Below are 144,179 nucleotides of genomic sequence, written 5' to 3'. Positions count from 1 at the left end.
TATTAAATAGATACACCACAAAAGCAACAATGTAAATTGTGTCACATATTAGTAGCGTTGTGATATAATCGTGTAGCTGTCGAAGAAACCACAGAATGTACTTCAAATAAAGAATATCTTTTCAAGAAAACCAAAATGTTGCATTAAAATCTCATTAGCAGTATATATTCTAAGTATGTAAGCCTTATACTCGTAACGTAATCATGCAACTAACAAGTAAGAATGTACAAATAACAACACTGTGTCGTCTGTTCACTATAACAATGCATTCGTAATTACTATCTAAATAAGTTGCCTAGGTTCTTGACTGGATAGTTAACCTTAAGACATAGTTGCATGTTAACAGTTTCTGAGTGTGACAAAGAGTACTAGTAACGTGAAGTGCAAAATTTTATAGCAAACACTAAGTTAAAAAACAGATTATCTCTCAATAAACGGTTTTATATGTGAAATGTGGTGCAATCCTTTACTCTTCCTAGTACGCAGAGTTTCAACTTCAACGCAATTATCATGAGGTACACGTCAGATTCCGTAAAGTCCATTGTAAATCAGAAAGAATTTGTGACTCAAGTGTTTCTTCTTATGTGACAATGAATGAGCTTTAATGAGAACTTTCTGACCAATATATAATTTCTTTGCATTTGCTTTATCGTGTAATTTTCTCCTTTTGTCTGCTGCAGATTTTATATTTTTAATAGCCAATTCAATTATGTCTTTGCGTCGGAGTTTACGTGTATTCGGGAAAGGTACAAGCTCTCTGATTCTGTTTGGTGGTTCTTCATTCTTCAGTACAAGAATAGGTGGTAAAGCAGTGGAGTCATGAGGCATTTCATTCAGCACGTTTTGAAATAAGTGTAAGTATCTGTCCCATTGCTGATGCTTTCTGTGACAATAAAGTCTGCAAAGCTTATTGATTTCTTTCATAATCCGTTCGGACGGGTTACAATGTGGTGAGTACAATGAAATAAAAACAGGTTTGATTTTATGATTCCGAAGCATGCGTGACCAAACAGCAGATCTGAATTGAGGTCCGTTACATGAAATGACTTTGCTAACGTGTCCAACTTCACGTAAGAAATTTTTAACAAAGGCGTTGGATACAGACCGTCGAGTGGCTTTACGTAACGGTGTGAAAGAAACAAATTTTGAAGTAAGTTCAACAGCGACTAGAACGTACGAAAATCCATTAGATGTTCTGACAAGGGGTCCCAAGAGATCAACAGCAGCAAATTCTTTTAATTTAGAAGGAATGATAGGAAACAACGGAGCACGATGTGAGACAGTAGATGGTTTAGCCTTCTGACAAAGTTTACAAACAGACAAGACTCTTCGAATTCTCTTTTCCATATTGTTAAAATAACACGTCGTCCGAAGAATATGATAACATTTTCGTGGACCAAAATGTGCATAGCTGAAATGAATGTACCAAATTAGTTTATTAACAAAATCGTCAGGAATGTAAAGTACCCATAGCTTGTCATCAACAGTGCAGCGTTTGAAGAGTATGTTATTTCTAACCAGACAATAATGCCGAATTTGTGAGTGTGTCTTTTCATGCCATTTACTTTTGATGTCTTTCCAAATCGGATATTTATCTTGTTCACGAGCAATGTCTTTTAAAGATGTGGTGATGAAGTTTTCAAAGGCGGCTTCCTGAACGGAAAGATGTGGTGATGAAGTTTTCAAAGGCGGCTTCCTAAATGTAAAGAATACTGAAATTTTTCTCGAGGTTGCCTTCTGTGTTACTTTTCTCAAGCCCAACCGGTGCGCGTGATAGTGCGTTCGCAACAATGTTCTTCTTGCCGGGAATGTAGACTATTGTGAAGTGGAATTCTTGCAGAAACAATGCCCAACGTTTTAACCTGTCATGATTTAACTTTGAAGACATAAGAAATTGTAATGCACGATGATCACTGTATACTTTTACGTGCTTACCAGAAAGAAAGAAACGGAATTTGTTAAATGCCCAAACGATTGCTAAAGCTTCTAATTCAGTAACGGAATAATTTTTTTCAGATTTTGTTAGCACTGGGCTAGCAAAAGCAATGGTTTCCTGAACAGTAGTGTCATTTTATATGGCTTCTTGAAATAAGTGGGCACCAAGACCGACTTCAGAAGAATCCGTGCTAAGGCAGAAATCTTGTGACAGATCTGGATGAGCTAATATTGGCGCGTTAACTAGCGATTCTTTCAAAGAATTGAATTCCAACTCTGCCTGTTCGTTTCAGTTCCAAATAGTATTTTTTCCCGTGAGAGAACAAAGTTTTGGTGTAACTAGAATTTTCATATTCAGAAAACAACGGGAAAAATTTACGAGACCTAGAAAACTGCAGACTTGTTTTTTTTGTGGATGGAACAGGAATGGCTCTGATTGCTTCTAACTTTTCAGGATCCGGCTGAATGCCTTCAGAAGAAATAATATGTCCCAAAAACGTCACCTTTGTCCTACCCAATTCAGACATTTCCAAGTTAACTGTAATTTCAGATTCTGCAAAAATATGTAACAAACTGTTTAGGATGCGATTATGTTGTTCTGCTATTAGAATATCATCCACATATAAGGTGATGTGACGTTTTAAGAACTCAGTTAATACGGAATTTAGTCCGCGAATGAACGCTGCCGAAGAAATGTTCAAACCAAAAGGAAGTCTCCGAAATTGATAACAAACGCCGAATCTGTAGTTAGATCTGATAAAAGCTGGATCTGAGATCAATAGAAGACAACACTTTTACACCATTAAAATTTTGAAGAAGTTTTTCCATCGTTTGCGGCCTGCCTGTTTCAGGAATGATGATAGTATTGATTTGTCTCGAATCTAAGACAAGCCTGATCGATCCATTTTTCTTGTTAACAACATGTAATGGATTGTTGTATGAGCTTACTGCGGGCTCAATAATGCTCTCGTCAACGATAGATTGTATTTCTGTTCTAACAGGTCCCTATAACGTGCCGGAATTACGTATGGTCTAACACAAAATTTAGCATGCTCACGAACACGAAATTGGTAATGAAATCCTTTGACTGTTCCTGTTTTGTGAGTAAAAACTGTGGAATGTATTTTGTAAAATCTCAAAAAGGTTCTGCCTATCAGTGTCATTACATTTCTCAATTGTTTGAATTTTATTCTGAATTAACTCATTAGTATCAAATACGCCGTCGATATCATCCCTCTCAATACTTGCAGAGTGATTGTTAGTGTCAAGTTCCGTCGAAAACTACGAACAACAGGAAGTAAAGCCGATTAATTTCCACGTCATGGTTTGAGAGCCAATTTTCAGATTTCAAAGCTATTGACTTACCTTCTTTCTCTAAACTTATTTCAGCACCGTGAAAGTATAAGATTGCTTTGTATTCATTCAAAAAGTCTACTCCCAATATAATTTTCGTCGACAATAATGGAACAATAAGAAAGTTCATAGAGAAGCTGTGGCTTTAACAAAGGAATTCTAAGTTGGTTTGTTGGCGTACATCTACACTTTTTCCAAAAATTATACCTTGTAATTTAATCTCACATAAAGGAAGTTTGGGACAATCGTTCAATTTGTTGCATTGGCTAAAAGCTGTTTCATTAATTACTGAAATGGGACTGCCAGAGCCAAGTACTGCCGTAAATTTTCCGTCATTTACTGTAATGTGAATTACAGGATGTGCAATGTTATTCTGTTTTACGTCGTGTTCCTGGAGTAAGATGTCCCTAATGTCTTCCATTTTTGCATAATTACTAGCTACGGCAGCTGCATCTTCAGTTTCATACTTACGTATTGTGGCTACCAGCGGTGTGAGTCATTGCCTACTGTCTCTTTGTTGGCGTGCGTCGTTATTGGTATTTGGAGAGCTAACTTCTACAAATTCACCTTGTCGAGATGGCCCTGCCTTGTTTGAATCCCTCCAGTTCTGATGAAAACAGGTCTGTCGTTTTGTCGGTAGTTTACATAGTTTCTTTCTTGTCGGTCACGTGGTGGAGAATTTCTCCTTGAATCGTAACTGCGCGCTGAACTGTTGCGTCTGAAGTTATTCTGTCTCCCTTGATAATAATTGTTTTGGTTCCCATATTGTCTGTTTCTAAGGTTATGCCTGTCATATTCATTACTACGGAAATGCGATCTTTCCCTGCAATTATTACTACTCTGCCAACGGTTGTCATATGGGTGGTGTCTGTTTTGGTCACGATTTACGTTGTAAGAATAGCCTTGTCGTGTCCAGTTATTATTTCTATCATCGCGGAATTGTGACGGATGTGACCTGTATTTGTTGTGTTCCTGTTTTCGCGTTCCGCGATAGTCAGTGTCAATTTCCAATTCTTGTAAGAGTCCCTGAAAAGCTTCAATGTCGTCTTTGCAACGCCCTGCCAAAATAATATGTCGTAAATTTGATGAAGCAAATGCGGATGAGTTCTGAAGGGCTGTATGGGTTTGACAGGTACTGATTCGTGTGCAACATATCTTCAAAATATTTCATAAGACTGGAAAATTCAGATTATTCGAAATGTTTCATCATTATGACGCTATGTTTTACTCGGTCTTGTGTAGCTTGAGACCAATATGCTGAGAGGAAGGCATGATAAAATTCTCCTTCACTGTGACAATCGTGAATGACTGATCGCATTCTTACAGCTGGTTTATTCTCTAAGTAGCGACACATGAATTCTAATCTGTGCTCCAGTGACCAGTTGGGAGGAAAACAATGAGAGAATTGATGGAGCCATGCTTGTGGATGAATGTCATTGCCAGAATTCTTAAATGTTTTGAATTTACGTGTAGTAATGAACAGCTTATAGTCAAAATCATCATGTCGGCGAGTCGCATATCGGTCATTGTTACTTCGTTTCGGCGGTTCCATCTCAAAATTCAGTGCGCATTTTCAATTTGCTTCATAATTTCTGAAGTGCCCTGTGTTATTATTTTGTGGCTGTTCCCTATTTCTATGTCCCTCTTCCCGTATTGGAGGGCGAGTGTCCTCTGAAATATGTAATTCTTGTATTGCCTGTGTCAACTGATCTTGTACTTCCCGGAATTCTCTTTTGTACTGTGTATTGATTTGATTTAGATTTTGTTTGAATTTTCTAATTTGTTCATACTCTTCTGTGTCAGTGAAGGCAACGGGTTTTGTGTCATTCAGATCATCATCTACCTTTGTAGATAAGTTAGTGAACTGATCCGAAAGTTCGGCTACTTTCTCCGATAATGAACTGATTTCTTCAGTGTGTTTTTCTGAACCAAGTTTCAGAGTGTCCATTTGTGTTGAAATCGTATCTACTGTGTCCTTTAAGATTTCCTGAGTTTTTGCAAGTAGCGTAACCGAATCGGTAGATGCAACTGAGTCAATTTTAGCGTGCAAGGTGTCGCCATTTTCATGAACAATAGTTTGCAGTTCCTTTATGGCTGTAATGCATTTTCATGACGCGAAAAAATAGGTTGGAAATGCTCACCAATTTGTGTTTTTACGTCATTACAGACTTTTTGACATTTCGATTCGATTTTAAGTAACTCAGCAGTTAAAACTTAACGTGTTTGTTCAAGCGTGGTGTCTAACTTTTGAAGCTGTTACTGTGACTGTTTTTGATTTTGTTCCATTGCGTCTAACTTTTGAAGATTTTGTCCCATTTGTTTCTGATTTTGTTCAAGCGTTGTGTCTGACGTTTGTAGCCTTAGTCCTATTTGTTGCATTAACTGTAATAACAATGCAGTGGTGTCTGAAACATGTTCCTCAGTGCTATTCGGCAGTGCAATTGAACCGGCAATATTCGCATTTTGAAAAGTAGAAAATGTGTCTTGATTTATTTGAGAAAACGGTGAGGGCGCAAAACCTGAATCTACAGTATTTGCAAGATTGTTTCTTGTCATTTCGGATACCTGAGGCGAGCTGTTGGCGACCGATTGATCGATAATTCTTCCCTGTTCACTAATTGTTTCACTGTCTACACCATTATTTGGAGCCCGCTCCAATTCCCTATGCACAATTACCTAATTAATACTTTGAAGATTAGTTAATTCATTACTCGGTGGCACTAACACACTGCTTTCGTCTTCACCGTCATTTCTCAGTTTACTTTGGAGCCTAGTATTACGTTTTTCACACGCCATTATTGTCGCAATATTTCACACGATAACACAGAAAAGCACAATTTGAATTGCAAAATAATAAAAACACATTAATATAGCACTGAAAATAATATCTCGTTAATTGCTAGTGCAGCTTCGAAATACTTGGTGCAAATCTACATGCACTCCGCAACTGTTTTACTGTACAACAGTGTAAAACTACAACTACAAAGGAAATTCTCTCCATAATTACGCGCTAGCAATAAACAGTAGTTACACTAATTACACAAACCACAAGAAAAAATCAGAAGATTCCAGTGAGGTACCCTCGGCTAAGGGTCGACATATGGAACGTCCCCTTAGAAAAATTTATGAATAATTGTGCTGGTAAACCCCTTACGTTATCTGATTTTCAAACAGCTGAGCAGAACTGAACGTACTCAGACATTTCTCTCTTTACTTATTCTGATCATCACTAAACTGACACACAATATTTTTAGCGCAGCGCAATCTGACTTCCAAAAATCCCTACAAAAGAATGGCCCTGACTAACAATAACCTATACCCTTCATGAATCACTTTCCTCACAAAAATCTTCATTACTCGAACTACTGCAATACAGTGAGCGCCATTACTGCCAGCTAAATAAAAGATTCTAACTACTGAAGTCACTAACTATTGATAGGCATAGTTAGCAAACGAAAGATTTTGATAAAGAACAAACAATGTATTTACCTTAATAGTGTTCAAAAGTCATTATATATATATATATATATATATATATATATATATACAGCAGTTCATGACATCGAGTCTTACAAATTTACTGTCTCTGATGGACACACGTCCAGATCATCCGCTCTCAAAACTCCGCCATCTCTCTCCCCACATCCACCACTGCTGGCGGCTCACCTCTAACTGCGCAACGGTGCGCGTTGTTCACGTGTGACTGGCCAACACTACAATAGAGAATATTCCAACAATGCAAACCAGCCACAGACTGCACACAGCACAGCCAGCGATTTTCATATAGAGCGCCACGTGGCGTTACCAGCATAAAAATGTAAACAGCCTACTTACAAAGGGAGCAGTAGTTACAATGGTGCTGTGGCTCAATGATCAAATGGACTGCTGGGAAATTATTAGCTCGAATTCGATTCCTGCTGCTACCAACAAATTTACTTCATTTTTTCTATTCCTCACAGTGTTAAACTACGAATTATAAAATTTAAATATACTTAAACAGTTCAATTCACATACAACTCATCTTTGCGACAGAGTATATAGCCTTGCAGCACAGGTATATCAGACGTTTTAAAATGCATTTCTTGTAAACACAAGCACAGGGGGTATTCCTATGCTAGGAGCTTCAGTTCCTCCACATCGTCCTAAACCCATTAACGTTCGACGGTAATATGGGAGGCACCTATCACATGTGTAGCACTTTTATCCTCTCTTTCTGCCTGGGAGGGCAGCCAGTACTTGGCCGAGGCTCAGTTTTGCGGGCTAGATGATTGCCCCAGTCAATAGCTCTACATAAGAATCTTGAGGGACGTCAGGGAAATGACGTCAACATTAAAGACTCCGTCAATGGTGGACCTTTTATAACGCAACAGCCTCCCCCAAGATTATTATGAAGTGTCTGATACCACCATTTTTTATATGGGTCCGTGTATTTATCGTACGATTCAGTGCTTCGTATGGCCTTTTACGTGTATCTTTATAACTATCACTCAGTTCAATTTGCGAAAAAACCTATTATTCTTTGTAAAGACATATAGAATTTCTGGTTCAAATGGTTCAAATGGCTCTGAGCACTATGCGACTTAACTTCTGAGGTCATCAGTCGCCTAGAACTTAGAACTAATTAAACCTAACTAACCTAAGGACATCGCACACATCCATGCCCGAGGCAGGATTCGAACCTGCGACCGTAGCGGTCGCTCGGTTCCAGACTGTAGCGCCTAGAACCGCACGGCCGCTCCAGCCGGCGAATATTCTGGAATGACGTAAATCCTCGTGTGTGTCAACAGATTGTTGTCATTAACAAAATTATGTACTTATGGATATTAAATTTCAAATCGAGAAATAAAGTAATAATTGTTTAGCAATAAATAACTAGAGACTGCAGAAATGTTAGCATGAAAAATCAGTGCTTCTAATTAACAAAATGGTAATCTAAAAATCCAGTAACAGAAAACCTTACTATCTTGAGAAACAGCTTAAAAGTTATTACCAAGCGATGTATTTTCATTTGTTACTTATTTTTATGTCCACCTCTGTAATTAATATTCTTTGTAATTACATTTCTAATTAACTCTCCAATTGTTTACATCACACAACTTCCCGATATCCAGAATTTGAGGCCTTATTTGTGAATTTTACATATGTAATCGGATAAAGCACGAGTCCTGTACTGTCACTGAATGTTAGTAACCAAATCCAAACTGTAATTAATTACGTAACAAAAATAATACAAGAAACATTATAGTAATTAAAGTTCAGATTGATTTTCATATTTGAAACTTCAGATGATACTACAAAAATTATGTCATACCATATTGTATTTTATACCTTGTTCAGCTGTAACATCAATTTCTTTACGTTTTGTAAATTTTAATTGTAACATCGAAATTGTACAAAATTAATAATGGGTTATATTGAAATTCATGGTTAAAGTTCTATATAAAGGAACGCTATACTGCTGATGGGGCTCAGTCTTTTGTCTCAGTTTCGGTGTTTTTTCTCATTGTGTTTTGCCTTGATTTGCTACGGACAGTCGATCATAAATGACGATAAAATTGAAAATGCGCCTGAATCTTTTGTTTACATAGATTCCACATGAAAATTCAGATCCAGACAAATTTCAAAAGAAGAATTCGACAAGGTCCAATCAGCAACAAAACCAACAGGTTATGTATTATTTTAGTGTAACTTCCACTCATCCTTCATATTAGTCTGACTTTTGGATATTTATTTTTGAGGGTGGTAAAGTTACACATTGATTTTAGCCCAGGATAGGCTTCAGAGGCACAGCTGCAGCTATGGTAGTGGCAGCACTGGAGACCACACCAGACTGAATATTTGGAGGGGTAGGGAGATCTGCAACTACTGCAACCACAGTCTTTTCCAATTTTTTTAGGAGAGTTACAGGCATCGAAATAACTGCTGCAGCACAGTGCAGTGACAGATGCGCACACTCCGCTGCAGAGTGAAAATCTCATTCTAGAAACATCCCCCAGGCTGTGACTAAGCCATGTCTCCGCAATATCCTTTCTTCCAGGAGTGCTGGTTCTGCAAGGTTCGCAGGAGAGCGTTTGTGAAGTTTGGAAGCTAGGAGACGAAGTACTGGCGGAATTAAAGCTGTGAGGACGGGGCGTGAGTCGTACTAGGGTAGCTCAGTTGGTAGAGCATTTGCCAGCGAAAGGCAAAGGCACTGATTTCGAGTCTCGGTCCGGCACAAAGTTTTAATCTGCCAGGAAGTTTCATATCAGCGCACACTCCGCTGTAGAGTGCAAATTTCATTCCTGACTTGACATCCTTTGTGTAATTATAGGGTTGCAACTTCCTGGCTGAATTTGTACATCGCCATCTGCTGGCTTATACCGTTTGTGAACGTGTCCGGCAACCGTTAGAACTTCACTTTGAGCGCCGCGTATCGGTACTCGGTTATCATACGCGTAAAGAACAGTTCGGTTTGTATGCAGAATGCAAGAGGATTAATCCGTATGATTTTTACTGAGTCAGCGACAAAATTTTAGTAATCCACCTTCAACTCCTTCTCTAAGACGTTGAACCTGCTGTGAACGACAAGCATAGATACCGTCCATTATATTCATGAATGTAGAACACCGACACATATGCAAATTTTGGGTGTGTTTGTTGAAGGATTATGTGCTACCATCCGAATAATGCCTCCTACTTGATCCGCACTCTGTTCGTTTTCACGTTCAGGTGAGATATGATTGCACTGCCTCAGTCACACGCAATTTTTTGAAAATATGAGTAAACACATCTTGAATATGGTACTCTACAGTTACGAAATCGTCTACCGTATACTCTACGAGAAGCAGAAGCGTTCCATATGCAATATCTATATAAGGGCCGATCAAAATCGCGGAAGGCCATACAACCGAAAATCGGTATGCCAATCAGGTAAAATCACTGTGACCATTGAGACAATCATCCTACCGACGCACTGGGTTGAAGATACCCATTTGATAAAGCATCATGTTCAGCTGCGTGAAGAAGTCCGTAACTAACTGCTGCACATCCTCTTCCGACATGAATGGTCGATCTTTCAAGGTCTTTTTTAAGGGACCAAAGGCGTGATAATCGCATAGGTAGAGATTAGAACCATAGGACAGCTCTCGAGTGCCTCCCACTTGAGTCGGGGTAACTTCCGCGTTCTGACATTTTCGCCATGGAGGTGCAGGTTATCATGTAAATGTAATGTGACTAGGACCTCCCGTCTGGTAGACCGTTCGCCGGGTGCAAGTCTTTCGATCTGATGCCACTTCGGCGACTTGCGCGTCGATGGGGATGAAATGATGATGATTAGGACAACACAACACCCAGCCCTTGAGCGGAGACAATCCCCGACCCAGCCGGGAATCGAACCCGGGCCCTTAGGATTGACATTCTGTCGCGCTGACCACTCAGCTACCGTGGGTGGATCGCGTTATCATGAAGCAGCAGCACCCCTTGTTGCAGTTTTCCCGCACGTTTCGCCTTAATTGCAGGCCGTAATTTCTCTAGCGTGGCGCAGTACCGCTCGTCAGTGATAGAGACATAAGGTTCCTTGAAATCAATAAGCAATGGGTCTCGGTAATCAAATATGAGGGTGGGCATCACCTGTCCAGCGGTGGCTTGCTCTTGAATTGATGCGGCAGAGGGCGGAGTAAGCCGTGTACCGAGAACCGGGCGCACGCTAATTGACACTGGAAGTGGGGGATCTGCTACGGAGTCGTCCGAGTGACAGGTCAATGACCCGGAGGTTGCTGTTTAGCCGGTGGATGTCGGGAAGCGCATCACATCGGAATTAGTGCTTTGCACTTCTACTGATTTTGGTGATCATTGGCATTCTGTTTGGAATTTGAACTGGGTCATTCGCCTTCGTTGGGACTGATTCGTCCGTCTGTGATCGACTCCGGTCGGGTGCAGGTTCATTCTGTAAATAGAACTGTTTTCGGTTAGCAAGTATCGGGAGCCTTTTTTCCTATTTCCTCTGGGATACATCACATTGGATGTTGCCCCGGAGAGCAAGTTGGGCTTATCGTTGACTGTAGTGCTATGAAATTGTAGTCTGGCAGTGTTATGCAAATTTCCACTTATGTGTGGCTAATCGGATGCCTTTCTGATGCATACTTTCCGTAGCGCTTATATCATGTTGAGCTGCACAGGATATTCTAGAGAAGTGATATCAGCTTCAGGGCACTTCATGATTGTGGATACATGTTCTCAGGTTAGGTTCCACTGGCCGAATTTTGCATGCAAGGGAGTTTATTAAATTCCTATGATTACAAAGCTGTCAATCAATCTCAACCCCATCAAAATTGAACTCTATTCTTCTAAATTGCCGCATGTTCAAGAGGCAGGGTGGAAGTAAAGTTGGTTTGTCGTTTACAGAGTTTGTTCTTGGCCTGGAATTCTAGCAAAGTGAGCCTTTTTTTTTTTTTTTTTTTTTTTGATTTCGAGATCCTTTGCTAGCGCACATGCCCCTGTCTGCCCTGATGGCATCATTGGCCGCCCGCTTGTTGTCCGTAATGGAAGAGTCTGGCCTCCCAGATCTACCGGCGTCTTTTGTGGAGTGTCGACCAGCACGGAACTTGGTGCACCATTACACAACGGTGGTTTTCAATAGACATCCGATGGATGGCTATCGGTGTTTGTCCTTCGTCAGCCAAGTGAAGAATAACAGCATATTGGCCCACTTTGGACGCATTTTGTAACAACGTCGCCAAAGTTCACATTTCCACTCACGACGGAAAGTCACGTATGCCACACTAATCTCTTGGCTACATGTCGGTGCCTATATACCCGCAATGGAATCGCACTACGTTCTGTATACACTGCAGCAACGCTCTCAAATGGAAACTTTTTCATCGACCATTATAAATACGTACGGCATGCTTCAACGATACGAACATTACAATTGGCCAAGAAATCGCAATCAGAACCACAGTCAAAAAAATCAGTTGTTTAAACTCATGCACAACTTCGCAAGTTGAACTGAAAGCAAAAATGACAGACCTAAATAAACTCACTGGAACTGGAGTAAGAAGATGCGAAATGAGAACTGATCTCTGTAACCAACTGCATATTTGTACCCCCATAAAAACTGGACACACGTTGTATGGAATGTTTCATTCGAATTAGTCTGTACTCCCATCTTCCAAAATATTTTCTACTCCTGTTTTAAAAGCCTGTACTTTACTACTGACAGCAGTGATGCAGGATGGCTTTTGCTTGTTTGGCTTGTTTGGACGCCCCTCCAAGGACGTAGGATGTTGTAAATAATTTTATGGTAGCTGATGATGATCCAATGATCGAAATCGATGGTGTATAAAGAACTAGCTTAGCGTCCGCTGTTTCGCTCGCGTAGACCGCATGGCCCGCACTATTTTGTGTTTTTTGTTTTTGTTTAATCGAACTTTTATGTTGTCCACAATTTGCAACACTTTCAAAAGTTTTCATGCTAATTAAGCCCATAGGTCCATAATGTTTTCCGAATTTATGTGCTTATGACCAAAAAACGATTCTGGTAGCTAGAATCCAACGTTTCTGTTAAGCATACCTTTAGCGTTCTTGTGATATATCCATAGAAACTTACATTCTCTAACACATATTTCTTTGTATGTAACCAAGAAGTGGTATACCAGTTTTTATAGTTCTAACGATTCTGATATAACGAAATATGTTCATAAAAATTTTCATTCCCTGTTTCAGTGCCATGGGGATTCAATTTCCAAAAACAGTGAAACACATATTTTTTTAAAAAAAATTCATATCAGAGAAGCCAAACACAAATTTTCATACATTCAGCTTTGCATATGCTTTCCTAACGAATTAATTTTTTTAAAAAAAATTTATCCCTTATTTCTCCCCTTGCAAGTGGAATTTCGAGCAATCCGTTCGAAAACAAGGCCTACCGAATAAGATCAACACCGTCTCCAAATTTGAAGATTTTATCCTTAGCAGTAGGTGATGATGGACCTACTTCCAGCAACAGTAAAACATGTATATTTTCATTTCTAACCGAGAAGCCAAATACCAGTTTTTAAAGATTTAGCTTTAAAAATGAATTCACAATGAAATGTTGTCGTAAAACATTTAGCGCCCTATTTTTTCCCCCTTAGGGGTTGTACTTCCAAGAATAGTGAAATGTGTATTTTTTTATATCCAGCAGAGAAGCCAAATACAAATTTTCATAGAATTAGCTTCAAAAATGCTTACACAAAGAAATATTTCGATAAAAAATTTCGTCCCCTATTTCACCCCATTAGGGGCTAAACTTCCAAAAACGCTGAAACACGTATTTATTTACTTCTGACCTAGAAACGAAATACCAATTTTCGTCAGTTTAGCCTCAAAATTGCCATAATAGCGCCATATTTTCAAAAACTTTTCAACCACTATTTCACCCTATAGGGATGGAATTTAAAGAAATCCCTTCTTAAACGACGCCTGTAATATAAGATCAACACCCTCTGCAGATTTAAAGTTTATATCCTTAGTGGTTCGGGCTGGGCGAGGATGAGTCAGTCAGCGATTCAGTCAGTCGGGACATTCCATTTTGTATATAGAGATTATTTGTCAGAAGCTCTTGAAGCAGTATTTCAAGTAGTTTAGAGGCTATGGAGCCCCACTTGTACAAAATATTAAGTTCTTCCTTGTTTGTTGAATTATACCGCTAAATAATAAGCTGTCACCCTCAAAACGATTATAGTTCATGTATGATCCGTTAAAGCTTGTTCATTATTAGTGTACCCAGTAACAGGATCTTCCTTCGGGAATGGTAACATGAGCTATGATGGCATGGAATGTCATCTGCGTTAACTTCCATTTTCCATATTATCGCCATTCGACGTCAGATCTGAAAAATCAATGAATGAGAAGTAAACTACTATACTTGGGGAAAAAGGAGTTCTTTACTGCATGCCTTTTCAGAGTAAAAAAGTGTGTCCTTCTTTGGGCAGTTCTGACATCAGCATTCCCCCGCCCCCACCCCCAACTATGCACAGGTAAATAAACACGATAGAATCACTAGCTTTACTCTTTGCCGATCAATATGCCCATGCCCGCTGTGTACAGAGTTAACGTTGCATTGCAAGAAAAGTCTTCAGTGTCCTCAAACTGATTTTCGATCTTCCTGCTGATCTCGCTTCTTCTTCAGCTCAATCCGTGCGAATGTACTGTCTGTTGATGACCGCCATGCTCTAAACGCTGGTGGGTTTCCTTATTCAGTAAACTGTAATCTAGCTGCTGTTTCAAGGGTTTCCCTATTTTTGTGTTCACGTTTTGATATTTATGACGGAGGTCCTCGAGTACTGTTCAAAAATTAAAACGCATTAACTGCGTGCAAGAAGCACTGCCGTAACCCCCGAGTACTACGTAACTTCACAGCAGACGGCATATGACGAGTTTCGCAGACTGCATGCAATGCGTACAATTGTAGAAGCTGGTTTTATCTGTGTAACATTATGGAAATGGGCTTGACGCTTCATGATCACAGAGAACACACGAGCTGAATCCACATCTGCGCTCCGGAATACATCTCGTGAATTATCGCTGACAGCGTGCACTTAGGGATTACTAGGCGAGGATTAATTACACGTGGCCCCTCGTCATGGCAGATCGCAAAAATTGCTTTTCGGATAGGGGAGAGCATGAATACTGCGGCTGCTCATCGGGTTCATACGGGTGTAATCGTATTTCCCTCGCCTGTTAAAGTAGACCCTCCTAATTTTCAGCATACGCAAAACGTGAATCAGACCTTTACATGAATTAAAACGGAATAGTATTCAAGCGCTATCGAGAATGGATGAGACTAGCTGATAAGTTAAACATAGAAACTGGTCACTGAAAATGAATGTTGTTATAAATGAGTATAAAAATGTTATCAGTTGGTATATTACTTGCAATCTAACAGTGAGTAATATGTGGCGTTTTCCTGTTATCCTGGGGGATGTATTAAAACTGTAACGCTAGATGTGGTGAAAAAAACTCTACTCCCAGTGGCAAGGTGTTGTACAACTACATCTAATAAACAGCGATGACTATCGTCAACAATTAAATATCAGTCAAAGTTTTCGTTATTACGCGCATTATGAATGCCTATACGAATTGACCAGTCAACCGAATCATGTTTGTTGTTGTTGTTGTTGTTGTCTTCAGTCCTGAGACTGGTTTGAAGCAGCTCTCCATGCTACTCTATCCTGTGCAAGCTTCTTCATCTCCCAGTACCTACTGCAACCTACATCCTTCTGAATCTGCTTAGTGTATTCATCTCTTGGTCTCCTTCTACGATTTTTACCCACCACGCTGCTGCCTTCCAATGCTAAATTTGTGATCCCTTGATGCCTCAGAACATGTCCTACCAACCGGTCCTCTCTTCTTGTCAAATTGTGCCACAGACTCCTCTTCTCCCCAATTATATTCAATACCTCCTCATTATTTACATGATCTACCCATCTAATCTTCAGCATTCTTCTGTAGCACCACATTTCAAAAGCTTCTATTCTCTTCTTGTCCAAACTATTTATCATCCATGTTTCACTTCCATACATGGCTACACTCCATACAAATACTTTCAGAAACGACTTCCTGACACTTAAATCTATACTCGATGTTAACAAATTTCGCTTCTTCAGAAACGCTTTCCTTGCCATTGCCAGTCTACATTTTATATCCTCTCTACTTCGACCATCATCAGTTATTTTGCTCCCCAAATAGCAAAACTCCTTTACTACTTTAAGTGTCTCATTTCCTAATCTAATTCCCTCTGCATCACCCGACTTAATTCGACTACATTCCATTATCCTCGTTTTGCTTTTGTTAATGTTCATCTCCTATCCTCCTTTCAAGACACTGTCCATTCCGTTCAACTGCTCTTGCAAGTCCTTTGCTGTCTCTGACAGAATTACGATGTCATCAGCGAACCTCAACATTTTTATGTCTTCTCCATGGATTTTAATACCTATTCCGAATTTTTCTTTTGTTTCCTTTACTGCTTGTTCAATATACAGATTGAATAACATCGGGGACAGGTTACAACCCTGTCTCACTCCCTTCCCAACCGCTGCTTCCCTTTCATGCCCCTCGACTCCTATAACTGCCATCTGGTTTCTGTACAATCAGCGAATCATGTTACGGAAATTAAAATAACTTAGCCCTACACAATAAATACAGAGAACTACTCAAATATCAAATACAACACATGCGATGAACATGTTTGGTTGTGAGTCATTAGTACTGTGTAACAACTGTGAGCATAGTAAGAACTACCGAAAAAAATAAAAAAAAACACGCACACAATCACACAATGAAAATTAAATAAAATTATCTCAAAAAAAGATTAAAATATGAAACTGGCGTACAAGGGCGTTGCGTCTACAGAACTGTATATAATTTCCACTGGTTCACTCTTTACACAAGAGGACGATGATTCTTCGTTACGTCACGAACTTCATGCCGTGAAGAAAAAAACACGCAATTAACAAAACGTTCCAAGCATCAACAAAACGGTACTTCGAGTCTCTTGGAATACTCGTTACTCAGTAACGAATGCACAATATATGCACCAAATCTGGTTGTCACTCAGAAACCATCAATGACACATACCTCGTTAGTTTACGACGATCGTCCAATTGGTGGAGTAACGAAAGGTCCCAAGCGTGTATAAATATGCCGTTCGAGTTAAATTCCATGTCTAGATAGGATAGATGAGCAATCCTTTCAAAAGCCACCAGTTAATTGAGGTAGCCGTGACACTGCACTTGGAGGTACAGTTTCAAGACGGTGATGTTAACGGAAACATGTCCAGATTTTTAAAATATTTTGTGTAGCTGTTATTATTATGGCAAATCAACTCTTAACTATTTGTGCCTCGTGGATAACTATTTAGTTTAATTAATTATTTAACGTAGAAGATTCGTTGTTGAAATATTAAAAAAGTCAAAGCTTCAGTTACACTCGCGACATTACTATTTTCAGAGCTTCCTTTTTTTGCGTCATCAGTCTTTTCACAGGTTTGATGCGGCCCGCCACGAATTCCTCTCCTGTGGCAATCTCTTCATCTTAGAGTAGCACTTCCAACCTGCGTCCTCAGTTATTTGGTGGATACAGGGTGTTACAAAAAGGTACGGCCAAACTTTCAGGAAACATTCCTCACACACAAATAAAGAAAAGATGTTATGTGGACATGTGTCCGGAAACGCTTAATTTCCATGCTAGACCTCATTTTAGTCTCGTCAGTATGCACTGTACTTCCTCGATTCACCGCCAGTTGGCTCAATTGAAGGAAGGTAATGTTGACTTCGGTGCTTGTGATGACATGCGACTCATTGCTCTACAGCACTAGCATCAAGCACATCAGTACGTAGCATCAACAGGTTAGTGTTCGTCACGAACGTGTTTTGCAATCAGTGCAATGTTTACAAATGCGGAGTTGGCAGATGCTCATTTGATGTATGGATTAGCACGGGGCAATAGCCGTGGCGCGGTACGTTCGTATCGAGACCGATTTCCAGAACGAAGGTGTCCCGACAGGAAGACGTACGAAGCAATTGATCGGCGTCTTAGGGAGCACGGAACATTCCAGCCTATGACTCGCGACTGGGGAAGACCTAGAACGACGAGGAGACCTGCAATGCACGAGGCAATTCTTCGCGCAATTGACGATAACCCTAATGTCAGCCTCAGAGAAGTTGCTGCTGTACAAGGTAACGTTGACCACGTCACTGTATGGAGAGTGCTACGGGAGAACCAGTTGTTTCTGTACCATGTACAGCGTGTGCAGGCACTATCAACAGCTGATTGGCCTCCTCGGGTACACTTCTGCGAATGGTTCATCCAACAATGTGTCAATCCTCATTTCAGTGCAAATGTTCTCTTTACAGATGTGGCTTCATTCCAACGTGATCAAATTGTAGATTTTCACAATCAACATGTGTGGGCTGACGAGAATCCGCAGGCAATTGTGCAATCACGTCATCATCACAGATTTTCTGTGAACGTTTGGGCAGGCATTGTTGGTGATGTCTTGATTGGGCCCCATGTTCTTCCACCTACGCTCAATGGAGCACGTTATTATGATTTCATACGGGATACTCTACTTGTGCTGTTAGAACATGTGCCTTTACAAGTACGACATAACATGTGGTTCATGCACGATGGATCTCGTGCACATTTCAGTTGAAGTGTTCGTACGCTTCTCAACAACAGATTCGATGACCGATGGATTGGTAGAGGCGGACCAGTTCCATGGCCTCCACGCTCTCCTGACCTCAACCCTCTTGACTTTCATTTATGGGGGCATTTGAAAGCTCTTGTCTACGCAACCCCGGTACCAAATGTAGAGACTCTTCGTGCTCGTATTGTAGACGGCTGTGATAGAATACACCATTCTTCAGGGCTGCATCAGCGCATCAGGGATTCCATGCGACGGAGGGTGGATGCCTCGCTAACGGAGGACATTTTGAACATTTCGTGTAACAAAGTGTTTAAAGTCACTCTGGTACGTTCTGTTGCTGTGTGTTTCCATTTCATGATTAATGTGATTTGAAGAGAAGTAACAAAATGAGCTCTAACATGGAAAGTAAGCGTTTCCGGACACATGTCCACATAACATATTCTCTTTCTTTGTGTGGGAGGAATCTTTCCTGAAAGTTTGGCCGTACCTTTTTGTAACAACCTGTATACTCAAATCCCTGTCTTCTTCTGCAGTATCATGGAAATCATTCACTGACGTCTCAACAGATGTTTTATTATCCCGTCGCTTCTTCTTGTCAGTGTTTTCCATATACTCCTTTCGTCTCCGAGTCTGCGCAGACCCTCCTCATTCCTTAACTTATCACTCCACTTAAATTTCAACATTCGTCTGTAGCATCACATCTCAAAGTTTCGTTTCTCTTCTGTCCCGGTTTTTCCACAGACTATGTTCACTACCATACAATGCTGTACTCCAGACGTACATTATCAGAAATTTCTTCGTCAAATCAAGGCCTAGGTTTGATAGTAGTAGACTTCTCGTGGCCGGCCAGGAATGCCATTTTTGTCATTGCTAATATGCTTTCGATGTCCTCTTTGCTGGGTCCGTCGTTGGTTATTTTGGTGCTTAGGTAGCAGAATTCCATAACTTCATCTATTTTGTGACCATCAGTACTGATTTAAGTTTCTCGCTGTTCTCATTTCTGCTACTACTCATTACTTTGGCCTTTCTTCGATTTACTCTCAATCCATAATGTGCACTCATTAGGCTGTTCATTCCATTCAGCAGATCATGTAATTCTTCTTCGCTTTCATTCAGGGTAGCAATGTCATCAGCGATTCGTATCAGTGGTATCCTTTCACCTTCAGCTTTAATTCCACTCCTGAACGTTTCTTTTATTTCCGTCATTGCTTCTTCAATGTACAGATTGAACAGTAGGGTGAAATACTACATCCCTGTCTTACACATTTTTTAATCCGAGCACTTCGTTTTTTGGTCGTCCACTCTTATTATTACCTCTTGGCTCTTGTACATACTGTGTGTTTCCCGTCTCTCCTTACAGCTTACCCGTATTTTTCTCAGAATTTCGAACATCCTGCGGAATTTTAAATTGTTGAAGGCTTTTTTCAGGTCGACAAATCCTATGAACGTATCTTGATGTTTCTTTAGTCTTGCTTTCATTATAAACCGAAACGTCAGAATCGTTTCTCTGTTGCCGTAACTTTTCTAAAGCTAAACTGATCTCATCTAAGTCATCCCAGATTTTCTTTTCCATTCTTCTGTGTATTATTATTGTCATCAAATCGGATGCATGAGCCGTTGGCTGATTGTGCTATAATTCTCGCACTTGTAGAGTTGGGTGGATGATATTTTTCCGAAAGTCAGATAGCATATGGTCAGACTCATACATTCAACGTTTTGTTGCCATGTCCCCCAATGACTTTAAAAATTCCGATGGAATGTTATCTACCCCTTCGTCCGTATTTGATCTTGAATTCTCCCAAGTTCACTTAAATTCTGATTCTAATACTGGATCTCATACCTCTTCTAAATCGACTCTTGTTTCTTCACATCTGACGAATCTTCCCCCTCATAGAAGCCTCCAATGTACTCGTTCCACCTAGCCCCTCTCTCCACTTCATTTAACATTGGAATTCCCGTTACACTCTTAATGTTACTACACTTGCTTGTAATTTAACCAAAGGTTACTTTGACTTTTTAATATGCTGATTCAGTCCTTCCGACAACCATTTCTTTTTCGATTTCTTCACATTTTTCGTGCAGTCATTTCGTGTTAGCTTCCCTGCATCTCCTGTTAATTTTTTTCCTCCCCTTAGCATAATTTTATTCTATGCCTTTTTCGTTTGACGAACTAAATTGACAATAACAGTATAATCTGTTTACCTTCGTCAATATTTGTAATATAGTTTTCTAGCACTTCGTAGAATATTTCTCTCCGCCGGCCGGGGCGGCCGAGCGGTTCTAGGCGCTACATTCTGGAACCGCGCGACCGCTACGGTCGCAGGTTCGAATCCTGCCTCGGACATGCATGTGTGTGATGTCCTTTGGTTAGTTAGGTTTAAATAGTTCTAAGTTCGAGGGAACTGATGACCTTAGATGTGAAGTCCCATAGTGCTCAGAGCCATTTCTCTCCCTCTAACTTGTCAACTGATACCGGTATATCATTCTCTCTCAACAAGAAAGAAAGACAGAATACACTTTAAACCTATGTTGCACACGAAAGTTCACAGAAATAACGTTAAGTAACACAATAATGGGCACGCATTTGAAGCATGTGTAATATTCTGAACGACGAAAGTTAACTTTTCCTCAGTACCGTCAAAAAGCAGCTAAACTTTTTACAACACTTATTTCATTAGTTTATTTTGCTATTAGTAATTATTAAACTTTTGGAAATTATTAATAATCTGCACATATCGTCGTGACAGAGGTGATTTAATGTAGCTTATGGTAATGAGCGTATGGCATTGTTGGCCGGGAGGCCCCATGCGGGGGAGTTCGGCCGCCGCATTGCAAGTCCTTTGTAGTTGACGCCACTTCGACGACTTGCGGGTCAATGATTATGAAAACATAACACTAGCCCCTGCTTGGTAAGCAGAGACGCTACAGCTACGCTGCGGTGGCGCACTTCAATGGAGCTGTAGACGTGGTACTGGCTATCGTGGAAATGTCTGATTTTAGTGGCTTGGCTTAACTATCTGCGAAGGCGAAGATACCACTCCAGTGTAGTCGTGTCGTCCCGACGTCTGTATGAAATAGAATAATTACATTATCACTTATAGAACAAAAAGAAACATTTAATGAAGAGTTAATTTATATCACCACCTACCGTTTCTATCACAATATTCCTTGATCTTGGTTTCTCCTACTCGTTCCTTAGGTGTAGTCTGCCTGGCGCAAGTACTTGCGACAACAGAGGCCCGAACTTTAGATTGGTTAATTTGAACGACTAATAAATGTTACTGGGACAGCCGAATGCTTTGTAGATATATGAATAATGAGTTTCCGTAGTAAAACAACGAGAAAGTGTATCTCACCTCACTATTAACGCAGTTAGGAAAGTCGTACATAAAAACGTACGAGTTCCAAACATAAAAACCTTCCTCTCATTTATGACTATTCTGATACGAGAAAAATTCACTGCCGAAGTACATCTGTAGCATTATAACTCCCTAAGCAAAGGAAACAAAGCTACAGTTTTTTGTGCCGTCGACACTGGTGTCGTTGTGATTTGTACACTAGCTTAGCTCACATGGATCGTGTAATGAAACAGGAGCCTATAACACGACTTCTGTCAGAAATGACCGCGTTCATACTAAAACATTTAATAATAAAACTAATTGTTCTATCAAAATGAAGCAGAATTCGACCATAATTGTTAAGGAGGAAACCCGATACATTTCTAATAAAACGAACATAAAATCTCAAGCATGTGTAGTTCGAATAAGTATAAACATAAAAGTTTTACTGTTCCCATAATTATACATCTACATGACTACTCTGCAATTCACATGTAGGTGCTTGGCAGAGGGTTCATCGAACCACAATCATACTATCTCTCTACCATTTCACTCCCGAACAGCGCGCGGGAAAAACGAACACCTAAACCTTTCTGTTCGAGCTCTGACTTCTCTTATTTTATTTTGATGATCATTCCTACCTATGTAGGTTGGGCTCAACAAAATATTTTCGCATTCGGAAGAGAAAGTCGGTGACTGAAATTTCGTAAATAGATCTCGCCGCGACGAAAAACGTCTTTGCTGTAATGACTTCCATCCCAACTCGCGTATCATATCTGCCACACTCTCTCCCTTATTACGTGATAATACAAAACGAGCTGCCCTTTTTTGCACCCTTTCGATGTCCTCCGTCAATCCCACCTGGTAAGGATCCCACACCGCGCAGCAATATTCTAACAGAGGACGAACGAGTGTAGTGTAAGCTGTCTCTTTAGTGGACTTGTTGCATCTTCTAAGTGTCCTGCCAATGAAACGCATCCTTTGGCTCGCCTTCCCCACAATATTATCTATGTGGTCTTTCCAACTGAAGCTGTTCGTAATTTTAACACCCAGGTACTTAGTTGAATTGACAGCCTTGAGAATTGTACTATTTATCGAGTAATCGAATTCCAACGGATTTCTTTTGGAACTCATGTGGATCACCTCACACTTTTCGTTATTTAGCGTCAACTGCCACCTGCCACACCATACAGCAATCTTTTCTAAATCGCTTTGCAACTGATACTGATCTTCGGATGACCTTACTAGACGGAAATTACAGCATCGTCTGCGAACAACCTAAGAGATCTGCTCAGATTGTCACCCAGGTCATTTATATAGATCAGGAACAGGGGAACACCTGATATAACTTCAGTTTTACTCGATGATTTGCCGTCTATTACTACGAACTGCGACATTCCTGACAGGAAATCACGAATCCAGTCGCACAACTGAGACGATACCCCATAGGCCCGCAGCTTGATTAGAAGTCACTTGCGAGGAAAGGTGTCAAAAGCTTTCCGGAAATCTAGAAATACGGAATCAACTTGAGATCCCCTGTCGATAGCGGCCATTACTTCGTGCGAATAAAGAGCTAACTGCGTTGCACAAGAACGATGGTTTCTGAAACCGTGCTTATTACGTATCAATAGATCGTTCCCTTCGAGGTGATTCATAATGTTTGAATACAGTATATGCTCCAAAACCCTACTGCAAACCGACGTCAATGATATAGGTCTGTAGTTAGATGGATTACTCCTACTACCCTTCTTAAACACTGGTGCGACCTGCGCAATTTTCCAATCTGTAGGTACAGATCTATCGGTGAGCGAGCGGTTGTATATAATTGCTGAGTAGGGAGCTATTGTATCAGCGTAATCTGAAAGGAACCTAATCGGTATACAATCTGGACCTGAAGACTTGCCAGTATCAAGCGATTTGAGTTGCTTCGCAACCCCTAAAGTATCTACTTCTAAGAAACTCATGTTAGCAGCTGTTCGTGTTTCAAATTCTGGAATATTCCATTCGTCTTCCCTGGTGAAGGAATTTCGGAAAACTGCGTTCAATAACTCCGCTTTAATGGCACAGTCGCCGGTAACAGTACCATCGGCACTGCGCAGCGGAGGTATTGACTGCGTCTTGCCGCTTGTGTTCTTTACATACAACCAGAATTTCTTCGGATTTTCTACCAAATTTCGAGACAATGTTTCGTTGTGGAACCTATTAAAGGCATCTCGCATTGAAGTCCGTGCCAAATTTCGCGCGTCTGTAAATTTTAGCCAATCTTCGGGATTTCGCGTTCTTCTGAACTTCGCATGCTTCTTCCGTTGCCTCTGCAACAGCGTTCGGACCTGTTTTGTGTACCACGGGGGATCAGTTCCAACTCTTACCAATTTATGGGGTATGAATCTCTCAATGGCTGTTGCTACTTTATCTTTGAATATATCTCTCTATCAGCTCTGGATTGTTTGTGGCTAAGAGGTCAAGTGTGTTTTCGCAACCATTTACAACTCGCGTGGGTTCGTTGACTAACTGCTCGAAATAATTTTCGGAGAAAGTTTTTAGGACAATCTCGGAAGATGTTTTCTGCCTACCACCGGTTTTGAACAAGCATTTTTGCCAACATATCGAGGGAAGGTTGAAGTCCCCACCAACTATAACCGTATGAGTGGGGTATTTATTTGTTACGAGACTGAATATTGCACTCACTCGGACTCAAGCAATTATTAACATTCAGAAAACGGGTAAGCAAGGTCCCACAATGGCTCTGGATTAAAGTTTGATTCAGTGGAGACGCAGATGTGCACAGCCGGTGTGTTTATTTCAAGTAGAAAAGAATACAGCGTTCAGTCGGAAATAGTGTTTGCTGCATATCCAGATTTCGGTCATTGTGTGGTCATCTTCCGCGAGTAAATGTAAATTTAAACGTTAAAACTAGTTATACATATACATAGTCCCAAATGAACAATTCATGTCAAAAGTTGTGTTCACATTACACTGTGTGAAAGTTTTTAACACGACTAGTCCAGCTGGGGCTGTGTGTATATGTAAGTGGTTTTAATGTTTTAACTTGTATTTACTGCAATGAAGATGACCACTACTTGTTACTACTGTATGACGAGTTCTTAGACGTGAACATACTCTGGACAACACTTATCTGTCGGACTTAATATTCTCTCGTAGCCTTCGTGCTTCGCCGACAAAAATTCACCTACAGTTTGCTGACTGTTCGTAGTCGAACTGCTTAATGGCGATCACTAAACGACGTGAGTATTCCACTGGCACATAGCACAGAACAACACGTAATTCGACAAGCAGTTTCGATAAACAAGCGAAAGGACGGTGTAACACCCACAGTCACTGCAAATACACACGCTTATATGGTAAAAAGATGAAAAAAAAATGAAATGAAAGATTTTTCTACCACTACAAATGAATGTGAAATACTCGTCACTGCTACAAGAATGTAAACAATATCGTGACACATGCAGACTAACTACAGGATGCAAGAAACTCATACCACTTGGAAAGCTATATAAAGCAGCTGGTTTCTCGGATCATAAAGCCGGAAGAACTGTGTACGAGCATACAGAAAAATTTAAGCAGACATTCGATGAGCGCCATTCCTTACAAGGTGCTCCACACGGCAAGGGGTTCCTTAGTATTGAGCTTCATAAGGCACCGATGGACAAAAGTGCCTCACAAGAGTTACCAGTGGCAATACATCTAGTGGCAACATTTGATAAACACTTAATCGCATCAGAACGGGTATAGCGCCATCCAGAACAAATCTTATTAAATGCGGCCTATAAGACGAAGCAGATCACAAATACGACTGTGACACAAAAGATGGAGTATTTTCTACGATTTCCCAACTGCTTAAGGAGACGTAAATTGACGACCTATGGAATAACAAGAGTGAAGACTGGGCGTGGCCGGATATTGGGCTGAAAAACATTAAAAGAAATTTTCCGCATGCGAAAAAGAAGGTAAGCAATATCAGAAGAGAAAGTATTCCCCAAATATATAATACTTTGCAATGGGAAAACACCTAAAGAAAGAAACCTGTTCGGTTTTTAAAAAATTTTTTCGAAGTATGGTTTAAAGTGCAATGGAGATTATGTAACGTGAGATAAAAATTATATATTTGTTAGAGGAGTTATTTTGAAACAAATTTACGATAGGAGAGCTACTAACAGTCACAATGTAAAATGAAGAAACACAAAGCTGTGAGAAATAGCGTCAGGTGAAACTTATTGCTGTCGGAAACATACAGTTCCCACACGAGTCACGCACGCCATCGCTTATTCGCGCAGAACATTTGAACTCACAGGTCTAACGAGACGTACAGGGGTTTGGATAAAAATACGGAAACAGCAAAAACACAACATTTACTATGCCTAATATGGAGTAGGAAATTGGTTGGCGTTTAAAACAGCTTTCAGTCGTCTCAGAGCGGATAAAAATAATGGTCCCGTATAGTTTCCAAGGGAATCTTGTATCATTCTTCCCGTAAAATGGTGACAAGTTAAAGTAACTGTGATGGAAGTGGATAGCGATCGCGCATCCTTCCCTACAAAATAGTCCACAAAGGCTCAATAATACTGAGATCTGCTAACTGGTGTCCAGATGACATGAGACAATTCATCTTGGTGCTCACAAAACCAGTCCTTGACGATGCGAGCTGTGCGACTAGAGGCTCCATCGTCTTGAAAAACAGCATCACCACTGGGGAACAAACATTGCACCATGAGATGGAACTAAACAGCCAAAATGATCACGTAATCGTTCGCAGTAATATGACCTTACAGAGTAAATGCAGAGTCCATGGAATAATGCGATGTGGCTGCCCAAATCATCATCGAACCATTTTGCACTCTTGGGATGTAAACTCGGCCAGAAGTTGAAAACAGACATTTGAGTGGTTTTAGAACTCCAGTTCGCTCTACATTTCCCTCTTAAAAGCTCTCTTCGTGTAATGATGGTGTTGACAAGTTTCGTATTACATTCAGTTCTGATGTGACTTTTGCAGCTGTCGCCCTCTTATTTTTCGTCACAATCCTCTGCGCGGACCGTCTATTACGATCACTCAACAAACACTTTCCTCCGCGTTGTGACTTAGAGGATCACTTTTCCCGCTTTCCCTGTACCCGGTATGAATCCTCGGTACGGTGCCACTTGAAACACCGAACACTTTGGCTCCCTTCGTTACGGTGGCACCCATCGTACAAGCACACACTACCTGCCTACGTTAGAATTCACTTAGTTCCAGCAAAGTGCACTCACAACTGCAAAGAACACCGTTATGACTACGACTGACATTTCCTACGTACTGAGGACATTACACAGGTGCCGTTCGTGGTCAAATACAAAAGCACAAGCAACAGGCGTGACTAGCATCTGAATTTATATTCAAGAACGCATTTGTCGTGGTGTTTCCGTATTTTACTTCAATCCCCGTGTCTGGGCGTAAGAGACTAGGAGCGCGGGGCAGAAAACGTGGTGAATAACGATGTATTCAGTAACTGTGTCACTGTCTATTTGGCCCGCTGAGAAATGCAGCTGTAGGAATTCAGAAACTACGTACTCAGCATGTATCGGGCACAATTTGCGCGTGCAGAACAAAACATGCCTGTAACGAAGCGTTCAGTCAGTATCGAATACATACGATATCCAACAGCTCTAGCGAAGAGCCGAACACTCGTCGTAGCGAGTCGCCTAGCCTGTGGAATTGAGACACAGTTCTTGTATGGAGCTTGCAACAGTATAAACTATGTGTGCTCTTTGGAAGCCAGATGTGGAAGCTGGAGAGATCTGGAGAGACTGAATAAGAGTCTCTAACCGTTCTTTCCACCAACATGTCGTCTTCTAAAGTTGAGTCCCCAGCGCAGAAGACAGCTCGTCGGTCGTGGGATCTTCTCCGGCGGAGGGTGCTATGCTGGCAACTTGAACCTGTGATTGTGCCTTTTATGGGATGCCACTTGCCCAGATTAGTCCCCGTATCTAAAAACGGAAACATCTGTAGTACTGTATCCTGTTTTATTATATTTTAAATAATCAAACATTTTACAACACTCACATACCTTTCTTAATTGTATGGTAACTTTTCTATTCACTTCCGATATAGAGTACAACATGTCCGCCCAAAACAGATGTACATGTCTGACTCTGAAGAACGCCCGAAACAGTCTGACTAGGGCAGCCGAAGTACTTCGTCTTCCAGGAGCGCCAAAGCGACTCGAACATTTTAAAAGCACTTCGGTTGCAATATCGTTACTCTTAAGTTTCTCAAAACTAATGAAATTTAATAGACAAAAACAATAGACTCGTAGGATAACCATGAAAGACTGTGACACTGAAAACTGGGTTAAATACAATGAAAAGTATATAAGTAATTAGCCCGCCCGGCTAGCAGCGCGGCCTAACTCGTTACTTCCCGGCACGAATCCGCCCCGCGGATTTGTGCCTAGGTCCGGTGTGCCGGCCAGCCTGTGGATGGTTTTTAAGGCGGTTTTCCATCTGCCTCGGCGAATGCGGGCTGATTCCCATAATACAGCCTCAGTTACACTGTGTCGGCGATTGCTGCACAAACACTGTCTCCACGAACGCGTACACCATAATTACTCTACCACGCAAACATTTGGGGTTACGATCGTCTGGTATGAGAGGTTCCCGGGGAGGGGTGGTCCACTGAGGGCCGAACCGCACATTAAGCCTGGGTTCGGTGTGGGGCGTCGGTGGGGTGGGGGACTGCGTGGCCTGTTGTGGGTTTGTGGACCACTCAGGGCTACGCCGGGATGAAGCCTCTCTGTCGTTTCTGGGTCCCCGGTTAAATACAAAATACACAATATAAATAATTAATAAGTGAATTTAGGCGCTTTGGTGCCTAGCACCCGAATGTGCCGACCAAATATAAGCAAGATTAGTGCAATTGGCGGACTCTTCCACGGGACTGGTACATAGTGTACCATCTGTTGTTTGTACCTCATTCCACTTTTGTACCATATGCTACTTCAAGCGCATCAAGGCGAGCTTCTAGCAAAAAAAAAAAAAAAAAAAAAAAAAAAAAAAAAAAAAAAAGAAAATGGCGGCCACAGCCTGGAATATCACAATAGGAAAGCACGAACAAGCGCCTAGGTGTCACTCTCGACAGACGTCGAACCTGGCACCAACGTGTCGAAGAACTGAGGGGGTGATGGGGCGGTGTTGGTTTGGGAGGGGTGGGTGGGGAGGGGAGTGGGGAGATAGCAATGGGAAGACTGTGCACCATCGCTACTCGCTGCCAAGCCGGAAGCTCATAGTCCCCGTGGAACCTTGAATTGAAGACATGCGCGGAAAAACGGGCTGATACTCACATGTAAGAACTTAGAAACAAGTGTTGACATCTGTTGCTGGGTACGGGAACTGTCTAAATTGACTTTGGTCTAACCCCTAAATATCATTTAGTGATGGAATTGTCGTGTGACTAGGGCCTCCCGTCGGGTATATCGTTCGCCGGGTGCAAGTCTTTCGGTTTGACGCCACTTCGGCGACTTGCGCGTCGATGGCGATGAAATGATGATGATTAGGACAACACAACACCCAGTCCCTGAGCGGAGAAAATCTCCGACCCAGCCGGGAATCGAACCCGGGCCCTTAGCCTGAGTGGAGAAAATCTCCGACCCAGCCGGGAATCGAACCCGGGCCCTTAGAACTGACATTCTGTCGAGCTGTCCACTTTCTTCTTTTTTTTAATCTCATTTTGTTCGCTTTCGGTCGTTGCATCTATTCGGGGCGGACGTCGTACGACATCCGTTTAAGTTCGTTGTTGATCGATTAACTCAGTTTTTTATTACAGAGGGCTGCTAACGCTCTGACCGAACGTGCTGAGCTACCGTGCCGGCATCACTCAGCTACCGGGGGCGGACATCATTTGGAGAGGAGACAAATGTCAGTTTTGATAGTTCCCGTATCCAGCAACAGATGGCAACACTTACCTCTAAGCCTTTACATTTGAGGGTTAGTCCGTTTTTCCGCGTATGTCTTCAATTGTTCTGTAATAGACGTTGCAGCGCCCAGTTTTGGGATGCGTAGCTGTCGTCAGAGGAAAGCGGCCAATACGCATATTGATCGCCTGCAGAGAGCCAAAAACTGAGCTGTCAAACTTGCTTTGCACCTACCTCGGGAACTGCAGACAGCGGTACACCATTAGGCTGCCACAACACTATACTTCCGGGCACGCTTTAGGCGATCAACCGATGACTTTAACAAGAAATGTAGGATGCCACATAACCGATACATCCGCCGCCCGGAAAAAATCTACCGGCGGAATAACATGTTATTCTACCATATTAGTTTAAGCTTTCTTTTGTGTTTCTTATCAACACAAGAAAGGTCGTAGGAACCTCTGAAGATCGGACAAAGAGGAATTTCTGGCAAGATCGAGACTACGCAGCATTCTATTACCACATGGTAACAACCGATGGGTACTCGACCGAAAGGTTGTGGATGCAAAAGCACCTGGAGCTAAAAAAGTGTGGCTTGCGAGATATTCACCTCCACCGACAGCTTCCCCTACCACCGCTTCTCGCGCTGTGATGTCATAGTCTCGCTGCAGCCTACGTTTTGCTTGTTTATCAGCAATCGAGTGCAGCAGCCTGACTGATTCCCGAAAGCATAGGTTCTCACGTGTTTACTGGCTGCCCGACTTCGGAGAAGCATCGCTGTTCGGTTACTCTGCGTGCTGTCGATGTTTCGTTCGGATTTATTACCAATAGTATTGCGCTATTTTTCAGGTTGTCTTTTTGCTTATTTCTGCGTCTATTGTTCTTAGTTTCACTATGGTTATTGCTGTGGCTATGTTTCTATTAGAGAATGTCGAAACGAAAGAAAAGTCGCAGAGGAGCGGCAGAATAAGTACTTCTTTGTACACGATTGTTAAGAAACCTCCAGTGGCCGGCTGGTGTGGCCGAGCGGTTCTAGGCGCTTCAGTCTGGAACCGCGCGACCGCTACGGTCGCAGGTTCGAATCCTGCCTCGGGCATGGATGTGTGTGATGTCCTTAGGTTAATTAGGTTTAAGTACTTCTAAGTTCTAGGGAACTGATGACCTCAGATGTTAAGTCCCATAGTGCTCAGGGTCATTTGAATTTGAAAACCCCTAGTGTTTAACATGTAAAAAAATGCTTAAGTCAAAACAAAGGTACTAATCATGCTCGACATTTCTCTTCAGGCCAGTAAGGAATATGAGGACCTTACTCCGTGACGAATAACGCGCCTTAGTGAATAAGCGAAAATTGGATGTAAGAGCAATCTGGACGATATAAGTCTCAAGAGAAAGAGTTTAACTGAGTCCTAAGAGGTGTGTTTAAAACTAGCAAAACGTCAAAAATGTTTCAGCGGTAACATACTTGTGAAAGGATGTAGAATAGAAATAGCAAAAGCTTTTGGTTACGTTGATGCTACTGAGCACTTGAAACAGTTGCTTTGTCACGTAACACAGTGAAAAGTCGATTCTTCATGTGGGACATTGCATAAAACAGAAGCTGAACAATTTAGTTGCAAACTGTAGTATAAAAAAGAAACCAGACAATTTAGTTGCAGACTGTTGATATTATTCTTTGTGTGTGGACGAGAGTACTGATCGAACAGGTCTTAGTTAAATACTAACTTTTGTTCGTCTGATAATGCATATCTTCGCCGTATATGGCGAGTTACTCCCTTGAGTTCCATTACTCAGATCGAAGCATTTGGATGTTTTGAATGCAGTTAAAATTATGCTGACAAAATTTGTGGTTTTAAAAAGTGGTCTGCAGTTTACAACAATGGTGCATCACTTGTAGTCGGAAGCGAAAACGGCTTCGTTGGACAGTTAATAAAAAAAAGAAATAACTTGTTTAATTTTTCATTGCATTACTCATCCGGAAGCACTACTCGGGAAAAGTGTGAAAACGCTGTCGGCATTGAAAAATGTGATTACGAATGTAATATGAAGAGGAAATCGAGCACTGTCTCATCGAAAATTTTAATACTTTTCGGGAAAAGTTCATTCCGAAATTCGTTGGCTGAGTGCTTGAAGAAGCTTAGTTTTTCCTTTTTTGTCATTCAGAAAAGAACTTCTGAAGTTTCTGAATGAAGATGTAAATGCGGATACTACAGAATTTGCAAATATTCTGAATGATTCACTTTTTTATCAGAACTAGCATTTCTAACTGATTTTACTAATCATTTAAATAACATGAATTTGTGTTTTTGAGAGGAAAGGAAGGCACTATTTGTGATTTGGTTAAGGACATTAATGGATACCAGTGTAAACTTACGTTATTTCAATTATAACTAAGCAAGAAAATTTTGTACCATTTCCTGAGTTGCTGTGAACCAAAACAAGAATGCATGGAATTAAAATTTTTAGGAGTTACTTCCATTATTGATAAAGTCGTTTTCATGTTTTTAAATTGTCTTGTTTAACAACGAAAATTAGTCTCGAAAATATTGGAAGTGATCTTCAAGAAGAATTCTACAGTTTACAAATGGCTCTGAGCACTATAGGACTTAACTTCTGAGGTCATCAGTCCCCTAGAACGTAGAACTACTTAAACCTAACTAACCTAAGGACATCATACAGACCCATGCCCGAGTCAGGATTCGAACCTGCGACTGTCTCGCGGTTCCAGATTGTAGCGCCTGGAATCGCTCGGCCACTCTAACCGGCTACAGTTTACAAAATGATCCGTTTATGTTATCGAGAAAGAAAGATATCCAGATGTGTTAGAAGTCAAGTAACAGGTTTGGTATCCAAAACTCGCAGTTGGTCGTAGGTTGTGATCCAAAAATGAACAGCATGGAGACAGAAGTGATGACACTTTCTGCAAGACCTGACCATCATTTTGCAGGACAGTGCTCAAGCACGTACAGTGCAAGCTGTTACTAATTTCTTAGACTGATGGGGCTATTAAGTGCTACTGCACTCCCCTGAATTAAACCCTCGCGAGTTCATCTGGATTTCTAAACTGAAGAAAACACTTCACTTCATTCGCTTCACAACTGCTACAAATTCGTCGGGCAGTAGACCGCACCGCTCGAACTGTCAACACAACTGGCAATGCTAAGAGTATACTACGACTTCCACATAGCTGGCAACGGGTTATACACAATGCCGGTGACTACCTTGAAGGTCAGTAAAACTTTGAAACACGTATCTATTTTTTACGAGCTGTAAATAAATAGTTGCCACTATTAAAGTTCCAACCCTCGTGGTTTGTGCATGGCGACAGTAGTTATCCACATGCAGCTGTAACAACAACGACGTTGTACTATTGTACATATAAATAATATTTTTTTTCCATCTGATTTTTCGTTAAATTTGAGTAATTGATGTTCTGATTTCATTTGTTTTCTTGTTTCATGCCATTGTGTTAAGAAAACTGTAAACAATTTTCAATGTGAATATTAATGTTTATGTCAAATGTCAAACAATATTGTAATAGAATTGAAATGTAACAAATGTTGAGACTATTGTAAGATGTTTAAAATTGTAACTGTGCGTCTGGTCCATACGTAGACAATGTGTTAAGATATGTAGAATGCAAAACCTCGGGTGAATACCCTGTCTGTAAGGGAGCGGTAAAAGGTGGATGGCAGGCGAGCGCGGGAAAATGCGCACGGGCGCTGCACGGCACAACGGGCTCAGCAGTAGTAGTTGGAGTTTGCCACTGGTTTGAGCAACTCCTTCTGGAGCGAGGAGGCTCTCCTGGAAGACGTAGTTTCATTGAGCCTCGGGTATGCCGTTCCAACGCCCATACAGCATGGCAAAATTCCATAGGCACTAAATGGAAAAGTATTGCGACGCTAAGAAGAATTAAAGTGCCGATATGTCAAGAGCCATAGCTGTGGTTGTATGTATGCTCTGTGCCTCGCCATCTCGCCGCCCGCCAACCGCCGCATCGATACAAACAGGTTGAAACTTTTAGTACTGTATTCGTATGGACCAGTGTTACTTTTGTTCCATACTGTTCAATAACAACTTAATAACAACTTAAATTTTACCAGAACTTTCCTATCATTTAATTATCCTCACAACTAACCTAGATAGGGTCCTTTCCAAATGTTGTGCGACCCGAGTGTCCCGAAATGAAAAATTGAATTTTGTGCTAATAATAATTACTTGCAGACCTAACTATGTTAGAATGGTGTTTAAAGAATTGTTTTGTTAATGAACCAGTAAATGAATAACGAAGGTCTGACAAAGTTGGAAGATAACTTTAATATTGATTTAGTAATGAAGTTTAATTATTTCGAGACAGATATAAAGGTATTTAAATGAGTAGGAAATAAGATAAAGAGAGTAGTAACTCATTTATTGGAAATCTCGAGCGCATAATGGTGTCAGTAATTAATTTTTTTAATACAGTGATCATAACAGTTTCAAGGTCCCCCCCCCCTTTTTTTTTATCCATTTGAATTCTGAAGTGTTCTAAATTGATTTGACCAGCAAGAGTTAAAATCAATATAAAAGCCAAAATTTATCACTGTTTTACCTTTATCAAAATTGACATTGTGTGTGTGATTCGAAAGTGCTATTTCTAGGGTAACCTATGCCCGATTTTAATCAGATCAATAAACAGTACGAAGTTTTGTAGTATACATTATAGTGTAGTGTTATGTATTTATGGTTTTTCCATATTAGTACAGAACGTGAAACTATCAGTTCAGTAGATTTTCAGGTTCTAAAATTCTACTATATTATGCAGTGTTACTACTTGTTGCTTTGCACGAATATCTGCCAACTAGTACAGGGAAGAAACTTAGTTAATGCCTAATTAGGCTGGCGACCGTATTATTAACAATTGGTAGCATCTGCTGTGTTGCTTTTTGTCCGTCCTGACGTGTAGTTGTATTTCGGACTTATTTGACGTATCATTGTTATTACAGAGTGGGTGTAAGTCTGATTTGCCACCATTCAGGTACACGCGGTCAATATATATACAAAAATCCTGTCTCGTAAGGTGAACCCCACTCACTTACTATAGTACAGGCTTTAATGAGTATTGTGTGCCCCACGCGCACGTTACACAGCGTTTCGGTGGGAACAGGACTGACGAAATGATGAAGGTACATTATTTACGCCCAAAATATACGAGCTACAAATGTAAATATAAATCGTGTAAAATTAGGATGGCTGGTTAAAAACGGAATAATGACATGTACCGACCCTCCCTGCTGACAATACAGCACCACCGTCTTTTGTCGTCTGTACGGAATACTAAATTCTCGATCGCAGCACGGATGTCGGCATTTTTATCGTGTCGTGCGAGACCCTTAGGCAGGTCTGCCGGTGTGGAACTGATCGGCGAGTGCTGTGTTCACGCTCGTCCGTTTTGGAAAGCTGTTTCCGTGAGCTGACTAGAATGGAACGTGCGCTTTCTGAAAAGAGCAGGACACGGGTGCGCGGATGGGGGAGGGGAGGGAGGGGGGAGTGGGCGTCATTAAACGGAGGCCCGCGGCTTGTTTACGGGCCACACCCGCTGCGCCCCCGCTAACAATGGCGGCGCGCATTGTGGGGGCGTGTCCCGCTATTTACTTCTCATTACGCAGTTCCCTCCCCGGAGCGCAGCGTCACGGGCGGGGTTGCTGTGGAAACCGGCGCTCCTGAAAAACTGCAGCGGAGAAATGGAATACGGGCAAGTGCCTGTCCGCCTCTTGCACGAGACTCGTGCTGAAAATTTTAGAAAGAAGAGCAAAGCTTTGTGAAAACTAACCTTCCTATTGTCTGGATGTACTTTCATTCGTTGTGTTCTCCGGTGTAACATATGGCTATATACTCCTGCGTCTTCAATTGTGTCCGAACCGAGTAAAGATACAGAACTTCTCAAATCTTCAAAAAACTGTTCAAATGTGTGTGAAATCTTCTGGGACTTAACTGCTAAGGTCGTCAGTCCCTAAGCTTACGCACTACTTAACCTAAATTATCCTACTGACAAACACACACACCCATGCCCAAGGGAGGACTCAAACCTCCGTCGGGACCAGCCGCACAGTCCATGATTGCAGCGCCTTAGACCGCTCGGCTAATCCTGCGCGGCTTCTCAAATCTGATTTTTGTTGTTGTTGCAAAAATGGTTAAACGAACGAAGGCGAAACGTCGTACGGAGATGGCGTTGAGTTGTAGGATACTGAGCCGTAATTTTATTGACAAATTCAGTTAAAAAATGCGCATCAAAAAGATCCTAAAAATCTTAGCAACTACAACCTGAATTTAATTTACTAGTGACTTCTTGTTTTGGAAGCAAGGCAGCTGCTGGTAGAATTTACAGAACCTGTAAAATAACATTTAAAATAGTTTTAAGAAAACAATCATAAGAGAAATTTTCTGGAATCTTGGCATTAAATTCAAGCCTAAACGCAGATGTTTAATAACAGCAACAATATGGCAATTAACAATATTTTCCGAATTTAAACTTTACAAACCTATACAAATGATTAAAAGGCAATTAACATCCGACGTCCACTGGAAAGTAGCCTAAAAGAGGTCGCATGCAATTGGAAAAAACGAGCAATCCAAGTAAATAGGCGGATGACAAGCTTACATATACAATCAGTTGGTCGTGCAGACAAGGTGTCCCTGTAGGGCCAAGCAGATTTCTTTCATTTGTTTATGAACAACACTCAACCTGGTTGTCCAGCGCAGTTTTGAGGCACTCGCTTTAGTACGGTTAACGGAGGTAGAAACCACTTTAGGATTTAACCATTTCTTTTACTCAAGACCCTTTTCGCGGAACTCACGATATAAACCAAATGTCTACGCAAGCTACCCTGTAACATATAAATTACTAGTTAACGAGATTAGAAAAAATTACAACACCAAAAGACACCAGAGAAAAATTGGAAAAAGCGAGTCGTGAGGTGAAATAACGTTATGTAATGCATTAGGTAACGTCAGTTAGTGGGGCCAGATTTAGGCAAGAGGCTTCCGCACTGGCAGTTTAATAGCAAATAATACAAAGTACGAGTAAAATGACCTAAATAAGATCGCTTAAAAAGTTTACAAAAACGACTTTGCGGACGACGATGGATAACCAGGATGGCAAGTAAGAGAACAGTCTTTCCAAACGTAAACTATAACGATAATGACTTTAATTGAATCCTCACCATCATTCCAAGAAATTAGGAAGAAAAGTCAACAACAACCCGACGAATGACTGCAATCAGTTGAGAATCTCCACCAGTCGCCCGCGTGTTCAGTTTGTTGAGCTGATTTGGTGGAAGAGACCAAACTGCGAGGTCATCGGTCTCATCGGATTAGGGAAGGATGGGGACGGAAGTCGGCCATGCCCTTCCAAAGAAACAATCTCGGCATTGGCCTGAAACGACTTATGGTAATCACGAAAAACCGGACGCGGTATTGAAGCGTCACCCTCCCGAATGCGAGTCCAGTGTGCTAGCCATTGCGCCACCTCGCTCCATAAGTGTTCAGTCCTTTGGAACTGGGTGAGAGGAAACCTCTCAGCCAGGAGACCTGGGAGTAAGGAGTGGATACAGGTTTCTGCAAGATAATCCAAATCCAAGTACGTGACCAAGCAACATGCTGAAATAAATTCTGCAGCGGACAGTCTCCACTGATCGGGCCGACACAGGACATCACGCAACATTCCAAATGAAGCAGCGAACCAAGGATCTTATCCCCCACGACGTCACCGAACTTACTAGTCGCTCTCGGCACACAAACCGCTTGACACCCGATCACTGACAGAGAGTAGTTGTTCCCGTGATCGCGTTCAAATCAAAAATCGGTCTGCCGGCCACTGTGGCCGAGCGGTTCTAGGCGGTTGAGTCTGGAACCGTGCTGCTGCTACAGTCGCAGGCTCGAATCCTGCCTTGGGCATGGATGTGTGTGATGTCCTTAGGTTAGTTAGGTTTAAGTAGTTCTAAGTCTAGGCGATTGATGACCTCAGCTGTTAAATCCCATAGCACTTAGAGCCATTTGAACCATTTGAAAATTGGTCTGACTTTCCCACAAGCATCGACGCTGGCAACCAAGGGGATCAATCGATACTGAATCGCACCACGACGTAACCACAGGGCAAAGTATGCACGAAATTTCAGACAGATACAACTAACGTCTGTTTTATGCTGAAATTTGAAGTCCTCGGTAGACTATTCCGTCGATTCCGTCGGTTCTTGGTAGAGTATTTTATATATTGTGAATGAAAACACACGACAATGGTGTAATGTTTTACAATATTTGTTACTGATTCCACAAACCGGTTTCCGGCTGTTACGCAGTGATCAGGTACGAAGATAAAACGTGATGCAGCGAAATTTTGCACAATCAAAGATATTCATCTACAGCTATATGGCTATTCTGCAAATCACACTTTTAGAAATTAAACGAGAGTAATTATTTGAGTAAAAATACGATGTAAGAATATTTAACATATGTGACATATTAAGTAATGAACTATATAAAAAATTACAACAATCATTCTTATAAGAAAATAAACTGAAAAACAAACTTTGGTGACAATGTGGCTGAACAAAGTAATCTTTTCTTTAACAGGCCGTAAATTACAAATACATAAGATACACTAGTGAGATTAAGCAAATAAGTGAAGCAGCAGTGATTATACAAAATGAAATTTTTTAACAGGACAAGAGAAATTATAGTAATTGAAATAAAGGAAAAATGGGGCATGTGAGTAAAAGGAGTAATTTACAACATGGCTTGGATGGGATTATGAGTGATACCTCCAATTAGAAGTGGTGAATAAGGGAACTGTGCCTGGTCGTTCAGGAGTAAGCCTGGGCTGATAGATATATCACGTTTATTACTTTCTATTATTTCAAGATACTGTAGTTCATCTTCCTTCCTTCATTTATTTATTTATTTATTTATTGATTTATTTAACCTGGCAAGATTAGGGCCATCAGGCCCTCTCTTACATCTAACTAGGCATTCTACTTATTTTACATTCATATGTTTTAGTAGGCATGTTAAACTACATCTAGTACAAAAAGTGAAATAAACAATTTGAAAGGTACACCTGGAAAAATACATACATATAGAGTTTATATTCTTAGGTCACAAGTACTGTTATAATTAGACATTATTGAAGAGACAGATTTTAGATAGGAGTGCCGGCAGCACGGAGTATGAGGGAGACTCATGGTGAAGGGAGGAGAAGAATAGAGACATGATGAAAAATGATTAAGGAAATATAAAGGAAAAGAAGATTGCGTGGCTAATAGAGAAAGATGAAGAGGAAGGCATCTCAGGAGCAAGATAGGAGACGCTAGCTTTGCTATTTGACAGATGAGGGGATTGTCCTTGTACATTAATTTTGTGGAGAACTTTGTGAGGATGATAGTAGGAAATGCTTCAACTTCTTCTTAAAAGCAGCAGGAGATCGAATTTTGCGCAAGCTAAGGGGCAGTTTGTTCCATAGGCGGACAGCGGCAACTGAGAAGGAGTTTGCAAATGTTTTTGTTTTGTGAGTGGGCACAGTTAGGATACCAAATAAGAGTGACCTCGTGTTTCGATTATGATGACATGACAGGTTTTTAATCTCTGAAGCAAGGTACTGGGGTGCTTGCGCGATGAGGAGTCGGTGGAGTAGACATAGAGTGTGGTAGTCACGCAATTTGTCCGGCCGCAGCCACTCTAGCTCGGAGTATGAAGCACTAACATGATCATATCGGCGAATGTTGCAGGTGTAACGCACACAGGCATTCATGGTTAGCTCTAGCCGTCTTTTGTTTTCACTACTCATGCCTTGCTGAATCACATCACAATAGTGGAGGTTCGGTAGAACGAGTGCTTGCACGAGCTGGCGTTTCAAGTCCTGTGGAAATATGTTCCGAAACTTTTTGAGAGCATAGAGACAAGCAGACGTCTTTCGGCACACTGCGACTGTATTCTCCGCCCAGTTGAGATGCTCATCCAAAGTTACACCCAAGTTCTTCACTGTTTTCTGATATGGTATTGGAGTACCGTCGAGCAGAATAGGAGGTAGCCGTTCGCGGAAATCTGAACTTATTAATTTCTGATGGGCTATTAAGATTACTTGCGTCTTTTTTGCATTTAGTTTAAGCCCCAGGTTTTTCGCCCATCTCACTACTGAAGACAGATCATCATTCATCTGAGCGATTGCAGTGTTTACATCTTCAGGTCTGACGCTTAGGTAGAGCTGGAGGTCGTCGGCATAGAAATGATATTTACAGGAGGACAGAACCGACGAAATATCGTTGACATATAAAGAAAACAAAAGTGGTCCTAAGACTGATCCTTGTGGCACTCCCGAGGAAACATGTTTCCAGGAAGATTTTTCATTTACGCAGACAACACATTGCTGTCTGTCTTTTAAGTAGCTTTCAAACCATCTCATTGCACCATCAGAGAAATTAAGCTGTTGCATTTTTCTGAGCAATGTGTCAAAGTTAACAGTGTCAAAAGCTTTGCTGAAGTCCAGTAGCGTCAATATTGTTGCCTTTCGATTGTCGATGGCATATTTCAGGTCATCAGTTACTTTAATTAGAGCAGTGTTTGTGCTGTGAAATTTACGGAAACCGGATTGAAATTTGTCATATAGGCTGAATTCATGCAAGTGTTCAGTGATTTGGTCATGAGCAATATATTCAAGTGCTTTGGAAACAGCAGGCAGTATGCTAATTGGTCGGTAATCACTAGGCAGTTGCGGGTTTTCGATCTTAGGGATGGGTCGAATTAGGCTTCTTTTCCATGCAGTAGGATATATTCCGTTCACGAGGGAAAAATTATATATGTCAGTTAAGACAGGTACTAAGATATCGGCAACATTCTTAATCATGGTTATACCGATACTGTCGTTGCCTATTGCATCAGAAGAGATTCTCATTATTGCTTTTCTTGCCGTATTTGTTGTCACATGTTTTAGATGGAAGGTATCGTTGTTAGTTATCCTGTTTGGGGATTCTTGTGGACGGTAATTATCAGCTGTGCTGGTATTCAGAGGTGCAGAGAAGAATTCATTTAATTCGTTAGCAGACACATGAAAAGTAGTTTCCGATTTTGCTCATTCTTTAAGGAGGTGGACTGCAAATGTAGAGACTCCATTTCTGAGTTTCCAACTTCTTTGGTGTTCCTTCAAATAGGCACATATCGCCCTGCCAGAGGAACCTGTATAAAATTTGCCACAATTAAAAATGACTTAGTGTATTCCACTCTTTTCCAAAGCTGAAGTACTGTCTTTACCACTGGGTATAAAGGGTGGAGCAGTGTTGTGCACATAAAGCGATGTTTTAATTTTCTTCGATATAAGTTCTCTGGCTCCATTCACCGACGCTTTTCCTAAATATGGAATTGTCCACCATTTATTGTGCCCTTGACTTGGTGATTCGAGAATAGGGTAAAGAAGAGAACTTACTTGTTATTTCCTCTTTTTGTGAATTATGGTGTCCATTAAGGTAGGAGGGTGGCCATTGTTTGATGCTGTAAGTATTTGTTTGACTGCATTTAATTACATTTTGAAATTGTCTTGACTCTTGGGGATAGATATTAGGCGATGTATCATTGAATGAAAGGTAACATGTTTGGGGATGGATATTAGGCGATGTATCATTGAATGAAAGGTAACATGTTTATGGATCATTGGATGTTGAAAATCGGTACATATTACAATTGAAACGTCCCCCTTGGAAAATTATAAATTACTTTGCTGGTAAACGTCTTACGTTATTTGATTTTCAAACGGTTGAGTAAGACTGAACGTGCTCAGACATTTCTCTCTTTACTTATTCTGATCATCAATAAACTGACACACAATATTTTTAGCGCAACGCAGTCTGACTTTCAATAATCCCTACAAAAGAATGGCCCTGAGTTACAATAACCTACACCTTTCATGAATTATTTACCTCACAAAAATCTTCGATACTGTAACTACTGCAATACAGCGAGCGCCAATACTGCCTGCTAAATAAAAGATTCTAACTACGGAAGGCACTAACTACTGATAGGCATAGTCAGCAAATGAAAAATTTTGATAAAGAACAAACCATGTATTTACCTTAATAATGTTCAAAAGTCATTATATATATATATATATATATATATATATATATATATATGTATGTATATGCATGACATCCAGTCTTACAACTTTCCTTTTTTCTGGCGGACACACGTCCAGATCGTCCGGTCTCAAAATTCTGCCATCTCTCTCCCTACCTCTCCCTACATCCACCACTGCTGGCTGCTCACCTCCAACTGCGCAACGCTACGAGCTGTTCACGTTCAAGTTGACGAAATTATAGCCGCCCTCCTGTGGAGTTTAACTTGATTATTTTGGAATTGAAGTGCACCAGCGGAATCTTCTGCCTTGTGGCCGTTAACGTTCTGGTTACCAGACCTGGCCGTTGACGTAAATTCAGGCAGTGTATTTTCCTCATCATGTTGTGGCTGTCCAGCATGGCGTGTAGTTTGACAGCTGAATGTGTAATTCGTTGTGGGCGCCGATACCTTCTCCATTGTTCCATAGAACTCCCTGTTGTGTGCTGGTCGGGTCGAGCGGAAGTTATCCTGTCACTTGGTTCAAATGGTTCAAATGGCTCTGAGCACTATGGGACTCAACTGCTGTGGTCATAAGTCCCCTAGAACTTAGAACTACTTAAACCTAATTAACCTAAGGACATCACACACATCCATGCCCGAGGCAGGATTCGAACCTGCGACCGTAGCGGTCGTGCGTTTCCAGACTGTAACGCCTTTAACCGCTCGGCCACCTCGGCCGGCCTGTCACTTGGTCCGTTGACTGTCTGTCGGTTGTGTTGCCATTGGATTGAGAATTGTTGGGCCGACTGCCTGTCTCACCTAAGCGAGTATTAGTGTTAGAATTCCAGGCCGACCCTTGGAAACTTCTGAGTGCCATTTGATGTGCTGCCTTTTGTTTTTTGTCTTTGTTTTTGCTTATGTATGGCTTCTAGCCGATTTTAAATTAAAGTTGTTTTGTCCTTAAGGCGTGAGATTGTTTGCCCCTCAGCCTGATTAAAGAAATTTTAGGATAAGGCCTTCTGCCTTTTAAAATTCAAATTCCTGTTTTGAGCCTTACGTTATTGGCCTTCAGTAGATTTTAAATTAAAATTGTTTTGCCCTTGAGGCGTGAGATTGAACAGCGTATTTAGCCGGGAATTAAGTTCTAAAATTAATGTTTGGCTTGCTCTGTTTTTAATGTTTTCTTTACTCTTGTAATGTTCGTCAAATGAATAAAGTATTATGTTCGAGCGCAACTGACAGCCGCTCATTTTGGCCCCCTTTCACAAATTAAACTATCTATCCTGTCCTGCGGGTAAAGCAGGTGATTTCGCTGGAGGGTGGCTACAATTTCGGCAACTTGAAAACACACGTTGTTGCTCGCGGAAATGTCTCAACAGCCCACAACAAAATTCAAACGACACAATGTGTGCAGGTGGGACTGACTGGTAGATTAAGTAAGACTCAACTTTAGTATCCGGGATCGGTGAGCCACGGACCTCGTAGCAATGGGAACAGCCCCTCACACTCCGACGGCGCGTGGACGCCGCCAGCGGCCCCAGCCAGACACATGCCTCGGAGACTTTTTCGCTGCTCCACGCCAACCGGCCAACTGCCCGCACACGGCACAGCTAGAAACTATAAGCGCCAGGCCAAAGATAGTACAAGGGTGCGAGTATGGATACACAATGCTGCTGCCACTCGCGGATAGTAACAACCAAGATTTAATGCAAAGCATAAGACGAGCTAGCCACGGCTCAATATGTGTTGGCGACTTTGGTGTAGCACTACGATCTCTGGACGATACCACACTTGGAAAATATAAATATAAGTTTTCCATAACAATACTGACGAGGAAGTATTAAGGTTAAAATGGCTCTGAGCACTATGGGACTCAACATCTGAGGTCATCAGTCCCCTAGAACTTAGAACTACTTAAACCTAACAACCTAAAGACATCACACACATGCATGCCCGAGGCAGGATTCTAACCTGCGACCGTAGCGGTCGCGCGGTTCCAGACTGTAGCGCCTAGAATTGCTTGGCCACTCCGGCCGGCGAGGAAATATTAAAAAAGGTACTGTAGAGCCTAATAGAAGAAAACCGAGCGAGGTGGCGCAGTGGTTAGCACACTGGAATCGCATTCGGAAGGACGACGGTTCAATCCTGCTTCAGGTTTTCCGTGATTTCCCTAAATCGCTCCAGGCAAATGCCGGGATGGTTCCTTTGAAAGGGCACGGCCGACTTCCTTCCCCATCCTTCCCTAATCCTATGAGACCGATAACATCGCTGTTTGGTCTCTTCCCCCAAACAAACAACAACAACAACAACAACAACATAATAGAAGAAAATGATGAGACCATAGCAATGTCTTCATAATTTCTAAATCACATGTATGGCGACAATGTTTTGCTCCTAGTTACCTAGAAACTCTCAGACAGCCCTGCTAAGACTGGAACGTTATTGAATTACCCAGGTAATTTACGTATGATGCGACATTTAACGACAAGTCGTAGTATCTGCTTGGAATCAATTCTTCAGCTGCACGAAATGGAAGACTTGCGTGACGTAGTATATGGTAAGAGTTAGTCCCACGCATTGTAGTACTGGATAAAAAGAATGATGTAAGCTCTTAGGCATCCACGGCCGGTGCTATTTTGGATAAGAAAATTTAGGTACTGGGCCGAGTCATTGTAACTACTGAAACAGCTAAACTGCCGACGTTTCGACCGACCTGGTGAGGTCCGACTTTTGCTCCAGCCGGTGCACTCGTGTCGTGTGCCCACGGAGGGAACACTTCAGGCGCCTGATCCGTGGCGGCGCCGCGCTGCTGGGCTAGCTGCTCTTCTGCGGCACACGCCGCAAGGCGTGTCTCCAAATTACGCGCGCCGCGGCCCACGTGGCTACATAATTCACCGGTGTTCGGTCTGACGGCCCGCGACAGCCGGGGCAGCACTCCGCGCTTATGAATTGTGGATGAGTGGCGGCGCGCGCTCCCAGGAAGCGAGTATTTGGGAGTCGGTTTGTAACTCTTCTCGTAACTCGGCTGTTCAGTGAGCCGCCGGGAACGGAACGAAATGGTGCGTCCTGTAAAGAGCTGAAGAAGAATAGCGTGGGTGTTGTCTGTCGCTATCAGGCGTGTATGGAGATATTTGGGACAGGCAGTACTCTTTGTTGTTGGTGGTCTCCATTGTCATTTGCACTGAGTGAACAAAGGCATAGAAAGTCACCATGACACCTGTCGGCTTCTGATGCCTACGCAGTGCATTTGAGGAGCATGGTACCAAAGCTACCCCTTACCCAAAGAACAGACTCGATCTTATTTTAAAGTACTTTGCTTCCACAGACACTTACGAGGTGGAGAGTAGGAATAAAGGTACTTCTATTCTGTCCATCATGCATTCAAACTTACTTACACTGGTATGAGAAGGTTAGGAGTAATGCTGAAAACTTTTCTAAATGAGTGAAATAAACACATAAACACACTTCTCCTTCCTCGAGGTCTGTGCCGATCTGTGTGACCGAGCGGTTCTAGGCGCTTCAGTCCGGAACCGCGCGACTGCTACGGTCGCAGTTTCGAATCCTGCCTCGGATGTGGATGTGTGTGATGTCCTTAGGTTGATTAGGTTTAAGTAGTTCTAAGTTCTAGGCGACTGATGACCTCAGATGTTAAGTCCCATAGTGCTCAGAGCCATTTGAACCATTTTTTCGAGGTCTGCTACTGACATCACTGAGTAGCGAGGGACATAAATGGTGACACAGACATTTTAACTACCACGAAAGGAATCTAATGGAAGCCTTTCATATGCACGTTGACCAAGGGTATTCAGTGCGGTATGAATCGACGACGGAACGCCCAGGTATCGCGGCATGGTTCAAAATGGTTCAAATGGCTCTGAGCACTATGGGACTTAACATCTGAGGTCATCAGCCCCTAGAACGTATAACTACTTAAACCTAACTAACCTAAGGACATCACACACATCCATACCCGAGGCAGGATTCGAACCTGCGACCGTAGCGGTCGCTCGGATCCAGACTGAAGTGCCTAGAACCGCTTGGTCACACAGGCCGGCTCATCGCGGCGTGGACTCAAAGAATGTCACGTAATTTGTAATTTGGGGGGGGGGGGGAGGGGAGCGGCCGTCACATAAAGCATTGACTATGGCTGTTGATCCAAAATGAAAAAAAAGTACCGACCGACCACATCCAAAACACGCTGTGTTCAGTGGGCGACATGTAAGGCGAACGTGCAGACCAGTGAAACAACGATATCCATCTTTCTTCGAAGAGGACTTGTAAATTCCTTTCCACAAGTGGCCGGGCATTGTCCTGCTGAAATAGGGAATGTAGAGCTGTCTACAGGGGTGGCAGTGCTTCTGACTGTAAAACCTCCCTAATGTAGCGGTTGTTGTTCCGATTCTTCTAAGAATATGGGAAGCGAGATCGCACCTTATAGCCATTTGGCGTTTGTCGTCTATACCGTTTAACAATGCACTCTGCTCGGCTGTAGTCACCACGGCAGCGTCAAACACTTACCTGACCGCCACAGTAGAACAAGCTGAAGCAAGACTCGTCTGAAAACTCGTTCGCTTATCCATTGCCGTCTGACTGGTTGCTGGTTTCTGATCTGTGGTATCCGACGTAATGGCATGCGTGCCACCAGTCCATCTTTCAGCGACGGCGTCGAATTGCCCAACCAGAGACGATCACACCAACTGCAGTGCTTCAACGTCGAGCCAACACTGTGAGCGAAGGTGTTACGTCGGTTAAAGTCACGTGGACAAGATGGCGGTCATACTGTACTGTGACCACACTGTTTAGGCTCGTACCTGCTTGTCACTGTGTACGACCATCTTCTAGCCATTGGTTCCACACTGTCATACAAACGTGTCCTGTACTCGTAGGGACGTATCGGTACGACCAACCAGTTTCCCGGACACCAATCACTCTGCCCCGCACTAACTCAAGTGTTTGACACTTGTAACTGCGTCAAAGGAAATCCTGTCGGAATTTTTTAATTCCATATGGCGGACAGAACAATTTTCAAACACATGGAGGGAGGAAATTTTGGTACTTCTACTCGATCCAAGAAAGAACCGCATATTTTTTCTGTAGTTTGTGGAGTGCCACCTTAACGAGCTGTGCAACGAGATATGCGTCATTATTAACAATGGACCTAACGAACTCATCCAGCGCTGCCCTCAAGTGGCCAAAAGTAAGAGTACCCCTTGGCTGGCTCTGAGCACTATGGGACTTAACATCTGAGGTCATCAGTCCCCTAGAACTTATAGCTACATAAACCTAACTAACCTAAGGACATCACACACATCCATGCCCGAGGCAGGATTCGAACCTGCGACCGTAGTGGTCGCGCGGTTCCAGACTGAAGCGCCTAGAGCCGCTCGGCCACACCGGCCGGCGTACCCCTTGGAATCATTGTCATTTTCAGCCGTCGACTCAATCGAAAAACTGTCACCACGGCTACGAGCATCAGCTGTACGTAAAGCACGAGAGTTATATCTCTACATCAGATCATGCAAACATAATTTGGCATGTTTTCTTAAAAAAAAAGGAGTCTGTTCATAAGAGTTAAATGTTGTAGAAAAGTTGATTGCTATATCAACAGGGCCCTGCCTCCTCTTCCAAATTGAAATTCAGTGTATCATTAAGCACGAAACATCTTTCCTTTTGTACAACCAAGCTTTTAGTAACTTAATAAATCTTTGAAACACATTTGATTCAAAATTCCTCTTGCGTAAATATCTGACCTCTTTGCTCAAGATTACTAAAAAAAAAAAATAGCAGCTACTGGTTTGAAAGCTCACGCCACCGTAAAAGTTTTAGTTGATTTTCCTGTGTTTGCAGTGTTTACTATAATTATATAATGCTGGTCTGATGTGCAGTATTCCAATAGTGTTTGACGATCTGAGTGAAAAATTTTTTTTCAATTATCTTTGCAGCGATTTTAAGGATTTTGAGTTATTTCAGACAATATGTTCAGATACAAATGTCCCAGAAATGTTGCGACGAACGTTGAGGGATTGTAGAGGGTGTCTTGAGGAGCGAATCGAGCATAGGAACCTGTGTCCGGAAAAAGTAATCCAACAACGCTACAAACCGTCAAAGTTATGCGCTGAGGCATCTGCCACTAGGTCACTCCTTTGGCAGCAAACGTGACTTTGTACGTTGACGGACCACAGACGGAACCTGTCGCAGTGTTGTTTGGGCGATCCCCAGTGTAGAAGATGGTGGTAGCTGCTGCGCAGAAACGCTTTGTCTCCTATGAATGCGATGCTATGTAGCGTCAGTGGATGAAGGTTTCAAACACAAGTTTACAACCGCCGTTTATATTTCTCCTGGCACTCTCTAAAATCTCCAACGTTTTTAGGTACGAGGGCAGTTCAATAAGTAATGCAACACATTTTTTTTCTCGGCCAATTTTGGTTGAAAAAACCGGAAATTTCTTGTGGAATATTTTCAAACATTCCCGCTTCGTCTCGTATAGTTTCATTGACTTCCGACAGGTGGCAGCGCTGTACGGAGCTGTTAAAATGGCGTCTGTAATGGATGTGCGTTGCAAACAACGGGCAGTGATCGAGTTTCTTTTGGCGGAAAACCAGGGCATCTCAGATATTCATAGGCGCTTGCAGAATGTCTACGGTGATCTGGCAGTGGACAAAAGCACGGTGAGTCGTTGGGCAAAGCGTGTGTCATCATCGCCGCAAGGTCAAGCAAGACTGTCTGATCTCCCGCGTGCGGGCCGGCCGTGCACAGCTGTGACTCCTGCAATGGCGGAGCGTGCGAACACACTCGTTCGAGATGATCAACGGATCACCATCAAACAACTCAGTGCTCAACTTGTCATCTCTGTTGGTAGTGCTGTCACGATTGTTCACCAGTTGGGATATTCAAAGGTTTGTTCCCGCTGGGTCCCTCGTTGTCTAACCGAACACCATAAAGAGCAAAGGAGAACCATCTGTGCGGAATTGCTTGCTCGTCATGTGGCTGAGGGTGACAATTTCTTGTCAAAGATTGTTACAGGCGATGAAACATGGGTTCATCACTTCGAACCTGAAACAAAACGGCAATCAATGGAGTGGCGCCACACCCACTCCCCTACCAAGAAAAAGTTTAAAGCCATACCCTCAGCCGGTAAAGTCATGGTTACAGTCTTCTGGGACGCTGAAGGGGTTATTCTGTTCGATGTCCTTCCCAATGGTCAAACGATCAACTCTGAAGTGTATTGTGCTACTCTTCAGAAATTGAAGAAACGACTTCAGCGTGTTCGTAGGCACAAAAATCTGAACGAACTTCTCCTTCTTCATGGCAACGCAAGACCTCACACAAGTCTTCGCACCCGAGAGGAGCTCACAAAACTTCAGTGGACTGTTCTTCCTCATGCACCCTACAGCCCCGATCTCGCACCGTCGGATTTCCATATGTTTGGCCCAATGAAGGACGCAATCCGTGGGAGGCACTACGCGGATGATGAAGAAGTTATTGATGCAGTACGACGTTGGCTCCGACATCGACCAGTGGAATGGTACCGTGCAGGCATATAGGCCCTCATTTCAAGGTGGCGTAAGGCCGTAGCATTGAATGGAGATTACGTTGAAAAATAGTGTTGTGTAGCTAAAAGATTGGGGAATAACCTGGTGTATTTCAATGCTGAATAAAACAACCCCTGTTTCAGAAAAAAAAGTGTTGCATTACTTATTGAACTGCCCTCGTATATAGGAGAAAAATAAAGAACAGATGGAAACCTGTGTCTGAAACCATCATCCGATAAGGCAACAGAGTATCGCATTCACAGGAGACAAGACCTGTCTACGCACAAGCTAGCTCCATCTTCTCCATTGGCGATCGTGGTGTACAATAGCGATCACTGAATAACAAACACCATTGCGACACGTTGCGTCTATGGTCCGTCAACGCACAAAGCCACGTTTCCTGCCGAACGGCTGGCCTAATGGCAGGGGCCGGCGCCTATAACTTTGACACGTTGCAGCGTCATAGGATGAAGATTCTGCATACGAGTTCCTATCAAATGGTTCAAATGGCTCTGAGCACTATGGAACTTAACATCTGAGGTCATCAGTCACCTAGAACTTAGAACAACTTAAACCTAACTAACCTAAGAACATCACACACATCCATGCCCGAGGCAGGATTCGAACCTGCGACCATAGCAGCAGCGCAGTTCCGGACTGAAGCGCCTAGAACCGCTCGGCCACTCCGGCCAGCCGAGTTCCTATCCTCGACTTCTTCCCCGCGACACCATCTACAACCCATCAGAGTTTGTCGCAACATTTCTGGGACACCCTGTAGAGAGCGAATGGCAAGGTGAAATGTAGTCAGCGACCGACCGTAACAAGAGACGGATTTGATAAGTGATTCCAAAGTGGACGCCACTCCTATACAGTCTGCATCATAATTAAGTGGGTAAAGTGACACAGGTAGAAGTTCTTGTCCTTTGAAAAGGACTCTTCCTGCCATGCATCTTCATCGATTTCAGGAAACCACGAAAAGCCTAAATCTGAGTGACTAGACAGAGAATCAAATCGCCATCCTCCCGTATTCGATTAACTTAATAAAAGTAAGTCTTCTGGTCCAGACTGTATACCAATTAGGTTCCTTTCGATGTATGCTGATGCATTAGCTCCATACTTAACAGTCACATACGACCGTTCACTCCACGAAAGATCCGTACCCAAAGACTGGAATGTTGCACAGGTCACACCAATATTCAGGAAAGGTACTACGAGTAATCCACTAAATTACAGGCCCATACCTCCATCATCCTCATCGTTAAAGTCGATATGCAGCAGGATTTTGGAACATATATTGTGTTGAAACATTATGAATTACCTCGAAGAAAACTGTTGACACACAGGCAACATAGGTCTAGAAAACACAACTAGCTCTTTATTCACATGAAGTGCTGAGTACTATTGACAAAGGATTTCAGATCGATTCCGTATTTCTGGATTTCCGGAAGGCTTTAGACACTGTATCACACAAGCGGCTTCTAATGAAAATGCGTGCTTTCGGAATATCATCTCAGTTATGTTACTGGATTTGTGATTTCCTGTCAGAGAGGTCACAGTTCGTAGTAACTGACGGAAAGTCATCGAGTAAAACAGAAGTGACTTCTGGTGTTCCCAAAGGTTGTGTTATAGGTCTTTTGCTGTTCCGTATCTATACAGGGTAAGTCACCTAACGTTACCGCTGGATATATTTCGTAAACCACATCAAATACTGACGAATCGATTCCACAGATCGAACGTGAGGAGAGGGGCTAGTGTAACTGGTTAATACAAACCATAAAAAAATGCACGGAAGTATGTTTTTTAACACAAACCTACGTTTTTTTAAATGGAACCCCGTTAGTTTTGTTAGCACATCTGAACATATAAACAAATACGCAATCAGTGCCGTTTGTTCCATTGTAAGATGTTAATTACATCCGGAGATATTGTAACCTAAAGTTGACGCTTGAGTACCACTCCTCCGCTGTTCGATCGTGTGTGTCGGAGAGCACCGAAATACGTAGGGATCCAAAGGGAACCATGATGGACCTTAGGTACAGAAAAGACTGGAACAGCACATTACGTCCACATCCTTACACCTTTTTATTGGTATTTTTCACTGACGCACATGTACATTACCATGAGGGGTGAGGTACACGTACCCACGTGGTTTCCGTTTTCAATTACGGAGTGGAATAGAGTGTGTCCCGACATGTCAGGCCGATAGATGTTCAATGTGGTGGCCATCATTTGCTGCACACAATTGCAATCTCTGGCGTAATGAATGTCGTACACGCCGCAGTACATCTGGTGTAATGTCGCCGCAGGCTGCCACAATACGTTGTTTCATATCCTCTGGGCTTGTAGGCACATCAAGGTACACATTCTCCTTTAACGTACCCCACAGAAAGAAGTCCAGAGGTGTAAGATCAGGAGAAAGGGCTGGCCAATTTATGCGTCCTCCACGTCCTATGAAACGCCCGTCGAACGTGTACCTAACCCCTCATGGTAATGTACATGCGCGTCAGTGAAAAAGACCAATAAAAAGGTGCTAGCATGTGGACGTAATGTGCTGTTCCAGTCTCTTCTGTACCTAAGGTTCATCACCGTTCCCTTTGGATCCCTACGTAATACGGTGCTCTCCGATACACACGATCGAACAGCGGAGGAGTGGTACTCAAGCGTCAAATTTAGGTTACAATATCTCCGGATGTAATTAACATTTTACAATGCAACAAACGGCACTGAGTACGTATTTGTTTATATGTTCAGATGTGCTAACAAAACTAACGGGGTTCCATTTAAAAAAACGCAGGTTTGTATTAAAAAAACATACTTCCGTGCATTTTTTTTATGGTTTGCATTAACCAATTACACTAGCCCCTCTCCTCACGTTCGGTCTGTGGAATCGATTCGTCAGTATTTGATGTGGTTTACGAAATATATCCAGCGGTAATGTTAGGTGACTCACCCTGTATAAGCGATTTGGGCGACAATCTGATCAGCCGTCGTAGGTTGTTTGCAGATGACGCTGTCGTTTATCAACTAATAAAGCCATCAAAAGATCAAAACAAATCGCCAAACGATTTAGAAAAGATATCTGAATGGTGCGAAAATTGGCAGTTGACCCTAAATTACGAAAAGAGTGAGGTCATCCACATGAGTGCTAAAAGGAATTCGTTAAACTTCGTTTACACGATAAATCAGTCTAATCTAAAAGCCGAAAATTCAACTAAAAACATAGGTATTACAGTTACGAGTAACTTAAATTGGAAGGAACACATAGAAAATGTTGTGGGAAAGGCTAACCAAAGACTGCGTTTTATTGGTAGGACACTTAGAAAATGTAACAGATCTACTAAGGAGACTGCCTACACTACGCTTGTCCGTTCTCTTTTACAATACTGCTGCACGGTGTGGGATCATTACCAGATGGGACTGACGAAGTACATCGACAAAGTTCAACGAAGGGAAGCACGTTTTGTATTGTCGCGAAATATGGGAGAGTTAGTCATAGAAATGATACAGGATTTGGGCTGGACATCATTAAAAGAAAGGCGTTTTTCGTTGCGACGGAATCTTTTCACGAAATTCTAATCAACAACTTTCTCCTCCGAATGCGAAAATATTATGTTGACACCGACCTACATAGGGAGAAACGATCACCACGATAAAGTAAGGGAAATCAGAGCTCGTACGGAAAGATACAGGTGTTCGTTCTTTCCGCGCGCTATACGAGATTAGAATAATAGAGAATTGTGTAGGTGGTTCGATGAACCCTCTGTCAGGCACTTAAATGTGATTTGGAGAGTATCCATGTAGATGTAGATATAGAAGTGTGTTATCAACTCGTCACCTTGCCCCACCTCAGTTTTAGAACATGTATATATAAACAAGGCGACACATCTAATTCACAGCAACAGTTCACACACTCGTTGAATACCAACCACTTTCTTACACAGCTCCATTTCTGCTACTTTCCATCTAGTATATCGACGGCTTTTTGCTACTAGGATGCAATTTTATGCGAGTATACAAAGGATGCATTTTTATGCGAGTATATACTGTTGTGCAAAGCGTAAGGACGAGGTAGTTAAAGTAACATAACATATTAACTAGTAGGGGGAAATGAAAGAAAGTTCAGCATGCTGCCGGCCGCTGTGACCGAACGGTTCGAGGCGCTTCAGTCCGGAACCGCGCGGCTGCTGCGGCCGCAGTGAAACGTCCCCTTAGAAAAATTATAAATGACTGTGCATAACTTACACACAATATTTTTAGCGCAACGCAATTTGACTTTCAAAAATCCCTACAAAAGAATGGCCCTGACTAACAATAACCTATACCTTTCATGAATCACTTACCTCACAAAAATCTTCATTTCTCGAACTATTGCAATACAGCGTGCGCCAATACTGCCAGCTGAATAAAAGATTCTAACCACTGAAGGCACTAACAACTGATAGGCATAGTTAGCAAATGAAAGATTTTGATAGAGAACAAACATTATATTTACCTTAATAGTGTTCAAAAGCCATAATACATATATCAGCTCATGACATCCAGTCTTCCAAATTTAACAGCCAACTGCCCAACACTACAATTGCGAATGTTCCAACAATGCCAACCAGCCACAGACTGCACGCTGCATAGTCAGTGATTTTCATACAGAGCGCTACGTGACGTTGCCAACATAAAAACCTAAACAGCCTACTTACATAGCCCCCATGCTCCCCACAAAAAATTTTACAAATTGTTTTGGGCAGTGGCCAATACAGATTTGAAAAAAATTTTCATAATTACAATAACAAAGAAATGAAATGCACACACTTATAGATACAATGTTGCTCAAAAGCTAAAATTTTCTCACAGTCCATAAAGACAGTCCTGATCATTCATCACAAGAAAATGGATTTCCATGCAGTCTTGAAGAAGTAGTGTTGTCCTTCCAACGGAAAGACAGTGCTGTCTCTTGACATGCAGGCAGGTAATGGGCCACAACAGAGCAAACCCACAACTGAGTCATTCGAAGTTTTGAAGAATATAGGTAGGTAGGTCATCACAGAGCAGACCCACTGTAGTCCTGGTAGAGGGTATGGTATTGGTTGATCATCAAAGGTACAGACCCCCTGCAGTCCTTGTAGAGACGGCCAGCAACTATCTGCTGCGACTGTGTAGCTGCACAATCACCATCGAAGAGTTTTGCGGACAATATAGCAAGTCCATAAACCATCACTTGTGCACTCACAAAGTTTTTGGAATTGTCCTTAGACCCAGCAATGCTGTTAACCAGTCCCTTGTTGAATTATTAACACACGTTCAAACACTAACAGTACCAACTTCTCACATATTGTGCATATATTATCACCAACAGAAATGTGTGCAATGAAATGTATGCTTACAAGTTACTTAATTCAATGAACTGGTTTCCATTACAATTTTATGACATGAGAATACAATTACATAGATACAGAAAACATCATTAAAGAACATAATAGTACAGATTACATTTGTAGTAGTACAGGCTTTACAAAAGAATAGAAAATAACAGACATCAGTGATACTGGAATTATGACATAAGTAAATAAATAAAATAATGAGAATAGTTTTCGAGACATTAATTTCACACATGAGGATTGAAACAGAACAGAATTAAAACACCTTTACACAGTAAATAACATATTATTAGAAAAATTCTACAACATAAATCGTATTAGCTAAACACATGAAGACAGGAAGAACACAATACACATGGGTACACAAACACATAGCGGAATAACACAAAAGGACAGGGGTCGATATCAGCGTATCATTTGGTACTGCAGTCCAACCCAAAACTTCATACCATAGATCTTTCCTGCAAAAAAATCCTATCTAACCCTGTTGTCCCTAAGCCCTACTGTTTTGTTCATATCCTCTTTCAAAATAAATATTTCTCATTATACAATACTCATTTTTACCCAATTTTTTTCATGTAACTTCTGAATGCATTCTTTCCCTATTCTTTATAGTTAGTTTCTTATATAGTCTACCCCCTCTTAAGCTAACTTAAATCTACTGAGCTCAGATATATATACTAAAGGACGAGGCAATGCAGGAACGCACAACAAATTAACACAAACAGCAATGACAAAAAAATTCAAATTGGCAAAGCAAGCAGCAGTATATCTAAATTAGCAGAGTAAATACAACATTACAAGTAGTATGGTCCCATTAGAAAAATTTATGAATTACTGTGCTGATAAACCTCTACGTTATTTGATTTTCAAACAGCTGAGCAAAACTGAACGTACTGAGACATTACTCTCTTTACTTGTTCTGATCAACTCTAAACTGACACACAATATTTTTAGCGCAACGCAGTCTGACTTTGAAACATCCCTACAAGAGAATGGCCCTGACTAACATTAACCTATACCTTTCACGAATCACTTACCTAACAAAAATCTTCCTTTCTCGAACTACTGCAATACAGCGAGCGCCAATACTTCCAGCTAAATAAAAGATAAAAACAAAATAAAAATAAAAGAAAACGAAAAATAAAAAAAGGAAAAAAAGAAAAAAAGGAAAAAATATGAAATGTCCCCTTAGAAAAATTATAAATGACTGTGCTTAAACTAACACACAAAATTTTTAGCGGAACGAAATCTCACTTTCAAAAATCCCTACAAAAGAATTGCCCTGACTAACAAGAACCTATACCTTTCATGAATCACTTACCTCACAAAAATCTTCGTTACTTGAACTACTGCAATACAGCAAGCGCCACTACCACCAGTTAAAAAAAGATTCTAACTACTAAGGCACTAACTACTGATAGGAGTAGTTAGCAAATGAAAGATTTTGATACAGAACAAACATTTTATTCACCTTAATAGTGTTCGAAAGTCATAATATATATATCAGTTCATGATATCCAGTATTACAAATTCACTCTTTCTGGCAGACACACGTCCAGATCGTCCATCCAGTATTACAAATTTACTCTTTCTGACGGAGACACGTCCAGATCTTCCGCTCTTAAAATTCTGCCATCTCTGTCCCCACATCCACCACTGCTGGCAGCTCATCTCCAACTGCACAACGCTACGCACTGTTCACATCCAGCTGCCCAACACTACAATAGCGAATATTCTAACAACGCTAACCAGCCACAGACTGCACACAGCACAATCAGTGATTTTCATACAGAGCGCTACGTGGCGTTACCAAGATAAAAACCTAAACAGCCTACATACATAGCCCCTATGCTCCCCACAAATATTTTACAAATTGTTTTGGGCAATGGCCACTAATCATTTGATAAAATTTTTCATAATTACAACAGCAAAGATATCAAATACACACACTTATTGATCTAATGTTGGTCAAAAGCAAATATTGTTGTCATAAAGACAGTCCTGATCATACATCGCAATAATAATTACAGTTTTTTCTCAAAGTCTGAGCAGTAAAAGAAAATGCACACGGAAGTATTGGATTTCCATGCAGTCTTGAAGAAGTAGTTTTGAACACTATTAAGGTAGACACAATGTTTGTTCTCTATCAAAATCTTTTATTTGCTAACTATGCCTATCAGTAGTCAGTGCCTTCAGTAGCTAGAATCCTTTATTCAGCTGGCAGTCAAGACACATTTTATGCTTTTCAAAATGCGGATATTCCCGGTTGAAATGCACTGCCGAATAGCACTGAGGAACATGTTTCAGACACCAGTGCATTCTAATTACAATTAATGCAACAAATGGTACAAAAGCTTCAAAAGTTAGACACAATGGAACAAAATCTTCATAAGTTAGACACAATGGAACAAAATCAGAGACAAACACAGCAAAAGTTAGACACAATGGAACAAAATCTTCGTTACTCAAACTACTGCAATACAGCGTGCGCCAATACTGCCAGCTGAATAAAAGATTCTAACTACTGAAGGCACTAACTACTGATAGGCGTTAGCAAATGAAAGATTTTGATAGAGAACAAACATTGTATTTACCTTAATAGTGTTCAAAAGTCATAACATATATATCAGTTAATGACATCCAGTCTTACAAATTTACTCTCTCTAATGGACAGACGTTCAGATCATCCGCTCTCAAAACTCCGACATCTCTCTCCCCACATCCACCACTGCTGGCGCTCACCTCCAACTGCTCAACGCTACGCGCTGTTCACATCCAGCTGCCCAACACTACAATAGCGAATGTTCCAACAATGCCAACCAGCCACAGACTGCACGCTGCATAGTCAGTGATTTTCATACAGAGAGCTACGTGACCTTATCCACATAAAAACCTAAACAGCCTGCTTACATCAGGTTCGAATCGTGCCTCGGGCATGGATGTGTGTGATGTCAGTAAGTTAGTTAGGTTTAAGTAGTTCCAAGTTCTAGGGGACTGCCGACCGCAGATGTTAAGTCCCATAGTGCTTAGAGCCATTTGAACCATTTTCAGCATGCTGCCAGAGGTCTCGCTGTCGTACATAGCAAGTTAGACCTCACATCATGTGACGTCAGTGTGACTATAGCGTTAAATGGGGCTGCCCCGCAACCGTGGCGTTCTGCACCACAGGCACTGCTGCTTTAAGTAGAGGTCGTGGGCGGGCGACCACGGTCAACTACAGCACCAGATGACCGCTATACTGTGGAAAATGCAACAAAGGACCGACATCAAACAGTGGGTGCAATTACAACCATGTTTAATAGGTCTGCAAGAGATCCAGTCTCACACTACACAGTGGCACGGCGACCTTACGCACTTTATGATGACGCATCTCTCATTTACGTTCACAGATTATCTTCACATTGAATGAGGCTCTGTTCTTCAGAACAATTCAATATACGTTAGCCCCTTCTAGAACCATCTATTTTCTCTTTATTTACATAGAATTTAAGTACCGGTTTCACTCAGAGCTAAACAATTAATCTTTCACTGCTGGTCTCTTTAACCGACGACCAGTACGCTGTGTTCTGTTGATACCTGCACATCATCAGCACCTTTTATGTAGGTGCCAAGAGCATACGGACTGGTCCAACAAGGAATGCTATTCTCAGAAAAGAGCAGATTCAGCCTGAGAACTGATTCTGGACGTACCCACATATGGCGAGAGATGTTGTTGTTGTTGTGGTCTTCAGTCCTGAGACTGGTTTGATGCAGCTCTCCATGCTACTCTATCCTGTGCAAGCTTCTTCATCTCCCAGTACCTACTGCAACCTACATCCTTCTGAATCTGCTTAGTGTATTGATCTCTTGGTCTCCCTCTACGATTTTTACCCTCCACGCTGCCCTCCAATGCTAAATTTGTGATCCCTTGATGCCTCAAAACATGTCCTACCAACCGATCCCTTCTTCTAGTCAAGTTGTGTCACAAACTTCTCTTCTCCCCAATCCTATTCAATACCTCCTCATTAGTTACGTGATCTACCCACCTTATCTTCAGCATTCTTCTGTAGCACCACATTTCGAAAGCTTCTATTCTCTTCTTGTCCAAACTGGTTATCGTCCATGTTTCACTTCAATACATGGCTACACTCCATACAAATACACTCCTGGAAATTGAAATAAGAACCCCGTGAATTCATTGTCCCAGGAAGGGGAAACTTGATTGACACATTCCTGGGGTCAGATACATCACATGATCACACTGACAGAACCACAGGCACATAGACACAGGCAACAGAGCATGCACAATGTCGGCACTAGTACAGTGTATATCCACCTTTCGCAGCAATGCAGGCTGCTATTCTCCCATGGAGACGATCGTAGAGATGCTGGATGTAGTCCTGTGGAACGGCTTGCCATGCCATTTCCACCTGGCGCCTCAGTTGGACCAGCGTTCGTGCTGGACGTGCAGACCGCGTGAGACGACGCTTCATCCAGTCCCAAACATGCTCAATGGGGGACAGATCCGGAGATCTTGCTGGCCAGGGTAGTTGACTTACACCTTCTAGAGCACGTTGGGTGGCACGGGATACATGCGGACGTGCATTGTCCTGTTGGAACAGCAAGTTCCCTTGCCGGTCTAGGAATGGTAGAACGATGGGTGCGATGACGGTTTGGATGTACCGTGCACTATTCAGTGTCCCCTCGACGATCACCAGTGGTGTACGGCCAGTGTAGGAGATCGCTCCCCACACCATGATGCCGGGTGTTGGCCCTGTGTGCCTCGGTCGTATGCAGTCCTGATTGTGGCGCTCACCTGCACGGCGCCAAACACGCATACGACCATCATTGGCACCAAGGCAGAAGCGACTCTCATCGCTGAAGACGACACGTCTCCATTCGTCCCTCCATTCACGCCTGTCGCGACACCACTGGAGGCGGGCTGCACGATGTTGGGGCGTGAGCGGAAGACGGCCTAACGGTGTGCGGGACCGTAGCCCAGCTTCATGGAGACGGTTGCGAATGGTCCTCGCCGATACCCCAGGAGCAACAGTGTCCCTAATTTGCTGGGAAGTGGCGGTGCGATCCCCTACGGCACTGCGTAGGATCCTACGGTCTTGGCGTGCATCCGTGCGTCGCTGCGGTCCGGTCCCAGGTCGACGGGCACGTGCACCTTCCGCCGACCACTGGCGACAACATCGATGTACTGTGGAGACCTCACGCCCCACGTGTTGAGCAATTCGGCGGTACGTCCACCCGGCCTCCCGCATGCCCACTATACGCCCTCGCTCAAAGTCCGTCAACTGCACATACGGTTCACGTCCACGCTGTCGCGGCATGCTACCAGTGTTAAAGACTGCGATGGAGCTCCGTATGCCACGGTAAACTGGCTGACACTGATGGTGGCGGTGCACAAATGCTGCGCAGCTAGCGCCATTCGACGGCCAACACCGAGGTTCCTGGTGTGTCCGCTGTGCCGTGCGTTTGATCATTGCTTGTACAGCCCTCTCGCAGTGTCCGGAGCAAGTATGGTGGGTCTGACACACCGGTGTCAATGTGTTCTTTTTTCCATTTCCAGGAGTGTACTTTCAGAAACGACTTCCTGACACTTAAATCTATACTCGATGTTAACAAATTTCTCTTCTTCAGAAACGATTTCCTTGCCATTGCCAGTCTACATTTTATATCCTCTCTACTTCGACCATCATCAGTTATTTTACTCCCTAAATAGCAAAACTCCTTTACTACTTGAAGTGTCTCATTTCCTAATCTAATCCCCTCAGCATCACCCGATTTAATTTGACTACATTCCATTATCCTCGTTTTGCTTTTGTTAATGTTCATCTTATATCCTCCTTTCAAGACACTGTCCATTCCGTTCAACTGCTCTTCCAAGTCCTTTGCTGTCTCTGACAGAATTACAATGTCATCGGCGAACCTCAAAGTTTTTACTTCTTCTCCATGAATTTTAATATCTACTCCGAATTTTTCTTTTGTTTCCTTTACTGCTTGCTCAATATACAGATTGAATAACATCGGGGAGAGGCTACAACCCTGTCTCACTCCTTTCCCAACGACTGCTTCCCTTTCATGCCCCTCGACTCTTATAACTGCCATCTGGTTTCTGTACAAATTGTAAATAGCCTTTCGCTCCCTGTATTTACCCCTGCCACCTTCAGAATTTGAAAGAGAGTATTCCAGTTAACGTTGTCAAAAGCTTTCTCTAAGTCTACAAATGCTAGAAACGTAGATTTGCCTTTTCTTAATCTTTCTTCTAAGATAAGTCGTAAGGTTAGTATTGCCTCACGTGTTCCAACATTTCTACGGAATCCAAACTGATCTTCCCTGAGGTCCGCTTCTACCAGTTTTTCCATTCGTCTGTAAAGAATTCGCGTTAGTATTTTGCAGCTGTGACTTATTAAACTGATAGTTCGGTAATTTTCACATCTGTCAACACCTGCTTTCTTTGGGATTGGAATTATTATATTCTTCTTGAAGTCTGTGGGTATTTCGCCTGTCTCATACATCTTGCTCACCAGATGGTAGAGTTTTGTCATGACTGGCTCTCCCAAGGCCATCAGTAGTTCTAATGGAATGTTGTCTACTCGCGGGGCCTTGTTTCGACTCAGGTCTTTCAGTGCTCTGTCAAACTCTTCACGCATGGCGAGTGATGTAAACACTTAATGTACCCAGAAACATGGTCGAACATGATCGTTTTATTGGTCCCGGTGTTATGGCTTGGAGAGAATAATGTTGCATAGGTGTATTAACATCCAGATACTTGAAAACTGAACACTCATTGTTGAAGTTACCGTGACACTGTAATCCTGCCACATGTGCGTCTTTTTGGGGTTGCACCTGGCTGTGACTTCATTTTTTACATGATAATATGCGACCGTGTTGGAAAGTGTAGGAAGACGAGGTCGTGAAACAAAAGGTTTCTGGTAAAATAGACTGGTCTGCCAGTTCCCCCGACTTAAATATTATCAAACACGTGTGGGATGCGGTGGGAAGTTAGCAGGGTCGGTGGAGCACTTTATTTTCTGAGATTTATTCCACCTGACTACCATTATGACAAAACCGAATGCTGGAATGTGATATAATATGAGTTTCATACTGTTATTAATGTATCTGTGCCAGTGGTTAGTCACTTGAGAGCACTGGAGCCACACAGATTGTATTAAATCGGGCGCGCACCCGGCCAACACCCATTTATTGTTGTTGTTGTGGTCTTCAGTCCTGAGACTGGCTTGATGTAGCTTTCCATACTACCCTATCCTGTGCAAGCTTCTTCATCTCCCAGTACTTACTGCATCCTACATCATCCTGAATCTGCTTAGTGTATTCATCTCTTGGTCTCCCTCTACGATTTTTACCCTCCACGCTGCCCTCCAATGCTAAATTTGTGATCCTTTGATGCCTCAGAACATGTCCTACCAACCGGCCCCTTCTTCTTGTCAAGTTGTGCCACAAACTCCTCTTCTCCAAAATTCTATTCAATACCTCCTCATTAGTTACGTGATCTACCCATGTAACCTTCAGCATTCTTCTGTAGCACCACATTTCGAAAGCTTCTATTCTCTTCGTGTCCAAACTATTTATCGTCCATGTTTCACTTCCATACATGGCTACGCCCCATACAAATACTTTCAGAAACGACTTTGTGACACTTAAATCTATACTCGATGTTAACAAATTTCCCTTCTTCAGAAACACTTTCTTGCCATTGCCACTCTACATTGCCCATCTAATGTTTGTTAAGAGTCGTAAACATCACAGACCACGACCTTTATATATCTCGAAGATGTGTTGCTCTCAATGATAGCCCTGCTCCCCCCCCCCCCCCCCCTCCACTCTGTACTACTCACTGTTATCAATCTTGAGAAGCAGCAAATCAACCAAGTAATATTGTAATGAAAAAGGGTGTTGCAGCAAATAAGAACACGGACCTACCGTGATAAATAAAATGTAATTCAGAGGCGCAATGTCCTCCAATAAAACACATGTTACAACTGCAAGGGATGGGTATTACAGTAATGTTTGGCACCTGTAGTAAATCCGAGAACACACAAATGACAATCAGCATAACATCTTCCATTAGGCGCCTTATGATGACACATCTGTCATTTATGTTCATAAATTATCTTCACAATGAATTAGTCTCTACCCTTCAGAACAATGCCCCTTCTAGAACCATCTGTCTTCTCGTTATGTAAACAGAATTTAGGCATCGGTTTCACTCAAACAGTTAATTTTGCACTTGTAATGATGCAACTACAACAAACACTCCTCGCCGAACATTACCGCTTTACACAAAGAATTTAGATTCGTTTAACTGGACTAGAATCTACGGCCATCATTCGTACAGTAAAACCTTGAAAACTTTTCGGAAATTCACACCAGTACTGAGCCACGCGAGAAATCTCTTCCTTATGACGATGAGACTGCATCTCGATTGCGAATCGCGGTTCTACCGTTGTTGTAAAGTTCATCACAGTTCCAGTGAGACTTCGTGTCATAAAATCAAAATCACTGTTTCACGTAAGCTATTACTGGCGTATTAAGTTGTGAAATAACCTGTCGCTCAGCTGCTATTCCAGACACTGAGAGTAGTGCTTGGAAAGGCATTTGTACTGTAAAAGTACTTACTGACCGAACAAAGTTAGCATTTCATTGGAGCCGTCAGATACGGGTCTATCCATCATGAAGGACCCAGAGCGACTTTTCAGAGCGAAAGCGCCAACGCCAAAACCAGCGTTCCCCTCCATATTCATACCTCCGTGATGTTGAGTAATCACGTCGTTACTCATTTTATAAACTAGTGAAAGGAAAATAGTATGTAGGAGAGAAGATCGTTGTCTTAAGCGCTGTCCTCGATTATGTGCTTTAGATTACATTTAAAAAAATATTTTTATTAACTAGAAGGGTTAAGAACAAGTGGGACTATTTTCTCTCGACGCCGATATGTCGCAATATCGCCATTTCGCCATTCAGGTTCTGCAGGAAGGGTTCCCCTCAGCATGCACAATCCTGCGTTCTTTCTGATACTGTAATGGTATTACTATGCTGAAACTGTTCTAGAAGGTTCTAGAAACCTATCATCTTCCCGCGCAACTGTCACTCCCATCTACATCGGGCCACGTCAACCAGTGCGCCTTCCCGCTCGAGATGACTCACAGCCTTCTATACCGATCCTTCGACGTATGCCTGCCCACTGCCTTCTGCATACTCTCATTTACATTTACTTTGATTAATAACGAAAATAAACTAATTCACTTCTCCAGATGCATGGTTTGAATTACTTTAGTTTAATTTTGGGTGAAGGTCTTATGTTATTATTTACATTATAATTATTATTGAACCCTTTAAATAAAATTGCAAAATAGATTGGGTGTATTTATACAGTATTATGTAACGTAGTTGCTACGTTACATGCTGCATGTCCACGTGCTCCAGCGACCAACCAGCAACTGTCAACCGCACTGGTGGAGGAATGGAACGTTCTACCGCAAGAACACCTTACTAGCTTTGTGGCTAGCATGGGAGCACGTTGCAGAGCTGTCCTTGCTGATAGCTCACCCTATTAAGAACAGTGTCCCGCATTTTGAAATGTACACGAAACCATCATAAATCGCGGTCGTCACTAACAATCAGAAGCTTTGCGACCCATTGTGTACAAAATTTGTAATAATCAAGCTTGTCAGTTACAAATTAGTACAACACTGTCTGTGATATCTGAGAGAAACTGGCTGATAATTCTGTAATGGTAAACACCCGGTTTTTAGTGACTCCGTCGTTAATATTTGCAGTAACTTCATTTGTCTCAATAGATGGTCGTCCACTTCTTTCTTCATCACTGACTTTCGTCCAACCTTCCCGAAACAAACAGCTCCATCTTCTTACAGCACTATCACTCCCTCAGTATACACACATTAACTTCAGTACGTATATCTACAGCTTTCATGTTTTAGGCACACAGCATACGTTTTGCTGCATGAAATAGATTTCCTATGAAAGTGATCCGTTTCATTTACAGTTACGGCGCAAAAAAGTTCAGTATTACATTCGAAGGAAACAAAAAAGAAAAACTAAGCACCACGAAGAAGTTATGCAAATTGGTCTCAAAATGACATTAATATAGCTCTCGGCGGAAGATGCAAAAATTGTAAACTTTAGCGACCGATGGATGAATGTGTGATGCCACAGCGCAATTTCACCGCGCAACTGGCAAGGATAGTAAACAGGGGACGTTGATACGAAGCCATAAAGTTTTTGTGACCTTCACTCCGTGTACTCAGTTGCACAGTAACTATGCCTCGCGAACAGGCGAGTGAATAATTTTCTAAAACATCATTATTTGTGAGAGGACGTGTAATTGGGCTCAAAGAATCCGGTTGGAGTAATCCGCTGTGGCGCAACCGGTTTATAGTATTTCGTGACTTTAATTACTTATAAATGATATTTCAGGTAGATAAAAAAAATATGAATCCAGTTACCTGTTGTCAGCGTAACAATTCGTTTGATCTCAAAAATGATTATCCTGGCTAATATATTTCACTATGCTAAAGAAATTTCTCCTTGACGTTGTGTAGAAATGTTGTTTGTAAAGTCGTGTGAGTGGCACTAAATTGCGTATCATTTATCAGATTTACACAACGGTTACTTAAGATGAAAGCCCTTTTCTGTTGCAAAAGGAACATTTAGTCACAAAATACTACCCGCGCGCAACGCTGACGTATGTGTCCTATTAAAATATTTCATATAAATCGTCCGAAATAATTAGGCTTCATACATCAGCAAATAAGAAATTGATATTACGTAACGTGCTGTGAGCACTATTTTTAAAGATTCAATCTGAGTTGAATTCTGTCTTTTAAAGTAGATTAGGGACCACCAGTGGGCATGTACTTCCATTCATTTATATCTAACAACATTTATGTTCGTTAAAATTCTCGATTCAAAACTGCGGCGGAGATACTTTTGCTAAGATGGCGGCAACCAGATGATAGTCAATTTGTCTATTGTTATTCTCGACTCCTTTTATATCAAGTTAATATATTCAGATAAAAGTCTTTAAGCCTTTTGCTCTCTATATTTTAGCATTTAAAACTATTCTCAATGAAAATACTTCATATTTTTTATACTAACTACTAGTAAACTCCGCTGTAAGTTACTAGAGATAATGGCTGCGCTCCTAATTGCGGAGCTCACAATTAACACTAAACAACATTAATTAGATTGGATTACAATTGAAATAAATACAAATTTGCGTCTAGACAATAGCGACTCTACTTTTCAAATAATAATTAACAGTATATACAGTCACGGGTTTTCCTCTTTGCAAACCTCCACACGTCTCACGTCCGGACAGTTCATCGGTTACCACAGGAAGAACAACTGAACCACAATTATTACTGATAACAAAAAAAGACTATAATTGTCGTTGTCTATGAATGTAGTTCTCTGATAATAGTTTTAATTCACACAGAAATTAAATTATTACAAAAATAATGAAATAATTATCGTCATTTTTACACGATACAGTCTTTTTTATACGTAGTATCGATAATATTTGTGTGAAGTTCGTACACTTAGTTCATTTTAACATCTTGTGGCTAGAACATAGTGTCGTGGATATTACACCGCGAATCACTCGACATCTGTATAGGAACGATAAAACTATTCGACGATGTTGGCGGGAAAGGGTCAACCATAAGCGAATACAGCTTCAAGAAGGAAGTGGTCGACCTACAGAGGACCGAGCAATCGCCAGAGAGGCACTCACGGACCCAGATTAATCATTATCATCGATGCAGGTGGTGCCCGGTAACCACAAGGACCATTAATATGCGGCTCGCAGTAACGGGGCAGAGCTCACGAACACTTTGCGACGAATATCATTGACATCGGTACGCCAGCAAGCCGTTTGCACTGGTGTCGGGAACATTCGACTTGAAGTCTCATTGACTGGAGTAGAATTGTCTTCAGAGATGAGTCCCGATTCGAACTGAGCACCGACGACCAACGAGGACGTGTCTGGAGGCGCCCCATACAGCAGCGGGATACCAACCTGACTGTCACAATGCATACGGTCTGACAGCCAGGAGAGATGTTCTGGGATTCCATATCGTTTCATAGCACAACCCCTTTGGTTGTCATCGGCTGTACCCTTACTGCAGAGCGGTACGTCGACGATATTCTACGTCCCGTTTTCTTGCCCTTCATGGCATGCCATCCAGGGGTTACATTGAAGCAAGATAATGCTTGCCGCATACGGTGCGGTTTTCCACTGCTTGTCTTCGCGCTTGCCAAAACTGACCTGGGCCAGCGAGGTCGCCAGATCTCTCCCTAAAAGACAGCGTTGAAACATTATGGGCAGGTCCCTCCAACCACCTAGGAATTTTGACGATCTAACACGTCAACTGAACAGAATTCGACACGGTATTCCTCGGCAAGACAGCCAATAACTCTGTCATCAGTGTCAAGCCGTATAACTGACTGCATAAGAGCCAGACGTGGATCAACGCTTTACTGACTTGCTCAATTTGTGAAGCTTTTTCTCTTGAACAAATCATCCATTTTTTTCCCTGTACATTTACATCACGTCTACCGATTTCCGTCTAGTTCGGAAAGTTCCTGCTTGGTGCGTCGTTGTTATTTGTCTTACTGTTTCTTCAGCGACGATGCCCATATTTATCCAGGCGACTCAGGTATTTGTTCATGAGACCCAGAAAATATTAGATACAGGCTCCCAGGTAGATGACATTTTCCTTGACTTCCGGAAGGCGTTCGATACAATTCCGCAATATCGCCTGATAAACAAAGCAAGAACCTACGGAATATGAGACCAGTTGTGTGGCTGGATTGAAGAGTTTTTAGCAAACAGAACACAGCATGTTGTTCTCAATGTAGACACGTCTACAGACGTTAAAGTAACCTCTGGCGTACCGCATGGGAGTTTTATGGGACCATTGCTTTTCACAATATATACAGGGTGTTGCAAAAAGGTACGGCCAAACTTTCAGGAAACATTCCTCACACACAAAGAAAGAAAATATGTTATGTGGACATGTGTCCAGAAACGCTTACTTTTCATGTTAGAGCTCACTTTATTACTTCTCTTCAAATCACATAAATCATGGAATGGAAACACACAGCAACAGAACGTACCAGCGTGACTTCAAACACTTTGTTACAGGAAATGTTGAAAATGTCCTCCGTTAGCGAGGATACATGCATCCACCCTCCGTCGCATGGAATCCCTGATGCGCTGATGCAGCCCTGGAGAATGGCGTATTGTATCACAGCCGTCTACAATACGAGCACGAAGAGTCTCTACATTTGGTACCGGGGTTGCGTAGACAAGAGCTTTCAGATGCCCCCATAAATGAAAGTCAAGAGAGTTGAGGTCAGGAGAGCGTGGCGGCCATGGAATTGGTCCGCTTCTACCAATCCATCGGTCACCGAACCTGTTATTGAGAAGCGTACGAACACTTCGACAGAAATGTGCAGGAGCTCCATCGTACATGAGCAACACGTTGTGTCGTACTTGTAAAGGCACATGTTCTAGCAGCACAGGTAGAGTATTCCGTATGAAATCATGATAACGTGCTCCATTGAGCGTAGGTGGAAGAACATGGGGCCCAATCAAGACATCACTAATAATGCCTGCCCAAACGTTCACAGAAAATCTGTGTTGATGACGTGATTGCACAACTGCGTGCGGATTCTCGTCAGCCCACACATGTTGATTGTGAAAATTTACAATTTGATCACGTTGGAATGAAGCCTCATCCGTGAAGAGAACATTTGCGCTGAAATGAGGATTGACACATTGTTGGATGAACCATTCGCAGAAGTGTACCCGTGGAGGCCAATCAGCTGCTGATAGTGCCTGCACACGCTGTACATGGTACGGAAACAACTGGTTCTCCCGTAGCACTCTCCATACAGTGACGTGATCAACGTTACCTTGTACAGCAGCAACTTCTCTGAGGCTGACATTAGGGTTATCGTCAACTGCACGAGGAATTGTCCATTGCAGGTGTCCTCGTCGTTCTAGGTCTTCCCCAGTCGCGAGTCATAGGCTCGAATGTTCCGTGCTCCCTAAGACGCCGATCAATTGCTTCGTACGTCTTCCTGTCGGGACACCTTCGTTCTGGAAATCGGTCTCGATACGAACGTACCGCGCCACGGCTATTGCCCCGTGCTAATCCATACATCAAATGGGCAGCTGCCAACTCCGCATTTGTACACATTGCACTGACTGCAAAACCACGTTCGTGATGAACACTAACCTGTTGATGCTACGTACTGATGTGCTTGATGATAGTACTGTAGAGCAATGAGTCGCATGTCAACACAAGCACCGAAGTCAACATTACCTTCCTTCAATTGGGCCAACTGGCGGTGAATCGAGGAAGTACAGTACATACTGACGAAACTAAAATGAGCTCTAACATGGAAATTAAGCGTTTCCGGACACATGTCCACATAACATCTTTTCTTTATCTGTGTGTGAGGAATGTTTCCTGAAAGTTTGGCCGTACCTTTTTGTAACACCCTGTATAAATGACCTAGTAGATAGTGTCGGAAGTTCCATGCGGCTTTTCGCGGATACAGAGAAGTTGCAGCATTAGAAAATTCCAGCGATATTCAGGAAGATCTGCAGCGTATAGGCACTTGGTGCAGGGAGTGGCAACTGACCCTTAACATAGACAAATGTAATCTATTGCAAATACATAGAAAGAAGGATTCTTTATTGTTTGATTATATGATAGCGGAACAAACAATGGTAGCAGTTACTTCTGTAAAATATCTGGGAGTATGCTTACGGAACGATTTGAAGTGGAATGATCATATAAAATTAATTGTTGGTGAGGTGGGTGCCAGGTTGAGATTAATTGGGAGAGTCCTTAGAAAATGTAGTCCATCAACAAAGGAGGTGGCTTACAAAATACTCGGTCGACCTATACTTGAGTATTGTTCATCAGTGTGGGATCCGTACCAGGTCGGGTTGACAGAGGAGATAGAGAAGATCCAAAGAAGAGCAGCGCGTTTCGTCACAGAGGTATTTGTTGAGCATGATAGCGTTACGGATATGCTTAGCAAACTCAAGTGGCAGACTCTGCAAGAGAGGCGCTCTGCATCGCGGTGTAGCTTGCTGTCCAGGTTTCAAGAGGGTGAGTTTCTGGATGAGGTATCGAATATATTGTTTCCCCCTACTTATACCTCCCGGGGAGATCACGAATGTAAAATTAGAGAGATTCAAAGGGCTCTGAGCACTATGGGACTTAACTGCTGTGGTCATCAGTCCCCTAGAACTTAGAACTACTTAAACCTAACTAACCTAAGGACATCACACAAATCCATGCCCGAGGCAGGATTCGAACCTGCGACCGTAGCGGTCACGCGGTTCCAGACTGAAGCGCCTTTAACCGCACGGCCACACCGGCCGGCAAGGTAGGTAATTACAGTGACACGTAAAGTGCCCTCCGCCACACACCGTTGGGTGGCTTGTGGAGTACAAATGTAGATGTAGATGTATGCTGAAATCGGCTACTCTTCCGCGCACCAAAAAGCGTCGGAACTTACTTTCGAAAGAGTCCTCGTACATGCTTACATCTACGAAAGTTCTTTGGTTACAGTATTATTTCTCGCAAAGCAGAAACAATGTAATGTTAAATTTACGTCCGCTATCAGATCAGAACAAGCGTCGATTGATACGTGATCAGAAATACGTGGTTTTCCTAGTATCTGTCTATTTACCGGCACAACCCTTTACTATGGTATCACGAAACGATTACGTGTAAAATATTCCAAATAGACTATTGGTTAACATCGGTGCTCACTGGTCTAGAAAAATGTAATTACTGACGCGACTTCAGCAAACAGCGGTTCCACGCCGCTTAGCCGCACTAGACCCATCAGGAGCCTGCGGCGGCTGTAGCTCACTGTTAGCGGAGCATATCGAAGCAGAAACAAAGTTTCAGTTAATGGACGAGTTCTCAGCCGGAGAGAAATTAAGCGTAAATTTCAAATCCATTGGACCGTAAATTTCGCCCAGTAATCAAGCGCGTTAATAGTTGGTGAAATGAGCAAACAGGCCGGACGGCTACCTGCCCGGTTGCGAGAGGAGAGGGGCTTATTGTCCCCTGGCCCACTCTCTCATTTGCGCGCAATCGAAAACAGAGATCCACTCGAGCACACAATTACATGAGAGAGAGAGAGAAGAGGACGGAGGAAAAGTAAGTGGGACTGAGAGGCAGAGGAAGAGAGAGAGAGAGAGAGAGAGAGAGAGAGAGACAGAGACAGAGGAGAGAGAGAGAGAGAGAGAGAGAGAGAGGACCTAACAGCATGTTGAGAGGAGAAATGGAGAGTAAAACCAGTTTAATTCTGTGACTGATTCGCGTGTGTACATCTGTGTCGATGAAATAGCAATTCGCACGAAAAATCTGACATGAGTTTAGCGTTAGCTGGCTTCTGAACGTTGTTGTTCACTCGCATTTCTTTGCTAAACGTGGCAGTCATGTTGCGAACAACTCTTCCATTCAGACAGAATAAGTTTCGCAGCAGCAGTACATGAAAGATGCTTCTTTCCGTTGCTCTAATTCATGTAGTGTAGAAGATATTGACTGGAATACTCTCTTTCAAATTCTCAAGGTGGCAGGGGTAAATTACAGGGAGCGAAAAGCTACTTACAATTTGTACAGAAACCAGATGGCAGTTATAAGAGTCGAGGGGCATGAAAGGAAGCAGTGGTTGGGAAGGGAGTGAGACAGGGTTGTAGCCTCTCCCCGATGTTATTCAATCTGTATATTGAGCAAGCAGTAAAGGAAACAAAAGAAAAATTCGGAGTAGATATTAAAACCCATGGAGAAGAAATAAAAATCTTTGAGGTTCGCCGATGACATCGTAATTCCATCAGAGACAGCAAAGGACTTGGAAGAGCAGTTGAACGGAATGGGCAGTGTCTTGGAAGGAGGATATAAGATGAACATCAACAAAAGCAAAACGAAGATGATGGAATATAGTCGAATTAAGTCAGGTGATGCTGAGGGAATTAGATTAGGAAACGAGACACTTAAAGTAGTAAAGGAGTTTTGCTATTTGGGGAGCAAAATAACTGATGATGGTCGAAGTAGAAAAGATATAAAATGTAGACTGGCAATGGCAAGGAAAGCGTTTCTGAAGAAGAGAAATTTGTTAACATCGAGTATAGATTTAAGTGTCAGGAAGTCGTTTCTGAAAGTATTTGTATGGAGTGTAGCCATGTATGAAAGTGAAACATGGACGATAAATAGTTTGGACAAGAAGAGAATAGAAGCTTACGAAATGTGGTGCTACAGAAGAATGCTGAAGATTAGATGGGTAAATCATGTAACTAATGATGAAATATTGAATAGAATTGGGGAGAAGAGGAGTTTGTGGCACAACTTGACAAAAAGAAGGGACCGGTTAGTAGGACATGTCCTGAGACATCAAGGGATCACAAATTTAGCATTGGAGGGCAGCGTGGAGGGTAAAAATCGTAGAGGGAGACCAAGAGATGAATACACTAAGTAGATTCAGAAGGATGTAGGTTGCATTAAGTACTGGGAGATGAAGAAGCTTGCACAGGATAGGGTAGCATGGAGAGCTGCATCAAACCAGTCTCAGGACTTAAGACCACAACAACAACAACAACAACAACAACAATAACGCGGTGACTTTGTCAAGCACGTAAGGCGCATGGCGAGGCCACAGCGTCTATCCACATCAATGCCAACCACAAAGGAAATGAGAAGAGTAAACTAATCCTTTAACAAGTTCGTTCCGTGTTCTGACTATCGCTGCCGTATGCCTATGTTTTGTTACTGTGTGAGTCGCATTTGCATTAGTCAAAAAAAGGTTCATATGGCTCTGAGCACTATGGGACTCAACTTCCGAGGTCATCAGTCCCCTAGAACTTAGAACTAGTCAAACCTAACTAACCTAAGGACATCACACACATCCATGCCCGAGGCAGGATTCGAACCTGCGACCGTAGCGTTCACGCGGTTCCAGACTGAAGCGCCCAGAACCGCACGACCACACCAAGTAAATTGATACCAAATAGGACAGATCAATGAATTAATTACCAAGTCATCAATCTTAATTAATTAATACCACTAAACAAATTTTCTCATCTCTGAAGACTCTATTGAGGTATCGTCTACATAGAGGATCATCGGTTGGAGGGCGCAGGATAATTTTGGTATTCCCAGTTTGTTTGATATTGTTTGATATAAGAAACGCTCAAAATGGCGAAATCTTGCTTGGTTCCCTGGGCGGTATTTCTAATCGTCATTCAGTCGATGCTGTGGCGGGGACATAAAAAGTCCCAAGCGTTCCGGGAATCCGCACCAGTTCGGGCCGCTCAACTTGAAGGCGTCCGCCTCCGGTATCTGAGTGGTCAGCGCAACAGAATGTCAGTCCTAAGGGCCCGGGTTCGATCCCGGCTGGGTTGGAGATTTCCTCCGCTCAGTGACTGGGTGTCGTGTTGTCATCGTCATTTCATCCCCACCGACGACAAGTCGCCGAAGTGGCGTCAAATCGAAAGACTTGCACCTGGCGAACGGTCTACCCGACGGGAGGTCCTAGTCACACGACATTTGTTTTTAACTTGAAGGCAAAAACTTGGCCGCTCCAGCCGGCCAGATCAGCAGGAGCGGTTGCACCTCCAACTTCTGTTAGGTTAGCTCCAACGAATTTTTCGTATACCGCGGAGGTGCACTGTTGCTCGTCAAATGAGTCTTTAAATAGTCTGGAAAGCAGCTCTCCACCCCACTCCCACGTAGGTGTCGACATAGCGAGGCTCTTCGCTCAACGGCCACCGCCATTTTGTGGCCAGTGTTGTCTTAATTTACCCTGGGAGCAGCCTTGTGGTAACCACCCGCGAGCTGCTCTTGATGTTTATAATTACTAAACATGCTGCAACTACGATGGTTGTGCCTGCGCTGTCGTTGTACTCGCACGCGAGATACGGGTGCTAGAAATTGAAGTGTAGCGTGGTATGGCCTGTTACAATGACCGCGATCTTGACTCTTGGCTAGTGATTCATATTAATTCATTCTTCCCTCTCTCCGGGAACTGGTCTTTATACTGCAGACGTTATTGTTTGTGTTAACTTCTGTTCCTTTGGCACGTCCCACAGGAAGTCCATTGCTCTTCTAGCGGCTGCTTTATTGTGAGTGGAACGTTAGGAAACTTGTGACAGGAATACGTCTCATTTACGTGTCCATTCCTGAATAGGTGCTTTGTCAGACGATAGTGACGTTCATTATGTATGGTTTCCCTGCTGTTCCTTTAACCAGCACTTCATTAGGCGACGAAACACCTGCTGTAAGAAATCAAGACCGACGCCTAGAATAGAAGATCAACAGGTGGATGATCCGCTGGGGAACAATGATACATTGAGATGAAAAAAGTCACGGTGGTAATTACCGCGTACACAAGGTGTAAAACTGCAGTGCATCGGAGGAGCTGTCATTTGTACTCAGGTGATTCGTGTGGAAAGATTTCCGGAGTGATTATAGCCACATTAAGGAAACTGACAGACTTTGAAAGCGGAATGGTAGTTGGAACTAGACGCATGGGACATTACACTTCGGAAATAATTAGGGAATTTAGTATTGCGAGAGCCACAGTGTCAAGAGTGTACCGAGAATATCGAATTTCAGGCAACACCTCTCACTACGGACAACGCAATGTCAGATGGTACTCGCTTAACGACTGAGAGCAGCTGTGTTCGCGTAGACCTGTCAGTGCTAACAAACGAGCAACACTGTGTGAAATAACCGTAGAAATCAATGTGGGACGTATGATAAACGTAGTTGTTTTGGGCAGTGTGGCGAAATTTGGCGCTATTGGGCTACGACAGCAGACGACCTGCCGGAGTACATTTGTTAACAGCACGACATCACCTGCAGCACCTCTCCTGGGCTCGTGACCGTTTTGGTTGGGCCCTAGACGACTGGAAAACTTCGGCCTGGTCAGATGAGTCCCGATTTCAGAAGGTAAGAGCTGATAGTAGGGTTAGAGTGCGGTGCAGATCCCAAAATTCATGGATTCAAGTTGTCAAAATGGCACTATGCAAGCTATGATATCTACGTGATATCTCACTAATTGTGTGGGCTGTGTTTACATGGAATGAAATAGGTTGTCTGGTCCACCTGAACCGATCATTGACTGGGAATGATTGTGTTCGGCTACTTGGAGACCATATGCAGTCATTCATGGATTTCATGTTCCCAAAAAACGATTTCATGTCATTAGGTCACATTTGTTTGCGATTTGTTTGAAGAACGTTCTGTACATTTGGAGCGAATCATTTGGCCACCCAGATCTCCCGACATTAATCTCATCGAACATTTATGGGAGATATGTCAGAGGTTTGTTCGTGCGCGAAATCCATCACCAACAACTCTTACTCGCTGTAGAGGCAGCATGGCTCAATATTTCTACATAGGACTTGCAACAACTTGTTGAGTCCATGTCGAGGTTGCTGCACTACGCCAGGGCAAAAGGAGGTCCGACACGATATTCCATGGCTTTTGTCACCTCTGTGTAGTTGGTACTGTGGTATCGATAGCAACGATACCATGGCGTAGGTGCAAGTTCATAGGTTGGCACTACGACATCGACAACGACGACAGCGCCCTTTAGCAGGCGTTGGTCAGCTCTACGAGCTCCGCTGCAGATTCAACCCATTTGACTCCGAGGAGACGAGCTAGCAGCATTGGTTCAAAAATGGCTCTGAGCGCTATGGGACTGAACATCTAAGGCCATCAGTCCCTTGGAACTTAGAACTACTTAAACCTAACCAACCGAAGGACAGCACACACATCTATGCCCGAGGCAGGATTAGAACCTGCGACCATAACAGTCGCGCGGTTCCAGACTGAAGCGCCTAGAACCGCTCGCCCACCACGGCCGGCTAACAACATTGTTTCTGTTATATCCTAGCCAGTAATGCCACCCGAGCCCGCTGCCAAAAGGTTGGCAGCATCAAAGTCCGGACGCCGTCCGCATAAGCAGCGCCAGCGAGACAGCAAATCGCCGCAAGTCTGCGCGCGCCACCGCTGGCTTCTGGCTTCTTAAGCGCTGGAGTCGCGAGCGCTAGGACACTTCTGTATTCGCCGCTCAGTTGTATACTCGCCACCGAATTGTGTACTTGCTAGTCAGTTGTGTGTTCATCGCAGCAGAGTTGTTGTTTGTCGTCAGCCGACGCTGACCTAGCCGCTCCGACTCGAACTAGACAGATTTCTGTAGACACGGAGTTCACCACTGTGTTTCTGTATCTTCGTTAATAAAGATAAGTACCGACTTTTATTTAATCAGAGTGTTTGGGTTTTCATCTTTCTGTTCACTGTTCCAGCGGACCGGTCGGCCCGCTATTAAAAGTGTGGCGGTGACTTCGTAAGCCGTTTCTACCCTCAATCGAATGGTGCAGCGGAACGTTTTGTACGCACATTCAAGGATCATATGGACCGCCTTCGTGCTACGCACTCTCGTCATCAGGCCCTCATCACGTTCCTGTCGTCGTACCGAACCACGCCACGCGACGGCCCTTCGCCTGCGGAACTTCTCCACGGCCGTCGTCATCGCACCCTACTACGGTTGTTGCACCCCCCGGATCGACCCGCCGCATCTGAGCATCGTCCGCGTTTTCAGCGCAACGACGCCGTTTTTTTCAGAGTTTATCACGGTCGCCGTCGTTGGGAACGTGGTACCGTGATAAGTGTCCAGGGTCGCGGTTTTTATACTGTTCAAGGTGCTACTGGGGTGCACAGGAGGCATCAGAACCAATTGCGCCGCGCTGGCCGCCCGGATTCTGCCGCTCGTTCTTTGTCCACAGATTTGGTCCGCGGCGGGTTCCAGCCGCGCCTTCCGACTTCGCTGCCGCCCCCAGGGCAGCAGCAGCAGCCGTCGCCGCTACGACGCCGACAGCCCGTCCCGTTGATGCCTGTCGCGCAGCTTCATCCGGGAGCGCCCCAGGTGGTCGCTCCGGCGCCTGCGGTCCCTCTTCAGTCACCACCGCCTTCGGAGCTGATGGACGTCGACCCCTCAGCCGGGCCGCCTTCCCAAGAGGTGGCTGTGCAGCCTGTCCTGCAGCCGCTTTCCTTGGGCACCCCCAAGGAGTCTGACACCGCAGCGCCTTGTCCGGCGCCCACTCAGCAGCCGTCGGCGCAGCGTCAGGAGACGCTGCTTCTCTTCGTGGGTCCCGACGCCCCGTCGCGTCCAGTACCAGAAGCTGCGCCCGTGGTCACAGGCGTGCACCCTGACCTCGGTTTTCAGTCGGTGTTTCCCGAGGCCCCGCGCAGCCAATGCTGGGGTGCGGACCGGGGACTGCCACCGACAACAGTCTCCGCCCCGGTCTCTTCTGCTACGCCTGCGGCCAGACCCCTCCCCCGCCGTCGACGCTCGCCACGTCATTATTCAACGACGGTGCGGCGATTTGGGGGGGAGGAGTGTTATATCCTAGCCAGTAATGCCACCCGAGCCCGCTGCCAAAAGGTTGGCAGCATCAAAGTCCGGACGCCGCCCGCATAAGCAGCGCCAGCGAGACAGCAAATCGCCGCAAGTCTGCGCGCGCCACCGCTGGCTTCTGGCTTCTTAAGCGCTGGAGTCGCGAGCGCTAGAACACTTCTGTATTCGCCGCTCAGTTGTATACTCGTCACCGAATTGTGTACTTGCTAGTCAGTTGTGTGTTCATCGCAGCAGAGTTGTTGTTTGTCGTCAGCCGACGCTGACCTAACCGCTCCGACTCGAACTAGACAGATTTCTGTAGACACGGAGTTCACCACTGTGTTTCTGTATCTTCGTTAATAAAGATAAGTACCGACTTTTATTTAATCAGAGTGTTTGGGTTTTCATCTTTCTGTTCACTGTTCCAGCGGACCGGTCGGCCCGCTATTAAAAGTGTGGCGGTGACTTCGTAAGCTGTTTCTACCGCGAATTGTTTGTCGCTACGAACACCGCCACAAAAGTTTCCACTTCCTTTCGGGGCCATTACTAACTTTGTTGCTTCAATGATACGTAGTTTGTCCTCCTACTAGTGGCTATTAACGTTGATGCCTATCCAGTCGCACTTACGGGCTCTTCAGTGTAAAGTTGCGCATGTCTTTGACTAATAATTAAATGTACTTTCACGTAAAAAGCTATACCGAAAATCTTACCTCACCTACCGTTACTCGCTTCCTTCATTCGGCCAACCTTTCAGTTTTGAGGAGCAGACCCACGCGCCGCCTTCTAGGCGGGATACAAAAGGTACAATTAATTCAGACTTTTAAGAGGAGGAATGCCGGAGACTCCTCCCATAGCTACAGTTATTCACCAAATCAACCAACACACATGCTACAATGTGTTAAAGTTCGATACTTGTCTACTTGGCTATGCCAGTTATGGTGGTACATCATTCTTTTTAAGGTCTCTACAGTAATAGATCAAAGACAATATCACGGTTAAAAGAACACTTTGTTAATATCATGAGCTTATTCCGGGACTTCTTCCAACAACAAGACCACAAGCAGTATCTCATTACCTCCTAATACGGCACAGTCGCAGTCGGGGCCGCTTCGAGACTTTTTCTTCACACAAGCGACTTATCACTGGGCGCCCATCTCCCCTCCACCCTCAACCTCCACCCCTGTTGCACTCGTACACTTTCACCAGTGTCATATTTCGGTACTAATTGTTCACGCATTGTACACGAATACTGCACTTGGGCCCCATGGCACCCCTCTCAGCTTGGTGCCCCAAGCTCCCGCTACTAATGGTGGTACGTTCTGTATAGAACTCTCACAAATGTGTCGTCGACCCTGGGGCTCTCAGCGGCGGCTTGGTCGCAATACAGAAAGAAGTTACCCACCAAATACAACAGATAAGCAATTTATGCACACTCGGCTAAGATTGATCAAAATATTACTAATTACTGATTTCAGTTTTTAAAGAAATTTAAATACTATTCAGAGAGAAATTATCCACAATGTGAGACGCATGAATACAATTGTAATCGTGATGCCTAAGTGTTCAGAACTTGTGGTGTAGACAGCTGACATGTGTAAGTAATGACTGAGATCTTCGCTGTTCCTACGGGTTCCGTTTCCTGGAAGTTGGCCGGTCGTTGTGGACGAGCGGTTCTAGGAGTTTCAGTCAGGAACCGCGTGACCGCTACGATCGCAGGTTCGAATCCTGCCTCGGGCATAAATGTGAGTGATGTCCTTAGGTTAGTTAGGTTTAAGTAGTTGTAAGTTCTGGGGGACTGATGACCTCTGATGTTAAGTCCCATAGTGCTCAGAGCCATTTGAACCATTTTCTGGACGTTGAAGATATCACTATAATAATAGTCATTCTGGGATCAGCTTTATACCGTACTTTGCGCTGAGCTGCCCGCACACTCACCAAACGTAAATGACAGTTTGCCGGTTACACCTTTGTTGTCTCATTTACTTCTGGAACAAGAGTGAGCCGTGGCGGCTCTTTCCGAGTCGACCCATCGCTGTCTGTGTGTCTTTGGTTCGCTGCCGCGCCACGTGGCTAGTTGGCGCTCCGTGTCCGGGAGGTAAGCGAAGCGACGGAGAGTTGGCGTAGCGACAGTGGGGCCGCTGCTCCGAGCTAAGCATGAGCGTTAGGAAGAAGTGTTTGTTCATGCCAGTCTATATATTGGTAGATATTAGGAGGAAGTAGATATTGTTTTGTTAGTTGCCGGCCGGTGTGGCCAAGCGGTTCTAGGCGCTTCAGTCTGGAACAGCGCGACCGCTACAGTCGCAGGTTCGAATCCTGCCTCGGACATGGATGTGTGTGATGTCCTTAGGTTAGTTAGGTTTAAGTAGTTCTAAGTTCTAAGGGACTGATGACCTCAGAAGTTAAGTCCCATAGTGCTCAGAGCCATTTGAACCATTTTTTTGAACTCTGGGTCCAAGCATTGTAACTGCTTCCTTCTACATTTTTACTCCCTGCGTGCCTGAGAGGTGGCTTGAAATTGTGTTTTAAATGACTGCCTGCACTTGCTGTGGCTCCGGGCATGTGTAATGTGACTTTGTATACGTTTGCATATGAGAGATTTATTTTAAATTCATGCTTTTATTTGTATTCAAAATTGATGGAAATCTTGGTGTGTTCTAGTTTTGCCCACGTGGGCTGCTAGATTTATACTACGGTAGTGTCACTGGACGGCCGTTCTACTGGATGGAAATGACTGCTGGAACTGTGGTAAACTGTAAGCTATTGAAGCTTACTTTGCATTGTATTAACTTCTGGAATTATATGTTTAACATGTTGGGTAGTATTGCAGGTCTTGTTGCTATAAATTTGTGACATAGGTAATGTTTTTTTGCAAATTATATATTGAAGAATTCTGTACATTTCTTGAGCTGCTTGGTTGGTAGATTATTTCTCTGAGGCAATATTATTGATAAAAGGCTAATTATGCTTCTTGTTTTGATCCAGTTAAATTTATTACAGGGTGAAAGTTTTTATTCAACTTGTTGTTCTTAAGAGTCTGGTTCCCCATAGTAAATGAATTTGAGTTTTTTTATTTTAATTTGGTAAAAGAAAAAAATCAATGTACAGTTGTGAACATTGATTTTAATGTTATCAATTAGTCATATTACATAGTCTGGAGACTGGTAAAGCAAATTCTGGATTAATTGATGATTTAAAGTAACTTTCTGTTAATTGATTAATTGTTTAATTAAACTGTTGTCTACTGAATGGTTACGATAAGTATATAGTAGGTTTAAAATTAAACGGTGAATGCTTTTGAACAACTTGGGGTCAAGTCCTTCCATGTTAGTGTTTTCTAAGAAATTATTTGGGACGTAATTTGACCAGTTCACAGAGAGACGTCTTTTTCACACGAGCATTGTGCGGTAGACACATGGTACTGTAACCATACGATACACATCCTGGTCGAAACATTGCTGGCCGATTTTCATGTATAGTTCCTAATGATCGGAAAGTTAAGCAACCCTTAATAAGAATGTCAAAATAAAGATCGCAGCATTCATGACTTTATAAATGAAACACTAGTTTCACAAGACTTCTTTGTACAGCGTTCTGCGATACATACCCGCAAACACGAACGCAAACAGTATAATTATTACATGTATAACTACTGTTCATGACTTTGACATATGAGTCTTCAAATTCTGGGCGTTCTAGAAGAATTCAGTCATTGACGTCAACGCCATCAGACTGGACCACTGGAAGATCATCATTTAAAATCTGGTGATTGAAAGACATGCTTCATTGCAGCAGATAGTTGTTCGTACAGTCCAAATACTTTTCAAAATTGTCAGTCTGAAACTATCCAATCAGAAAATACTGCATTTGCAAATTATTAAAAAGTAACTTACTGCAAAGAAGAACTTGATTAGCGTGGCACAATTCTCTGTGTGTTTCTCTTGAGAGCGATGAATCCTTCATATTTAATGACTGCCACCTACCAACATAGTGCGTAGTGGGGCGATCACTCTGTTGTAGAAATAATTCAAAAGCCAAGATAGCTTAAATACTGTTTACTGGATAATTGGTTTCAACACACTAAAGGTGCCATCGTCGGATCTGTGATGATATAACATGACAGGTTTGAGGGAGGGCTTACATCAGTTACGCTATATACATTACTATTAGCACAGTACCACATACCTGAGTGTAGATTAACATTTATAAACCATTTGGATATAACGATACATGAGACAGACCAGCTGATATAAAATCAATGTCACAAAATATACAAAAAACAACTGTTCTCATGGTCATTCTTTTCCACAAGATATGTAAAACCGAAGACACAAGATAAAACTATACGGTACATAACCGCTGCTCGACTAGCAACGGTTGGCATCACACTGCCCTATTCCGCACAGGTTCACCTGCCGCGATTCTAGCGGTTCACAACCGGCCACCAGATAGCGCTGTCCAAGCAGTGCCACGGTGTAATCACTCATTACTACTACAGTACAATTTCACTATTACTGCTAATCAAATACCCACGCAAATAACACTTTCGCATACACTTACTATACATGCTATGCATAGTATACATACTATAAAGTACGTCAATTACGGAGTAAAACATCTGAAGCAAAGGCATTATCCATATTAGCGCCATACAAAACTACATATTGTAATATACCCTTATTCATATATGGAAGTCAGGAGTTTACACATAGAAAGCTGTTCATAACATGACTTAGATACAATGCGACGAGTGATTAAAACCTATATGCTGGGCTTTACCTGTCTGGGCACTATGGTCTTAGGTATTATAAGCCCTAAAAAAGTACTAACGTACTATAAAAGGCTCTCACCATCTATACACTCATTATGAACTTAGTACGGACCGACTATGAAAACCTGCATAGGCACATGAAATTAAGCAATGCCAGGTCAGAAACAAAGCGAGAGGGCAGGGAACAAGGGGGGGTGGGGGGGGTGGGGGGAGGGGGGAGAACAGACATGTGCACCAAGATGCACAGCCTCTCCACATGCGCTCCCATCGGCATGGAACTCGTTCCGTCCATTCAACTCACCGAATGGATGAGGAGTGATGGAAAACATATTACCACGATACCAAGAAAACTTAATATTTAATGACCGCCATCTGCTGACCAACATCAATAACTTACTAAAAAGCTGTGATGTACTCCCAGTCTGCACTTTGAAACACATCAAAACAGCAACGGTTGTGTCATGAAACACATTGTTTTCCAGGTATATATTTTGACCCTCAAAGGCGTTGGGATACGCACTTCCGTAATTGAGCTTTGGAGCTGCTTTTACAGTGGGAGTGTCTCTACATTTTCCACTACTTAAGTTGACCATATCAGAAAACTTAGCTGCTAAAACCTGATTACATATCTGATCAAATGATGGGAATATAAATCCCTTGTCTGCATCTAATGAGTTTATGAAATTATTTTAAACAGGTGCACAGTATCAAACGTGACATATATGACGTTAGCATTACTGTCAAAAGAAATATAGAAGTAATAATTGCATTTAGAGCTTTCTGTCAGTTTCAGGAAAAAGTTTCTTTTTACATCATTCAAATGGTTCAAATGGCTCTGAGCACTATGGGACTTAACATCTGAGGTCATCAGTCCCCTAGAACTTGGAACTACTAAAACCTAACTAACCTAAGGAGATCACACACATCCATGCCCGAGGCAGGATTCGAACCTGCGGCCGTAGCGGTCGTGCGGTTCCAGACTGAAGTGCCTAGAATCGCTCGGCCACACCGGCCGGCTTTTACATCATTATTATCACAGATTATACGAGGGGCGTTCAATAAGTATGGAACAGATTTTTTCCTCGGAGAAATTCGGTTGAAAAAATGTGGCATTTGCTGTGAAACATAATGGAATATTACCGCTTCAGCCGCTGTGGTTTTATGAAATACCGATAGATGGTGTCGCTGTACGTAGCCTCCAAAATGGCGTCCTTAACGGTGGTGCGTTCCAAGCAGAGACCAGTCACTGAGTTTCTTTTTGCGGAAAACCAGAGCATCGCAGATATCATGGGCGCTTACAGAATGTTTACAAATGTGAACAAAAGCACAGTAAGTCGTTGGGCGGTGCGTCTGTCATCACTGCAACAAGGTCACGCAAACCAGTCAAATCTCCCACGTGCCGGCTTCCAGCACACAGCCGTGACTCCTACAATGCTGGAACTTGACAGCTCTCTAGTTCGAAGTAATCGACCTATTACAGTTAAACACCTCTCTGCACAACCAGATACTTCTTTTGGTAGTACTGACACACTCGCCCCCCAATTGTTCTATTCAAAGATGTGTGGCCGATGGATTCCTCACAGCCTAACACTAGATCATAAAGTACAACGAAGGAGAATCTTTGCGGAAATCCTTCGTGTTGTACGGCTGATCGTGACAGTTTTTTGTCGAACATCGTCACAGGCGATGAAACATACTTTCATCACCTCGAACCAGAAACAAAACTTCAAGGCATGGAGTGGCGCCACAGTACCTCTCCTCCGAAGAAAACGTTTACCCTCCACCAGGCACTTAACTGTGATTTGCAGAGTATCCACGTAGATGTAGAAGCCACATCGTCAGCCGGTAAATTCATGGCGACAGCCTTCTGGTACTCAGAAGGTTTATTCTGTTTGACGTCCTCCTTCATGGTGCAATGATCAACTGGGAAGTGTGTTGTGTGCCCTCAGGATATTGAAGAAACGTCTTTAGGGAGTTAGTCGCCACAAAAAATGCAAACGAGCTCCTCCTCCTCCATGAAAACACAAGCACTCACTCAAGCGTGCGCATCCGAGAGCAGCACACAAAACTTCATTGGACTGTTCTTCCTCATCCACCCTACCGCCGGAATTTCGCACCTTCCGGATTCCATCCGTTTGGGCCAATGAAGCTGTTGACCGCGGGAAGCAGCACATGGGTGATGGGAAGGCTACTCTTACAGGAAGACGTCGATCCTGACGTCGACCATACCCGCCCTCCCAGTGAGGTGGCCTAAGGCCGTCATATTGAACAGAGATTGTGTTGAAAAGCATGATTTTGTATGAAAAGAGTGGGGAATAATATGGCGCTTTCAAAATATAGACGTGTTGCATTGCCTGCTGCATGACCCTCATAGTTATGACTTTAATTCCACAACAGATGTTGTAAAACTGCTAGTCTTTTTTCATACTTTTACTGCCCAGACATATTTTTCACTAGGTGCCACGGAACAATTTCATTCATGCTGCCAAACGCACATGAAAATAGAAAAGCCAGAACTGTTGCTTGTTCAGTTCTTAATGAACTATCAGCATCATCATTTATAACACCTCCCTTGAACTGAACGTTTGGATTAACATACATCTCATTCAACTGTTAAAACACATATTTTTTCCTCTTCAGGCAATCTGGCTACAAAAGTCTTAATAAAATGACCCTTACTTGAATTACTTTCTGCTGAAATGTTTATGGAAGCAATAAGCTTTTGTATTTGCATGAACGAAGAGCGTTATGTACTCCACTGGTCTGTTCCGATACTAATAGAAGGTAGAGAAACTTACTGACGAAGTGCCTTTTGTTTTTCATAGCGTTTAACGTAACACGTTCGCATAAGAAATTGACATGAGTAATATTTCTATTGTTTTCAGTAGAATTTTGCTCCCGATGTGCAATACGTTCTTTAGTTTTGTGACACACTCATGTTCACAGCTTCCACTGGTTAAATAACTCAGCAAAATCTTCTCTAGCTATGACCACCGTGTTACTTTCAAGTTTAGGGTCACTATCCTTAGCAAGTTGTGAGCATTTGAAATACTATTGCAAACATATACTCGAACACACAACTATCGACCTCCACGCTAACTTGAATTTTTGGAATGACCTCCTCTGGTAACCTACAGAAACATATAGAATCGTTAATTACAGTATGGCACCACATGTCACTTTACATAATTCTACCTATATTTTCACCCAAGTACGTAAAAATTTTAATCACGTCTTCCGCAAGCAACTATTCGTCTCTCTTACAAAGATCTATCTCCAGTTTCAAAAAAAAAAAAAAAAAAATGTGTGTGAAATCTTATGGTACTGCTGAGGTCATCAGTCCATAAGCTTACACACTACTTAACCTACGTTATCCTAAGGACAACCACACACCCATGCTCGAACGAGGACTCGAACCTCCGCCGGGACTTCTCCAGTTACAGACTTCTTTCATGTAGAACGTCCCTGGAGTCAGATTTAGATGGTTTGCTTAAGCAATGAGGTGGAATGGCGTTATTTCTTGGCATTACACAGTCTCTTAGTTTTGGTGGAGCTCGTGGGTATTTGTACTCGTTTCCTAGCACATCCTTAAACATATAAAAGTTTGTTATATCCCCTTCTTTGAAATGCTTTGTACAGACCACAGATCTCTTGGAAATTAAGTAAGCTTTTCTTGGAATAGCTTTCAATCACCCACGGTACGTGTCGGTATATGTCGCAGTTGAAAGCTGTCGAAATCGCTGCCATGTGTCAGGGATTTCCTTAAGTAGGCTCTAATCTAGGTGTGTCTTTGTAGTAAAGACTAAATCTATTAAAATTTCATGTATGGCGGTCCGTTTTTGGACACATCTCAATGAGTATGCGATCACATCTAAATTTTCAAATGCGTGTGAATTCGTAAGGGACCAAACTGCGAGCCGGCCGATGTGACCGAGCGGTTCTGGGCGCTTCAGTCTGGAACCGCGTGACCGCTACGGTCGCAGGTTCGAATCCTGCCTCGGGCATGGATGTGTGTGATGTCCTTAGGTTGGTTAGGTTTAAGTAGTTCTAAGTTCTAGGGGAATGATGACCTCAGATATTAAGTCCCATAGTGCTTAGAGCTATTTGAACAATTCGAACCACACTGCTGAGGTTATCGGCCCCTAAACTTACGCACTACTTAAACTAATCTAAACTAACTTACGCTAAGAACAACACACACATTTATGCCCGAGGGAGATTCGAACCTCCGGCGGGAGGTCTGCGCAAGCCGTGTCATGGCGCCTCAGACCGCACGGCCACGCCGCGCGGCGATCATATCTCCTGAACTGTGTGTCGTACTACAGTACATACGTGTAGGTACATTCAACGGCTGAAGTGGATATAGTCTGCGAACTATTTTGCGAATTGAATTAGTAGCAAAGATAACAATTTTTTTCACGCATATCATATGGTCTATGTGTCATACCATGATATAATTTTTTAGGTACATTCAGGGGAATATATGGAAACTGTCTGCAAAATGACTTACAAATAGAGTTAGTAGAAAAGAAGTAATAAATTTAAACGTCATGAACAATGCGGCAGTTTTTCACAAATCTCAGTGTTTAAGTCGTCATATCTCGTGGACTATGTGTGGTACAATGATACGCTTTTGCAGGTGTGTTTAGCGGCATATGTGGATACGGTCTGCAAAATTTATTGCGTATGGATTTAGTAACGTAGTAGTAAAAATTTAAATATCGTGCATTATGCCACAGTTTTTCAACCATTTCAGTGTTTATGACGTCATGTTTCCTGAACTATGATAGGTAGGTGTTTCTTAGACCCAAGGCAGCTATTGTCTGTCAGTAAGGTGCAGTGGGGTCAGTTTTGCTTGAAATTGGTCCAGTGTTTTAGGAGGAGATCAGGAGCAGACGTACTCCCCCCCCCCTCCACACACACACATACATACACACATTTTTATAATATGTATGGATTAACAGTAATACACATTTCGTGTAGATAACAAATTACTCTTCACTAGCATGTTTACAACGATGAATCACTCTTTTACAATTATATTTAAATTTCGTTACTGTAAAGACATGCTAGTCAGATAAATCACATTTACAGACAGACCAGATATTTATGGATGTCTGCAGGAAAAGTTTGACAAAAGTAGCAGATGTCACAACAAACGAAGCCAAACGTTCACAATCTGTACATCGCATAACACGGGACTGCATCAGTTCGGTGTTCAATCCAGCGTCCGGCCATCCTGATTTAGGTTTTCCGTGATTTCCCTAAATCGCTTCAGGCAAATGCCGGGATGGTTCCCTTGAAAGGATACGGCCGACTTCCTTCCCTAATTCGATGAGACAGATGACTTCGCAGTTTGGTCTCCTCCCCAAATCGACCCAACCCAACCCATCAGTTCGGTAGGCCGCCTACACAGCGTTGCCACTTTGGTTGACTTCGGCTTGTAAGGAGTAGGCTTTGCTCGGAGGATCGCAAGTCGTCCTTCGATAGCGCTGTCTGTAAGAGTATTGCTCACCAAAGCAGTCATAAATGACTTAAAATCTAATGCACACCTTAACGTGGTTAAGTTGCACCGTAATACAGGAAAAAGTAAGCATTATATGACTGGAAAGCTGTTGTTACGTCTAAATCCCTTTTCATTTTGTGTCAGCTATTTTACTTCTTAGCATCGTTAGTGACCAATTTTCATTAATGTCGGTGCACCGCTTTCCCTGCTTTGCTTTACTTGGCGTGATACGTCAGAATTAAGGTATCATAGACAATCGGTACCACAGTGTCGAAAGATACCCTTATGAGAAAAATGTCTTCCACTTTTCCTAGTAAAATACCTATGAACTCACTTTTCTCATCATCATATGGTTCAAATGGCTCTGAGCACCATGGGACTTAACTTCTGAGGTCATCAGTCCCCTAGAACTTAGAACTACTTAAACCTAACTAACCTAAGGACATCACACACATCCATGCCCGAGGCAGGATTAGAACCTGCGACCGTAGCGATCGCGCGGTTCCAGACTGGAGCGCCTAGAACCGCTCGGCCACCTCGGCCGGCTTTTTCATCATCGTTTTCTTTGGTAACTCCTTTTTTCATCTATTATTTCCCTCTTTCCGAATTCGTAAGAGCAGGGGGCACTGTTGGAGGAATTATTCCTTTCCAGCCAAATATTCCATCAGACTGGGAGTGAGAAGTTTTTGATAGTGCTGAGTCACAGTCGTACAGTATTTTTTACAGAATAAACCGCCATTTGGTTGCATACTGCTGTATTTTTCTTTTGTACCATCTAGATTTCGGCTTTCACACCACTATCGAGTACGACGTTCTTAGAACTTTAACATCGTTTTGCTGTGTACTGTGCAGGATGACAAATGCACAGTTCAACACATTTGTTTAACATTGATATAAATGGTACAAAATTAACGTTAGTTTTGTACCATTTACATCAGTACTAAGCAACTGTGTATTTGTCATCCTGCACAGTGCACAGCAAAATGATGTTACCATATATTACAGGCTATAAGACGCTACTGACTCTAAGACTCACCTTACTTTTAAGCAGTTCTGTTAAAAAATAACATTTTTTACCATTTTCATTGTTTGTTTGAAAAGCCAAACTAGAAAAGATCTTAGTATATAAAACCGAACAGACCTTCAAAATCCCTGACAATTGTAACGTAGCAAGTTATTGCCGAACAACATTCATTGCACTAAAGCATGCAGCCGTGTAGCCCGGTGACTGTAGGATTGTGTCTTCGCTATGACTCACAGAGCAGCTGACGCTACTATCCGTGAGAACGGTCTCAAGAAACATCTAGTTCTAGTAGGAACGTAAATTCATACCCCCTACGAATCTAAATAAACCATAGTAATTATCCGATTTTGCTTAAACTTGTTACAAAATCTTTTGTTATTAAGTAAAGGATCTTGTCAAAATTTCAGATTTTTATCTCGTATAGTTCTGGAGACTGAGAAAATTACTTAAATGTCCAAAACCCGACACTTACGTTTGAAAACTCAGTTAGAAACAATAACAGTTTGTATTTTTTTATGATCTTAAATTCTCAGTGTGTAAAATCACTTAACTAGAATTGTCTTTTCAACACTGTAATTACTCTGCATTTCGTAGTGTAAAACAATCATTCAAAATTATTATCTACTTATTATTTTGTTGTGTGTATATATAGGAATGAATGAGAGAGTGTCTGTGGGACATACGAAAAAACTTAATACTATTTTATGTAAAAAACTTGTGAAATTGAATCGTGCGAAAATTGTGGTGCAACGAGGAAGCTGATGCCGTATGTCGATGTGTGCTTGCTTTTGTAAGAGAGCAGCCAGAATAGACGTAGGAAGTGGAATAATTCTCAATTAATTTTAAGATTATTATGTATTTTGGTCTATTTTATTAATTGTTATATTACAAATTTGCATTGGAATGACGTAAATGATTTTCTGATTAGTGATAGGCTCAGGCAAGTTTTGCCGCAAGAATGATCTAGAAGGATCATTCTGATTGGTCATTTAAACCATTAGCCAATCAGAAATAAGGTGTTCCGGTGCACAGAAAGTTAGATAGGCATAGAGACGGATGGCATCGAGAGAGTCGCTCGCCAACCTTCGTACGTGTAACATCATGCTAAATGTCCCCGAGAAAATAACTTGTGAAATGAAGAACTGTCGAGTTCATTGCTGATAGGAAGTGTCGCGACTTAGGTAGTTTGAGTTACGAACATTGTGAGGACAATTTTATTAATTATCAGTGTGTGATATTTCGGTCTTAGTGAAATTTCGCGAGACATATTCCGTATACATTATCGAATACTTGGGCGAGCACTTATAACTCTGAAGACCACTAATATGACCGAAGTTTCAGTTCGCTATAGTAGTTGGTTAATAATTGTCAGAGCGAACATTAATTGGGTCGGACAGGTAGATATTCTGGCTTTTTTATTCGTGTGAGAACATTTTGTACAGACTTTGAGATGGGATCAGTAGAGCAGTTAAAATAGTAAATTCGGACTTGATGGCAAATTTATGTGCTTCCTTAAGAATAAAAAAAGTTTACTAAAATTTCCGAAGGTTTAGTGCGGGTAAACTGTATTTTCCCACCACCTGATATTTTTTTAAATGAATTTACAGAAACTGATTCGCAACTTGAGTTACGCGGCTTCTGTGTGGGAGGTATTAGGTATTGGTTTCATCAACGCTGCTTTACACGGCCTAGTGAGTATCTACTACTGCAGAGTGAAGTGACGTCATAAGGAAGCCGTACTGAGGTAGGTGGACAATTAATGAGAGACTGTACGAACGCGTAACGACGGTCAACCCCGCCCCGCCGCAATCTGAACTTTCTTCTTCTTCTTCTTCTTCCTCCTCCTCTTCGTTGCCATCGTTTTTCTCTTCATTATTGTATGAGACGGTCTTTGCTACCACCGAGAGCGTTAATTATGCCCCACGTCTTGAAAGATTTAACAATAATGTTTTCTATCATTCTATACCACGACTGTTTTATCCACTGAGGTACTTCTTTGATTGTAGGTAGTTTTAAAGATCCCCTCGGAGTGAATTCATGTTGGCTTTCATCCATCATCCATTTGCTCCATTCCTCTCTCTTATACACTTTAAATGGGTTTATTTCTCATGTCATCAAGATTTTGCAATTGTAAAACGAATAACATCTCTGTATTTCTCTGCCCCAGTTTCTCTTTCACAGAATTTTTCAAATGACTACTAAACTATTCTATCACAAGAAGAGAACTCTTTTTCAATAAAGCATCTATATTTCTTGCCCATACTCTATTAATTTCATACGAGCTTCGTCCATCCAACCCTTGTCATGTACGTGATCAACAACTTCTGGCGGTGTTTCAGGAGTTTTTGCATAGTTTTACGCTTGAAAATGATCATCTGATTAAGTTTAGTACCGTCAGCAGAATATGAAAGGACAACCGCGTAGCGCACTTTTTTTCATGTACACTTGTTTTTGTAGCTACAGTTTTACTAAGTTTCATGGCAACAGTTTTGTTACTCCATATTCGCTATCTGGCTTAGTACCGTCTGTTAACGTCCACTGCAGCGCTAGCTTACGAGTGTGTATTTGAATCATTTCTGTATTAATTGAAATGTAATTTAGGCTCCTGCACCCTAGCAAAATGCCCTTTCCAACAAGGCTTCAATTCACACGTAGCCAATCTTGATTTTGTTCCTTCTTAAACTGTGGGCAGCACATCTGCCTTATAAGCAGGAGACACAAGTTCAAGTCCTGGTCTTGGCACAAATTTTAATTCATTGCTTTAGATTCTATCCTTATCGAAGATGAAGGAGACAGTCTGCCTCCAGGAAAATGCATTTACGTCACATAACTAATTCGAGTGACTTGAAATGTTGACAGTTGTAACTTCAGACACGTTTTACCTTTTATGAGAAAGTCCTTTTCGCCTGTTGAAAGTTGCCGACTGCGAGCCTCGACGTGTCTTATCGAATCAATGTTTGATGCCAGCTGGACTTTCCTGCTGTCATTCAGCTGCTTATGTATTGAGTTACGTAATCGCGCAACGGAAACGTGCAAATAGGTCCTCGTAAATGATTAAACAGGTGCCCGTCTTGCACAGTGTGACGGGCAGCAGCATTTACCTGTCCCTTATTCATTTACACTATCAATGGAATACACGAGACACTTTAGGTAAGGTAAATGCACATTCGAAAGCCATCGATATACATGGGAACATTAGGTTACACCGATCATACATTAGTAATCGAACCGTGGGCTGCAAGAGAAACGAAACTAGAGTTATTATCTCCAGAAATCGCTTTTGAATTTGCTTTTACCGACTGCAGAATTGAGTGCATGGGACATGCTGTGGGGAGGGTTACGTATCAAGAGTGCAAGGTGTTATGGCGTGAAGTCAGTGCTGCAGGCCAGTCGGGAACAACAGAGAAAAGGCGGCTGTGAGAAGAGGTCAGCCAATCGTGCCTCCAGGACGGCAACGCGACAGCACCCGGCCCTAGGTGAAGAGGACATTAGCGCCGCGCCCGACTAGCCCACGTCGATAGCAGCTTCATTGTTAGCCACTTGGTTAGCCGACACATCGTAGCCTCTATCATTAATACTCTCTACGTAGCACGGACTTGTGTTTGTTTATTCTGAAGAAGACTAATTTTTTTGTACGTTGCCCTTTGCGTGCGTCACATCTATCGAAGTTAAGTATTTGTAATTGTCTTGTAATAAAACTCATTAATGCGACTCGTTTGATTGTGTGTCTAGCAAGCCGAGTATGCAGGATTCCGAGACACAACACACGGAAGCAAATGTTTCTCACTTGGTATTGCAGTGAGAAATCTCACTCAAACATTCATTGAAGTAAAATCCACTTGCAAACCACGCAACTAGAAAAATTAAGGAAATCAGTAAACAGGCACTAATCAATTCAAACGTACCTGTGAGGTACCTTAGAATTGATCGATGCCTGATCGAATTACGACGATCCCATTCTCAGTTCAAACAAAACAGCTAAGCGAAGCAGTGCTTATCGATCATCTCAGCTGTGTCCAGGAATACAGTCTTTTCAGCTCGCCAACGCCAGAGTTGAGAGCCTGGATATCCGCAGTTTGGTCACGGAGCGTCTGCATCTCTACCGTTCGGCCGTTGAATAGCTTGTCAAATCTCTCACCGGTCATCCGTAGAATTCCGAAAAACTTTGCTGAAGCCTCTTGCTCGCGTCCTCGAGGAAAAAAAAAAAAAAAAAAGCGCGCCCAACACTCACACCAACCGATCACAACCTATGTGTAGTTGTCGGCATATGAAATCCTTCTTGCCCTGTTATGCTCCAAAGAGGTTTCCGGCAAAAATATCAGCGGCCAAAGAAGGCGCATGATCCGTTGTCCACCAATGACAGCGAAAGAAATCGCGCTCGCCTTTTTCCCTTCGAACATAATTTCAAAACAGCCTGCCAGACGGGAGGGCAGGGATGAAAACTGGTGCGTCCAGGAATGGATACGCTTGGCGCCATCATGCCGCCTAGATAACTGCAAGGGCAGGCGGATGTCCTTCCAAAAGTCGATCTTTTGAGAAACTCTCGAGCGTGACTGACACAAGCGAATATCTGTCGTGCTGCGTCCACGTACGGCGCCTTTCAGTCACAATCTCAGCAGTGTGGGCGGAGATTTCCCCTTTCGAAAGCCGCTTTTGTCCACAAGTTCTCGCGTGTACAAAGGCGAGATACCGCGATGCCAGGTCCCCAGAGCGTGAGTAGAGACAACGACCCAAGGCCTCCCACAGACCAAGAGATTTCTAAATTAACAAACCAAACCTCATCTTGCTACATGATGAAAACATATTCTACTTGAAATTAATATTAGTCCTGAACTGGCATGTACAGAAAAAGGTGGAATGAGGACGCTACCTACCTGTTACTCTCCAGTTATTTCTGTAATGACTGTTATGAACTTGTTCTTCACCGAATTACGGGATGAATAAATGTTAAACACAGGCCAAAATTGGTTAAGTTGAAGCTGTAACGTTGTAGCTATTTGCACGACTGCAGAGTTTTGCAGTAATTATTCATCTCACCTAAGAAACTAAATAACTATGGGAACTTTTATAATTTAGAAGAACAGTGTATAAAATTTTCATGCAGATAACTTTAATAGTTTTGAAAATATAAAAAACTACTCAACTGACAATTAGTAAAGTAAATTCAGCTAGTAATCACGACAGTTTAAGTTTCTTTGTCATATGAAAACACTAACAGCACTCTCAGTGTGCACAAGTTATTTTTAAAAAATTTTAATTCTAGACTTCTAATAATTTTGCTTTCGTAAGTAAAATAATATTTTAAAAGTTGATATTTATATTTTGTGTTAGGGTGGGAGCAGATGAGAGTGAATGTGAGTGTGTATGTGGGGACATACGTCAAATTTAAATTTTATAAAGTATTACACCACCCGTAACTAGAAAGTGTTACGTAACCAGGATGTCCTGAAAACGGTGGATCCCCCTAACTGGTGGATGACGTGTGACTAGGAGCATTTGCTTTTGTAATAAGGCAGCCAGAGAGATAGTAAGAGGATACTTAGTTCTAAAGCATATTTCAAGCATAGTTTTCTTTTGATTTTCGTTTGGTTTGGATTTGTGGAACATTTTGCGAAATTTTGCAATATGAAATGACGTAGATGCATCTCCGAATGCTGATTGGAGTAAAGCGGTTTGCGCGCGAAATTGATCATGAAAGGTTAATCTGGATCATTTTGATCAACCAATGAGAGAAAAGTCTTTCTCACTTAATTGAATGAGTTATATGACCTGTGAGCGACGGCAGTCAGTCAGTCGTGGACTCGCTGTCGGACGAGAAGGTCATGTTAGACGTGTCCGAAAAAATTATCTGTAAGATGAAGAAATGACGATTCAATCACCCTCGGTTTATATCGCCGTGCTAGCAGATGCAATTACAGACATTTACGTGAAGTTTTGAGAGGTTTCGGAATGTTGGCTGCTGAATAAACCGCGTGTGAAACTATCGGCCTTTGTGAATATTTTGCGTGGCGTGTTCCGTATGCAAGTACAGAACTTTTGGCGAGCATCTTCTTTCGAAGAATCCACTGAAAAGGACCGAATGTGAACTCGATTTGTAACATTGTATTGCCTGTGTGAATCTCGTAATATTTCGGGTTGCACTTAGCTCATCCCGGCTGTCTTACGTGTGATATAAGCTGCACGAACTAGTAGTAGATGTACTACCAATGTAAATGTGGGCTTGGTGACTGCATAAATGAAAAGGATCGTAATAAAAAATGAGACTCTGCAAACAAACACTTTCAATGAAGGGTAGAAGCATCCACTTTGCCCGTTATTAATAGAGATTTACAGGTTTATCTTGTTACTTGAGTTACGCGGACTTTGTAATCGTAAGTATGGACGGTGGTTTTCTTCAATGTCACTTTTCTCATCGCAAAACGAGTCCCGCGAACCCCGACCCGCCGCAAAGCGAGCAATAAATTTATCATCGCAGCATGGAATAACAGTTTTTTTTCAATCTCTGTCTTCCTCTACAGTTTTTGCCCTCTACAGCTCCCTCTAGTACCATGGAAGTCATTCCCTCATGTCTTAGCAGATGTCCTATCATCCTGTCCCTTCTCTTTATCAGTGTTTTCCACATATTCCTTTCCTCTCCGATTCTGCGTAGAACCTCCTCATTCCTTACCTTATCAGTCCACCTAATTTTCAACATTCGTCTATAGCACCACATCTCTAATGCTTCGATTCTCTTCTGTTCCGGTTTTCCCACAGTCTATGTTTCACTACCATAGAATGCTGTACTCCAGACGTACATCCTCAGAAATTTCTTCCTCAAATTAAGGCCGGTATTTGATATTAGTAGACTTCTCTTGGCCAGAAATGCCTTTTTTACCATAGCGAGTCTGCTTTTGATGTCCTCCTTGCTCCGTCCGTCATTGGTTATTTTACTGGCTAGGTAGCAGAATTCCTTAACTTCATTGACTTCGTGACCATCAATCCTGATGTTAAGTTTCTCGCTGTTCTCATTTCTACTACTTCTCATTACCTTCGTCTTTCTCCGATTTACTCTCAAACCATACTGTGTACTTATTAGACTGTTCATTCCGTTCAGCAAATCATTTAATTCTTCTTCACTTTCACTCAGGATAGCACTGTCATCAGCGAATCGTATCATTGATATCCTTTCACCTTGTATTTTAATTCCACTCCTGAACCTTTCTTTTATTTCCATCATTGCTTCCTCGATGCACAGATTGAAGAGTAGGGGCGAAAGGCTACAGCCTTGTCTTACACCCTTCTTAATACGAGCACTTCGTTCTTGATCGTCCACTCTTATTATTCCCTCTTGGTTGATGTACATATTATTTATGACCCGTCTCTCCCTATAGCTTACCCCTACTTTTTTCAGAATCTCGAACAGCTTGCACCATTTTATATTGTCGAACGCTTTTTCCAGGTCGACAAATCCTATGAAAGTGTCTTGATTTTTCTTTAGCCTTGCTTCCATCATTAGCCGTAACGTCAGAATTGCCTCTCTCGTCCCTTTACATTTCCTAAAGCCAAACTGATCGTCACCTAGCGCATTCTCAATTTTCTTTTCCATTCTTCTGTATATTATTCTTGTAAGCAGCTTCGATGCATGAGCTGTTAAGCTCATTGTGCGATAATTCTCGCACTTGTCAGCTCTTGTCGTCTTCGGAACTGTGTGGATGATGCTTTTCCGAAAGTCAGATGGTATGTCGCCAGACTCATATATTCTACACACCAACGTAAATAGTCGTTTTGTTGCCACTTTCCCAAATGATTTTAGAAATTCTGCTGGAATGTTATCTATCCCTTCTGCCTTATTTGACCGTAAGTCCTCCAAAGCTCTTTTAAATTCCGATTCTAATACTGTATCCCCTATCTCTTCTAAATCGACTCCTGTTTCTTCTTCTATCACATCAGACAAATCTTCACCCTCATAGAGGCTTTCAATGTATTCTTTCCACCTATCTGCTCTCTCCTCTGCATTTAACAGTGGAATTCCCGTTGCACTCTTAATGTTACCACCGTTGCTTTTAATGTCACCAAAGGTTGTTTTGACTTTCCTGTATGCTGAGTCTGTCCTTCTGACAATCATATCTTTTTCGATGTCTTCACATTTTTCCTGCAGCCATTTCGTCTTAGCTTCCCTGCACTTCCTATTTATTTCATTCCTCAGCGACTTGTATTTCTGTATTCCTGATTTTCCCGGAACATGTTTTTACTTCCTCCTTTCATCAATCAACTGAAGTATATCTTCTGTTACCCATGGTTTCTTCGCAGCTACCTTCTTTGTACCTATGTTTTCCTTCCCAACTTCTGTGATGGCCCTTTTTAGAGATGTCCATTCCTCTTCATCTGTACTGCCTACTGCGCTATTCCTTATTGCTGTATCTATAGCGTTAGAGAACCTCAAACGTATCTCGTCATTCCTTAGTACTTCCGTATCCCACTTCTCTGCGTATTGATTCTTCCTGATTAATGTCTTGAACTTCAGCCTACTCTTCATCACTACTATATTGTGATCTGAGTATATATCTGCTTCTGGGTACGCCTTACAATCCAGTATCTGATTTAGGAATCTCTGTCTGACCATGATGTAATCTAATTGAAAGCTTCCCGTATCTCCCGGCCTTTTCCAAGTATACTTCCTCCTCTTGTGATTCTTGAACAGGGTATTCGCTATTACTAGCTGAAACTTGTTACAGAACTCAATTAGTCTTTCTCCTCTTTCATTCCTTATTCAATCTTTTTCTCATGGTAACCTTCCCCTTGGCTGTCCCCTCCCGGAGATCCGAATGGGGGACTATTCCGGAATCTTTTGCCAATGGAGAGATCATCATGACACTTCTTCAATTACAGGCCACATGTCCTATGGATACACGTTACGTGTCTTTAATGCAGTGAGTTCCATTGCCTTCTGCATCCTCATGTCGTTGATCATTGCTGATTCTTCCGCCTTTAGGGGCAATTTCCCACCCCTAGGACAAGAGAGTGCCCTGAATCTCTATCCGCTCCTCCGCCCTCTTTGACAAGGCCGTTGGCAGAATGAGGCTGACTTCTTATGCCGGAAGTCTTCGGCCGCCAATGCTGATTATTTATCAAAATTTAGGCAGTGTCGGGGATCGAATCCGGGACCGAAGACGTTTTGATTATGAATCAAAGACGCTACCCCTAGACCACGGGTACAAACTGATTTTGAGAGTTTTCTACTAATCGGAGACAATGGATAATCACATTTTATTTGCAGAATCATCCTTAACAACTTCCAGATAGGCTTCCGGCTACATGCAATACTCAATTTGGGATGTAGGCCTGGAAGCTACAACTTTCACTGTTCAGTGGATGTAAAAAATTTAATTTCCAGAACGTAGAACTAGTATTTGTCATTGTATTCGCTCCTTTTGTTGTCGCTTCAATATACATAGAGAAACAACCCTCCATTTCGGAAACTACATTTTGTCTTTGTTTCGCTACAATTTTCATCATCAAAATGTTAGTTAGTAAGGACACAAGTTCCTGGACAAATACGTTCATTTCTTACTATCATCAGTTCCTTTGAAGAAATGCGGACAGTATTTTTCTTCAGTTTCTCAAATTAGAAATGCGATGACAAATAACTGTATGCACACTTTGCACTGTATCGCAGCTCTACCGTTGGATGCTTGCAGCTGTAGCTCAGTTTCTGCGATTGGAACTGTACATTACAGCGTATGTAGCAATGTGGACTTATTTAACTCCCGACGAAAGCTAGTCTAAATTAAAATAAAATATAATATGATGAAGAAGCAAAACAATAATGTAAGAAACATAAATGTATAGGCAAGACAATAACGAAATGTTGCTTAGTTTCAGAATACAAAACTTTTAGAGTATTGTACAATTCGTTCTGCTTCACTTCTTTTCATCTGCGACAGTTGTATCTTGAAGACAAAAAGGAAAGGGCAGCAGAGAAGCAGGCAGTGTTTGACCACACCTTACATATACTCGTGAGGCAAAAGTCAGGGGTTACCTCCTGATATCGTGTCGGCACTCCTTTTGCCCGGTGCAATGCAGCAACTCGACGTGACGTGGACTCAACAAGCCGTTGGAAGCCCCCTGCAGAAATATTGAGTCACGCTGCCTCTACAGCCGTCCATAATTTCGAAACTATGGCTGGTGCAAGATTTTGTGCACGATCTGACCTCGTTTGGGAACACGATGTCCATCAATGGATGAAAAAAATCTCTAAGTAGCCCAACATCCGGAGGACCAGATCTATTCCATGTAAACACAACCCACACCATTATGGAGCTACCACCAGCTAGTGCAGTGCCTTGTTGTCAATTTGGATTCATGGTTTCGTGGGGTCTGCGCCTTACTCGAACCGTTCCATCAGCTGTTACAAAAAAAAAAAAAAAAAAAAAAATGGTTCAAATGGCTCTGAGCATTATGGGACTTTAACGTCTGAGGTCATCAGTCCCCTAGAACTTAGAACTACTTAAACCTAACTAACCTAAGGACATTACACATATCCATGCCCGAGGCAGGATTCGAACCTGCGACCGTAGAGGTTGTGCGGTTCCAGACTGAAGCGCCTAGAACCGCTCGGCCACACTGGCCGGCTCAGCTCTTACAAACTGAAATCGGAACTCATCTGACCAAGCCAAGGTTTGCCAGTCGACTAGTCTCCAACCGATCTGGTCATGAACTCAGGAGGGGTTTGGGGTTCTGCAAGTGATGTGATGTTAGCAAAGGCGCTCTTATCGGTCGTCGGCTTGCATAGCCCAAAAACGCAAAATTTCGCCATCCTGTCCTAATAGATACGTTTGTCGTACGTCGCAAATTGATTTCTGCAATTATTTCGGGCAGTGTTGCTTGTCTGTTAGCACCGGCAACTCTACGCAAACGCCGCTGCTCCCGGTCGTTAAGTGAACACGGTCGGTCACTGAGTTGTCTGTGGTGATAGCTAACTCCTGAAATGTGGTATTCTCGGCACACTCTTGAAACTGTGGATCTCGTAATACTGAAATCCCAAACGATTTCCGAAATGGACTGTCCCATGCGTCTAGCTCCTTACCATTCCACTTTCAGTCTGTTAATTTTGTGACGTGCGGCCGTAACCACGTCAGAAACCTTTTCACATGAAATACCTGAGTACAAGTGATAGCTCTACCAATGTACTGCCCTTTTATACCACGTGTACGCGATATTACCGCCATCTATATAAGTGGACATCACTATCCTATGACTGCTGTCATTCCAATGAAGTGCGTTGTACTAGAGTCAAAACGAAGTCAGTTTATTTGAAGAAAGTGGTACCCCACAGGTCTTAAATATTTGAAAACTGATGCTGATAACAAGTTCTCTATTACACAACCGGGTTCTGACCACAACCCATCAGGTATTATAAAATGTATACAACAGTTTACAAAGCATCATAAAATAAATAGCGTCAATTAATATAATATCATGATGAGTCACTGTTGTTAAATAGTAATATAAATTGTGAATAGCAGTCAATGGCAGCATGAGAGTGCCTCCTTTTGTAGCTTTGCAAGCTGCTATATATCGTGAAGGAGAGCAGTGTCTGGTACAATTTTACTATCGATGAGGTAATATATATTACTATTTGACGACAGTGACGAATCATTTGACGGTGTTGGTTTTACTTCTTCTTGTGAGCTGTTGTAAATATTTTATGATTCGTGATGATGGTCTGTGGACAGAAACTGGACATATAATAAAGAAATTTTTATCAGCAACTGTTGGCGTTTTTCGAAACTAAATCAAGAGTGGAACACGTGGTCTACAGTGGCACGTCAATACGAGATTGTTTATCTTTCATGGAACTCTACGTCTTGGATACATTAGCTCTAACTGCGTTTTGTGTGCACTTGGCACGCAGTCTAACCTGCCCCTAGAAATCAGGCAAGGCTCTTGGTCTGTCAGAATGTATATCGTCAGCATCAAGAGCTTTGTGTGTATGCATAGTGATCTGCCAGTTGCTTTCTGCTCACACAAAGGCATTGCGTGTCTCGGTGAAAATCATGTCATGCACGCCGTTAGCAGGCTCAAGACAGTAGGTTATTCTCCTATTCACGCCAGCCGAAGTGGCCGTGCGGTTAAAGGCGCTGCAGTCTGGAACCGCCAGACCGCTACGGTCGCAGGTTCGAATCCTGCCTCGGGCATGGATGTTTGTGATGTCCTTAGGTTAGTTAGGTTTAACTAGTTCTAAGTTCTAGGGGACTAATGACCTCAGCAGTTGAGTCCCATAGTGCTCAGAGCCATTTGAACCATTTCTCCTATTCACGGACGAAATGCACTTCTGGTTAGTTGTTGATTATCGCTGTCTGCTCACCAGACATCCCTCCATCCTGACAACATAGTTATGAATGTGTCCGCCTCCGGTAGCTGCATGGTCAGCTTGGCGGAGTGTCAGTCCTCTGGGTCCGGGTTCAATTCCCGGCTGGGTCGGGGAATTTTCTCCGCCCAGGGACTGGGTTTTGTGCTGTCATCATCATCCTATCATCCTCATCGACTGCAGGTCACCGAAGTGGCGACAAATTGAAAGACCAGACTGCCTGACGGGGGGCCCTAGCCATACGATTAAATAATTAAAATAAATAAATTTGTGAAGTTCTGATATGAGGGCGTTAGTATTCTTGTCTGGGGCGGCAGCATGCTAGGACTATGTAAGCCACTGCTCGCGTTTCCTGCATGCATGGTGACAGTTGTGTACTTTAGGGATTACATCAAGTTCTTTACTACTATACGTCTTTTAATAATGCGCAGGGTTAATATTGGAGAGAAACGCATCAACAAAATCTTAAATCACTGATAGGAACAGTTGCTATTCTTGGTGTATCCGTATGCCGCAACCTCGCTGCTCGCACGTTGCCGGCAAGGCCCATCGATAATAAAACAAAATCACTGGCTCTCACTAATACGTTTAACACGCATCATTGCTGCACGCCGAGCTGCTTACTATAATCCTTGCCAGGCGAGGATACAAAGCACGTTTGCTTTAATAGCTGCGACTGTTGCCGGCGGTCCTGGAACGTGAGCTGTGATTGGCAGCTTCAAGGCCACTCTTCCAGAGTCGTTATTTAGAGAACTGCTCAATGTTTACGTGGGTTCCAGCACACTACACATCTAAGCTACATGTAGATTCATACTGTGCAAACCGCTGTTAAGTTCATGGCAGAGGGCATTTTCGACTGTATCACATTTTGATATTTCTTCTCGTTCCAATCTTGCACGGAACGCGGAAAAAGTCACTATTTAAATGTGTCTTTGCAAACTGTTATTAATCTTGTCCATCAGATCTCCGCAAATGCCAGAATTAAGAGGGCTGTAGTGTATTCCTGGATTCCTCACTAGTGCAGGAAACTTTGTGAATAGTCTTCGGCGAGATAAATGGCATTTATATGCAAGAATCTGCCACCACAGGTTTTTCAGCATTTCCGTGACGCTCTCCCATTGCTTAAACAAATATGTGACCACTTGCGATGCTCTTCTTTGTACTTGTTCAATATCTGATAATAGTCCTATCTGGTACGTATGAGATGTATTTGCAGTTGTGAATACCAACAACCATCAGTTGTAGGAGGGAATCATGACAGTGCAATTTTGTGCTGGACCGGCTCTCGAACTCGGATTTCCCGCTTTAATCGCCTTAATCACTTAGGCTATCCGTGCACGACTCACGGCTTCACTGAAACCTCCCTACACCGTCGTTCCTGCATCACGATCTGTACTCTTACACATATTAAGTAATTCCAATGCAGGGGAGGACATTTTAATTAAAAGTCATTGCCTGACCTCGGCGGATAAACACGATATTGCAGTGCCCTTGTTCTTAAGAAGCACGGTGCAATGTAATGTTCCTTCGGACACGCCTGTCCAAAGAGACATTGTATCTTTCTTCTTAACAACACAGGCACTGCAATGCCGTATACTATTTGATATGGATTGTCTAACGCGTTAAAGCCGACATCGAGCTGTGCACACAGTTTCTTGGTCATAATCCACCGATCATTACGGATGAGTTTCTGAAGATACAATGAAATTTTCACTCTGCAGCGGCGTGTGCGCTGATATGAAATTTCCTGGCAGATCAAAACTCTGTGCCGGACCAAGACTCGAACTCGGGACCTTTGCCTTTCGCGGGCAAGTGCTCTACCATCTGAGCTACCCAAGCACGACTCACGCCCTGGCCTCACAGCTTTACTTCCACCAGTACCTCGTCTCCTACTTTCCAAACTTCACAAAAGTTCTCCTGCGAACCTTGCAGTTTCATATCAGCGCACACTCCGCTGCAGAGTGAAAATCTTTCTGGAAACATCCCCTAGGCTATGGCTAAGCCATGTCTCCGCAATAGCCTTTCTTCCAGGAGTGCTCGTTCTGCAAGGTTCGCAAGATAACTTCTGTGAAGTTTGGAAAGTAGGAGACGAGCTGCTGGCGGAAGTAAAGCTGTGAGGAAGGGGGGTGAGTCGTGCTTGAGTAGCTAAGATGGTAGACCACTTGCCCGCGAGAGGCAAAGGTCCTGAGTTCGAGTCTCGGTTTGGTACATAGTTTTGATCTGCCAGGAAGTTTATGAAAATGTTCATTATGAGGATGGCGATCAGAACGGGGTCTGGTTTGAGCGCAGTCTCTGCGCTGCTACTGAGGCGCAGTACCCACCACGTCTGCAGTATCATCTCCATACACTTACAGCAAGTGTCGATGTATTTCAGTTTTCGCAATTTTCTGTTTAGCAGCTACGGATTTCTGATTTCCACACAGCTTGATGTCGAACGCCATTTTGGAACGCTTCGCTGCTACTACTGCTGTTTGTCGTAAGACAAAGAAACCGGCAGAAAACTGCCAGTTAGATTAAATACCTTACTAGTGCGAGTAGGAATCTCATTTTGACGGTACCGTCCGAACATTATTGTGTATGACTGAATGTTCTCATGTTGAAGAAATTTGAAGGAGCGACGTGTTTTCCTTGGTAAAAACCTTTCTCAGTCCAAGGTCGCATAAATATTTCTCTATTTTCAACAAAGAGATTCAATAGACTGTGTTGTCATCTTCAGGTGTTCAAAATTTTGATTACAATTAACATATATATTTATGGGATCTTGGTTTTAGAAAGTTTTTTACCAATTCATTGTGCATATAGATAGTTCACCTATAGATCCAGATGAGTGCGTTTGCCAATATCAAAATATGTATCATAAATTACCGTATCTTTCGATTTCATTAACCCATAATCTCAAATTTTTTTCACTGCCAAGGGACCTTAGACTTTAGTATTTGGCATAAATTTCAACTTGACACTTCCACCGTTTCCTGAGAAAAGGGTTTTTTTTTAAAAAAAAAAAAAAAAGCAGACAGACTGACAGATGAACAATAAATGCCAAAAATGGTTTCTTGTATGATATAATCACAAATTAACAATTTCCGGATGTTTTCCTTTACTTGTACTGTGAAACCTTGCTTCTTGCCAAATTTCATGGTCTAGGTGAACAGTAAGTATCCTATAGGTTTTAATGAGATGGTTTGCCAGCATCAAAATAAATGGTTCAAATGGCTCTGAGCACTATGGGACTTAACTTCTGAGGTCATCAGCGCCCTAGAACTTAGAACTAGTTAAACCTAACTAACCTATGGACATCACACACATCCATCCCCGAGGCAGGATTCGAACCTGCGACCGTAGCGGTCGCGCGGTTCTAGACTATAGCGCCTAGAACCGCTCGGCCACTCCGGCCGGCCAAAATAAATGACCGTATCTGTTAATTGCATTGAAGTAGATGCATAAATGTTTTATTCTACCGAGGGACTCGCGACCTTAGCATTTAGCATATATTTCAGCCTGATACCTCTTCCAGTTCATGAGAAAATGCGCTGTTAGCAGATGGACAAACAGGGACAACCAATTGACCCTGTAAGTGTTCCGTTTTTACCGACTGACGTACGGAGCCCTTAAAGATAGTATTATGCCGACAAAATATGGCTTGGGCACTAAATACAACAAAAATCATACGACGAGTTAGTTTCAGAATGAACCTCCTTTAATAAAAAAAGTTTTGCTTACAAGATGGTCGCTGTGTCACGTTAGGCAGAAATCTCAGCACAAGTAATGTAGCTGGCATGTCGTTGTCTCTTAACGGTCTGTGATTTCGCAATAGTTCTGGGGAGTTTAAGGCAGTTGTCAGTTTTATGTTCTGTATGGATGTGAATACGCAATGTTTAGTTAGAGATTTAGATTGCACTAGAAATAAAAAAAAGAAATAAAAATAAAAATCTATGGTCGTCAGTTATGACACCTTGGCCCGAATCTCGTGGTCGTGCGGTAGCGTTCTCGCTTCCCACGCCCGGGTTCCCGGGTTCGATTCCCGGCGGGGTCAGGGATTTTCTCTGCCTCGTGATGGCTGGGTGTTGTGTGCTGTCCTTCGGTTAGTTAGGTTTAAGTAGTTCTAAGTTCTAGGGGACTGATGACCATAGATGTTAAGTCCTATAGTGCTCAGAGCCATTTGAACCATTTTTATACACCTTGTTACGTTTCGTTTCCAGCCGATTACGTGGAAACTGTAAAGCTCGATAGACATTCGGAGTGGGCAGCGAAATGTTATTAACTGTTTTGTCAGCAGTGATCAGTGGCATCAGTCCCCAGAAATATAACGCATTCCTCCAGATGCCCTTCACGCGGGAGGCTATCGAGTGCTCGGTTTTACTTGCAAGGCTTTAGCTGGTTCGCTGCTGGAGGACAACGTCCAACGTATTGGCTCAATTTGTTCCATATTAAGCGCATCGGAGGGGGCCAATCACAACAGTCACTCTGGACCGCGGGCCGCACGCACGACGGCAGCTGACAGCGCTGACGTTGACATGATGCGAGCCCCATCACGGACTCGTCCCTGCCCCAAATTGAGGCTCGCAGCGGGCACTCGGCCGCTTTGACGTCCCGCTGACACGTTGTTACTGCAAACAGAGTCCTGCTCTTGCCATGCGCCAGCCGAGTGGCATCGACTGCGTACTTGTAGGCGGCGGGTGCCACAGCTCACAGCCAGACGACCTCGGCTTACAGCCAACAGTGGTGGGTAGGGATGTGCCAGGTTCGGCGCAACGCTTCTGGTCCGTTTTATCAGGAAAATGTAAAAAATTACATTCATTTGTTCTATTAAAATTACTAAGTTTTACTGTAATCAGTACAAGATACCTTACAGATCTTATAATGCTCTCCAAACTCTTTTACCTCAAGACTGCGTTAGCTTGTAAGACGTGTATATTTCTATTGTCTATTGTCAAACCACAATGTATGAAAGATGTTTATATTTTATTAATAGCATTAAGTAGGAATAATTAATATTTGTCATGTTGGAATAATTGTGGTAGCAGGGAATGTCTGCACCAAAGTATTGTTGGCATGCGAGACCGCACATTGATATAATTTTAAAAAGGGCGGGAGAGACCGCGTCTGGATACATTTTAAGAAAAGAGCGGGAAAGACCGCGCAATGATACATTTTGTAATGGTGGCAGGGACTGTCTGCACCAGAAAGCATTGCTGGCGGCAGAGACCGCACTTTTAGCATTCGTAGGAAGTCAGTAGCAAGCGAGATGTGAAGCGAGTCGGTAGCAGGTCTGAAGCGAGAGGTTGAGAGGAGCGGTGTGCCTGCCAGCCACCAGCTATGATTTACAAGAGATTATAAACGGATGTACAGAGACATTAGCTAACTATTATCATAAGAGGAACTAATATTATTGAATTATTTTTTTGAGAAACTCAGCACTACTGAAGGTATGTTTGCGCAATGCTAGTAGTAAGATTATTGTAAAAAGTAAGTCCCATATGAACGTTCGTAAAATAATTTCATTCGGAATATAATTAATTTTTGCGAGCAATATTACATTACTGATTATAATCCATCCCAAAAACCATCAACGGAAAACGTTGCAAAATTTTATTGCTGTCAAGAAAAAGTTTAACTATGAATTACGTAACTTGAGTCAAATTAATTAAAGAATAACGTCAGCTTTGCTTTTAAAGAATAACGTCACCTTTGGTAATAAATACAGCCACTTATTATGACAGCCCACCAGCAGCTAATAGAGTATAGTAAAACAGAGTAAGTATATTCATGTCGCAGTAACAGTAAAAAAGGTAAGGAACAGTTTTAGGTTATTGCAGGTAACGACTGAGGGCCACGACGGCGCATTCTATCTTTCGTCGACATAATCAGAAAATCACTTTTAATAAGCAGCATTTAAATTTGTATGCGAAGATTGAGAAAGAGAATTAATTTCAAATGGAAGATTTCATTTGTTATTATTAAGCAAGAGACAGAAATCCTAAGGGAAGGTCTCATAGGTTATTGTAGAAGGGAAGGTTGCGTAACAAAAGAGATATAGAGGAGACGGGAAGGTTTCAAGTTTCCCCAATAAAATGAACCAAACTGCAGATTTCCTCTGCTTTTTGTTTGGAATTACGTGTATGCACAGCATATTGACTGTGCTTTAATCTTCATTTGAAAGCGAAATTATATTTTTGACTTAGTGAGTAAGGACGCAGTGAAATTAAGATTTAATTCAGAACATGTTTAGTTCCGTCGTAGTGCATAAGACGGTTTGCATGACTTGACTAGCAGACGTCAACAGACGGACTGACTCGCTACATAATCACATTTCCGTTTGAAACAAAGAGATTTCCATTTTTTTCATTTTATCATAATTTCATCAATTAGCGCTCAAAGAATACAGTCGTCGGTAGGATCTTCATGCTGTCGCTGGCCGTCGCTTCAGCTGTGACAGTGAGTAGATACACCATGTCTGAGGGCCGCCAACGAAGATTCTACAGTCGGCGTACTGATCCAACACCACATAGATGGAAAGGCCGAACGACTGCGAGAATCCTAAGTTGTGATGTCAATGAGAAGCTGCGAAAGTCAACAGCTGTCTTGCGTTGTGCCAGGCGCAAAAACTCCTTGTGCTATATGATTGTTATGATATTGTTATTCAAGTGCACAGAGGTAGTATTGTGTGTTAGCAAGTTGTGTTTTTGTAAGCTTAACGAAACACAGTATGCGTTTATAGAGCTTTATCTCCATTACGATTATGAAGTGTTGTGAGCCAAAAGCTAAAGGAAATTACACAGCAGGAGACTAGGATAATGTGTTTAAGTTTCCTGAAGACAATGTACGGGTACAGAAATGGTTCCACTCAATCCCAGCACAGGATCTTGCTGTTACTGGTTATTCAGTCGTAAGCTTTGTTCTGTCTGTAATTTAGTACTGCATGTTTTACATTACGGTATATTATTATTTGTTAGATCACTTCGCGAAAATATAGTAAAATTCAGTTCTCATTTTTCAGGTGTGCCACAAGAATCCCAAAGCTAACTAATTTCTCCACGGCTTGATTCAAATGCTATTCCAGGCTTTTTCCATTCTGTCCAGCCTACCATCTTTAGCTGATGGATCACCCAGAAATGGAAAAGAATAAAAAGCAGTATTGCAGGAAAGCATCAAAATCAGTGCAGCAAGCCATTATGAATATTTAAAAAGAATTTCATATGACAGCATTCAGGCTTGGCTCTGAGCACTATGGGACTTAACATCTATGGTCATCAGTCCCCTAGAACTTAGAACTACTTAAACCTAACTAACCTAAGGACATCACACACATCCATGCCCGAGGCAGGATTCGAACCTGCGACCGTAGCAGTCGCGCGGTTCCGGACTGAGCGCCTAGAACCGCTAGACCACCGCGGCCGGCGACAGCATTCAGGAACTGAAAGATAAAGTTACTGGTGAAAATGGTTTCGATGCAGTAGCCACTTTCTGTTGTGTCAAGTAACAGTTCAATCTGTGTTTACCAACTGATGGTAGTGGTTGCGACACGAGGAGAGAGTCTCCAGTTATTTCACGATCAGCGTGGATCATCATATTGTATCTTAGCGCTTTTCCAGTAGCTAAGAGTGCCGCTGTGTAAACTGGCGCCTGTAGTGGATTTTTACGATCTACATTGGCGCTGCCTGTGGAGTCGTCATATTTGGGCCCATCAAGGCACACGCATCCAGCACTTGGCTACTGTTGGAGAAGGCTTCCATAATTTGCGTTGTTGATTACAGGGTTATCTGAGTAATCCATACTAATACGTAAATGTAACGTAACATACACTCAGAAGCCACACGATATTACCACTGTCCACCGCGGTTGCTGGATGCTGCCTGGTGGCGTAGCGGCCCCGTGACGCGGTAACAAAAGTTTGTTAGCGGAGCAGACACGGAAGGGGGATCAACCTAGCGAAGATATGGTCTGAAAATGGGGAAATCCATTGAGATAAGCGACCTCGACAAAGAGCAGATTATTATTACGCAGAACCTGTGAACGAGTATCTCGAAAACGATGAAGATGGTTGAAAGTTCATGTGCTACTGTCGTCAGCATCTGCAGAAAGAAACAGAAGGACAGTGAAACTGCCACCAGGCACTGAAAGGCTGGACGTCCACAATTCTTCGCAGAATGTGGGGTTCGGAGGCTTGTCTGCTCGCACAATGCTTGTGCACGCACAAATGTTTCGGTGCACCCCGATTCATCGTACATTGTTGCAAATGGAGCTCTGCAGAAGATCACTCCTATGTGTTCATATGTTGACCCAACGACATCGTCAGTTACAACTGCAGTAAAAAAAAAAAAAAAAAAAAAAAAAAAAAAAAAAAAAAAAAAAAAAAAGTGTGTGAAATTTTATGGAACTTAACTGCTAAGGTCATCAGTCCCTAAGCTTACACACTACTTAACCTAAATTATCCTAAGGACAAACACACACACCCATTCCCGAGGGAGGACTCGAACCTCCGCCAGGACCAGCCGCACAGTCCATAATTGCAGCGCCCCAAACCACTCGGCCAATCCCTCGCGGCACAATAGCAGTGGACAGGAGACCATCGGGAATCGACCGTCGACCAATGGAAAAGTGTCAGTTCATCGGGTGAATCACATTTTTGCTAGGTCTATGGTCGTCGAGGTGAACGGCGGCTCGAAACTTGCAGAGCGCACAGACTGGTGGGATCAGTATTATGCTGTGGGAGACATTCTCCTTCGCTGGGACCCGTGGTAGTAATCGAAAACACGCTGACAGCTGCGAATCATGCTTGATGTCTTCCCCGACGGTGATGTCATCTTTCAGCAGTATAATTCTCCGTATCTTGGAGCCAGAACCTTGCTACAGTGGTATGAGGAACATTTAGCGAGCTCACGTTGATGTCTCGGCGACCAAATTCGCCCGACGCGAGTCACTATCTGGGTCACTATCGGGCACCATCACCACTTACGCAAATCTGCTGCCCGTTATTTAAGCGAATTACATAACCTGTGCGTAGACATATAACGCCACGTACCTCCAAATTAACCTACCAAAAAACTGTCGTATCAGTGATGTGTTTCGTTCCAAAGACGAACAAACAAGGTAATAGGCAGGTGGTCAGAATGGGCGGGTGGTCACAATGTTTTGGCTCTTGGGTGTATGATTGTAGCACGGGGCTATGTAACACGTAATGACAGTGAACGACTGCTAGGATACCTGCTGTGTTGGTACGACTTTGTAAGACGACTTCTCTCCCTGGCTCGACAGCGATAAACTAGCTTGATACTTTCTGATCGCAATTCTTGCTAGCTAACGCAGAAGCTGATATGTGCTTTCGTGAACAATTTCATAGGGAACCGTGCTGTACGAACGCAATAAATTATTCACCTTCACAGAGCTAACATTACACACGGATGCAAGAAGAAGGGCAAAGAATTTCTCGACAGTCAAATAACGTCTGTCTCTCTGGTACTTTGAATACAGTTATTTTGTTACTGCCAGAGATACAAAGGTATGAGAAACATAGATCTGCTGTTGGTTGTTTCGGGGAAGGAGACCAGACAGCGAGGTCATCGGTCCCATCGGATTAGGGAAGGACGGGGAAGGAAGTCGGCCGTGCCCTTTGAAAGCAACCATCCCGGCATTTGCCTGGAGTGATTTAGGGAAATCACGGAAAACCTAAATCAGGATGGCCGGACGCGGGATTGAACCGTCGTCCTCCCGAATGCGAGTCCAGTGTCTAACCACTGCGCCACCTCGCTCGGTATAGATCTACTGTTAACCACATTTACATATCATACGATATTTAGGAATTAATTAGAATACTGGACAGTTACACAAGTCACATAACACATCCTTACAGAAGTGGGTTTGATTTATGGTGGAATATGTAAGTATGCGGAACAACCGATACAATTTTCAGAAACTTCAAACGGCCAGCCACAAGCTCAATGGAATCGTCGCTGCCTAAATATGTATAAGGCAAATAGAATTACGAGGGAAAGCAAAGTTGGTAGCTGACGCCAGTATTACAGCTTTGTGACTGCGTATCAACAGCTTCGAACGTGCTGTCGCACTCTCTGAAGCAGCTGCCAAGGGAGCTCGAGGGTGACAGATCGGAAACCATTCCCGTTTAACACCGACGGTTACTTTTAACTACGCCCACTATTTCGGAACATTAGGAGCTGGTATCCAATACTCTCCTAAATTATCAATTAACGAAAGCTTCTCTTTAGAGCTGAACTTTAAATCAAGTTCGAAGAATGCACGTGATGAGTGCAGGATTACCTGAGTTGCAAGAGACAATGAATCAAATCAGATTCTTCATTTGATAACTTAAGTCCTGGAGGACCGTCGTATGAAGGCATCCTCTCCGAAGCTAAACGAACACCCGAGTCCCGAGTCGTCTCTTTCTATAGGGTTAGATGGGTGTGTGTGTGTGGGGGGAGGGGGGGGGGGGAAGGGGGCGGTCTGTTTTTCGAGGCGGATAGGGAAAATCGTTAGATAGCGTGACAAGAGAGGCCGAAACCGCCAGGAAAACGTGGCGTGTCAAAGAAGCGGAAAGCTTCCGAAATCAGTTGACCGCCATCCTAGCTAATTTCTTATATAACTAAATGTGGGACCGTAACACTTGCTGAAAAAACATGAACACTCACTAAAGGTAAAGAGGCGCCAGTAGACTCTGCCTGGACGTAATATCAACTGATGTCAACTAGGCGAGAGTCGTCGTGAAAGAAGTAAGCGAAAAACTGATACTTTTAATTGTAGGTTTATTCCGTCAGCCTGATTGGTTGTCTTTCACAATTTAAACATACAGCGCCCTCGACAGGTCATTAGGGGTACAAGTGGAGATATTTTTACTGGTGACAGAAGACAATGTGCTGCACAACATTACCTCAGTATTTACTCCATTTTCAGAGTAGTATGTTTCTGGGTTAGTGGCTCCAAGTACATATGGCAAGAGTGAGCCATTAATACTTATTTTCCATTGGGCAGAAGATCAGGTGCTGAAGTGTGTACGCATCTATGCAAAACGATTAGTGAATACTGACAGGTGTAGTCCACCGAGTGGTGCAGTTACGACCATGCAGAAAACATCAGACAGTAAAAGCCAATGATCACACTATCCTCAGTTGCGCCCATAACAAACTGTATATCAAACTTATTAAAAGTCTACAGCGGATTTATGCAATTGTAAGTGCTGCCCCTGATGCAGATAGCAATAAATCATACTAGGCAATAACTGTGACCCACTTCTTACCAATAATGTAATATAGCATCGATGACTATAAGCAAACGTCTGCTTCCTTCGTCGGATTGAGCTTGGGGCGCCTTGTACGTTCCCTCGCCCTTATACAAGATAATGTTGTTACGGCTAGTGTCCATTCTAGGCCTCTTGCAGTCGCTCAAACTTCAATTATAGTGGGTTCTGATTCGCACTGAATTCGTGCTGTTGGATCGTGAGAGAGCAGAGAAGAGTTGAGGTCCCGTTACTCCACTGGACCTCCTGTATCGGCAGTGCTTGGAAGGGGTAGCTTTGTGCGCCAAACTCCACTTGACCGTTTCTGGCCAGCCTGTGGCGTTTGAAGACTGGGCACCTCGTGCTACAGGTGCGTTTCGCTTCAGCTGGTCACAGAGGAATTTTGCAGGCAGTTGGAAAAACGTATTTGGAGATATCCTGGAAAATTTCTTCTATTGCCGATAACTTTGCAGAGCTGACTGACTGAACGTATAAATAAGTATAATGTGCAGATAGTTCTTTGTAAGAAGTAAATTTTACTAAAAGCGAAAAAAGTTATTTCCGTAGCTTATAGGGATAACGTTGTGACACCAAACACACCTGCAGAAACAGGTGTGACTGTTAAAAGGATATAAAAGTTTAATTAATGTAATCCGAGATATTTGCGAATAATTTACTAAAAAGACAAAGTTTTACTTCGCATTCTACCTTTGATTCTAATTATATATTGTACTGAATGTGTCGTGAATTTGTTTTTTCCATCACTGAACTTATAATCAACTCTTTAATGGTTTGAACGAATTATTTTGCTTAGAAGATGTTGTATCAAATGTAAGCTCCTGAACTATTTTTTCTAATACTGTTCCCCTGAAACAGATGCGTAAATATGTGTCTAAAAGATTTATTTAATTACCTTGCTACTAAAGTCAGTTTACATTTTTCTCATTCTAATTTTGTTTCAACGAGGAGACGCCAACAACTGTTTGGATTTTAAGAAGACTAAACAAATAGATCTCATCAAACTGACAGACTTCGTGACAAATGTTTTTCGGTGTGCATAAAACAAAAATCATAAATTCGTGGATAATTTGTAATCAAGTAACTGTGCGTCGTAAACAAACACTATGCCAACCTATCGTAGGGACATTGGGACAAACACTAGGCCAGTCTATCGAAGGGACAGATTAATTTAATCTTAATTTCATAGACATCACGTGACACTGTTGTCATGAGATGGGAGCGGAGGGAGAGGGGTTGGAGGCGGAATTCGTGACAATTATTATTCCATATTCCGAATGCCCCACTACTCATAAGAAATTTTATTTGTATCAAAAATGAAAGGAACATACACGAAGTCTGGTAGAGAAGCAAGAAATATCTATGGCGTAAACAACTCACCTTGAATGTCGACAGTCTCCTTTGAGGGATATACACATGGTCCAGCGATCCTCCACTTTTTTCATCCCATTGGAAAAACAGGTTCTTTCAGATTCTGCAAATTATAGACCGCAGCATTCACGTCCTCGTTTGATGAAAATTTCTTCACAGCAAGTCGAAGTTTCACGTTAAGAAACAGGAAGAAGTCACTTGGGGCTAAGTCTGGTGAATTTGGTGGATGAACGAATTCGAAGCCCAGTTCCTGAAATTTCACCATCGCTATCGTTATTGTGTGGAATGGTGCATGATTCTACATCAACATCTACATTTATACTCCGCAAGCCACCCAACGGTGTGTGGCGGAGGGCACTTTACGTGCCACTGTGATTTGAAACCAAGTAACTGTGCGTCGTAAACAAACACTATGACAACCTTTCTGGTGAAAGTCCACTTTTTTGCGTGCCACTATTGGTACTTTTCAGCCATTGCAAGTTTCAAACGATCCAGCAATGACGCATTATAGGGTCAACTTATAGTTCTGCCTTTTTTCAAGTAATCGGTGAGGGCTATTCATTAGGAATCCGAAATAGACAGTGGCGATCACCCTACCAGCTGACAAAACGGTCTTCGCCTTCTTTGATGCACTTTCATCACTTTTGCTGCACTGTCAAATGGTTCAAATGGCTATGGGACTTAACATCTGAGGTCATCAGTCCCCTAGACTTAGAACTACTTAAACCTTTTTTTTAAATTTATTTATCGTATTTTTTGCATGGAGACACCAACTGGTGTCTTTTGCAAACGTCATAGCATTTTTTTTACAAGTTTAGTACAGTCATATATACATATGTGATTACATATACATGATACAAATGTATCATTGTATCTAATAAGGCACAGTACTGGGTGTTACATCGTACCTATTACAAATATTCAGATTTTACACAACAATAATTTATTTTAGTTTAATATTAATATTCAGTTAAAGAATATAAACACTTGTCAGTCAAGAAATATTTCAGTTTCACTTTGAATAAGTTCCCATTGGGGCACCTTATAGAGCTCGGTAATCTGTTGTACCATATTTGACTACTAATGCGTGGACTATGGTCTGTTATTTTTAACTTTGTTCTTTGTCTGTAGTAGCAGTCTTTATTTCTTGTATTATAGGCATGCATATCAGAGAACTTTGTTACTTTGTTTTGATATGTCACAAAAAATATAATTAATTTGTAAAGATAGTGAGTAGACTGTGAGGTATTTATGATGAATAAAGATTTTCCTGCATGAATCTCTATACCCTAAGCCATGGATAATTCTGATTGCTCTTTTCTGTACGGTTAATATTCTGTTCATATGTATGTCGGCAGCACAACCCCATATCTCTATCACGTAATTAATCTGTGCAAAAATGGTTCCATAATAAATTGTTTTTAATGTCTGATGTGGGACTACTTTTGATAACTGGCTGATAACTGGCAGCGAGGTTCCGGACTGAAGCGCCTAGAACCGCTTTGTCCACAGCGGCCGGCGGTGGACTGTCGTTTTGACTGTGGTGAATAATGATGGATCTATGTTTCATGGCCGGCCGGAGTGACCGAGCGGTTCTAGGCGCTTCAGTCCGGAACCGCGCGAACACTACAGTCGCAGGTTCGAATCCTGCCTCGGGCATGGATGTGTGTGATGTCTTTAGGTTATTTAGGTTTAAGTAGTTCTAAGTTCTAGGGGGCTGATGACCACAGCAGTTAAGTCCCATAGTGCTCCGAGCCATTTCTTTTAGGTTTCACGAACAGTCGCAGAACAGCGCAAAAAATCTTGCGGATTGCGGTGAAACGTCACCAGACATTATATTGAAAAGTTGTGCCGGAGGTGCTTTTGGTCGACTACGAGCAATCGCGTCACCCGCCTCGCACACAGCTTCTTCTTAGCCAGGTCTCGGTGCGAGATATTATGCACTCTCTCAGTTGAGATGCCTACGATCTAAACACTATTACGAGTCTTTATTCGGTGGTCTTGCATTTTGCCAATGCTTTCCTCTGTGGTAACCTTACTTGGCCTGGCGGAGCGCGCTTCGTCTTCGATGCTTGTCCAAGCACATTTAAACTGATTAGCAAAAGAGTATATGATTTTCAATGGTGTTGGAGAGACAGCGTGAACGTCATCCAGTTCTGTTTTGATTTGTGCTGCAATCCAACCCTTCAAATGAAAATGTTTAATAACAGCACGAAACTCTGTTTCCTCCATTTTCAATTGTAGTCAACACATTGACCAATTAAGATGCCATCGATTCGATATTGCAGTTGCAGTATTATTCCAAATTACAATGCAGGCACTACGATGACTACAGCCGTTATGAGATACATGTAATGAATTATTCGCAGTTGCGAATATGGACTGTTCCGGCGTAAGGTCAAGCGCCGGCACGACGGTTAAGAACGTTAGAGCAGAGAGGATTATTAGACGACGTCAGCCAATAGCACGCTGACCGACCCCTCTCTAGGAGCCGGCCAGTGTGGCCGAGCGGTTCTAGGCGCTACAGTCTGGAACCGCGCGACCGCTACGGCTGCAGGTTCGAATCTGCCTCGGGCATAGATGTGTGTGATGTCCTTAGGTTAGTTACGTTTAAGTAGTTCTAAGTTCTAGGGGACTGATGAACTCAGATGTTAAGTCCCATAGTGCTCAGAGCCAGCCCTCTCTAGGACGACACCGAGACAGTAGCGGCTCCAGGAGTAGGCAACACATCCGCCGCTCCGCCTGGCCGCAGCCCACTTGAAGACCAGCCGTTCTACGAGCGCTCCTGCAGCGAGTTAGGAAATGTATTGTTTCACTTGTATTACGAACTGTATATACTGAAGAAACATCTTATTTGTCTGTCGCCATTGCTTGCGACATTTCTGTTTTACCCAAAGTTAACTACTGTGAAAGTTAGCTTGCGTCATGGTCACTATGTGTAAGTTGCGGAAGAAATTGGCGTTACGTGTAAGTTGCATGAATCTCACTTTGAATAAGAAAATGCTGTCTGGCATAGAAATCAACGTAAAAGATTGGGCCGCCACCGACTGTAGCCGCATGACAAATAAATATGAACCGTGATTTGTTTTCAAAGAATATTCTTAAGAATTTATTTTATTTACTAGCGATTCATCAAGAACATTAACACATTTAAACACACTATGTAAGCATGGAAGTAGTTGCCAGGGAGTAACTGATGAAATCATAACCAAATTCCTTTTAACATATGGGAATTTTATTCACTGTAATAGTGCTTAAAAGCTTTTTTAAAAGAAACAGATTTAAAATTATAATCAGGAAGCGCCCTCTAAATATCAAAGTTACAGTTTATTCAGAGGCAGAAAGAAACAAGTTTTGACTGTATGAGCTTTCGGGCAGAGAACCTTGCCGCCCCCTTTTGACACGGCCGTAGTTAACGACCGCTCACAACAGCCTCTGAAAGACAATACTGGTGCAAATCTGCAACACACCAGATAACTTTAAACTAAGAGTTTTGCCAATTTACACAAGCACACAAACTAAGCACCCCCCGTAGGAGGGATGGAAATGGTACAAAATACTAACATTTAAAATATTAACCTTGCCACCAAAGGTGTAACTTGATTTTAACTTCTAAGAAAAGTCTTACAGTGAAAGGGTGGCAACTTTATACACTAAAATGGTCATTTAAATAAAAGCTCATGAAATGCAATCTTATATAAAATTCTACGAGGTTGGCCAAACAATAGTTAAGATGCTCTACACTACGCAGATACCGCCTCTCAAGACCATAGGCAATAATATCAACGTTTCCAAAGATCAAAACATATTTCAGGTATTAGGCCGTTACACTCCAAGCAATAAATTCGTTAACACACAAAATCCGACAAACATGACAGAGGTAGCTACTAAAAAAAATGGCTCTGAGCATTATGCGACTTAAATTCTGAGATCATCAGTCGCCCAGAACTTAGAACTAATCAAACGTAACTAACCTAAGGACATCACAGACATCCATGTCCGAAGCAGGATTCGAACCTGCGACCGTAGCGGTCGCTCGGTTCCAGACTGTAGCGCCTAGAACCGCACGGCCACACCCGCCGGCAGAGATAGCTACTAACGTACGGTAGATTGATAGGGAGATTACCAAACGACCACAACCGCAAGTTGCTCTAACCCGCCCCTACTCCACAAGGGAAAAACGGACCACCCAATTTATAAACAACCACCTTCCCGCGGGTGGGCAAACGGAGAAGAATGGTGGGACGATTCCAAAGCCAAACGGCTGGTGACTTCACCAAGAAAACAAGTAGAATTTAACAAGAGTAAATTAAACAACATGTCACCAATCACTTAACTTCTAATAAACTGCGATTTCTCGAGAAGACCTGGCGCAGCACTCCCAAAGCGCTCTCCCGAACCATCCGCTGCCAGTCACTTCAACGGACGCAGGAAGGCGCGCCGATCTTCCGTCTCACGACGTCGCAGCTCGCACCGGCCAGACTGATGTCGTGGGTTGACTCCTGTTGCTCTCGTGTCGACCGCGAAGTCACTACCCCTCGCTATACGCCGCGGCTCACTGGACTCACGTGGCGACCTCACATGCGCCGACGCTCAAGACGGACAAGTCATCTTGTGTCTCAGTGCGCGACCGAACCACCGATCGATCCAACCGCCAATGACCATTGCCTGAGCAAACTCGAGCAGACTGGCGGCCTAGCGCGCAGACTCAGATGCAGGAACTAACCCCCGACCGGGCGACCACTCGCTGAGTTCTCTTGCTGGAAAGACTCTCATTATGCCGGCTTTAAAGGTTGATCCGAACGACAGACATACTAGCACTCCGAACGACAGACAGACACTAAAAACCTAACAAATGCGGACGAGAGACAGACACGCAAGCTGGGTACGAGAGACTGACCCAGACTGACCGACTGGCGAGCTCATAGCGCCCCTTAAATGCACGTGATCAGGCAACCTTTCCCCTTTCCACCAGAGGGAGACACCAAAGCTGCGATTGCCACAGCGGCGCTACCGCCAGAAACGGAGGGAGAGTGCTTCACACTACGCACTGCGGCGCGCTCTTTTTACCATGGCTCAAAAGGGTTCGGCTGAATCAGAAAATTAATTAATTTAATCCTAAGAAAAAAGACTCATAAAAGAATATTCATTGTACTATCACTCATAAAAAATGGGATGTAATTACAAGTTTGGGCCAGGCAATGTTCACGCGAATAAAATATTAAAATAGAGTAAATAATGCGTGAACACTGTGCGTAAGAGCAGCCTGCAGCAGCACTCCTGAAAACAACATCTATTCTAAAGAATTTGTTTCAAATAAAAAGGGAACAATAATTATTGGACCTGTGCGCATGGGCCGGCCGCGGTGACCGAGCGGTACTAGGCGCTTGAGTCCGGAACCGCGTGACTGCTACGGTCGCAGGTTCGAACCCTGCCTCGGGCATGGATGTGTGTGATGTCATTAGGTTAGTTAAGTTTAAGTAGTTCTAAGTTCTAGGGGACTGATGACCTCAGTCCCATAGCGCTCAAAGCCATTTGAACCATTTTTGTGGGCATGGAAACGCTATGGATGACCTAGCAAGGAAGCTACAAGATTAATGGCGTAGGTAATAGAGATGTACCATCGGTACACAGGATAATATTGGTGACAAATTTATTTATTCCTTAAAAAATTGATGTAATGCATCTACACAACTGCTGTTGCCTGGTAACTATGTAGAATTTCTTGTGAAACTGTACACGATCCACAACACACTCGTATGCCCACGTGGTTTGCGGAGACAAAGTTTCTACATACAGTGGCCAAGTTTTAATAGCATTAAACCACGCAGCCACGAACAATTAACATTTTTCAGAAGGCACGTTTGAATCGACAAAGGGTGATGGCAGTGGGCCAACAAACTCTAATAAACCCTGTGGATGGCTTCCAACGGACATAAGGTAAATGAGACAAAGAAAATTCACGAAGAGGCAAAATTATTAATGTTCAGGAAAGATTAGAACGCATACAGACGCAGTTGCAGGCAGGCAAACATTCACACAGAACAGAGGGCGCATTTCTTACATATGCAACACGTTTGTGTTACGTTCTTCTTACGGATCAAAGTCTGCATTAGGAGTCAAACTGAAAGTCTGCAAAAGCCTCGCATTCCTGGCTGCGACAAGGTTAAACAAGCTTTATAAGACGAGACGGGAGACCAAAAGCTGAAAGCTCCCCTCTCGCCAAGCGGTTAAACCAACTCTCCCTCCTTCGACGAGAGCTCGGCTGCAAACCCTCGGCGCGCTGGAACCAGACTGACCACCTCACACACTCCAACGTCTGCCACGCGATTCCATGGCCAGAAAAACCAACCTAACACCGGTAAGTTTCACGCAAGGAGAGCAAACCTCTTTGCCTACCTGAAAACTACAGGGATGGGCCATTCTGTGCGACTACCGCTGATTCTCTGCAGCAGACTAAACCACCGTATAGCAACATGAAACACACCCACATTCATTCACTCACGCCTGCCAGAGAGTCTTGTATCACTAGAAAGTAAATAAAATGATAATGAAAGGGGACTACAGGACCCTTTCAGATGTAATCATTTCCTTTTGTAATAAACTTCATTAATACGACTTGCTTGACTTGTTGTCTAGCGATCCGAGAAAACAGATTTCCTAGTCACTCCATATTCGACGAGTAGGCGGGAACCAAATGGACAACCATCAGCTGTATAATGGAATGACGACAACGAAAATTCGAACCCGCAGTTACCGGTTATCGCGAGCGTTCGCCTAACCATTTGGCTATCCGAGCACGACTTCCGACCCGAACCAAAATGACATGTCGTCAACCACGTATCTACAACCCGCACTCATACAACCAGTATGTATATTCCCGTACGTATCCGAAGGAACATTGCATCGCACTTCGGAATAACACAGGCACTGCAAAGTCGTTTTTATCCGCTGACACCGGGCAAGCGGCTGTCAAGTAAAATGTTTCCCCTGTACGGGAATATATGTGATGGATGTATGAGTAAAGGCTGTGGATGCTTGTTTGGCGACATGTGACGTTTGGCTCTGGCCGTGAGTCGTGTGCAAATACACTACTGGCCATTAAAATTGCCACACCAAGAAGAAATGCAGATGATAAACGAGTATTCGTTGGACAAATATATCATACTAGAACTCACATGTGATTACATTTTCACGCAATTTGGGTGCATAGATCCTGAGAAATCAGTACCCAGAACAACCACCCCTGGCCGTAATACCGGCCATCATACGCCTGGCTATTGAGTCAAACAGAGGTTGCATGGCAACAGGTACAGCTGCCCATGCAACTCAACAGGATACCACAGTTCACCAAGAGTAGTGACTGGCGTATTGTAACGAGCCAGTTGCTCGGCCACCATTGGCCAGACGCTTTCAATTGGTGAGAGATCTGGAGAATGTGCTGACCAGGGCAGCAGTCGAACATTTTCTGTATCCAGAAACGCCCGTACAGGACCTGCAGCATGCGGTCGTGCAGTATCCTGGTGAAATGTAGGGTTTCGCAGGGATCGAATGAAGGGTAAAGCCACGGGTAGTAACACATCTGAAATGTAACGTCCACTGTTCAAAGTACCGTCAATGCGAACAAGAGGTGACCGAGATGTGTAACCAATGGCACCCCATACCATCACGCCAGGTGTTACGCCAGTATGGCAATGACGAATACACGCTTCCATGATGCTGTAAACAGAACCTGGATTTATCCGAAAAAATGACGTTTTGCCATTCGTGCACCTAGATTCGTCGTTGAGTACACCATCGCAGGCGCTCCTGTGTGTGATGGAGCGTCAAGTGTAACCGCAGCCATGGTCTCCGAGCTGATAGTCCATGCTGCTGCAAACGTCGTCGAACTGTTCGTGCAGATCGTTGTTGTCTTGCAAACGTCCCTATCTGTTGACTCAGAGATCGAGACGTGGCTGCACGATCCGCTACAGCCATGAGGATAAGATGGCTGTCATCTCGACTGCTAGTGATACGAGGCCGTTGGGATCCAGCAAGGCGTTCCGTATTACCCTCCTGAACCCACCCACTCCATATTCTGCTAACAGTCATTGGATGTCGACTAACGCGAGCAGCAATGTGGTAATATTGTAAACAGCAATCGCTATAGGCTACAATCCGAGCTTTATCAAAGTCGGAAACGTAATGGTACGCAATTCTCCTCCTTACACGAGGCATCACAACAACGTTTCACCAGGCAACGCCGGTCAACTGCTGTTTGAGTATGAGAAATTGGTTGGAAATCTCCTCATTTCAGCACTTTGTAGGTGTCGCCACCGGCGCCAACCGTGTGTGAATGCTCTGAAAAACTAATCATTTGCATATATCAGCATCTTCATCCTGTCGGTTATATTTCGCGTCTGTAGCACGTCATCTTCGTGGTGTAGCAGTTGTAATGGCCAGTAGTGTACTTTTATGGTAAGACAACCGCTCGCGATAAGCGGGAAGTCCAGTTTCGAGTCCCGGTTCGGCACAAATTTTCATTGTCGTCATTCCATTACACAGCTGATAGCTGTCATCACTCGCAAGTCCAAATACATTTCATGTAATTCAAACGGCTGTCAACAATGAAGTGTATTCAGTACATTTTTCTAATTCTGTATAAGATCATTCTAATAATGAAGCTTACCCACCATGAAGGCCAAAAATATTCTATACTTTCGTCGAAATTTACGAGAGTAATCAAACAACTACGTGTGTGGAAGTTAAACATCGCAGTAGATATTTGTGTAAGTTACGTTACAGGTGCTAAAGGTACAGAGTGACACACGGGAGACGGACGGTTTTTAATGAAATAATACTCACAAGGGAACCTCCCCATCGCACCCCCCTCAGATTTAGTTATAAGTTGGCACAGGGATAGGCCATGAAAAGCTGAACACAGATCAATCGAGAAAACAGGAAGAAGTTGTATGGAACTATGAAAAAATAAGCAAAATATACAAACTGAGTAGTGCGTCTGCAAAATAAGCCACATCAAGGTACGTGTACACTGAGGAGCACCGTGGACCCGTGGTTACCGTGAACAGCTACGTAACGGAAGGTCCCTGGTTCAATCCTCCCTCGAGTGAAAAGTTTCAATTTTTTATTTTCAGACAATTATCAAAGTTCATGCACTCAGACATGATCAACTTCGCTCTCCAAAATTCCAGGACATGTTCAGATTTGCTTGGACACATGCAGGATTTGACGATCTACACACGGAAAAACTTGAAAACGTTAAAAACGTATGTTTTGACAGAGCACAGGGAAAACTGTGCGACTGTGAAACTGTTGCATTCATTTGTTGCCATTTGTGTGACAAACTCTTATGTTTTCATCACTTTTTTGGGAGTGATTATCACATCCACAAGAAAACCTAAATCGGGCAAGGTAGAAGAATCTTTTTACCCATTCGCCAAGTGTGCAAGTTAGGTGGATCGACAACATATTCCTGTAATGTGACGCACTTGCCGTCACCAGTGGCGTATAGAATATTTCAGACGTGTTTTCCTGTGGAGGAATCGGTTGACCTATGAATTTGCGATCAAATGTTTTCGGTTCCTATTGGAGAGGCACGTCCTTTCGTCTACCAATCGCACGGTTTTGCGGTGCGGTCGCAAAACACAGACACTAAACTTATTACAGTGAACAGAGACGTCAATGAATGAACGGTCAGATCGTAACTTTATATATATAGTAGGTAAAATTTTTATTCGAAGGAGGACTCGAATCAAGGACCTCTCGTTCCGCAGTTTATCACTCTAACCACGTGACCACGGCGCTCTTCAGCTTACAAATTCCTTGTGTTGCATATTTTACACTTGGACTACTCAGTTTGTATATTTTGCTTATTTTTTCATAGTTCCACATAATTTCTTCCTGTTTTCTCGATTGATCTGTGTTCAGTTTTTAAAGGCCTATCCACTGTGTCAATTTATAACTAAATCTGAGGGGGGTGCGATGGGGAGGTTCCCTTGTCAGCCAACTTTAAAATTAATGCATGTTTATTTACACAAAATCAAAGCTCGTTATTTGCCATTTTAGTTAACAAAGTTATTTGTAAAAAATAATGTCGTCAAGGTGATGTCCATCATTTCGAATGCAGGACTCAAGTCTCTTCTCAAAATCCTCCATCACACGGACTAAAATCTCTTCAGGGATGGTAGCAATTTCTTGAATGATTGCATTCTTCAACTCGTCCAAATTTCGTGGTTTGTGGTTATAGACACAGCTCTTAAGGCACCCTCACAGAATAAAGTCACATACTGACAAGTGGAGAGACCTGGGAGGCCAAGAAACATTGCCAAAACGTGAGATAATTCGGCCAGGAAACATGCGTCTAAGAACTGTCATTGAAGTGTTTGCGGTGTGCGATGTTGCCCCATCCTGCTGGAACCAAACGCGTTTTACAGGGATTCGTCGTCTTCTTAGTTCTGGTTTCAACAGTGTTTGAAGCATACGAATGCAACGAACCGAATTAACAGTAACTGTGGTCCCGTTCTCTACAAAAAAATAAGGTCCAATAATGCCAACAGAGCCAAGAGCACAGCAGACTGTTACTTTTACTGAGTGTAGAGGACGCTGGTGGATAAGGTGTGAATGCTCTGGAGCCAAGTAACGTAGGTTTTGCTTATTCACGGTCCCGTTTAAATTGAAGTGAGCTTCATCGCTCATCAGTATAATTTCGTTTTCGTTCTATCCCAAAATCAGTTGCATTCTGTAAGCGAAGTCTTCTCGTACAGCAAAATCAGTTTCCTTAAGTTGTTGGACAATTTTGTAGGGATGGAATTTTAATTCTTTATGCAAAATTCGTCTAACCGGTTCACAATTGATTCGTAACTCACTAGCATGACGTCTAGCTGACCGTCCTGGGCTTCTGACAGCCGCTTTCCTTACCCTTACAACATTTTCCGGTGGCGTTACTCCGCGTCTCGGGCCAGGATGCTTCTTATCCAGTATGTTTCCAGTTGATCTGAAGTTTTCCACCCATCTGAGGATTGTGTTACGGCTCGGAACAGCTCCATGTCGACCGACATTAAACCGCGCACGAAACGATCGCTGCGTAGGAATAATAGACTCACCACTTTTCACGAAATTGTCATAGATAAACACTCGACGTTGCAAGTCCTGTTTCTCCATAGTGACTGAGTAAATGAAATGGCGTCTTGTGTGGATCAGAACTATCCCCACCACGACCACCTCCCACCACCGCGCCCTCAGTACTACGCAGTTCAAAACCGTCCGTCTCCCGTGTATCACCCCGTATCACATTGCTGGCCAGATCTACTGTTATACAAAATCTTAATTAAATAAGACATAGAAATTTTAATGCGACTGACAGCTTTCACATTCATTGCTCAAACACTCCTGAGAACTGGCGTTTATCATTCCTCATATGTCTCACAGCAGTGATGCTTCACTCTACCCCTGTTGGTTCTCTGGTAATCTCAGTTTCCATGCATATTTTAAGAGGCGTGGCTTCACATACTAATACGTAGCGATGGGGTGGAACGGGAAACCTGCTCTGCTAACGTCCCGAAACTACTCTTGACGTGCGCAGCCTCGCCTCCACGGGAGAACGCAGTCGCCTTTGCTTCATTCTCAGACCGTCACATCAGTACAAGTCCTCTGAGAGCTCCACCGTAAGACGCGCGGGCGCGTGTCGGTTCCTCAGAGCGCCCCATTGTACGCCGATCCCTTTCCGCGAGCGGCGAATAATTTACGCCGTTCCGTTGCGTCCCCTCTTCTCCTGCCGCGCCGTCGTCGTCGCCTCGCAGACTCCGGCCCGACACCGATGACGTTCCGCAGGGGGTGGGGTCTCGGTCTGCGGCCGGAAGGAAGGGGCGAGGACACCGCGAGAATGAATCTCATTAGCGGGCCAGAGCGGCGCTGGCGCCTGGCTTCATTACTTGTTCATTTAGTTTGCGCGCGGCGGAGGGCGCTATAAATGCATAAACGGTGTTCTTCCTGAAAACGTGGCTGGCTCTGATATTCCCGTCCCTCCTCTGTAGGAGGTGCGGAAGGAAATGAGCTCTTTAGAGCCACGATTTTCCAATTGGAGCTCTCTAGTCGACACTTTTATAGCGATTTCAATACAAGTAACGGAGAAAAGTTCTCTTAATTTGTGTCTGCAATTAGCCGGCTCTTAATTATCCAGAAACACAACCCTTTTTCTCTATCTTTTTTTGCTTTAGCTTTCCGCGATGATACATTGGGATATCTGTTGCCACCAAATGTGGTATAAGTAACACACATTAATATTTTATAATGGTAAAAGAAAACTAAAAATAGCTTTCTGGAAATTAAAACCAAGGGCTTCACCATTATAAGTTGAAAATGAATTTTCATCTTCAACGCAGGGTAGAGAAAAGATAGGTTGAAAACGTACATGAAGAACCTCCGCGAGGGAGAGGAACTGTCTGCTGACGTGATAGAAGAACAGTGTTGATTTAGAAGACACAAGAGACTCAGTATGAGAATCAGATTCTGACAGAGCTCTGCAAGACTTGTGAAGAAAGAAAGCAGAAACGACGCCTGTAATTCCTTCTAGATGTCTAAAATCATTGGGAGAAGTGTCAGCAAAAATACTAACACGATGTTGCGGTCCCTAGGTTTTTAAGAAGAACGATGCCCACTGCGGCAACTGAAAAAAAAGATTATGATTGAATGTCCCTTCAACATTGTGGTCATTAGAGAGGGAGCACAAGCTCGGACTGTTTTAAGCAGGGGGAAAGAAATTAGCTGCGCCCTTTCAAAGGAACCATCCCGGCATTTGCCTTGAATGATTTAGAGAAATCACGGAAAACCCAAATCAGGACGGCGGGATGCGAGTTTGAATCTTCGAATCATCGTCCTCCCGGATGTGAGTCCAGCGAGCAGCAACTACAGCCGTTGTAAAATGCATGAAATATATTCACAGCTGCACATGCGAATAACAATCAGCTCAATAAGGGAATGACGACAGTGAAAATCTGTGCAGGATCGGGGTCGCCTTACCATTAGACTATCCGAGAACGCTGCATGGCCAGTCGGCCATTATCCATAACCTGCGTGGTTGACGACATCTTGAAGTTTGGGTCTCGCCGTGAAGTGCGTAATAGTAAGGCGGTCACTCGCAAATAAGAGGAAATCCGAGTTCGAATCCTGGTCTGGCACAAATCTGCACTGTCGTCATTCCCTAATTGTAGTCGATAGTCGCACCTACGAATGAATTTCATGTGTTTCTTGCAATATCGTATTTATTCGCCGATACCCGGTAGCTACTTTCAATTAAAATGTCCTCCCCTGTACGGGAATTGTGAAATGTATGTACGAGTACAGGTTGTGATGCAGGAACGACAACATATGGAACTTTAGGTGAGACGGTGAGTCGTGCATGGATAGCCAAAGCAGTTTGAAGTGACCGCTCGCATAAAGCAGCAAAACCGGGGTCGAGTCACGGTCCGGTACAGTTCTTTTTGTTGTCAGTCCCTTCTGAAGATGATGCTTGTTCGTATTCGATCTGGGAATACATTTCATGAAAAACAATTATCAAGTAAGTGTGTAGAATCTATGAGATAGGAGACATACAATTCGACTTTTGGAAGAAGACCAGCCACAAAATCCCGAAGAGAATAAAGGCGTGTAAATATTAGATCTTAAAATATGCTTAACAGTTGATGTATCTAATTTGATGCAAAAAATAATGTAGAAATGAATGGGGAAGAGAATAGAAGAACTGTTATGTAGCGATTAGTTTAGAGACGCAGTTCTGACGTTGCGCTTGTTAATCAATGGAAACCTCAGGAAAAAGTAAGACACTTTCCTAGGATTTGTCGACCTGGGGAAAGTGTTAGACGAATGGCGCAAAATTACTGAAATTCTTATAAAACGACCTATAAGGCTTAGGGAAAGACGATTAATTTGAAATATGTACAAGAACCAAGGGGGAACAATAAAAGCACAATACCAACAGAGAAGTGCTCGGATCAAAAAGGTAAGTTTAGGTCGCAGTCTGTCTCCCCCGTTGTTCTGTTTGCACACTGAAGACGAAATGATGAGAATAAAATAATCCTTTATGGCGGGACTAAAATTTAGGATGAAACTACGCAAATGATAAGATTCATTGATGCGATTGCCATTGTTGCTGTTTTATTCAGTCCGAAGACTGGTTTGATGCAGCTCCACACAAACGCAACGGTCGGCTACTGCGCCAGAGCTCAGCGGCGCCTGAAACTTAGTGCCGGCGCCTTCCGCCAGCAGGCGCTAGAGGCGTTCCCGCCAAACATTCAATCATCCGCGAACTACGCACGCGCACGAGCCTTTTTCCGGCACGGATGGTCACACTATGATATCACCATCCACCAGTCAGGCATCGTCAAAGGCCGCCAATCATCACTCCGGTATCAGCGGAGGAAGACTGGAGCCACCGTGTTAAATAGCCGGAAGAAAGGGAAACAGGCGTCTTTCGACCCGCCACGGACTGCCGTCCGGAAGAGACTTCGACGCAGCCGGAACGTCCAGGTGCCACGTCTTCGCTACGCCGGCCATCGACCCTGGACTCTGCGCCCGTCTACTTCCTCGGCATCCGTCGGAAAGCGTCGAGAGAAAACCCGACAAAGGAACGTAAATTCAGTTCAGTTGCTAATATTTCAATGCAATAAGGTGGCATATTCTTTGGCTTGTTAGAAAATTTTGGTACTAGAAGAAGCCTTTTGTTTTCGAAGAAAGATTATCTTTTTGTAAAACTAAGCGGTGGCCTTGCTCCACCTAATAAAAAATTTTTGTTCGCACATGCGTGCTAATCTGTGGATATAACACTCTCCACGCTGGTCTATCGTGCGCAGCTCTCTGCATCTTTACATAATCAGCGTAACATACATCAATATGAAGATGTTTACTGCAGTCAGACATTGGACTCCTACAATTTTACGCTCACCGTCACCCTTTCTACTTTTGCCGAACTGACAGTGTAGCCTATTAACTGATCTCTTCGCTTAGTCAGGTCGTGCCGTAAGTTTGTTTTTCCTCAGTTCGATTCACTACCCATCCAATCATCAGCAATCTTCTGTAGCACCGCATTTTAAAAACTTTTGTTCTCTTCTTGCCTGAACTGGTTAAGGTCCAAGTTTCACATCCGCACAAGGCTACACTCCAGAAATTACTTTCAGAATACGACGTTGCTATCTCCAGTTAGAGTGAGTAAGAACTACAGGAGCTGCTGAATAGAGCGAACAGTCTTCTGAGCACAAAAAATAGACCTAGAGAGAATCAAGGAAGGATGAAAATAAACGAGTAAAAGCAGAAGTGAGATTATCTATAACGTTAACATCAGGACTGGGCATCACTTAATAGACGAAATGAAGGAATCCTGCTACCTTTAAAGCAAAATAATGTTTGACAGATGAAGCGAGGATGATACACGAAGACCAATACAGGCACGAAGAGAATTTCACAAAAACATGGGTCTTAAATTTGCGAAATAATTTTTTTCTGAATGTACGTCTGGAGCCCAGAATCGTATGCAAGTGAGTCAGAGATTATGAGAAAACAGAAAAAGAAAAGATTCGAAGCTTTTCTGATGCAGTGTTACAGAAGGATGTTGAAAATTAAGAGGATTAAACAGATAGGAAATGAGGAGGTTGTTACCAGAATCGGCGAGGGAAGGAGTGCGTAGAAACCAACTGAAGAAGACACCAAATGGTAGAGCATCTGTTAAGACATCAAGGAATAATAAATTGCTTGTCTGAGCACGAAAGCTCGAAGCGGACAGGCTGTGTTCGAAGAGGTGTTTGGGGAGGGAGGGCAGAAGACGCCCAGTTTGGCGCGCTCGCCGCGCAGCTGTTGCGACAGTTTTAGTAGCAGCTTTGTGTGTCTGCAACTGGTGTCGCTCCTAACGTGCGATTCATAAGACAAACCACACATATCAAAAATGTTTTGCATCAGCCAGGTTCCTAGAACTCCTGAAGATAGACGTTGACTGTTGCATCACAGACACAGTCCCTTTGACTGTTCAGAGATGTCACTAAACCCGCCCAAAGATGTAAACAGTCATGCATGAGCAGCGCCTGTTAGACGGAGGCGGTCCGACAGCCACTCAGTTCCAGTCATTCCACCAGGAAGGAGGTACACGGCTCGTGTTGTCTGTAGTTCAACCACGCCTAGATGGTCAATATCGCGGTTCGATCGCGTCAACATTGTTACTTTGTGCCAGGAAGGAAGAGAAGTGTCCAGGCGTCTCAGATTAAACCAAAGCGATGTTGTTCGGACATGGAGGAGCTACAGAGAGACAGGAACTGTAGATGACATGCCTCGCTCAGGCCGCCCAAGGGCTACTACTGCAGTGGATGACCGCTACGTACGGCTCATGGCTCGGAGGAACCCTGACAGCAACGCCACCATGTTGAATAATGCTTTTCGTGCAACCACATGATGTCGGTTTACGACTCAAACTGCGTGCAATAGGCTGCATGATGCACAACTTCACTTCCGACGTCCATGGCGTGCTCCATCTTTGCAACCATGACACCATGCAGCGCGGTACAGATGGGCCCAACACCATGCCGAATGGACCAGTCAGGATTGGCATCACATTCTCTTCATCGATGAGTGTCGCATATGCCTTCAAGCAGACAATCATCGGAGACGTGTTTGGAGGCAACCTCGTCAGGCTGAACGCCTTAGACACACTGTCCAGAGAGTGCAGCAAGTTGGAGGTTCAAAATGTGTGTGTGAATTCCTTACGGACCAAACTGCTAAGGTCATCGTTTACTAGTCTTACACGCTACTTAAACCAACTTACGCTAGGAACAACACACACACACACACACACACACACACACACACACACACACACACACACTCATGCCCGAGGGAGGACTAGAATCTCCGGCGGGAGGGCCGCGCATTCCGTGCATGGCGCCTCAAACCACGCGGCCACTCCGGGTGGAGGTTCCCTGTTGTTTTGGGGTGGCATTATGCGGGGCCGACGTGCGCCGCTGGTGGTCATGGATGGTGTCGTTACGGCTGTACGATATGTGAGTGCCATCCTCCGAGCGATAGTGCAATCATATCGGCAGCAGATTGACGAGGCATTCGTCTTCATGGGCGACAATTAACGCCTCCATCGTGCACATCTTGCGAATGACTTCCTCCAGCCGACCACGGTGGCCGAGCGGTTCTAGGCGCTTCAGTCCGGAACCACGCGGCTGCTACAGTCACAGGTTCGAATCCTGCCCGGGCGTGGATGTGTGTGATGTCCTTAGGTTAGTTAGTTTTAAGTAGTTCTAAGAGTGCTTAGAGCCATTTGAACCATTTTTTTTAACTTCATTCAGGATAACGACATAGCTCGACTAGGGTGGTCAGCAAGTACTCCAGACATGATCCCTATCGAACATGCCTGGGGTAGATTGAAAAGGGCTGTTTATGGACGACGTGACTCACCAACCACTCTGAGGGATCTTTGCCGAATCGCCGTTGCAGAGTGGGACAATCTGGACCAACAGTACCTTGATGATTCCAGAATGAAATTTTCACTCTGCAGCGGAGTGTGTGCTGATATGAAACACCGTGGCAGATTAAAACTGTGTGCCAGAACGAGACTCGAACTCTGGACCTTCGCCTTTTGCGGTCAAGTGGTCTACCATCTGAGCTACCCAAGCACGACTCACGCCGCCCCCTCACAGCTTTACTTCCGCCAGTACATCGTCTCCTACGTTCCAAACTTTACAGAAGCTCTCCTGCGATGCTGCAGAACTAGCACTCCTTGTTGAACTTGTGGATAGTATGCCATGACGAATACAGACATGCATCAATGCAAGATGACCTGCTACTGGGTATTAGAGGTACCGGTGTGTACAGCAATCTGGACCACCACCTCTGAAGGTCTCGCTGTGTGGTGGTACAACATGCAATGTGCGGTTTTATTGAGCAGTAAAAATGACGGAAATTACGTTTATGTTGATCTCTATTCCAATTTTCATTACAGGCTCGGGAACTCTCGGAACCGAGGTGATGCAAAACTTTTTATTATGTGTGTAGCTTGTTTTATACAATAATGGAAATTAGGAAACTCTTTTGAACCAGCCTCGTCGTCAGTCTTTTGTTTCTAGGAAGTCTGCATACTCGGTTCGCTAGACAAGCAATCAGACAACTTGTATTAATGAGTTTTATTACAATCAATCAGATAAGATACTCAACTTTGTTCATTACACAGATGTTTCGCAAGCAAAGGGCGACATACGAAGTAATCATTCTTTGCAGTGACTGCTGATCTCTAACTGACAAAAGTCTTCCCTGAAGTGCTATCGAAGTCGCTGCTATTGCGCTGAACCGAATATCCTGTCGCAGCAACTCAGCAACGATGTCTGCAGCAGGGGAAAGAAAAGGCAATGTGCAAACCAACAGGCTTCACAACAGCCTAACCGTGTACCCAATATCGACGGTCCGCCACAGATCAAATTATAAGTTCTTCCCCAGTTACTTGAAAAATCCATAAAGAAAAACATTAAGCTGTAGCAGATTCAACCTGGAAGATAAGGATAGACGCAGCAAAATTCACCAGTCCCTGTTGTAGACAAGTTTTATCGTAAAAAAATTTTTAACGGTTCAACAAAGTCACAGAGTTTCTATATGTTCGTTGTGTGGACTGAGACTCCTTGATATCTTTGCCAGAATAAATTGAAATTCTCCTAGTTTTTCCTTAAATAATTAATAACACTAAAGAATCAATCTTGTTCTCATTTAACGAAATATTCCACTTTAAAACCGATCTTCTTGACCACAATCGCCGATAAAGTTTTAAAACAGAATTTTAATACACTTCACAGTATCGATTATTTTCAAAATGTCAATACGTGTCGACTTCTCATTAATAAAACTTTAAACTAGTTAATTATTGAAGATCGTCCACACTCCTGATAAAATTCTGCCAGAATCTCTTCAAGAAGTCTGAATTTTAATAAAATTTTTCAAATTTCACACATAAGTAATATTTACGATGTATGTCGTAACAACAGAATCAACTTCCAACTCTAAGTGTATTTCACAGTTGATAACCGATTGACATCCAATTACAAACTTTATCATTCTACATTCAACTTTGAACCCCTTTTCCTTTTATAAAAAAAAAACATAAAACATATTTCAATAATGGTCAGCATGGACACAGAAATAAGATTTAAACCAAAAATTGACAAACGACATACAATGAAAAGGGTATTTACAGATGAGGAACGACGAAAAGCATCGGAACGAATGAAGAGATACTGGGCCACTCGGAAGGAGAAAATACCAAAGAAGAGGACCAGAAATGATTGACTGAAGTGGTCCAATGAGGCCGTAAAAGCAGAAGAAGAAGAAGAAGAAGAATGGTCAGCATGATGTTTCAACGGTTCTTCCAGCCGCCGGCCGTCGACCACGATGCAATAGTGGTTAGCTCTCGTCGTCCGCCGCGTCTGGAGTCCCCAATGGATCATCTTGCTGCCACGCTCGACATGAAAGAAAAGAAACTAAATCTTTTTAAATAACAAGTCTTCGCTTACCATACTACAAATAAATAAATATATATATTAACATTTCTTACCTGGCGTCGCTCAAGCGGTAAAGAAACGCGATGTTTCCTGATTAGACTTTTGAAACACCACACTATCCAAGTCGCTGATCTTGAATCGCCTATTGAACTGGGCCGCGACGAGTCGGGCGTGGCGCTTATGTCCTCCTCACCTACCGGGGCGCTGCTGCCGCGTTGTCGTCCTGGAAGGGATGTCAGTCAGCATGCGATTGGCTGACCCCATCTCACAGTCTTCTTTGCTCTATCGTTCCCGACTGGCGTGCCGGCGCTTGACTTTACGCCGTAACAGAAACAGTTTCGAGTTTCACAGGGAAACTATATAACTCCCCACTTTTGTCGGTCTCGTCACGAAAAATCACACCGCTGTTTTTAGTATCACCCTCTGCATTATTGGTTCAAATGGACATATGTGAACTCGGCTGCATAATAAAATAGGTATCTAACAAGAACAAAACAGTCTACCAGCTACTCCTATTTGGCGTAATTACAACGAATCGACTCTAAACGGGTAACATCTGCTCTGACCCTCCGAGATAACTGGGTGTATGTGATGTCCTTAGGTTAGTTAGGTTTAAGTAGTTCTAAGTTCTAGGGGACTGATGACCATGGATGTTACGTCCCATAGTGCTCAGAGCCATTTGAACTTCCGAGATAACTTTCCCAACAGCACTGGTATTTATTTCGGTAGTTGCATTTGGGGCTGGAACACAAAACGTTCTTCTTGCTGAATTAGAAAAATCGGGAAAGAGACTACAGTTACACTTTCACCTCTCAAGCTGAGCAAAATCGTCACCACTATTCATTTGTGTGAATACAAGTCACTTCTCTCAACGCCACCAAATAAATATTTACAGACATAACAAAAACAGAGCAAGATATTACTGCCACGTTAATTTTTTTTCTAGCTGATATTTCATCATACATTTGAGACACCGTATAGAAACAGAAATTATTTTAATAATCGGAAGGCTGACCACAGAATTTTTACTATTCACGGCAAGGTCGGAATTTCGACTTCGAGTAAGATATTACTACCAAGTTAAATTCTTTTCTAGCTGATATTTCATCACACATTTGACACGCCGTATAGAAACATACATCATTTTCAATAATCGGAAGGCCGACCACAGAGTTTTTACTATTCACGGCAAAGTTGGAATTTCGAGTTTGTCATCTGTGTGACGGAGACAACGATCTTTTAATACTCGTAGTATGTACCAGTTAATAGTCGCTAATACCACCGTTGTACTGTGAAGATGCTGATTACAGTGAAACCGACGTTTCTCAATTAACCACAGTTTTTATGTGATAGACCCACAGCGCGTCTACAGTAATTTAAACATACGTCTATATCTTCGGGCCCTGTACTGCAATGACTTTTCAGCTTGTACACCCATAACAAAACAAACTGAATTGTGGGAAAGTTCTAACTTTCCAGCATCTTTGAATGGCTCTAACATGTCACGAGATCTCTTTTGCAGTTTTGTTGCCATAATGTGTAAGTTTTTCAGTTGCACCTCTCTCCGGAAGCATTTCCGTTATTTCATCATACTGCGTAACTACAGCCTGTAGCATTCTAAACAAACTGTTCAAGCTAGTCCCCGTTTCTTGCTTCAAATTTGTCTGTATCTAATTTACGTCACCAGTTCACCAGTTCTGTTCATGAAACGGACAGTATTTTTGGCGGCGTTAAATCGCCATGAAAACACTGCAAGACTATTTATCAAATAAGCGTTACGTAAAATATGTTTCAGGACTGTGTTCAAATCGTGTAACGCTTGCATCATGCTGAAAAGATTGCAGTGCCTTGCATGTATTGATGTATCTTCGATGTAGTTCTCGATAAATTACCTAGATTTTTTTTCGTCCCAGAAGAGTGAATTATTATCAACAACATATTTCGCAGTGCCTAATTTTGATAAGCAAAGTTCGCAGTAATAGATAGGTAACACATTCTGCGTTATGTATCTGTCCATATATCCACTGTACATGCACATGCATCCACGCGAATGGCCAGGATCTTGCTGGGCATCATATTGTAACCTCCCCACCAAATATTTAAAAGAAAAATGACAATACTTAATACAAATGGGAGCCGAGTGTAACCTCCCCACCGTAATTTAAAAGAATTGACAATATTATTTAGGGATGCTAATGGACATCGCTCTATGCGTAACCTGCCCACAATGAAATGTACTGACAATGGCAACAAAAATGTGAAATTCGCAATCTGACTCAAATATAAATTCTTCACAAAAAATTAAAGTCCATTCAGTGATAAGAAAATTCAATTAAACTGAAATATCGGTCTTTGGCCCTGTGTAAAACAATCAGAATTAAAGTCTTACCTCAGAATAACTGGATGTCAAATTTCTGCTCTTATTTCTGCGCACGGCTTGGAGGAACTGCATTGCAAATAATAATATTCCTTTTTTCTGTGAATTTACTGAAATTTTTCTTCAAAAGAAGTGGAATGAAATGGGAAGTGCAACGAAATCTTTAGTTCAATAAAAAATAAAATTTTTTGAAAAATGCTTTTGAAATCAAAATTTTTATTGGGGGGCTTGTTAGAGATTGATTACAATAAATAAGTTTTACATTGTCTAATGATTATATTAATTAACAGTATACCTCATTCAGCATCTTGACCAGTGTTGCCGACCGCCTACATCACACAACCGCACTGGGCTGCTACTACTGACCGACCGCTCTGCATGACGACTATTAGCGTACTGCACTGCACGACTACTACTGACAGAGTACTGCCCTCAACTAGACAGAGCTACAGACTCGCAACGACTACTGACAGACTGAGAACCGCTCGCAACACTCGCGCGGTCAAGCGCAAACTCTCTGGTCACAGATGCTACAATGCCTCGCCATCGCTGCTATGTTACATACGTGTTTCATAACCCTCCACTGGGGGGGCAAAAATTTGGCAGCGATGGTGAGTCATTTGGACTTGCCAAGCGCGGCAAAATTTTTCTTTAATTAACAAAATCCTACAACTTACAGAATATTTAAATGTTGTGCACACGCACTAAGTACAAAATATATCAGACAAAGACAAAATGTGAATACAAAACATAGTAGCAAATCAGAAAAATGTATATACAAATTTTTTGACAGATAACAAAGTGCACAGGCACTGAAAAAATTCTTTAGCATATTCAGAACAAATAAACAGACTGGCAAAATATTATGTTGACAAGTGACATAAGTGTACTCGCACTGGAGTTCAGCGAATCGAAAAAAAATGTATAACCTACGAACAGAAATGATGTTACCAAAAAAAATGATTTTCTTATGTGACAAGAATTAGGATAGGAAAGGGAAGGATTGCATCATGGTTGTAGCACTTTAGATTGCACACAGCTGTTCTGAAAGTCCATATCTTTCCACAGAAGTACAACACCAAGTGACACAACCTGAAGTTCTTTTCCCATCAGAATTTATCAGTGTAGCCAAGACACTGAACTGTCGTAGTAATGTTCCATGTTTTCATTTTGGCAGTACATTAGGTACACCAAACAGTGGGACCATAATAACGTCTTCATTGCTCACGGTGGTGGACAGCATGTCGTGTCAACACCACGCTCTTACAAGGCACACCAACGTAGAATTAGTGCAAAAACCAAATATAGTGCTCCATGATCACTAGGATAAACAGGACAAATGGACATTGCAGTAATTTAGGGTAGTCAGCTTATGAGGTGAAGGACATCAAGTCACATAATATTGACAATTACAGACTTAATTAGCAGTTTGTGGCATTCATAGCCCAGTTATTGAACATTTCTGTACCAAGTATGTAGTATTACAGAAAAATGTTCATTAATTGTTTTACATAGGATCAGTAGCCTTCTTTTCCTGGTTACAAAGTATTATGAAATAATCGCATTCTTTTCAGTTACAGAATATAATTAAGAATCATTAACCTTCTCCTAATTTCAGTTAATTAATCATTTGTCATTCCAATAATAATCATTAGCCTTTTCCTAATTACAGTTAATTAATCATTTGTCGTTAATTAATCATTTGTCTAATCACAGTTAATTAATCATTTGTCGTTAATTAATCATTTGTCTAATTACAGTTAATTAATCATTTGTCGTTAATTAATCATTTGTCATTCTAATATAGTAAGAATCATTAGTCTTCTCCTAATTACAAAGCATTATTAAACAGTCACATTCATTTCCAATTACAAAGTATGAACATTGAAAACAAGAGCTAATCAATGGCATAATTAATAACAATTCTTCAAGTGACATTAATTATTGGCACTCAGTGGCCAGCAAGTATTGAATAAAATAAAACATAGTTCATCATTCAGTATTATTCAGATCATTACGAAGTCATTATTAAAAATCAGCTAATTAGTCATAGCATTAATAATCATGGGCATTATAAGTAGTCTCATTACAATAAAACATTGTTCCTCATTCAGTAGTATTCAGATCATTACAAAGTCATTATTAAAATCAGTTAATTACAATCATAGCATTAATAATCGTGGGCATTATAAGTAGTCTCATTACAATAAACAGTGGCAGTTATTAGCTAGTGACAAAGCATTATTTTATATATATATATATATATATTTTTTTTGTCTCATTAGGAAGTCATTACTCAAGTGACATACTATTCAGAGTTGATCAGTATTATTCAGAATTATCATAAACTAGTGACATTATGTGGGACTGGTAATACCTCTTTTAGCAATGCATTGCGTTGGGATCGATAATTAATTGGTGAGGCATAACACTATTTGCTTTTGACCTATTGCTGCAAATGAGGATAGGTAACGTCATTCGTCATGAGTCAGCTGTAGCAAGATTATGTAACAAGGCAGTATGTGTGATCACATTTATAAATGATAAACATAAATGGGTAAAATACAAAAAAAAAATGCAAGTACTAGAACAGGTATAATAAGTAACAGGTTTAGTAAGTATCATGAAAAACTTCTCTTGGAAAAATTACAAAATGGATTATTAACCTGAAAGAAGAAACGCACACTATGCTGAAAAGTAGTGAACTTCGAATTAACAGGTAGTGAAATGTGTATAAAATGTGTTCCATAGCTGTCCTTTCCAAACTTTCTGTCATCCTACTATGCAATATAACACCTGCTGTCAAAACAAACTGCAACAAATACTTAAATAATTACGTAGCATAAATACATAATTTCAACATTATCCTCATCTGTAAAGAAAAAACTTCATTATCAATCACTTCATTATCCATATTATCATAACTTCATTATTATCATCACCTGTAAAGAAAAACTTCATTATTCATAATACCATATCCTTCATCATTATTCATCAGTATTCATTATCATCTGCAAAAAAATCACTTCATTACTCATTATACAACTATTCCTTATCTCTAGCATATTTCATCACTAAAACTAAGATGTGTAGTTCAGTCTGACAGCCTGCATCAATCACCTTGTATTCTGAAAGAAAAAATTAGCTAAGGCTGCTATTCTATGATGAGTATAGTATATTCTTGTTAATGCTTGTTAATCCTGATCCATTTACTCTTCCTCATAAAGTTATTGCATCTCCTTTCGTTTATCCCGTAGGTGAAATTCCCATTTCTGTTGAATTTATTTCTTACACGCACCATTTCTTACTGAAATTGATGAACAAAGATTAATGTCCTGCATTTAAATCATATACCCACTAAATAAGGACTGGTTTATGGTAACATACTTAAGCATACAGCATAACATGACAGAAAACGTAGTATGTCAAAGACATTGACAGTGTTCAGATGCAAAAATGTACACAGAATATCACAATGCAGCAGCAAAAGAAAAAATGTAAAACAGTCACGATGTTGAGATATCATAGCGCAAAAAGCAAAAAAAAAGTCAAAGTCGACTGGTGTGTGTTATATCTTAACTATTTCACAGTGCATATAAACAAAACTGGAATACAATCATACATAAAAAGACAAAATGTGACGTTCGTTGTGTTCAGCTTGTATGTAGTGTAGTTAATCGAGGCGAGAATTAAAGACTTTAATGGAGAGAGAATTTGATAAAATTAATACGTCATTACATAGAATTGCATAATTATTCATAAAATACGTAAGTTCATTTGGAAAAATATGCACGGTCTGATGTGTAACGACAAGAAAAGCGACCTGCTAACCTTACCTTGCCGGGCACTTGCCAAGAAAAAATACGATAATCATCAGTAATTAGTCACGTGAAATAATTGCATTAGTAAATGGCATCATAGTGTGTTGAATCATACAGTGGTTTCACTCAATAAACGGTTTAATGTTTGAGATATGGTGATTGCCTTTCGATTTTCTAGTTCTCAAAGTTTCGACGTGTACAACATTGGGGTGAGGGATGCTGCGAATCCGATACGGACCTGCGTATAGAAGTTCAAATTTACTGCACTTACCTTTTAATTTGCTGGATAAATAGTGTGTACGTACTAATATCTTCTGTCCAACGTGAAAGTCGCGGCGTGTACAAACCTGTTTTTGCTGTCTTCTCCGGCGCTCTGCGGCACGTTTGATGTTCTTCAGCGCAATGTCAATTATTTCGTGGTGTCTTAGTCGCCTACATTTGGGTAATTTTACTAATTCTTTAATTTTGTTCGGTGGTTCAACTTTTTCAGTATAACAGTCGGAGATAGCATAGTGGATTCATTTGGAATGGAATTAATTACATCTTGGAATGAGAGTATGTGTGTATCCCAATCAATATGTCTTTTGTGGCAGTATATTCTACACAGTTTACCAATTTCCTTCATTAATCTTTCACAGGGGTTCGAAGAAGCGTGGTACTTGGATATATAGATCGGAGAAATGTTTCTAGCTCGTAACATGCGTGTCCATACGCTACTACGAAATTGTGATCCATTATCAGAAATTACTTTCATTACATGCCCTACATGAGATAGAAAATGTTTTACAAATGCTTTCGAAACAGTTTTAGCAGTAGCTTTACGTAATGGAGTGAAAGTAACAAATTTTGAAGTAAGCTCAACAGCGACAAAAATGTAGCAAAAACCTCTGTTAGTTCTCGGAATCGGACCAAAAATGTCTACTGCGGCCATGTGTCTTAATTTAACAGATATAATGGGATATAAAGGAGGAATATGTGAAGTGGTGTCTGATTTAGCTTTCTGGCAAATTTTACAAGACACTAAAACTCGTCGTATACGTTTCTCCATGTTGGCAAAATAACAGTTCTGTCTCAGTATAAGAAAACATTTTCGTGCTCCGTAATGTGCGTAACTTAAATGAGTGTACCAGATTAATTTGTTAACCAGTTCGTCAGGAATGCATAATAACCAATTGTTGCTGTCAGGATGAGAGCGGCGAAACAGAATGTCATTGCGTACAGTGTAGTGGTTCCTAATCGTAACATTTTTCCTATCTTGCCAAAGGTGTTTAATTTCTTTCCACACATTGTCTTTATTTTGCTCTTGTGCTATGTCCTGTAATGACGATGAAATAAAATTTTCAAATGCAACTTGCTGAATGTACATGACACTGAAATTTGTTTTGCAGAAGTTGGTTGCTACGTCTTGCTGATTGTTGCCGAGAGAACGCGATAGTGCGTCTGCTATAACATTTTGTGTGCCGGGAATGTGAACAATCGTAAAATTAAATTCCTGTAAATACAGTTTCCATCTACTTAATCTATCGTGAGTGAATTTAGCTGAAAGCAAAAATTGTATGGCTCTATGGTCTGTGTAAACGGTGGTGTGTCTGCCATAAAGAAAATGCCTAAATCTCGTGAAAGCCCATACAACACATAATGTTTCAAGTTCTGTAACGGAGTAATTTCGCTCAGCAGGTGACAGAATGCGGCTTGCAAATGCGATGTTTTTGATTGCTATTGAGCCATCTTCTTCTATTTCCTGGAAAATATGTACGCCTAAAGCGGTGTTGGAACTGTCGGTGGCAATGGAAAAATTTCTGGTAAGATCTGGGTGCGATAAAAGTGGTGCATTCAACAAAGCATGTTTCAAATAACATTCTCGTGAGCAAAATTCTGCGTGTGAAAAGTAATGTTTGCGTTACTGTAATATGCAATCTGTGCTGTATCTGGTTAAAATCTATCGTACGTGTTATTATTTACGGGAGAATGTTGTGGCATATCCACTATATGAACTGTTCTGTTATTTCTTACTGACGTATTACGTTATCGATGACACCTATTGTCTGTTTCATTCATGATAATGTGTTGTTGCTGATGTTCTTGCTGCTGAAGATCGACTGTTATTAAATGTACGCTGAAAATTGTGCTCATCATTTTTTTTACGTCTGTCATGATAGTAATTTCTATACGGCGCATTGCGATACGAGTTGAAATAGTGTGTTATCTGTACGTAGTTATTTCTTTGCTGCCATGCGTTACTATTTGTTGGAGCTGGGACTATACGTGCACGCGGCGAAACATTAAAGTTTGGTTGACCTTGTAGACTGCATTGTTGGTTAGGTATGCTAAGCGGCTGACTTTCATGCTATTGTAGTGAAAAACGTCTATTGTTACCAAAAATGCGTTTGCTGTTAATTTTACACATACTGATGATTACGATTTTATCCGTTATTAAAATTACGCTGGTTCTGGAGTGCCTACTGAAAATTGTCACATTCGGTAAAAGATTTGTCATATCGGGTTTTCAGTACAATCTTTCTTAATTCTAGATAGAGCAATAGTTAAAGAGCAGTTTTGATAGATATAAAGGATAGTAGAAGAAAAGGCAGCAGTGCAGAAAACTAAAGATGAAACAGCACTACTACAGCTCGGGGCCCTATGCTCGCTACGGCACATATTCATTAAAGCGTAATGAATCCCCTGAGGTCAATTACGTACTGCAAATAAATTTTAGCTTTTGCGTTGCACGCAACAGCGGTAAAAATTCAAAAGCAAATTGTTGTATTCTTGCTAATTCCAGTTTGTGCATAATACGTAATGCTGATGAAAATACAATAGCAAATTGTCGCCTCTGGTTCAAAGCTAGTTTCTGCATTACTGGTAATAGCGGTGAAAGTACAAAAATAAATTGTCGTATACAGTGCAAATCGTGTATCTGTGTTCTGTCATTATTAAATTCTTTACATTTTCTTACAAATGCAAACTGCTTATTATCAACGTTCTCGTCACTGAATTTGAGAACACGTTCAGGTTTGTGTGAAAGTCTGTTTGTCTGTGTCATTTCGGATTTCAAGTTGCATAGCTTTTCAGATTTTAAGTCGCGTGGTTTTTCGGGTTTTACGTCTCGTAGTCTCTGTAAATTGTTCACATTATACACGCTGCGTGACTCTGACAAATGTTCATAAAGTGGCGTCTGTTGTGGTATGTTATTAACTGAAATGTTTTTCATCTCTGTTACTTCTTGTTGTAAATTTGACAACTTCCTACGTAACGTGTTGTTAGATGAATCGATCTCATTAATTGTCTGCTGTAAATTTTGAAATTCAGGTGTTTGGATAAATGAAACAGGTGCAGTATCGTCTGATTTATTATCATTAGCACTTTCGATAGCATCAATACGACTGGCCAATTCATCATATTTTTCAGTCAGTATTTTTGCCTGATCGTCAGTTTTAGTGTCAGTAGCATTAATCTGTTTTTGCAATTTACGCGTAGTTTCATTCAGTTTTTTAACGTCAGATTTGACGACATCGCAATCCTGTGTTAGATCTAATTGTTCGAATCTGTCTGTCACTGTTTGAATATTTACTGTGTGTGTATCTGTTTTTGATTTAAGGTCAGAAATTTCATCCCGTAATTCCGCGTTCAATTGTTCTATGGTATTAATTTTGTCGGACACTGTAGTAATATTATTGTCTACATACGTCTTCGCTTTCGCGAATATTTTACGTTTGTCCTCTTGTCTTTGTGCAGTGATTGTTTCCATGACTTGTCGTTTTACTTTGTTTTGATCCTGAATAAATTTGCGGAAACGCGTATCACTGTTCTGTATGTGCTGATTAAAGCGCTCGTTAATCTGAGTGTTCTGCTGTTCGAATTTCGCGTCTATCTTTGCGTCCATAGTGCGCGAAAGTTCTACCGTCATTGCTCTAAACTCGTCCCGTAATTGTGCAGCTTTTTCAGAGCATTGTTTAGCGACTCCGCTAATTTCGTCTCTGAGTGTTTCTGTTGCGGCTGTTTGCATTTCCCTTAATTCTTGCGCAACAGACTTAATTTCTTCGCTATTTTTTTGTGAACAAGCCTCAATTTCCGTGCGCAACTGTTCCTTAGTGTCATGACACTGCGCAGCAACGGCTCTAATTTGTTCACTAAGCTGTCTGGAATTGTCGTCTAATTTTTCATTCTGTTGTCTGACCTGTTCACTAAGTTGTTTGAGATTTTCGTCATTATTGTCAAGTTTCTCATTTAAGTGTTTGTTATCTTCCCTAAGTTGTTTGACCTGTTCATTAAGTTGTTGTTTGAGATTGTTGTCTATTTTCTCACTTTGCTGTTGTAGCAAACTTTTCATAATTCGTACCAAGTCAAAACTAGCGTTTATATTCTCTGTGCTGTTTAGTGGTGGATCTGGAATTGTCTCGCTTTCCGTAACCATTTGGTTATTCTGAGATTCACCAAAAGGTTTGTCAGTCAAACATACACTGTCAGTCCCTATTTCGGAATTAAATAAATCCGTCGTACTTTCACTACACTGACCATTTTCATTCGAAAAATTTGTCTGTACGTCACGAGAATTTAGTAAATCGGTTGTGTTAGGCTGGGCAGCGCTCATTACTGCAGACCGCTCCGCGTCATCAATTGTCGTCAATTTAACAGACGAGACAATTGAGTTCGTTTGTTCATCATTAAGGTAAAAGTCATCATTAGTGGTTGGAATGCACTGATTGTTAGTGAACGCAGGATTGTCATGATTACACTGCGTGTCACTAGTATTATTGGAGAAGTTATTTAATTCGCTTATTTCGTTCATAATACCTCGCGATACACTATTCACAGTCTTTCGCGGCATTTTTACAATAGTCAAAATTTTTCACAAAACAAATAAACACAATGCAAAAGCAACACACAAATACAACAAAGCAACAAATTGCCGTTGACCTGTAGAAGGAAAGTCACAAGATTAGTAAAAGCGTTGCGCCAAATCCTAATTATATCTAAGCAAATAAGAGCAGATATCTGACGGTTGTTCAAAAGACTCTCAACGAAATACGATCCTGGACTGGGT

General features: G+C 42.4%; 1 protein-coding gene across 1 annotated transcript; it reads left to right on the top strand.

Moving 5' to 3' along the window:
• Window positions 1-36,827: 36,827 nt before the first annotated feature.
• LOC126456631 (uncharacterized) lies at window positions 36,828-132,934 on the top strand. Its single transcript, XM_050092375.1, has 3 exons — window positions 36,828-36,834; window positions 76,535-76,920; window positions 132,809-132,934. Exons 1-3 carry the CDS (start codon window positions 36,828-36,830, stop codon window positions 132,932-132,934), a joined length of 519 nt encoding a protein of 172 aa, XP_049948332.1.
• Window positions 132,935-144,179: the final 11,245 nt, after the last annotated feature.

This window comes from Schistocerca serialis, chromosome 2, assembly GCF_023864345.2.
Source record: "Schistocerca serialis cubense isolate TAMUIC-IGC-003099 chromosome 2, iqSchSeri2.2, whole genome shotgun sequence".
NCBI classification, from domain to species: Eukaryota; Metazoa; Arthropoda; class Insecta; order Orthoptera; family Acrididae; genus Schistocerca; species Schistocerca serialis.
The sequence above is the reverse complement of the archived record's forward strand: the minus strand, read 5'-3'. Positions and strand labels throughout refer to the sequence as shown.

What these genes read in the sequence shown, in the direction of transcription:
- LOC126456631 (XM_050092375.1), top strand. An exon ending in CCGACGCCCCGTCGCGTCCA is followed by an intron (nt 76,921 to 132,808) that starts GTACCAGAAGCT and finishes CGGTTCTTCCAG; the next exon opens with CCGCCGGCCGTCGACCACGA.